Source organism: Chelon labrosus (genome assembly GCF_963514085.1).
Source record: "Chelon labrosus genome assembly, chromosome: 4".
NCBI classification, from domain to species: domain Eukaryota; kingdom Metazoa; phylum Chordata; class Actinopteri; order Mugiliformes; family Mugilidae; genus Chelon; species Chelon labrosus.
Window position 1 is genome coordinate 15,462,783 of NC_140340.1, and position 142,986 is coordinate 15,605,768.

The 142,986-nt window shown below is 40.9% G+C and overlaps 2 protein-coding genes across 2 annotated transcripts; one reads left to right on the forward strand and one right to left on the reverse strand.

Annotated features, from left to right (window-relative positions):
* Positions 1-739: 739 nt before the first annotated feature.
* On the reverse strand, positions 740-95,872 carry LOC311486330 (A-type voltage-gated potassium channel KCND3-like; the record flags this gene model as incomplete). The annotated part of the gene is made up of 6 exons (XM_084542143.1): positions 740-1,826; positions 5,467-5,726; positions 7,211-7,303; positions 11,757-11,858; positions 21,795-21,957; positions 94,770-95,872. 6 exons carry the CDS (start codon positions 95,870-95,872, stop codon positions 1,589-1,591), a joined length of 1,959 nt encoding a protein of 652 aa, XP_084398269.1. The 3' UTR covers positions 740-1,588.
* Positions 95,873-120,070: 24,198 nt separating this feature from the next.
* On the forward strand, positions 120,071-136,373 carry LOC311487001 (CTTNBP2 N-terminal-like protein). The gene is made up of 7 exons (XM_084543080.1): positions 120,071-120,255; positions 123,913-124,017; positions 133,308-133,544; positions 133,707-133,814; positions 133,971-134,159; positions 134,288-134,458; positions 134,569-136,373. Exons 1-7 carry the CDS (start codon positions 120,217-120,219, stop codon positions 135,532-135,534), a joined length of 1,815 nt encoding a protein of 604 aa, XP_084399206.1. The 5' UTR covers positions 120,071-120,216; the 3' UTR covers positions 135,535-136,373.
* The last annotated feature ends 6,613 nt before the right edge of the window (positions 136,374-142,986 follow it).

The following is a 142,986-nucleotide window of genomic DNA, read 5'->3' on the forward strand; positions in this document are numbered from 1 at the left end:
CTGGTTCTAAATATCTAACATATTCATGATGACTACCCAGGAAATTTATTTCCAAAGGAAAAAGCTGGCATTAAGTAAGTTTTTTTTTTTTTCTTTTTTTGCTTCTGCAACAGATATTTACCAAACGTACAGCGCAGCTCTGAACTCTACACCGTAGCCTGAATAGCATCTCCCCATTACTATAACAGATCATGGCGACCCATTTCATTGTCCACGTCTCTCAGTGGCCAGACAAAAAAAGAGAGAACATCCTACCTCTTTCTGGATCCTACACACCATCTCATCAGACGTCCTCTCTCTTTTCTGTGTCGCAGGGATTTCAGTAAAAGTAACTTTAACATTTATAAACTCTGGCTGGCGTTTTCATGGCTCTGTGTAGATCCAGTGGAGAAATATAAACCAAGTATAAGCCTGGGATAATTAAAAAATGTCATGTTTACTTGAGGATATCGATTAAAATATGAACATTGTGATATAGTCAGTCCTATTTAACGTTATTCCTCCATGTAATAGATCCAAATAATAATTTTTCACGGGGCAGCATGTTTCTTTATTACATTAAAATATCCATAGTAATTTATTACACACTGTACTGCTACTGTAAGCACTTTCTGGCAGTTATGGGTTCAACTGCAGTACAAAACTGTCCCAAACAAAACAAACTTTTTTGTTGCATTTGAGTGGCATTATTTTAAAACAGTGTAAAGCGGTCTATTCGTGTGATGTGCACGACGCACAAAAAGATGCATACAGAACAACTCTAGCCTCAGCCTTCGATCCTTCACTTGGATATCTTTTTACCATCAGGTTGAGAACCACCGTTTAGTCTCACCTTGGTATGAAAGCCTCTGAAGTTGTGACGACAATCAGCCTCACTTAGTCTCCAGTAGAAACCTAAAATGTGAAGCAACTCAAAATTACAGTTTGGTGTGAGTCTTGGACGTACTTTCGAGAAAAAACAACAACAAAAAAAAAACAACACATTTCACATTTCAGCAGTGATACTTGCAGCATCTGTCATGACTTTTCAACTGACGCTGTAAAGGAAACTAAATTTTAATTCTTTTTTTTTTTTTTGTTCCTCAAAATACTTAAGACAAACAACACAAGACACAAAAACAAGACCAACCAAATCCAGTTAACACGGTCAACATCTTCATCTTTCTTCAATATTTAAAGTCAACACATATCCTTTTCTCTGTGTATCTTTCTGGTATGTCAGTGGCGCCCGTTGATGGTAACTGCACGATGTCTGTCAATCTTTTCCAAAGTACCAGGTGTAAAACATCTGTACTGCTGTTAGAATCTATTATAGATGCAGTCATTCTCTCCGTATCTACAGTACATACACAGCATGACGAGTGTGTGACTCTCAGTTCGCCTATCTACAGTCCTCTACCTCTGTAATGTTTCCAGATCTGGTGACTCCTCTGGAGTGCAGCTCTCTTCTGTGTGATCCTGTGAGAGGGGACACGGTGCGTCCATCAATATATTGTTACCTGTTTCCTCCTGCTCCTCCTCCTCCTCCTCCTCCTCTTCGTCCTTTCTCTCCTCCTGCTAAGCTGAGTTACATCTGTTGGTCAGAGAGTCACAGAGCGGAGACTTTGACGATGTTGGTGCCAGCTGAGCTTGTTGTGGTCTGGATGCTCGGGGTTCCTGGGTGACCCGGGGGCGGGGGCGGCCTCCGCTGTGGGGGCCCGTGGAGGCCATCGCCGTCAGGAGTTAAAGCGGGAGGCGTCGGGAGGCTGATGATCGCTGTGGTGATGCGGCCACTTTTGCAGTTGATCCTGCTGCTTTCATTGGTTTTCAAGTTGAGGTTTGAACGGCTGTTATGAGAAAGAGGAAGAAACCCATGTTATTATAACATACAGTAAATGTCTGCTGTATACAGCTGAAGATTGCCACAAGTAGTTCATTAATGGATTAGTTGAGCAACAGAAAATTGCCTTCTATTTACCAGTGTAGCCGTTTCTTTTAAGCAAACATTGAGTTGTGAGGAATTCCTTTTTCTATGTTTTAATGTAATTTCTAAATGAATTTTTTATAGTTTAAAATATAAAAATAAGTTATTTTAAGACTGACAAAACAACTGGCTACTCATTATTGGATTTTAAAAGATAAGCTAGAATGTCCCACGCAACCCCCAAAATAGCTATTCAGCAAACCCTGACTAATTTTTTTCTTTGACAGCAATCACATGTGTCCTGCTAAAAATGGCCGCTAATTCCATATCTGTTGTTAAAAGTCCCAATGAAATGGCTAGTATAATGCTAATTGTCTTCAAATGTTGAAGGGGAATTACCGTTTTTACAATCTGGACCTTATTTCTGGCATAAAATACCATCGTTTACTCACCCATATAACTTTGGTGTCATTTGGAATCGTTCGGAAGATATTTAAATCCAGCGGAGCGCCGCGTATATCCATATATACCATATATACATCCATGTATATCTGCCGCGAAACTCGTTAATTTCACAAATATTTTGTTAGGACACGCTAGTGCTATTCCCCGTTGAGTCCAGAGTTACCTGTTATCATCATCCAGGGTCTGTAAATTGACCTACCAACTTCTGACCTGGATGATGTCATCTCTGAGCGCCGTGCAACGGTCGGCAATTTGCTACTGCTAGTTTCTTGCAACATAGCTGAATATTTTTCCGATTCTGAGGTTGTGGACGACGACTTTGTTTATGACGGACGTCCTTACCGTTTTGAGCCACAGTATACGGATGAAGAGCTCGTTGAAAGGAGGATGCAGAGGCAGAGAGAGGAACAGCTGGCCAAAGAACAACAAACTGCTGCACGTCCGCGAATAGATAACAGGTAACTCTGGACTCAACGGGGAATAGCACTAGCGTATCATAACAAAATATTGGTGAAATGAATGAGTTTCACAGCAGATAACGCGTTATTTAGAGGCTGTGTTTCGGTGCCCCAGTCACTCCCACTATATGGGTATATGCGGCGCTCCGCAGGATCTAAATATCTCCCGAATGACTCCAAATGACACCAAAGTTATATGGGTGAGTAAACGATCAGATTTTATGTCAGAAATAAGGTCCAGGTTGTAAAAAACGGTAATTCCCCTTTAACGTGTTTCATGGGAAAGACAAAAGCCCAGTCTGTGCCGACTGGTCAGTTCCAATGGCCTGAGCATAGAGAGTGAAATAAAAAAAGTGAGAAAGTATTTCACTGGACACAAGTTTAGTATACACCTCTGAGTACAGGATGAATCATTGAATTGTTTAAACCATTTCCAGGAAATTAAAGATTTGAAAATACCATAAGGAATAACTACTTAGCATCCGTTTTATAGCATATAGTGCAAGAGGAATCGTACAAAAACGCTTGAACATTAAATCCGATTTCATGGGACTATAATATACATGTGCGCACATTAACATTAATGTGTATATCAACTGAGTATGTACTGAATGTATCTAGATATGAATCCATATAGCAAATGTGCATCTCTCTGTATTTCCCAAAAACATCATAAAAAGACCATTACAGATATTACCGCATAGGCACAAAGTGAAAACCTATTTTCCTCTGATGCTTCCATAGCCAATTTGGATCCGTATTAATAAAACAAAAACTACTTTACTACATAACAAACCATATTCTTCCTGATGTAAGAGATCATTTGATACCCATGTATCACTCTGTGTGTTGTTGCTGTATGGTAATGATTCTGCAGTGCCCTCTAGTGACTTCTAAGCTATTACACACTTTTACAGTCGTTGCTGTAGCTTCAAGTGTTAGTTTGGCCCGAGGCAGGAGGAATGTTTTCCCCTCGCCACATGCAATCCACCTGCTTGTCAGGCTTGTGCACAATTCAGAATTGAATTGAGAATGACTCCTAAATTCCAATTCAATTCTTGAATTTGAATTGAATTTGAATTGATGTCAAAAACAGGATCTAGAATTACAATTCGAATTTGAATTAAAGGAAGCAGAATTGCAATTCAATACAAATTCAAAGAAATTCATATACATAAGTGAAGTGTTTAACAATGAAGCTTTACAATATATGTCAGATATGATTTCATTACATATTCTATAAATGATATTAGTTTGAACTACTTGTACAGATTACATTAACAGGAAATGTTTCCCCCCAGCAATGAATGTTAAAAGCTCTAGTCACAGAACACATAATTAAGTTTGATTTATTGGAATTGTAATTTTGTGGAACACAATGGAATGTGACTAAATATCCCAGAATGCTTTGCTTTAACCAAGTATTTAAAATGGTTGCCAAACAATTTGAGGTGGACATTTGTTTGAAAGCTTCTTTTCTACACAATTTGATGGTCAACACCGGACTTTTTAAGTTTCAGAAGTCCCTTACAACTTCAGATTACAAACGTTTATAGATTTAACACCTGTAATAACAGCAACATGGAAAATAATAGCAGGCCTAAAAGGTCATTTGTAAATATCTTGCCATACCAGCTTCCTCTGCACCTGTTGAGAGAATCTTTAGTGTTGCAGGAAAGATATTCAGACCAGAACGGTGCAGACTCAATGATAAAACATTTGAGGAGCTATTGAGAATTAGATGCAACAGTGTTGCTCAATGAGTTTTGCATTGGAATAAATGACAACTGCATTTACAACGACTTTGTGCTATTTGATTACTTTGAAATGAAAATAACATTTTGAACAAAACTAATCAAACATTGAGGGAGTAATTTATTTCAAGAATTTGATCATTATCTATATGTTGGAACAAAATGTATGCAGGGTTGAGGAGTGACTAGTTATGTGTAATGATATTATGCTATTAAATTACAAAATTAATGTAATTGTATGTGAGATTCAACACATTCTTTCTGTTGTATGACTGTGTGGAATTTCTTTGAATTGCCATGAATTTAATTCCACTTCCTGTCATTCCAACTCCAATTCAAATTCAACTTCCTGTGGGGCGGAGTCAATTCAATTCAAATTCCAACTCATGAATTGAATGGCGGCCAATTCTGAAATTCTGAATTGTGCACAAGCCTGCTGCTTGTGCAGATTTTAATATGTCTCAAGTATTAAAATACCCGACTCTGAGATTTCCCAGATATACTATAAATGTATTTTGCTTGGGGTGCTTCCAGCAAAGAATACTACATTTTAAAACTCCAACAAAGGAATTTCTGCTGAACAGTGTCTTCACATCACAGACATCTTCTTGACATTCTCCCAATTTAGCACCTATACACAGTATTTAATCATGAAATATATAGTCTATTCACACTGATGGATTAATGGTAAAACTGGATTTGTTAGAAAGTTATGATAATAAAAATTTTATTTAAATTAAAACCGTGTTTCACTTGATAATGATCCTTAATCTGTTGATACACGGGCCTCCATTGGTAATGTGGCTAAATAAACTCTGTCTAACCGTAACAAGAACAGGCATTGCAGCTTCTGTTGCATCTGTGCACTCCTGCTGTTAAGTTTCACCTGGCAGTGTGTGACAGTGGGTCACCACACTGTATGTGGATGGCACTGAGCTCCTGCAGTGGGCCCTGGTGTGTCGGGACGGGGTGGGCCGGTGGCAGGCTGGCATTGGGCAGAGGTGCGTTCCTCTTCCCCCTCCGGCCGCAGCAGGTACCCACAGGGCTGTCGTGACTGGATACAGAGGGGCTGCGTGAGGGGTAAGTCTGCAGCGCTGTTTCTAAACAGTTCTGCTCGTATAGCTGCTCGTCCACAAACTCGTGAGCCTGCTTAGAAGAAGATGGTTAGAGAAAGCAGAGGAGGAGAGAAGGAAACAAACACAGTCACAGAGTCATGGGACGTGACGCCAGAAGTGATGAATCATTTCTAAATCAAATATCACTAAAAGTAATTAGAGAAACATAAAGAAATACTAAAAATCATTCACAAACTCAAGCACGTGACTCGTTTCTGGATCATTTCATCCAGTGTCACAGTTTTATACAGATCTGTCTTGATGTTACTGTCACTAGCCAGGTGTCGAAACACCACGTACATAAACCCTGTTTTTGTGTCCTCAAATGCTGGAGTCGTAAACTGCACTTGTAGTTTATTGTGACTGTGTTTGATGTGTCCTGTAAAAAATCTTCTACACCTCTGGAGAGGTCATTGTAGCGGAAATTTTAAACCTACCTACCCGCACTTGGCCTAATTTAAGGTCTAACTGAAGTAAGGTTCAAGGTTTGAGAATTCATCTAGTAAGGACAAAATGTCTACACAGTTTCATTCATTTCTAACATTTCAAGTATTCTACAATAAGTACAAAGCTGTGGAATTAATATTAATGCCCCTTCTTTCTTAATTAACAGACAGCAAAGAAACACAAGGTTAAATGTGCTTTGATACAATGTTCACTTGACAATATTAAGAGCGCTGTAACTTGATGATAATAATTAATGTTAACAGGTACAAGAACACAAACAGGGAAAAGAGTTAGCATGGACAGTTTGTCTCTAGAATTCATTATCAGCGTTGAACCAAATGATCAAATGACTGTAATCTGAATAACTGTGCACCCAACATTACCTGCGGTGCAGTCATATTCACTCAGAGTGACTAGCTGCATACCAACAGCGGTAAAAACACAGGAAACACTGCAATAAAACCAGTTTACAATAATGCAGATAAAAGGATGAAAGCAGAGATCCCCTTGTCCCAGTAGTTGCTGGTTGGGTTTGGCACAGGTCTTTTTTTAGGGAGCAGCTGTGTTTTACAGCTTGTTAGATGTTGAATCACAGCCTCACAATGTCTCATAGAAACTGTCAAACTGACATGTAAACATTTTGTAAAGGAGTGAAGGATTTTTTTTTGCCAAGAATTTGTTTCTTCCTTCCTTCTGGTTTTGAAGCAGAGCTCCGACAAGAGGGAAAACCTTACTGTCACACGGATAGACATCTTTGACAGCAGCAAAACTCCCTCCAGACTTTTTTTTAGATCTGTTTTGGGGGATTTGGTAGCTACAGGGTAAATCGCTGTCAAGTACAAGCGCCTGACAGCTGGGTTCATCGTCAGTAGCGATTGAGGAGTGGTATGAAATGTTAGGTATTGTATGTGTTAAGGTACTTGGATCCGTTAAGAGTGAATACATATTTTTAGCATATGTTTGTTTTTTACAAAAAAAAAAAATATATATATATAAAAATATGTGTGTGCAAATACATTTACAGGTAGTGAGCATTTTAAAATTGATAAGTGAGAAATGTGCACTCACAGTGGTTTTCTCCAGACAGTGCAGTAGGTGGTGGTGTTGGCTCTCTAACAGAGAGGTGGACTTTGTCAGCTTGTGCTCATCCTCTTCTGTGCCCTGAGTAACAACACACACGCGCACACACAAAGAAAATTGGTCGGTGTTGCCAAATGATTCAAGACGTTGCTGGCGTAGCCCTGGACACGGATCACTCTGCATAGAGAGGGGGCTCTGCTAAAGACCCTTAAAATTTACTTGCAATCAGGAACAGAAAGTAGTCGGTGGTGTGGCGCTTTGGTCCTGCTTCGTCTCATCTATCGGAAGGTGAACTGTTCATGTTTGTTGATTTCACTCTTGTTTCTGTTGCAAACAGGAAGCCAACAGTTCCTGCTGTTTACTTTCAAATACTTTACTAGCTAGTTAGTTACATAATGGACCGCATTTCTGCTGGGTGTGAATTGATCTGTCAGCCTCAGGCTCTGCCTTAGAAATAGGTTTGTTTATAATTTGTTTTCCATTGTGTTGTTTTTTTGGTTTTTTTTCTTTCCTTTCACCGGTACTGTCATTCCCTTTGGTGTGTAAGCAAGCTGCAAAATAACTTCCCCCTTCCGTTTATCGAACGAAAATAACACAGAAATGTGAAAACTGTGTCACTGCCAGCTCTCTTAATTAATTATCTAAGTGAGCGTTATTTGATTCACCAGGCAGCTGAATAGTTATTGATGTTTGAAGCTTCAGGAAGACGGACAAAAAAAAAAAACAGCAGAGAAAAACAGAAACTTATGAAGACATTTGTTGGTATTTCTCCAAACAGGACTTGGTTTCAAAGCTCAGCCTCCAATATAGATTAGTCTCAAAGTAATCAGAATTGCCAAATAACAAGAAAACTGAAAACAAATTAATTCTTTCCCCGCATTGTTACTCAGGGGGATTCGGGTAGGAGGCGATGGAGCCCAAGAGCTCTCATTCACATTCCAGGAACATGAACAATACAGTGATGTGGGCACGATCACAGCAAGCTATCTGATTTCTCGATGCGCGGATTCGCCCTCTGGCAGAGGACGTATGCACGCCGCAGAGCTACAAACTGAAACCTGTGTCAAGGTTTGAGGGTCTTTCATTCAAAGAAAGAAGCTCATTTTCTAGACTACATTTACCATAACCTTGTTAACACCACTATCAAGTACAAATGAAGTTATCTTATTATTTTATTGATGGAAGAGGTTGATGGAAAATAACTCTTTAATTTGGATTAATCCACCACAGTATGTGTAATTAAAAAATACAATACACAAAATTCCAGATATAAATTCACAACTTAAATTTTTATATTCAGAGTGCTTGTATCCAGGGACATTCCAGAGATCCAGAGATTGAGCATTTCAGACTTATCACCCTTATTGTAAATGATAAATCATGTTTCTTGTTACCTTATAGTTTAGCTGGCTCATGTAATTTTTTCATACCATCTAGGGAGCAAGCATTTCCAACATCCTTCTCAGGACAGATTTTACGAGCGGATCTGTGGCCCAAATGTCAAGTTCTTGGAGATGTCATGCAGGACTGTGATTCACCGGCACTGTAAAATCCCATCCAGCCGTAAATGAGTCTACAAATCAGCCACTGATTCATAGCAATATGAAATGACATTAAAGTTACTCATTCTCACACTTTTACTTTTGTGGAGCTGGCCCGTCCACTCTTGATGGAAGTCTGACTGGTAATATCCGTGAGTTTTGCAGTTGGTTTGAATGGTCTGGACGAGGTCCACTTTCTTAGATTTGGATGGAGATGGACTCTCAGGCCTGTGTACACTCACATGGCTCGGCTAGCTGCTGGGCGGTAAGTAAATCTCCTCACGCACTGAGTGCATACAATTCAATGTGAGTGCAGAAACACAGGATGATGGTGATATTTAACTTTACTTGTACGTGTACTTTTCTTGCTGATCAAAAGGTCACATAATGCAGCTCGTTTTCACATTTTTCTTTCAAATCATGGTTGCTGTACTTACTCTATGTTGTATGCGCATTAAGCCTCCACTGAATAACTGATTTCTACTGTTCTGAGACCGGCTACGTTTACATAGAGAATATTTCTTCAACCCGGCTGAAATCATTGTGATCAACGATTTAAACATAACTGGACGCGAAAGAAAATAATCTGATAAGATATGTGGGCACCAAACCATCTTGCGCAAAGTGTTCTGTCTGCAATGGAGGGTCATACCAGTTTCTTAGAATTTCTTAAACGTTACTGGCAACACTGAATTCACCAATAGAAGAAGATGACCAAGGCAGACCCGCGTGTACAACGATGCTGCTCACATCGATTCCAACTTCGTTCATCTTTTAACACCCGCAGACTTTACATTGCTATCAGGAGTCAGTATTTTCCTAGCAGATTATCGTGATCGACGTAATGGGCACCGGCACCATCACTGGGAAACTTCCTTGCTTGGATATTTGGATTTCAGGTGATAAATTAAACCCAACTTTGCAGATGCACGCCTCAGTGTCCAGTGCAAATCGCTATCAGTGGGTCTTTATATATTTATATAATGTTTTATATATTGAAATACGTCCACACGGCAGACATGCCTGTGCTGGCTGCGGTTGTTGCTTGCGTCATCACAACATCCTGTTTCAGCCGCGTTGTTTCGGTGAAAAAGTCTTTCGTCCGAAAGCCGAAAATGCACTTTTGGGCCATTTCGGCCGAAAATTTTTGGTGGCCGAATATTCGGTGCATCCCTAGATTACACCACCCCTCTAGATCCAATTGAAAATCCCCTTGGCTCAGACCAGCATGTTCTCACTAAGGAATATTTCAGAGGGGTATTCAGATAGTTAGTGGAATACAGGTGTCTACGTAACTGCAGCAAATGACCATCGTGTTTCCCTACCCTAGCTGTTATATTATTTCTGAGCGTTGCCAGTCTCTCAGATCTGATTGATCTGGTTGTGTCTCTAACCTGTCAGTGAACATCAGACGCATTTAATATTGATATAGGAGATACAGGAAGACATTTGGATGTCTGCGATCAGGCTAAGAAAACATTTACTGTGAGGCTACAGAGTCAGTCGTGTCACTCTGATGTGAAAACTGAAAATTAAGTAAACAGCATCCAAAAAGCTGAAGCTGTAATGACTTCTTATCGAAGGTTCTCATTCAACTTGACAGCCTTATCAATCAGTCCCCCCAATGAGGCTGATGTGGGATAACAAATAAATGGCTGTCAAAAACTTAAAATAAAATAAATTAAAAAAAGGCAAACAGAGCGCTGGTGAACTTCTAATCTAACTATAGGCTGGGAGAACCAGTCAGTTTGTCATATATACCCACACTCTCCCACCCCATACCCACGCAGCACCGCTCACTGACTGTCAGCAGTGACACCGCCATAATTTGATGCACCAGGACTCTGGCAGCCTCATCACAGACACGCAGAGGGATGGGGGTCGCTCAGCACTCACAGATGGCATTTATATGATAATTCTAACCACTTCCAGACACCCATGAGGTTTCACACTGGACTCGATTAGATCCAAATGGATTTTAGCAACCATCTGCAAGGAGGGGAGTGTGTTGCTGAAAGCCCAGAGTGATGGACTGGATGGGAAGGATATAGGCAATTTGCTCATGCATTACCAAACACATATTTCCATAGTTGTGACAAATAAAAAAAAAAAAAAGATGAGTAAAAGTGGAGTTGGGTACTGGTGGTGGTTGCTTGCTTTAAAAACTAAAACATTCAGATGTATAGAGAACATGTGCAGTAATTAGTAAGAAACACCCTGGCATTTTAAAAACTGTTATTTCTCTTCTTGGGGAGAAACAGATAAAAAGACTGATGCTATTTGTACGTCTGTGTTAAGTAAGGAGCCACAGCCACGAGATGATTAGTTTAGTCTAGCAGAAAAACAGGACACCGCCTGACTCTGTCCAAAGTTCATAACTACTCTAAAGTTAATCTTTACTGTCTCCACCGTCTCATTGTTCAGTGGCACAGTTTTGTTTTGAAGTCTACCCCAGATTCATTAGATGCTTTAACCATCTAATTATCACCAAGAGCTACTCAACAAGCAAGTAAAAACACCCTCTGTTGTCTAGGCTGGGAAGTTTCACACTTATGGATTAAATGAAGTCTCAGACTGAAAACAAACCAGGAAAATCACTTTGTGCGATTTCACTGATAACAACACGCACAGAGGATTATTGATAACTCCACCGCTATCACCTCTGCCCTGTTTAACAACAAGAATGTACTGACTCCATCTTCTCCTGCTGTAGGGCCCCTAAATTAATTTGAAATTGTCCATTGGCTAATTATGGAGGTAATTGTTATTTTGCTTTTGTGTACCGCAGATGTGAAGTTGTTGCTTCCAAGCTGCTGAACTGCAATAATTAGCAGAAAGGTGTTTGACAAGGAACAATACGATTAATATCTGCATTACAGCCTGCTGGCACTGCCATTTCTAATGAACCCATTTGGAACAAGTTCCCAGGAATTATCACACCCACTTTGCTGTTGATTGTTCTAAACGGTCAGAGGGTCGGAGGTCTTTCTCACCGTCAGCTCCAGCAGTTCGTTGAGCAGTCCGTTGCGTTTGCTCTCGATGAAGGCGTTGGCGCTGCCGGACTTGGCTATTCTTATCCTGGCCAGCCTGGCTTTCTGGGCGTGGGAAGAAGAACAGGTCACAGCGTCAGACAGGGTGGGCGGGAGGTCAAAGAAGATGACTAACACTTTATTTAATGGTTAGAATCTGCCAACTCATCACACACGCTCAGTAGTCATCTACACAGCTGCTACTGTGCAGCTTTCGGGCAACACAGTTTCACATTTTCCAACATGTACCACTGCGTACGGCCAAAAGTAAATATATTCCTGTAACAGCCTCCAAGCTCTTGGCTTTTCACAGATGTTAGAGCTTTGCAGGAGGGACTTGCCCACATTTAGAGCGGTAATGAGGTTGGCTTATGTTCCAACCAGGGGCAAACCGCAAGAACAGGTAAACCAGGCAATTGTTTGGGGCCCAGTGAAATAATGAGAAAGGGGTCCCCACATGGTTACCTTTAGGCATATTTTGCAATGACAACCATAAACCATCTTAAACCTTCGAATTACAGACAGTGTCCCCCTGGGGCCCCCATCTATTGTCCCTAGGACAGATTACGGTAGGTTGGCTGGGGGGGTGGGTAGCAGATGAATGTCTTTGCCTTGGGACCCTCAGAATTTAGGACTGAATCGCTGGCTCCAATTTCCCCAAAAGGTGTTGAATGCAGGTGAAGTTATGGCTCTGTGCTGGCTAGAAAACGGCTTAAGCAGCAAATTATTCCTTTGTGTACTTGGGTTTGTGTCCGCGGGCAGTGTCCTGTTGGAGCCTTTCCCACACTGTTGCCACAAATTTGGAAGTGCACAACTGTCTAAAGCATATGTTTAAAAAATCACTGGACCTTACGTGAGTGAAACTTCACTTTTAGCTTTTCATCAACCCACGAAAAAAAGCTCTAAACAAAAGGCCCATAGGCTGACAGGTTATTCCAAAATATTATCTACTGTAGCTAATATGATGATTTGCTTCTTTTACATGGAAGAACACAATTTTTTAAGATTTTTGACCTAAACTCACCACCAGACAGTTAGGTCTGATGAAGCTATTTGAAAGGGTGGTGACACACCTTCAAGGCAAAAAAAATATAATCTTTTTGACATGTTTAATCATGAAAAAGGTCCCGGGTTCGAATCCATGGGCCGACTGGGCCTTTCTGTGTGGATCTTGCATGTTCTCCCTGTTTCTGCGTGGGTTCTCTCCGGGTACTCTGGCTTCCTCCCACTGTCCGAAGACATGCTTGTTAGGTTAACTGGTGATTCTAAACTGACTGTAGGTGTGCATGTGAGTGTGAATGGTTGTCTGTCTCTCTGTGTTAGCCCTGCGATAGACTGGCAACCTGTCCAGGGTGTACCCCGCCTCTCGCCCGATGACAGCTGGGATAGGCTCCAGCAGACCCCGCGACCCTTCACAGGAACAAGCGGTTACAGAAGATGAATGAATGAATGAATAATCATGAAAATGATTGTTGTTGTAGCTGCAGTCGCATGTGGGAAAATGGCTGTCCACATATTTTTCGTCATGAAGTGTAGGGTGCATCAGAGGTGTATTATCTGTACTTTTCTTCTTATATTTTTTTTCAATTAATATTTTCTGTTGTTTAATTATTCCCCTCTAAAAATCCATATTTATATTTTTCCAGTGTTTATGTCTGACTTAGATCTTATTTTTTTTATAGAGCACACTAACATTGCGTTATCTGCAATTTCATCATAATTTTGTAAGAAACCCTGGAAGACCAGCAAACTCAATCAGGATCCAGATAGAAAATAAAGACTGTCTGCAGTTTTAGCAGCAAGTTGTAGGACTTTTCAGCCTCAAGTATTTCAGTTCAGATGCAATGCAAATGCAAAATTTACACCAAATCTGGGATAAATAAGAATGCCACATGATGCCAAGTGGAGCTGCATACATAGACCGTGACTGAGACACCACACTAATGGGTGGTTGGCTGCATTATTGCCGGTTCAGCCCATGAAAAGCCGAGGAGTTTTTAACAATGCACCAGTGTGATGAGCTTTTTACCCCAACATCCACCTCTCTGTGAATTTTTTTTTTCTTTCTTAAATTGAAGAGAATATTAGAACGTATGTACCGCTCTGCATCAGTTGCTCGAGGACACATAAGGCGAGTGATATCTTTAACCTTGTCCTGTCATTCTCTATTTCCCCTATAAGTGCATTTCACAAACGGGAGACAGACAGAGCAATATCTCCTGCGAATCAAAAGTAATGGAATTAGTTTGGGTGCTCCAGAAATTGTCCGTCTGACTGTAGACACACGTGAAGGTGTTGGGGGGGAAAGCTGGAACCTGAGATGCAATAATAATGGTTGTGTGCGTACGTGTGCAGGATGTGAAATAGAGGAAAAGAAGACAAACCGCATCTTTCTTCGTAGTGAAAGTGAGTGAGTTTGGGATGTGAAATGGCTGTCGTGTGCTCCCATTTTTCTTACTGATCAAAAGCCCTACTTGACACGAAAAAAGGAAAATATTAAATAATAACTGACTCTGATCCCTCTGTAAATAAGGGCTTTGCAATTGACGACCAGGTCTGTTGAGCGTCATCTCTTCTCTGTTGGTCCTCGGAGCCCTGACAGTTATCTAAGAAACTTTTACTATAAGCACATTCTCAACTGATGTATTCAGAAATTAAGAGGTGACCCTTAGTTCAAATTCAAAGACCGCCTGAAGAATTGAGACAGATCTGAACTCAAACTGGTTTAAAATCAAGTCTCCAAATGGTTGATGGAAGTGTCACAGGATCAATATTTGTCTCCCTGCAGTGAAAATGATTTATTTTCCAGCTGAGAACAGCAGTGTCCATTTTTCTGCTATAATACCATCATGTATGTCACTGCCTGCCAATTGCAGGCTTTTCCCAGGTTAGCCTTCTTTGGATGACATTCAAATCTTAATACATTAATTTTATTTTATGGATTGTTACGCCAAAACGCCAAAGAAGCATAAATGATGCATTCTCGTTCCTGCTCTGTCCCATCGATGGAATTGATCATTACGAATGCTTGGTTGGACAGAGAATTGTCCTACGAAACTCAAATTGAACCAAGAAGTTTCTTAAACCAGAATATGAGTATGTCACAAAATCTGTTTTATAACTGAATAATCTCCTGAAACAGATAGACACTGGTGTTTTTAAGCAAACATTACAGGAGCAAATATTACATTGCACTCATTCTGTGAAGGGTCGCGGGGGGTGCTGGAGCCTATCCCAGCTGTCATCGGGCAAGAGGCTGGTACACCCTGGACAGGTCGCCAGTCTATCGCAGGGCTAACACTGAGAGACAGACAACCATTCAAATTCACACCTACGGCCAATTTAGAATCACCAGTTAACCTAACAAGCATGTCTTTGGACGGTGGGAGGAAGCCGGAGTACCCGGAGAGAACCCGCGCAGACACTGGGAGAACATGCAAACTCCACACAGAAAGGCCCAGTCGGCCCTTGGATTCGAACCCGGGACCCTCTGCACAGGTGAATCTGCAGTTTAAACTGACCATCCATTGTGCGACTGACTGAGAATAGATTGCAGTCATCGTGTTCATCGTGGCTGACTTGTGCTTCTTGATTTTGAATGCCAGTGGAGTTCAAGGGCACTGATGCACAGGCTTCTGTTCCTCTGTTCTCTGTGTAGCCAAAGCCTCCTAGAACAGAGGCTTGTTACTTGAATGACTACACTACAGGTTTGACCTTTGAATTCATAAATATAAGGGGGAAAAAAACCCAACATAATTTAAAAATGATGTCGGCCCACCAGCAGCGGTTGCTATCGGCAACAAGATGTTGCTGCTGGCGCCACAGTTGTGCAGCAGCTGCTAATTAAAGACTCCTGTCAGTATCTTTTTCTGATAACAGATGTGACAAGATGGTGGACGTACCAATGTCAATTAAACTTCTCCCCAAACGGCCTTGTTGGAGCATTGACTGTAGATACATTTCACAGCTGTTTTGTGTTGTTTGTTCGCAATTTAGTTTGTTTTTCAAGGATCAGTTTACTGCTAAGACACGATTTACGTAGGATTTGCTAATGAATTCAAGGTAAGTGGAAGTGATTTTCCTCCTAACTGTATTACTCTCTGTATGCTTACCAGATAAATAACTGTGCTGTTCTTCGTTTGGGGATGATAATTTGTCTCTTCCGCGACATAATTTGACGATGGAAACATGAAGTCATGATGTTAACGTCTTGACCTGCTAGGAGCTTTTATTCATCAGCAACCACTAAACATGCTATTATAATTTGAAACCTTAGTTTAACTTTGTCTGGGGTTTATGCTGTTTATTAAATGCAGCTAAAAGAGAAATATTACATAGATGCATTGAAACTATTTCCACTGCCTTCACGTGAGTGCGTCAGTACACAGCGGTGTCAAGAATGGGGAGGACACGCTTCATTAGAAGTGAGTGGCCGGCGACTCAAAAAGACAAAATGAGACAAAGAAACCTTTTGTCATGACGAAAACAGTAAATCAAAGTGTAATATTTGCCACAATAATATAGCGTTGGTGGTATAATGGTGAGCATAGCTGCCCTCCAAGCTGACCCGGGTTCAATTCCCTTTCAACACAAAGGTGCTTACCAAATACTCCACGGGACGTAGAATCAGTATTTTATAATAATTCTAAATTCATGCAGCCCACTAAGAGAAGATATATTGGTGCTGGGATGTCTAAGTTTAAATGATTCTGATCCTAATCTTACCCTAACATTCCGCCCAGTGATTATTTCCCGTATAAAATTAGTTACCCCCAGGCTGGCATAAAACTTCAACGTCTGGTTGGTAACATGTTATCTTTGTATTCACTTTGGCACCTACAGACCCTATAATGACCTACAGGGGATTATGGACAGAGTGGCGGTCATTCAAAACGGCAACACCTTTATCCGTGGACAATCAAGTCTTTTGGACTGTGGGAGGAAGCCAGAGCAGTGTGACAAAGACATTTCATGCAGTCAAGCATAGTTGTAAATTCACCAAACTCATCTCTGAAAGTAAATGCCTCCTAAAGGATGATGAGGAAGTATTTCACTGCTGGAGAAGTTTTTTGGGGTAAATTGCACTAAAGCTGCAGTCTGTTCAGTCAGGGCCTCGTCAACGCCGCCTAAAACCTCATGATGAGCTATTCTGGTGATTTTACTTCATCGGTGGTCTTGGTTGACTGCACAAATCAGGCCTATATGCTCCAACATTACCACCCACTATCCGACAGTCAAGGCAGCTAGACTACAGCAGAAAAAAACTTGAAATGTTCACCACTAAGATAAGTAAGCCTTGAAACTACTACAATATAGAGACCTCTTCCTCTTTTTTCTTTCTGTTACCCCCAATCAAACCTCTCTCCTTCAGACTTTCTCCCCCTGCTTCCTTTAACTGTCTCCTTTGTGTCCTCTTTCTCTCTTCTTCCTCTTGTCGTCCGACCTCGTCCTCTCTTCTCCTCTCTAGCTCCTGTCGTCTTGTTTTGCCCTCACGTCTCCAGTCTCGGGTCTTTTTTTTTTTTCACCCCCCTCTCGACAACCTGCCATCTCTCAGTGTGGCTCCACTTGACTTTGCTGTCCCATTACCGGTGTGACCTCAGTCCATTTACTGCCTCGACACTCACCGGCACTCTGATGGCAACTGTGCTGCACTGCTGATTTTTGCAGGAATGAAAAAGAAACCTGTCTTCTTCTGCAAGTTTTCTTTTCAACTTATTGGGGAATTAGGAGCACTAGATCAGGGGTTGTTTCCGTGGCTAGTTATGTCTGTGTGGGTTATCGAACCTGAAGAAAAGACACTGCACTTTACGCTGAGGCGCACACTACAGTACTTAGTAGGCAATGACTATCATTAAATCCAATTTGGATTCTCTGCTTTCTATTTTCTGACTGAGAAGCTACAATGGGTACATGAGAAGACCTTTTTGTCAAGTCAAATCCCCAGATGACTACATAATTGTAATGGCAGCCTGGAGCAGTGTGTTGTTACGGAAGAATGAAGACGAATGAGGAAGCGGAGGCCAGGAGAGATGCAGTAATGGGTGGAGAAAGTACGGATGAACAGGGTTAATATAAAACAGATCTCCTTGTTTCAAACTCATACTATAGGGAAAAACACAGAGCATATATGGCTATAGAAGGCCATTTCGGTCCGTATCTCTCAGGCTCACTGTAAATGTAATGGGGACATGGTTACATTTTCCAGTTGTCTGCATTTACCAGATAAATATATGGTATGAACATAAAATCACACAGACAAGTCCAACAAAGCAAATCCTCCCCACGGCTTCTTATGCACCTGTAAACCAGAGCTACTATGTTTCCTGTGCGGCCAGTTTCACTGGTAGATAAGATTACAAATAAAAGTAAGCAAAATAGATGCTAGTTATCTCTCCATTGCTTAATAAGAACATTGCAACTTCCATTCATTTCACTTTCCTTTGCTTCAGATGTACATATCATTTCCCGTTTTAGTTTTATTTTCTTGACATATTCTAAGCGTCTTTGAAACAAGCTTCACTTTTGGTTAACTGCTCATGCTTAGAAAATATTTAAACAACTACAGTATTGATTTGGATTTGAATCGCTGAATCAACTCTGAACCTTAATTTTTAACCCAACATTAAGATGTCATAAAAAAAATATAAAAAAATAATAATTCAATTCAAAACCAAATAAAAGGACATTTCAATGTCTATGTCAACGATGACATTTAGAACATTGTCTGTTGTTTGGGTCTTTCAAAGCGCTAATATTTTCAGCATCATGCAGATCTAATCAGATAGGGTCCTTTGTGACCACGGCAAAGAAAAAAAAAACTGCAATGAAATGTGATTTCTTTTTAATTTTCTTCTAATGGTTCAATAATGTTTTCATAAATTAATTCCTCATTTAAGGTGCGTTATGTCTCCCTGAGATTCATCCTCTTACTGTTTTAATGGGATGGGTAAGCGGGTGAGCGACCGCTAATGCTAATAGAACGTGATTAGCAGGAGTTTCACTAGTAGTTTTTACTGTCCCATGTGGTCTGGGATATGTTTTACAACCCCTGCTATGAATGAGGAAAATTAAAAACTTCCTTCAAGGGAAATCCTCAGAATCCCTATAAAAGGACGAGTGTAAAAAACCAAAACACTTCCGTGGCCTCGTCTAATATGTGGTTGTTGTGCTTTTTGGCCAAAGTAGTTATTCTTGGCCACAAAAGTAGTTGATTTTGTGTCTATATTTTAATTAACATGAACATTTAGGAAGTGTAGCGAGATACTGTGAAGAGAAACGGTCACACTTCCAACTTTAAAATGTTGTAGCCCTGTGTCATTCTCCCTTGAGAGAGGAAGTTTCTGGGTCTTTCTAGGCCTCCTCCATTATCCTCACAGGCTAGTTGTTAATGCTCAGGTAGCATACACTGAGATATATTTAGATTTTCAACTCCTTCTGTTGAACAGAAGTCAGTGCTGCGTGCTGTAATGCGAATGAATCAAAAAACACATTCATAGTTCAAGCTTTGCCATTCAAAACCAAAACAATGAGCTGAAAGATGCTAAAACACCACAAACTACCACGGAATAGAGAGCCGAAGTCCCGCCCCCTCTACTTCCGGGTTATGGGACCTATCTTTTGAAAAAATATGAACGGCAGTCTATGGCGAAAGATAAATTATTTTCTGGTCCCGATCGACTTGTGCCTTGGATTATACATATGTTGTTTTTCAGAATAAAAAATGATTTTACATGTCAAGAATGTCACAGTTTGTCGCAAGATAGTTAAGTAAAACGCTATGGAAAATACGTAATTAAACGAACTACAAGTCCCGCATGCTGGCGCGTACAGAACCGACCAAAACTCCCTTCGTGTAACTACAGCTCTCGACATGACCCGATTTATAATGATTTTCACCTCGTTTGATGCTTCTGCATCAAGACGGTAAAGCTCAAAAAGGAGACAGCCATAGTTCTCTAGTTACGTACATTGTTCGAGACGAGAGATGTAGTTCACTAAGCGATCTCATACAAAACCTAATGTTGTTCAGCTTATTTACGTCAAATAATTTATCTCTTGACGTGAAAAATTATCTTTTAAATTCACACACATCATATGTGAAATTCATGCCACAATTCGAACGGGACCAAAAAATAATTATGATCTCTCCATAGACTGCCGTTCATATTTTTTCGAAAGATAGGTCCCATGACCCGGAAGTAGAGGGGCGGGACTTCGGCTCTCTATTAATCACCAAAATCAATACACACGTGTAAAGAAAAACATGGACACAAGCAGCATTTATTTTTTTAGATTTTGTCCAAAGTCACTTGTTACAAGTGTTTTCAAACACAAAAGCAACAGTTTTAAATATGCAGAAAACTTGAGTCCCATTGGTAATTGTATTGTTAAAGTAAAACTTAAAATACATTTATATATAGATATTATATATATAACATATAATATTAGTAATATATTACATTACATTACAATAATATTAGTATAATATTATTGTATAATATATATATAATATATATTATACATTTGTATTTCACATATGTTGTAATATGCACAGAGCCTTCTTGTATTTTACTACAAATTTAAATCACGTGTATCCTCAAAGCACTTTTGGTCTCCCCTGCTGTTTCTACCTGTTGCCAGGCAACAATTCATTCATCCCTCACATAAACACGTCAAGATCGAACAATGTTCATTTTGTCAATGACCAAGCTACCCATTTGGATTCAGTTTAAAGTCTTATTTGTAATGTGAGTAAACATGTTCATAACCTGAGATGTGATTATCTAAATAAGTCCAACAATAATAACAACTTAGACTCCTTCATTAGTGGGAAATGCAATTTGACTTTGAGTGTTGGTTTAGTAAAATTATCTTCATCCACTACTTTCCACCAATTGCATGCAGCTGTGCAGCTTTGTGTGTGCATTCCCAAACCATCTGCACACATTAGGATAAATTAACAGGCTTTTTCTTGATGGCGTTGTGTCAGTAAACAAATCTAAACTGACTCTGATTATTTTTCTCCCTCAAACTGTGCGTAGAGAGGCTTGTTTGTGACTTGTTTGATATTCAAACTAACGGGAAAAAATCTGGACTCGTTCATTCATTCACTCTTTTCCCCCTCACACTGCTTTACTGCTTACTGGCCAAACACTCAGTGCTGAACCTAATGGGAGCCAAAGACTGCTGGAAGGTATAAGGGAGCTCACTCCATTGTGTTTGAACAAATTTAATTCAGTGTATTAATTAGAAAACCACCCACCTAGGATTCTTATATCACTATGGATTCAAATCAGAATTTTCCCTCCTCAATTAGCTATCAGCAGCTGCTCTCTAACTTAATAGCGCTCTTATCTCGCCCCGTGGAAAGGTCAAGCCTACTGGGGGACTGTAGTGAGTGGCTGGCTAACATTTTGTACTTGGATCAGAAGTGCGTGTCGGCCCTCGTGTCTGCAAAAGATAGGGAGCGCGTGTGCACGTGTAAAAGGACGTTAAATTAATGTGCATCGGAGGGGCAACAGATTTCATGTGTGTGTGACAGCGCTGAAAAATGCGGGATGAAGGAGGCTGAAGGACAGTGATTTGCAGTTCAGTCGCACAATTTCTAATTGAGGTCAATCCCTTTCACCATCACCTTTTTTTTAAGTCTGTAAAATGGCTCTTCTGCTTTTCATAAAATAGAAACTCATTTGTCATCGAGACCTTTTAACCCACTTCCATTATTTTAATGATTTAAACAAAAAATAAAACCTTCAAAAGGATTTTTTATTTTTTTTTAGGCGTAGCCACCCACCCAGTATTTTCACTCAGCCTTTCATCTTCCCATTTATTCTCATTAACTTAATAACATCTAATAATACAGTCCCACTGTGGCCTTTTGAAAATCAAGAGCGTGCACGCCTAATGGTCAGGTAATATACTTTATGTGTGAACTATCTAAAACGCACAAGCACTCACTCATTTGGCACACATAAAATAGTTGATAAAGACACTGACATTTACCTTCTGAGCACGCCGCTTGTCTGCTCTCTGGTTCTGGTGGTAGATGCGGCTGAAATTAGAGACGATGACGGGGACGGGCAGGGCGATCACCAGCACGCCGCTCAGGGAGCAGATGGAGCCGAAGATCTTTCCAGCAATCGTCTTTGGTACCATATCTCCGTATCTAGAGAGGGGACACATAAGATGAGTTAGTGTTGACACAGATGTGATTTAAGATAGACCAGGTATGCTTCCATCCATCATCCACGTATTCAGGTTTGCATGAGTGAAACATGAGTGAAAATGCCCGAAACATATATTCTAGCAAGTCTAGCTGAGGTATAAAGCTGGCATTATCAAAGAAAGAGGATAGTTTCTGAATACGCCTTGACATCGAGGGACCTGCCTCTGCGACTGCAGACAAAGCAGCCATTCATGCTGCCTGGCGCTCATCAGAAAGGTAAAAGAAATAATAAATTAAAAACGACAGTGGTTACAAAACAGTCTCTTATTTCAACTCCAGGTAGGTACACTTCACACGTCCATGTCCAAACAGATCGGAAAGAATAAATGAACCATCATCACGTATCAAAACATCAAATCTACTGGTGCTGGAAATTTCTTTTAAGGTATTTAATTTTTCCAAAATTTGAGAAATTTGCTTGACACATGGCATTGTTCAGTTTTAATGGAAACATAATTACTGGCGCCACATTGCCATTCACAGCCACCAAGGTTGTATTTCTCTCAAGTCTCAGAAGAATTTCCCTTATCCTGCTGTGGCTTTGTCTGAATGCTCTACTTAATTAAAAGTATAATTTAAAATTATAATTGTGCGACACTACACTTGTCAGCGCCACTGCAGAATGGTCAGTTTCAATTTGCATCTCGCTACAAAGATAAACCTGCATTAACAGATTTTATTTTTTTTTTGTGGCTGTTGGAGGGAAACTAGCTTGGAAGACCGCGGATCACCTTTTAAATTAATATGGTTTTTCCATTAGCAAACAGCTGCACAGGTACAGTGCACATCCAGCAGATAGAGAAAATGTTAGGATACTTTTTGAGCTGCATTTTTGTTTCATTCTCTACTAAGTCTCAACAGAAGAAATATCTTCCCATAATCTTCATTTGCCGGTTGCCAATTGTCAGGTAGCATGAAGTAAGTTTAGAAGTTTTCTTTGTTGAACAAAAGTCATTTGTAATGTGAATGGTAAGCGCGAATGTTACCGCTAGGCTCAACAAAGAGGGAGGCTGCACACAGAGCTAACCATCAAATTAGTTTATTTAAATCAATCAAAATTATGATACTAAGAAAACTAGTGTGATGTGTAAATCACATGAAGCAGACCCTCCCAGCTCCACCTGAAAGCCAGCGTGAAAACAAAGGAAGAGAGTAGGAGGGATCCTCACAGTAGAAGAAGCAGCAGAAGAAGTTTGCTCAGAGCTTAGAGCTGTGATCTATTTTAATATAACTGGTGCATTAGGACATCGTATACATTGATAATAGTGAATAAGTAAATAAGTGATTTCACACACATCTTTGCTGCTTTCGTTTTCTACCTCCGTTGTCCTCTGCTTCCTTGGTGCCTCTGATCATTTGATTACCCAAGTGAATGGCTGCCACAGCAGGTGGACAGAGGCAGGGAGATAGGGCCAACGCTATCTGTGCGGCTCAGACTGGGCATAACAAAGCCTTGCCAGTGGGATTCAGGGCCAACGTGAAGCCAAGGTTGGCTCACTGGCGAAAGCTGTGGGCCTTGATGGCGTGCAGTGGAACAAATTGATTCAAAACAGACTTCTGGGACAAGCTTTTTAGCTGGTGGGAAAAGACTACGTCTCCAGGAGAGCACACTGATAGGAGGTTTAAGTAGTGTGATGTGAAGTGATGGGGAAACGGCCTCTTCAAGTGCACAATGGCCACTCTAGTCTAGTAGAGACTAAACTGTGCAATTAGAAAACGACAACAAGAAGGAGCCTCAACTTACCTTTAGTATTTCCTCAAGAGCAACTTTAAAAACAGTGATTTAGCATGGAGGATTGATTTTAATCCTCCAGGTCTCACTAAAAAAATAAATAAAAGGAGACCCTTTTTCCTTTTCCTTTCTGACTGTTTGCCCCTTTTGCCTCCTGTGAGTTTCCTCTCTGCTGCGTTCTCGTCAAAATGAGACTCTTGACAGGAAAGACACATGCACTGCTGACCAATGTGCCTCTTGAGGGCCGCTCTCTGCCCAGGCGTGGGTGCGTTCTGGTTTTCCACTTTTCTGACTGTTGTTTTTTTGGCCAAAAGTCCAAAGGCCCACTCTCCTTACTGGAAAGCACTGTAATCGCTTGTCTTACCTACCTCCTGCTTACCACCCTCAGACTGACGAGCTGAGGGATTATCACAAACGCAGCCTTCTGTTCTGCTTGAGCAAACATGTGAGAGGGAAGAATGTGATGTTGCCCAAATCCTATTTTAAAGTGACGTTTTCATATTCTTTTCTTACATAGTAAAGAGAAGTACAGAGGAAGCACTGAAATTGACACAAGTAGAAAGAACCCCCCCTTAAAACCTACACACAGGTCTTTCAACAATTTATATAGCCAATCTTTGAGGGGCATGTACACCCTTAATAAAGATTGTGCATTCATGAGATGTCAACAAATCAGAATAACAAGTGGGAAAGTCACAAAAAAATCATGAAAAGGGAAACTACTGCTGCCTTGAAATAAAACTTGTGAGATTGCGTTCATGATGAAGGCTAGAGTACAGTTTTTGTCACTTAAAGGGGAACTACTGTTTTTTACAACCTGGACCTTATTTCTGGCATAAAATACGATCGTTTACTCACCCATATAACTTTTGTGTAATTTGCAGTCCTTCGGGAGATATTTAGATCTGTGTATATCCATATAGTGGGAGTGACTGGGGCACCGAAACGCAGTCTCTAAATAACGCATTATCTGCTGTGTAACTCGTTCATTTCACCAATATTTTGTTATGATACGCTCCGTTGAGTCCGGAGTTACCTGTTATCATCATCCGGGGTCTGTAGATTGACCTACAGACCCCGGATGATGTCTTCTGACCTGGATGATGTCATCTCTGAGCACCGTGCCCACGGTCGGCTTGTTTAGCTGTAATTTGCTGCTGCTAGTTTTTTGCAACATGGCTGAATATTTTTCCGATTCTGAGGTTGTTTACGAACCATAGGAGTAGCAAATTAGAGATAAACAAGCCGACCGTTGTGGGTATGCGTGGCGCTCAGAGATGACATCATCCAGGTCAGAAGACATCATCATCTCATCTGTAGATTGACCTACAGACCCCGATGATGATAACACACTCAATAGGAAATAGCACCAGCGTACGATAACAAAATATTGGTGAAATGAACGAGTTTTGCAGCAGATAATGCGTTATTTAGAGGCTGCGTTTAGGTGGCCCAGTCACTCCCACTATCTGGACATATGCAGATCTAAATATCTCCCAAAGGACTACAAATTACACAAAAGTTATATGGGTGAGTAAACGTATTTTATGACAAAAATAAGGTCCAGGTTGGAAAAAACAGTAGTTCCCCTTTAAAACCCGCATGTCCATCTATCACAAGCGCCTAATGGCGTACAGAAAATACATATTTTTATGATTAACATGCATATAGTTCAATTTAACGCCATGGCTCCTTTGCTACCTTTGCCTGTTGTTCTCACAAACATACTGGAAACGCCTGTCAGTGTGTTCAAATGCTTGGGACTTCTTGTTTGTAATGTTGTCTCCAAATTCTTAAGATGCACAGGGACACACCAAAGACGTAAATCAACAACTTTCCAATGAGACTGTCAACGAGTGCCCAGTACTAGCTTATCAACCATAACTGTAGGGTTCGGGTTAGACCTTCTTCACAGTATTTATGTGGACTTGTCATTATGGGTAAATGATGGCACCGTTCCATATAATGTCCCAGTAAGCCATAACCCAGCATGCACAAAAGCAGGACCTCCCCTAAGTGGAATGCAGCCATCATTAAAACACCTGTGCTTTCCCTACTGTGGCAAATGTCTGCTGTGAAAAAGGTGGATTGTTTAGCTTCAAACTTCCTCTCATAAACCTCAAAATCCTCACAGCTGCTATGTTGCTATGTTTGTTTTTTAATAAGATTAGAACCCAAATAGGAAATTTCCCCTGTCATACCAGGGATAACGATCTCTACCCCGGAGTGCATTCATTATTTCCATGCCTTCTCAAGACCCTTATACCGTGCATGGCTCAGTCAGATGGATGTGAACCTTTTAGCCAACTCACTAACAATATTTAGCTAACTAGCTAGCTCGGATAAAATATGCAAGCAGATGTTATTTCATCCAGCAAAACTGGTGTGGATGAATTCATCTGCTTCCTTCTCTTGTTCTCCTCTCCTCCCTTCTCTTCTTTTAATTCTTGTTCTGGGGGTTTTGGGGCTCTGGGCTATGTACAGCATCTTGAGACAGTTTGGATTGTTACTGACGCCATATGAATACATTTGGATTGAACAGTTAAAGAGTGAAATTGCGAAGCCCGCTTTTGTGTATCTCTGTCTAAAATCAAACACCCATTTTTATTTTTATTTTTTTGAGATTACAAAGAATATGAAAAAATATGTGTTATCCATCACTGTGAGAAAATAAAACTTTACAGGGTAAGCAGCATGAAAAGAGGGGGCGGTTGAGCTACCGTCAAATATGATGGATCTCGAAAGAACAATAGATTCTCGTTACTCTTCCTACACCAAAGTAGGTCTCAAGCACATTTTTCTTTCTTTAAGTAAAACTTTTTCTCGCGTTGTTTTGACTCGAGCAATCCGATGAACTGCGAGCGGAGAGGAGAGTCAATACGAAGGATTATTAACGAGCGATGGAGATTTGACCACGGGGCTCGCTGTTATTGTTGCTGAGCCCTGCTCCTGGCTGCCAGGCGATCAGACAGATGATTTCACAGTCCGCTCCGCTCGCTGTCTGTCAGCCTATGAGAGATGGCATTCTCGCGGTGGTGCCTCTGACGGCTTTGTTGTAATGCCGTTTGACACCTCACACCCACAATGATGTCAAACATCATTAACTGCAATACAGCAGAAGATTCAAAACTTTGCTCTTTGCATTGAGTTACTTCACAGAACGGTGTCATATATTTCAATGGAAGCTAGGTGCCGAAGCCCTTCACTGATGATGTGATTACTTTTGCGTGGGGTGAAAATGGCTTTTGACCTCTCTTTCATTCTGGAGCCACGTCTTCATTCACAGTGGTGTTGACCTGTTGTGTTAAACGGAAATCTACGTTGTAATGGAAAGGTCCTCTTCTGGCTTTCTACAGCTCTGTTTATTCTTTAACTTGTTTCAAATAAATGCTGTTGATTTACAGGATTAGTTAGGGGGTGAAAAATTAACACTACCTGAAGCTTTACAGCACATATCGCCAAAATACTCCTATTAGACTACATTCAGAACAATTACAGCTGTGTGGTTAAAATCTCTTCTGCATTAATTTGAAAGAAGCCATTGTCCTGATTCAGAAGGAGCCAATTGACGACATGGTAGATAAACGCAAGTGAATGCCTTCTTTCTACCCTTCCGACTGTCAGGGCTAAATATATAAAAAATAAATAAATAAACCATGATAAAATCCTGCATCAGTGTGTATTTAAAAAAAAAAAAAAACCTTCTGACATCAGATAAGCCTTCAGACTCTCTGCTCTGTTACTCAAACTGGACCGGATCATTTTTCATTTTCTCACAGGTTCCTGAAGCGACGCGCCTCCTCCTCCGACGAGGTCCCCTGAAAATTCAGGTGCTGTTTTCTGTCTGGATTCATTCCTGCCGCTTTTTATAGAGCATATTTATCAAAAAAAAAAAAAAAAAGTGAGGCTAAGAATGTGAGTCTACCACTGTGGCTTCAAGCATTCTGTCATGAGCGAAGTCGTGAGGTGTTATGGCTGCTTAATGTGAAGTGTACAACTGCATAAAATGATTGATAGATGGGGTACACTCAAGTAAAACATAGCCTGCTATTCCAGGTAGCATATGTAGTACATGTTTTAGTTTGGCAGAATTCCATTGTACACCTATCAGCCACAACATTAAAACCACCTTCCTAATATTGTGTAGGTCTCCGTTGTGCTCCAAAGTAGTTGTGACTCATCAGAGAATGGACCTGGGCCTTCTGAAGGTGTCCTGTGGTGTCTGGTAACAGAATGTTGTTAGTGGGGGCCTTTGGGTCCTATGGGTTGAGGGGAGGGGCCTCTGTGGGTGCATCCTGCTGGGGATGGCCGCTGCCATCAAAGAGTGTCATTGCTATGGGGTGGGGGTGCCTGGTCTGGTCTAGGTGGGTGCTACATGTCTAAGTAACATCCACATGAATGCCAGGTCCAAAAGTTTCCCAACAGAACACTGAATTGTCACAAGACGCTCAGTGATATTTACCTGCTTCCTCCGATGCAGTCCACTGAAAACGCAGGGCTGTTTTCTTTCTGGATTAATTCCTACCGCTTTTCATAGAGCATATTTATCAAAAAAAGTGAGCCGAAGAATGTGCTTTCATGCGAGACTACCACCGTAGCTTCAAGCATTCTGTGATGAACGAAGTCATGAGGCGTTATGGTTGCTTAATGTAAAGTGTACTATTGCATAAAATGATAGATAGATGGGGTACTCGTAATGATTTTTCTCTAAAAATCTACCAAAGTAAAAATTTGCTTGTATTAAAGCTATTCCAAGAAGCACTTCAGCCTGTACTATGCATGGTAAATGTTTCTGGCAGAATTCCATAGTATTTGTGAGGATATTTGTCAAATCCCATGGCTGTATTTTGTCTTAATAAAATAAATAAATTTGCATCTGTTCCACGCAGCAGTGGAGACTTGGAGGAAAAGTGACAGCTGCGTTTTGAAATGTCATGAGTGAGAAATCTCAACTGCGATTAATTATGGAGTCAATAAGCCACTGACAATCAAAATATAAATACTTGTGTATAAATACTGCAGAGCACTTTAGGTCAGGCAGGTGCTCGTCTTCCGATTAAGTACACATTGTGAATGTGGATGACTTGCCTGTCAGTTTTTAACCTTTTCAAATCAATATACTGATGCACGGTGACAAACGGGCCTGACAGTGAATTTCTCAGGGAAAGGTTAAAAGAGTATTTAAACGAAGCAACGACGTACGAAGCGCAGCGGTAGAGCCATTTCGCTGGTAAATGGACTTCTACAGGCATCCATTACTTTACTTTTTCCATCAGCCACGTTTTAAAACAGAGACCCAAGCAGGTGGAAAAATCATTTATTCACCCAAGTGTTTTATCCTTTGCAGTCTCTTGCTTGTTTTGCTCTTCATTAAAAGAAGCTCGGGCGTTCCTTCCCCAGCACATGGAAGGAACAGCGTGCTCCTGATAGATCTCTGATGGGTATCAAATAAAACAGAATTGGATTGGATGTGCCGCATCAAAAAAGGCACCATGAAACCAAAGCAATCAATCTGGCTGAATGATTTCCGCGTATGGGAGGCTGAATTGCAAGTCAAACTTTGTTACAGCTGTGATGAGGAACATTTAAAACCGTTAGCACAAGCGCAACCGCAGGACAAAGCTAGTTTTTAATCATACAGGGCCGGCTATTCTCGGGCTGACAGGTGTTTGTGAGCTCACACCGTAATTTGTCATTTTATTTATTTCATGAGGATTGATCACCTATATGAGGGTATCTGAAAATACCCTGAAAACCCATAAAATGACCGTTGTTACTGGTCATCAATCAACACAGACAGGCGCACATGCACACACGCAAGTACTTCTGTCTTTGTGAGGACCTAATCCTAACCTTAACCATCTCAACTAAACGCCTAACTGTAACCGGAACCCCAAAACCAATTCTTAACCCTCAATCAGCCCTTTGAAGGTGTGTCAGAAAGTGGGGATGAGCCAGAAATTAACACATCTGGTTAATTATGGGTGGGTCTGAGATCCTCTCAAAACAAAACAAAAACAGCTGGATAACAGAAACAGAGCAGGGGAGAAAGCTGCACAACAGGTGCGTTAGCAGAAGATGAAGGGTTACTGCAGGCTGCCAGTGATTCGCTAATAATGGAAAACAGTCGTTTCCTGAGGAAATAATGGATCATCCCTTCACGTCGGTAAAGGATTAACTACGACACATTTGTATCTTCAAATTTGCTAAGCAGCTCAATCCTGATTGCTTTTTGTAACAGACACAATTGCGGTGACAGCGCAGGTGAACCGAGGATCTCTTTGCACGATGTTTACATGATCTAAGTTGGATCTGAATGGCTCTGATAGATGCTTTTAGAATCAGCACTGGATAATCCCACTGTACATAATCAAGAGCAGAATTTGGAGAATGCCAGTCCACTCTGTCAGCCACTCAAACAATCAGCTAAACACAAACACAGTGAACAAGCGTCATTTTAAAATCATGAAAATATCTAAAACTCAAATTTGACAGTAAGATTTCTTTCGGACTTTATCTAATTTTTATTTTTTTTGACATCATGTCTTATTTTAGCTTCTTACTGTATCCTATATTGTAAAATTAATTCATGAAACTCTATTCTGTACCCAGTATTTTTTAAAGACACTGTCATGTAATGTAGTGACACTCTCTTTAGAAGCTTTCCTTTATATTTGTAGGGAATGCCAATCTTTTGGATGGGTACGGTGCTGCTAAAGGCTTTAGCAGTAGGTAAATGCTGAGCCTAAATCAAACATTAAATATGTCTTGCTGCTGCTGTCACTGCAGGTTAAAGCTAACCTCAATCCTTGATCAAGACATTGCTGTTTTTAGATTTATAAGAAGGGGATTGCCCTTAAATAGGGAGTTCTGGGATCTGCTGAATTAAATCACATTGAGGGTTTCACCAAATAAACCAGAACTTAAAGGTTAGCCCTTTTCAGCCGTAGACCACGGCAGTGTTGATGGTATTTTCTCCAGACACATCTTTTTTAAATTTAGTCAGAAACGGCCGCAAAACCACAAGGCCAAAATGAACAGCCCTGGGCTCTATGGAGAAGAGGCACTTTGCAATACAACAAATCTCCTTATCCTTACCACCAGGCCAGGAAGAGATCTGAGATCTGAAAACATGCAGCAAAAATTGACTTTCAAATAAATAAAAGTAAATAACGCAACACTCCCTCAACACTTGCAGACATATCTAATACAGTAGGCTATTATAGTTTCTAGTGTAACTGTAACACACTGTAACACGAAAACTATGCAACAGACACACTAAACACAGTCATATTTGCTAAAAGAAATATCAAGACTGTTTGAGGGCTGCACATTTTAAACTCAGACATTTTATACCTTTTCCTTTGCCCCGGGGTTAACTACAACAAATAAGTCACATAAAACACTGCTGAAAGCTGTTGCCTCCTTTTGAACGGGAGTAAAATTAAACATTACTTCATACATTTCCCTGCAGTGTTCACAGGTCAAACACCTCCCTGCAGCGCCGCCGTCGTCTTGTTTGCTGCTCCCTTTTCACATCTCGGGGCACATTTACGACCCTCTCTTTCCCCCTCATCAGTGCAGAGCCAGCCCCGAAACCAATCTGCTCTACTAAATCTCAAGAAAGTGAGTGTGAAAAATGGCCGACTTGACCATCTATCCACGGGGACTGCAAGGGTACGCAACCTGCTGTATTGATATTCACACGCAATCTCACCTTTCTGTCTTCTGCTGAAGGGAAGCAGGAGGCCGGGGCGATAACAACGGAAACAACAGGCGGAGGGACGAAAGATGGGGGGAGATGGGATTAAACAGCAGGAAAAGAAACAACCCAAAGTCTGTTATTACACACACAGACGTGTGAGGGATGTGGGATATTAGTTCGCGTGACCTGCTGCCACTGGAAAGAAAGCGCCATCCATCGTGACCCGTGTGTGCTCCTGTTTAAATTAGAGGCGGGTCTATCTCCACATGGGAGAGTTAACACCAAGGGCAAAGTAACCTGACACAGAGGCCTGACGAAAATGACCTCAGCAATAGTGAGTTTATTCAAAAAGGGCAAATAAAGCAGGTTCAGTGTCGGCTAGAGGTTGATGTATGAGAGACTAACAGCTGGAATAGCTGGAAATTAAAACAGTGAATAGGGCCATTTTTTTTTTTATTTACACAAGGGAAAGTCTCTTAGCATCCACCGTCCTTTTCATCTCCCTGCTTAATATTCATAGCCCTATAGCGTACATGCGCTGCCCAGTAACGCCACTCTTTGTCCTCTGGTTTGCAGTTAGAGTGAGTTTAATAAAAGAGTGTGGCCTTTATTGAGCATTACACTCCTATAACATTACTTGCCCGGACTGACACTGCCCCAAGTGATATTATTTCAGGCTTTGCACGGCTCTGTGTAGTGTTTTCACATATGCAGTTGCTCTGTCAAAGAAAAACAGACTCTGGTGCGTAACATCTGCCAAGTTTCCCCTTTAACATCAATCATCGCTTGGCTAAACCCATTTTACCTTAAAATAAGAGCTTCAGTTTGATGGTACACTGACATGTAATAAAGAGAATCGTGCGTCTTTTATTCCCACTTCACGCAGTGAATGCTTGTTCTGGCAAGATGTAACTTGGGTCAATGAGTCACACAACACATAGTGCAGATCTTCAGCTAGCTATAAGAAGAGACTGGCTTTCTATTATCAGTACGGACATCATGGCAGACAGAGGCAGAGAGCGAAAGGGGAGGTTTACGAAGGAAGAGAGTGACGGAACAAGAGTCCAGATCTGAGACTGGTTTCTGGTCATTGGTGAGAGCCTCACGAAATAAAACGGCAACTGCAAAACAGACACCAATCTGGCCTTTGTGCTGTTGAAGTAAATAATTTTAGGTCATGTGTGTCATGTTGTTGCAAGATGTTTTGCTGCATTAGCAAAGCTGGTGACTCACTAGTTTTTACTCATAAGCCAAGGCAGACCATTTTGACATGAAGTTTCCTCTACTACCATGCATTGAAGTGGCATTACTGTTAAGAGAGTGATTGTTGTCTTTCAGATATTGTACAAGGGGGAAATAAGAGTCATCACAGATGTTTTCTTAAGCATAATGTACAAATTTGGCAAGTTTTTCTAAGCACAGGGAAGGATCTCCAACAGCACAACAGCTGTCTCTCTGCATGAACAACACAGTAGCATCTCCATCGCTGATCATCTTTGATACTGATGTCTCATTTGTAGCAATCCTGAAACTGAATTCCCAAATGACTTCACAGTTAAAGATAAAATTATGCAAAGTTACGCTGCAGTGCCAGCAATCAGGGAGAGTGGAAGTATATGTGTAGAAATACGTGCATGCAAAATATGCACGAGTTTTGGGCGTACACACAAAGTTTATACATCTGGATCCTGGTGAAGAATGAGTAGCATTACTCAAAACTTTTTTTTCCACATATTTGGCACTCGTTCAAGCAAGTCTCAATGGCAAAAGCAAAAGATTCGGGATAAGAATACAAAAACTTAATCTATAAAAGGTCCAGTGTCTGGTAATCAATCACTAAGTTAGCGCCACAACTTTAAATGAGTATAGTGCTGCATACATTCCAAGTTTCTCCTCCTCCTTGATGGATTATAACTCTGCTCTTTGCCTTTGGTTTGTCAAGGCTGCACAGGCGTCTTGGTAGGGTTTTTCCCCTATGCTGTTTGATGGTTTCATTGACAATTTCAGCGACACAATCATCAGAAGTAATGAAGCATAGTGTCCTGAAGATGTGACAGGAAATTCATGTTTGTCTTTCGCTCTGCTGCAGATATGTAGCGGTGTTTGCAGCTCGTAGAGGAGCTCGGGCAAGAAAGATCCTTCAGTGAGCAAGACAACAGGACTGTGTCAACTTGTATTCATCGTGATTAAAAAAAAAAAAACTACACAGAAAGAGCTGTAAGCCCGCTAAACAGACAATAACAGATATGTGCCGGATTCACTTGTGAACACATTTGTGAAACACAGAATTCACTGGCTTTGTTCCAAGTCTCTGTCTTCCTCATACGACGGTACGACTGCAGTGAATGGTGGGCATACTTATCAGGGATGAATAACTAAAATGTCAGCATGTTTGAAATGTTTCAAATGATGAAATACTGGGTAAAGACCAACTGAATGTTTGCAAAGACTCTGCAAGTATTTTAATTAGGGACCAATGCATTTGAATACAAATACTTAAGATCCTTTCTACAAAAACTTATTCACCTTGTTTGATGAATCAGAACCATTGTCAGTGGTCTCTTTTGTACTGTGGCATTCCTTTCAAATACATCCTGCAGCATCAACCTCATAAGAATTACCCAGCTTATTTGGCTTAATTGTTGGGGCCTTGATATTATGGGTCGATACAATATTTTTAGTGCGAAGGCTTTTGGTGGAAAAATTGTGTCTGTGGGAAACAAAGTAAAGGATGAATCCTTCAATAACTGCACCATACAACTAGAAAACATCATTTCAGGAATGAGTTCTGGAGGCCGTCGATCATACGTAGATGGTGCATACTCAAACCTGTGTACACTCAGGTCACCTTTCCACCTTTATGTGTCCCTTCCGTTAGGACACGCTCCCTTAAAAATATTATGGACTACCTTCTAATTGATGTTCACTGTGAACTTTCCAACATGGCATCTGGTGAGTCTAATATTGGACAAGAGGAGTCATAATTGCTGGCAATGATTTAACTCACAACCAATTAGTTTCTCATCTCTGCTTGAGTTCTGCTTCTCTTCCTCCTGGCCTTAATCACCGCTGCCAGGGGTGTATCCAGTGGAAGGAGCCATAGTTCTTGATCAATGGCACTTGAATTTCCTCCAACACGATGTGATGGAATGCCACACAATTAGCAGTGGATCTGGGGAACTTGCCTCCTGTGTCGTATCAGGGACGAGGAAATGAAAATGTGGCAATTAATAAGCAGTAAGAAGGGCTGTCCTGTCATTCCCTCCCTAACGGACCAATCTGGCAATTCTGTGACTGAGCTCCTTCACCGAAGCTATTACAAATTCTGCACTGACTGTACATGAACCAGAATAAATTGATGTAATATCAAAGGACAGCTGGATATGACATACAAAACCACGTCCTCGCAAATGACTATCATACGCAAGAAGTCTGCAATTTGCAATCACATTAGTAAGGAAATGAGAGGCCAGTCAGAAAGATTACTGAACAAATTTGCAAAACAGTATTAGGTGCAGGACGAGGTGTGACACAGGATCAAACAACTCTGTCAATGCGTCTCAAATTGCATACTTCCATTAGTACAACTCTGTGTAGTGCAGTACTTACTTACATAGTGTATGAATTTTTGACAATGTAGTGTTGAAATGTACATGCACCAAACATGACATGATTCACCGGGACAATGCTAGCCAAACAGACTTCTAAATTAACCACTAAATATACTAATGGCTTTTATCCAGCACTAGGTGGTGGTAATTTGTGGAACAGTAACACTTTGTGTAGATAAGTGTAATTTGAAATTAGTTTTGTGCAGCTGCAATAATCATTTTCACAGTATCAAGAATTATTATGGAAAATGTGCATTAAGTACTAACTTTAGTTCAGTTAAACAATAATATTTGGGTTATGAAAAAAAGGAAAAGAAAAAGACTGCCTTCAGACTTTTCATTTACAATCCCAGAATGTGCGCTAAAGAAAAATAAAAAATAAACGGACTATAGCTCTGTACCTTAAGCAAAATGCTAGGCTACGAGGCTACAAGGCTACGAGCTACATGCTAACAAAAAAACAATATATATGAGGTTGAACTTTTTCCCCCTCGTCAGTTTTTCAGGCAACTGGTCATAAAATATGTACAATCAAATAGAATGAACATAGGACAAACAAAAATATTCAGGTTTTGCTGAAATCATCATCCTAAGGGTTAGGCACCCAATAGTAGCGTAGACATTTCACAAAGATAATGTTTTAATTTCATGGCGTCTTAAATGAAAGGTCAGGAGATCGGAAAATTTATCACAGCTGACAGTTAGCTGCATTGGTTAAAAAACTATATATATACAAAAGCCTCTATGTAGGCAGATTATTACTGGAACAATATGTATTTGCAGGAAAACAATACATAATATACAACACTAAACAAGTAAGGTCTACTAGAGACAGATGACTATGGATGTACCAGTTAATCAGTAAGGAGTTTAGTAGGGTTGGTGTTCCATGTTGACAGCAGCTGGGAGTTTAGCACCTCAAGGTCAAATATGTAGTACCTCTCAAGTGAAGGAAGTGGACAACTCACTTCCTTCTTCTAAGCTACTGTCTAAGTTGCAATACTCCTAACATAAATGTTGTGATGTGACTTTGTTGTGGCCTTTCTTTTCCAACTCCTGCCAGACAGCTGCGTAACAACAAGATTGGCACAGCACAGGCAACTTAAAGAGCAAGGAAAGTACTGGCAGGAAAACCTTGTCACACATGAGGGACCTGTTATCCGCCCAGATGCTCAACCAGATGCAGATGATCACTAGTAAGTGTGCTGAGTGGCTTACTGGATTACAGCCACCTTCTGGACAAGGCTCTCCAAACAGCTGTTGAGTGCATTTCATCTTCAAAACACAGAATTCATAATAAAAGTGGCAATCTCAGAGATTGTCACATAAAAATGTCTGTTAAGTTGCTGCGCATCACTGAATGGGGTAACACTGAGGTCCACTGATGAGAGTATTGTAATATTTATGCATATCCATCACTATAAACTTGGGGTCTGCAGCAACATTAATGGAAAAATGCTAATGTAATCTCTATAAACAGTTATCTGAATATGAATGCAGAACGCTAAATCATCATGAGACAATTGCAAATGGGTTCTAAAATTACTGCTAATGGAAACTAAACATTTCCTACTGTGGCAGCTTCACATTAAAAGCATTTATCTGCCAAAACACAAGTTGACTTCTGTTATGAAGCAGTCACAGGAAGGGTGCAGAGTGTTCTGTCAGTGAGCTCAGCGCTCACTGCTATTCTTTTTCAAACACGTGCCTATGAAACAAGACACCTTCTATTTTTGACAGCAGATCATTTTGAAATATTACTGGGAGAACTGGAAAAAGAAGCCGCCACAGTGATCTATTAGATGCAGAGCTGCACACCGCTAACGTCTAATCAGCTATTTACACTGTGACCCTCTCTTCACAAACTCACGCTGTATGCAGCACAAAATCAGATCACAGTTGCTCGCAGACTGATAGAAAAAGGCCAATTATCACTTGACTTCTTTATTAAAAGATTTAAATGAAACCACATTTACTGTATCGACCAGTAATTACATGTGGTGGCAGATCAACCTCACTGGCACTTCAAGATTGCCACTTTAAGCTAACACTGCAACAAACCTAAAAGTAGAATAAGAAAAAGAGGGCTGTGACGTTTCTTGTTTGTGTGTCTGAAAAGTAAATCGTTTAAGCTGTAGGACAGAAAAAGAGCAAAAACACAGCAAGAATATACACCACAGTATACACAGTAAAAAACCTGCTGTATGTACACTTATACGCAGTGTGTAGGTGAGCAGCACAGTATGCAGTACCGCAAATGCAATGTCAAGGATAAGAGAATATGATGATAGTTCAATCTGCAGAGCTGGAATGCGTGACATGCTGCAGCACTATGAAAGAGGAGCCTAATATCAGTCTATCTGTGTGGAGTGAAAAACAAGTTTAACTGCTGAGATGTAGAGGTGGCGCGTGGTTGCACAGAGAAGACATCTGGTTTTGATCAACATCACATCAAGGCTTACTGCAGAAGTGTACACTAGCATCAGTATTATTGATTACTTAAATGAGGGTCTGCACATCTCATTTTCCTTCTGGTTGATGCTCTGGTGAGGCATTGCCACTTGCATTAGCTTTTCTACTCTGCAGTCACACACCTCCATTTAAACGCCTTCCCATGTGTCCACCTGTACTTGCGGTATATCCCTTCTCAGGTTCAACCTCCAATCAGGACTCTCTCCATCTGGCTCTATTAGAGAGCGTGAGATGAGAACAGAAATGAAAAAGCTTTCTTTGGGATCTTTTTAAAAAGCCTCCTAAGTAGGTTACACGAAAAAGTAGGCTGCCGGAGAGGCTCGAGAGACCAAAGGAGCTACTGTTGTATCACTCAAGAGGAGTGGCATCCCACTTCAGGAGTCCACATAAAGAGATGGAGGATGTGGAAGGAGGGATGTGGTATTTGTGATGCAGCAGGTTGAATATAATTGGCCTCAAATGTGTCCTGGAGCACAGGGATCAGTCAGGGTGAGGTGATGGTGAAGGCAGTGCCTTAATCGAGTCATTTCTGGACTTCACCCATGTGGACAAAGTAATGAAACTTAGAGCACCTCCAACAATCACAATCACTTACCAGAGATTAAAATATATTTATTAGCAGGGTAACAGCCTTGAAACTATTTCAGCTATCTTATTCAATTGCTTGGTAAAAGTGACTTTAGTATTCTAGCGAATAGGTGACGCCATTGTGTATAAATGGTCACCCGCCCAGATGAAGCCGCCTGTGTGTTCTGTATTTGTCAAGGCCCTTCATCTTTAAATTTACCACATTTCTTTGTCACTGTGGCTAATTAAACCTAACCAACTCCATTTCCTTATTATATAAGGCCATTTAATCCTCACTAATTAAATTATTACTAAGCATGAAATTTGTAGTCCACAATTATGTTTCTGTGTGGGGCAGTGAATGCGTGCTGTTAAGTAGCAGGGCTGAATGAAAAGGGTAATTTTACTCAGCACCATTAATCCAAAGCCTGTTTGAACGTTATCCAGCAAGGATGTAAAGAAAAGTTCTTTTATGTTTATTCAATAGTCACAGCAGCGATACGGATGAATATAGAGGAAAAAAGCAAAATAGTTCCTTGCTGAAATGAAACTGGCGCAGATTTATGGCTTCTGGTTTTTATGTCTTAAAATATGGTTTTAACAGATTTATTTTCCATGAGGATCTATGTACTTTATTACCTGTAGACAAGTTGATAATACGGATACTGACTTGAACACCAGTGTGTAGTTTGCCTCCAGGTTACTGTGCGCAGGAGTTAGTTTTACTGTGTCTACTGTGTTACTACTGACAATGAATTCTATATAAAGACGGACAAACCCTCCATGACCTCACAAACAGGTTTCCTAAAAAAGTGGTTTTGAAGCTCTGCATGGTTGCCATCTTGGCTTTACCTGACTCCAACTATGTAACTTCTGGTTGGTGTGTGTCTTTCTGTGTCAGCCCTGTGACAGGCTGACGGAAATCCTTAATTTTCAAATCAAATCAAATCAAATCAAATCAAATTTGTTTATATGGCACTTTTCATGCCTTTTAAAAGCAATACAAAGTGCCTCACAGAGGCTAAAAACAGCAAAAACAAAACAAAAAATCCAACCCTCCCACCACCATAAAAACACAGAGACACGAGACACACACATACCCCCCAACCCCCCCCCCCCCCCCCCCCCAACACACACACACACCCACAAGAGACATGGCCGGGCACCGAGACCTGGAGCAAGGAGAAAGCCACCTTTGGGGGCCGACCACACCGAGAGGGCCTCCAGCCCACGGCTGCAGGGAGCAAGACACTAAAGTACTGTGGGTCTTCCTGTTGTTATTACTGTGTAAATGTGGAATTTGCCCACTAAATGATCCCAGCGAAGCGCACACGTCATTACCACGGTAGCACTCATTACTTCCTTAGACAATGCTGGTAAACGTGCGAAAAACAATGACTCACTGGAAGAGATTAAACTCGTACATTTTATTTGTATTTATTTCTGAGCTCATCAGTGACTGCAGGTACCAGAAGCGGCACAGCGGGAAAGGATAACTGTGTAATCGCTGTGTGTGTCATCACTGCTGCGTGTCTCTGTGGTATAAATGTGAGGCAGGGTGTGACAAATCATTTTTATTTGAGAGAAAACTATCAGGAGTGTGCAATGATCAGCTCTAGCAAAAACGCACTGACACATTTAAGCGAAAATGTCGGAGACACAAATCCAGTAAGAAATAAGTACTAAAAGCTAGTTTATCACCTCTATTTCACTTCAAAAGCCGCCCTAACAAAATTCAGCAAAACAGAAAAGGGTTTCTTTAATGAGATCCCTTAATTAGAGTCCAGATACAAAGATATAATCTAATTAAATTATACCAGTACAAGTTGTTTTTAGTTATTTATTTATGAAGGACAAAACTAATCAGAGAAAAGAACTACGTGTACACTAAGGACTGAGAGCTTGAGCTGCACAAACAACAGAACCTTTAACTCATGAAACACTTATTCATGCACTGCTCTGCTCAAGTTTAATAAAGCTGAGCGGCAACAAACACAGAAATGTGATAAAAAAATAAAATAAAAAATTACAGCTGCCCTTTGGGTCCTCTAATGCAGTGAGAAGTGTTTTGGAATAACGATGAGTTTTTTTTCTGCGGAGGTCAAAAAATATAAAAAAAATAATTTCTGAAAATTTCATCATAAAGTCATCCTTGAGGATGCTTTCCAAGATATGTCGTATATCAGCGCTTTTTCATTTAATATTAGAGAAACTCAGTCATGTGATGAGTCCGCTCCCCTCGCCACCACCAACACCATCATCACTGCGGCTCAATAAAAACATATACCTCACCCACAGCCATCTGTAGAGCTCATTCACAACAGCAATGACTGTCTTTCCTCTGATGTTCCTAATTAAGGAATCTGAGCTACAGGCACTTTGTTTTCCCTTGTTGGTTCAGTAAACTGTGCCCCCGGGCTGACTGAATTCATACGAAGATGAAAAAGCAACAACACAGGGCTCCCTTTTCTTGCATAATGGAACACAGAGAAAAAAATAAAAATTGGCAGCAGATTCAGTACCAGCAACAGATGAAATAAGTACATTATGTTTCCGAGACACTGTATATGATACTGGATTAACAGTGAATTTCTTTAAAATATTGTCTTCTATTAGACACAAATTTAAAGATGTTAAAGCGGCTATCATCATTGGCTTCAAGGTGGCAACGCAAATTCAAAAAACTACAGTATCTATTAAATCCCTATCTATTGCCGAGTGAGGTAACATGATAGCAACTGAGCCTAGGGCCTGCTGATAAAAGTAGTGCAATATTGATATATTTGCATTATTAAGAAGTGGGTGTCTGCACCGGCATCCACAGAAGGAAATGCTGCACTCAAGTTACTGCTAATATAAGGTCTAATAAATGCACAGGGCCAAATTGTCATCTTAGCATTTCTTACTGCTTCTTTACAGCTTCACATTTAAAGCATTTAACTGCAATAAACATAAGTTCGGTTTTATTATGAAGCAGTCAAAGGAAATGTAGCGTGCTTTTTTCAGGGAGCTCACTACACTTACTGCTGCTCTTCATCAAAAAATGCAACTGCAAAACAAGATAGCGGTCATTTTGTTGCATTTTTGGAAGTGGACCCGTCGCGAATATTGCATGGAGTAATGGTACAAGTAAGGGAATAAGGACCAGCTGCAGTGAGCTGTTAGATGAAGAGCTGCACTCTGTAAGCTAACCAACAGATTCATGTCATCCGATCATGGTTGCTCACAGAATTAAGCAAAAACAACAATTATTGCATGACCTCTTTACTAAAATGTCAATAATTTATTTTGCACTGTGAACATGGATGATGTGGTTAACATACAGAAAATATCCATATGAATACTTAGATTTACTGTACTGTGTCTTTCAGATGATTATTGTACTCTGCCCCTGGCCATTTTTCTTTGACTCTCACCAATAAGCATTTTCCTGAAGACTGTCTCCAAAGCTCTAAAAACCCATTATACACTTCTTCCTCAGCACCAAATGGCAGACGGACACATGGTCCCACTGTACCTGGTGATCACAGTGGGGATTTTTCTTCAGCTAAAGAATCAGATATTTGCAACAGGAGTTGGTAGAAACCCAAATCGGAGGTAAAAATTAATATTGAATTGCCTCCAAATGATGGCTGGTGTCCAAATGAATGTTAATGTTAAATGTGCAACTATTTCAAAAAATTAAATTGATAGATGACAAAATTGTTGGATTGGAAACAAGCCGACAGAGTCATGGAAACAGTGTTTGCTTTTTATTGGATGATATGAAGTTTGGTCAAGGTCATTTAATAGTTTATGCCGATTATTACGATGACACAGAACTACGTACTGTATATCATCAGGACCACAGCAATAACTGATTCTGATATTTATGTTGCTATAAAAGATACAACACATGGTAGAGTCCCTTGGAAATGCTGTTTTGTGACACCCATGGGTGTCAGCGCTTCAGCTTCGAGTGGGCTACAGGCGAGGGCTCAGGTGGGAGTGGCCCCTGTGCATTGGGTGTAAAGGTGAATATGAGGACAGGTGGTCTGACTGAGATTCTGGCGATGGGGCCGTGTGGCAGTTGGGCGAGGTTAGGCAGAACGCTACAGTGCCAGCTAGTTTTGGCTCAGTTAGGAGCTGCACAACAACCCAGCTGCCAATTTAATACCTGGCTAACACTTGCCCTGCAATAAATTCAACCTTGATACAATTTATTTTAATATTTCAGTGTTTATGGAAACTATTTTGGTCCAGCTTTATGGTCATTTTGTTGGCTGTAGTTTGCTGTGGTGTTTAATTGTGTTGTTTTACACTATTATGAGGATGTCCTCCAAATCCTCCAAAGGAAAACAGCAGCATTAGTGCTGCAAAATGTTTGAATGACAAAACCCTCCAGTGGCTATAGATCAGGTGGAGTGGTTTTATAGACTGGCAAACCATGCTGGATTACGGTTGGGGTAAATGGATGGGTCAACAAAACTTTACTTGGACTCTTTTTTAAAAAGAATTCAGACAATGTTAGCCACCGGTCGCAGTGTCATAGCAGAAAATGTTTCTAGGATGTAATATCAGGGTTTCATTTGGAGGAATCATGTGTGACTGTGTTTCTAACATTTGTTCTCCTATTTAAGGTATATCGTTTGCAGTAGATAATTTATGTTCTCATTCTATTTTTATTTATAGTACAAGTTTATGTTTCATTACTGATATACTGACATATTAATTAAATAACCTGGGAACCTTTCTTACTGGAAAATGTCAGAATCAGCCACACCACTCAAGTCTTATCATCTATTACTGATAGAACTTGATGCAGTTTCATGATTTTTGCTTTTGTTGAATAACCATATACTGAAACACATTGCACATACTGCCTGTACACACACCTATAGATCAGGTTAACTATCCTTGATGCCTGAAATCTGATCTAACAACTTGCGTGGACAGTCAGTCATAAAGATTAGGCTTTCTTTTACGAGATGAAATGAAATTTTATTTTTCAAATCTCTGTAAAAAGAAAAAAAAACATTTTATCATTTTGGAAAACCGTGTTTGTCAGAGTGTAGCCCTATCAAGGCCGGAACACAAGGTCAAAACAGGTGGCCTTGTCGGAGCACGAGGGCCTGAAGTCCCATGTCTGAGCTACGTAGAGCATGTTATCCTTGGGTAGAAGAGATGAAAGGAGTCAGCTGAACCTGCTTTGTTAGATGAGGTCAGTCAGTAGACAGTTCAAATCAGTGACAAAGGCATTAGCCAGCTAAATTGCGAGGAGAAAACAACTAAAGCCACAAGGACTTTATTATGATGTCAATTCTAGACGTACGTTTATGTAATTCCAAGACTATTACCATCTGTTTGTACTTGTCGCTCCATGTACTAGGCCTTTAAACAAACACTATTTACTCTGCTGTTTCCCAGAGCAAACATCTGCTCGGCTGCGATAGGTTTTAAATATTAGGCAGCAAAGCATCCCGAGGCAACCTGGTAGTCATGGAATAAATTATATTTGACATTTTCCATGAGGGTGATAATGCAGCAATTCTTTGCCACTGGAAAAAAAAAACAAAAAAAAAAAAACAGTTTATATTCTTGTGCTATTTACATACAGGTCTATTTCCTTTTTTGCTCAGCTGTACTTAATGTGTATGTCTTACAACTCAGTCGTCAATGAAGGGACACGACATTTGAACATGGTCCTGTGAGTTTCCTGTTTGTGATTTTCACCATATTCCTCGACTCTGTCGCTCACCTTGTATTTCATTTCAGTCTCTTCATCTTCCTATCTCATCTCTCAATCACTCGCTCCCCATGAGTCGCTGCAACTGCAAGCAGAAGTGTGAGCAATATGTAACAGCAAGGAAATATGAGCTACCCAACAGGGAAAGAAGATGTAGGTCTGACACATGTGTAGAATAAAGATGGTTTCCAGCCTGTCGAGCTTCACTGGACTATCTCTCTTTTAATGGATTGCTCAATGTGAAATGTGCCTTAGTCTAACTTAGTCCGAGCCAGACTGAAAATGCTCAAACAGGCGGACCCTGAGTGGAGCTGAGGTGGTCTGGTGACACCTGGGCAGGCAGTAAGTTAATCGAATGACACCCAACTATCACGCAGAGCGGCCTGTGAATGGAGAAAATAGCAAAGTAGACCAAAATCTTAAACATGTGGATATTGCAAGGACTTGAGAAACTCATTTAATGGGTAAGAATGACTTTCAACCCATCAAAATCAAGATCCCTGATGATTGAGAAAGGGAAAACTGCTGACCAGACCTGCTTCACAAGCACAGGGATGTATCTTAAAACCTGCTGTAAAGTGGATTTGAACATGGACGTCTATGGGGATTGACTTACTATTAGAGCCAGCCTCAAGTGGCCATTGAAGGAACTGCATTTCTTAATACTTTCGCACCGGCTTCATTTTTCAGCCTGGACGTTGCTGCTGTGGTACCTCCTCAATGCCATAGTGCATAGTGTCCCATGTTAATTTAAAGACCACGCAAGGCTCAAAGCACAGCTGATTCAGATAAGCATGGCTTACGCTGTCCAGATAATGAACTCAGTGACATGATTTTACGTCCAAACTAATTTTAAAATTTGGACAAACCTGTGGTTCACAAAACCAGACTAACCACCTGGATGTGGTTCACAGAGGATTAGATGGTTTGTTTTCTGTCATGTATGAATTCTGGGTGGCTGCCGGAGCAGAAAACGTCTTGATTTCCCTCATGACATCTGTCAAAACATCTGGTGAACACTGTAGCGAACTTGTTTTAGTAATATTTTGGTAGAGTTACAAGCCATATTGTCTGCGTGCTTACTTTCAGTCTGATCACCCAGTTTGTGGCTGGCCAATCGATCCACATGCTACAAGAACAAAAGTGCCGGGCTGTAGCGGTCTGATTAGGGTTGATTAAAATGTGTTAAAGATCAATATATACCTGCTACCTGCACAGCTTGAGACTGATGAAAGCTAATTCTATGAAATAGCAGCCATAGGAGCAAAAAGAAAAGACATCAATCACTTTGAAAAGTAATGCAGATAAAAGCTGAACCTGTTCTGATAACGTAGAGCTAAGGGTGACAAGGTATGCATGAGATGTGCTCAGAAGAATAACAGGACCCATTATATTAGCTTCGCTTTACTCTTTTTTTTTTTTTTTTTTTCAGCCAACCAAATATATCTGGAAAGAGGTTGCTGAATTTTTTGCTGTTATTGCTATATATTTTTTCCTCTAAGCAAGAGCTATAATGATGAAGTATATGAGCTTGGAAAATTCCGCAGGGACAATGGTGGTGAGTCTAGCTGTAGCTGAAAGTCTGACTGAATGTCATCAAAATGAAGTGAATCTTAAATAAAGTGGTTGTCACATCATCCCTTGCTTCTCCTGACCTAAAAGAAAGCCAATTAGACCTGCCTTTCAAACATCATTGTGAAGCACAACAACACAGAAGCTCGCACTGCAGTGAACTTTGATAACTTGCGTTCCTCATTGCATCAGGCCTGATCACACTGCCATGTGTGTTTCTCAAACCAGTCATTAGCTATTGCTTCTTCCTTTCGTGAAACAACTTACTGTGCAGCACGAAAACACAATTACATCGTGTGACAAATGCAGTATGTGGCATAAACAGGATAAATGAGCTTCATAATGCGACAAACTCTTGTGGATCTTAAGAAGCTCACACCCACGAGCCAATACAACTTTATCTTTAAACCCTGAAGGAGATACACTCAGTGTGTCTGTGCACCTGTGCCTTGCGCTGATTATATCCAATAATGCCATCAGTTTGAGGTCACACATCACGATGTGTTTGGAGGCTGCTGTTAAAATGCGGACACCTTGAGAAATGCGGGCAAGGACGGGTGGATACAAACTGGATGAATGGAGTGAGATCCATAAATGATGAAGAGCACCAGAGTGGACAAGGCCTGCCAGATGCTTATGTTGGGGCTGAACTTAGATGTTAATTTAAACTTCCACTCAGTATGAGAAAAGAGAGAAAAACTATTTAATGTTTTATTTATGAGTGTGGAAAATCTATGTACAAAAGCTACTTCAGTATGCATCAAGGCTGCCACCTGTGCTTTGATAATATGAATCATCAGTCAAGAGGCCTCTGCTTTATTTTAGGTGTTCATAGCTGTGCCATTGTGCACAGAGCAAAGCAGGATAACAGCATAGCAGGCCATAAATACTGCAGTCTTGGTTTGACCTCACTGCAAAACAAACTGTTATCGACCTAGAGAGGGGTGGGGGGATGAAGCAGCACCACTAATTTCTGATTGCTGCTCTGACGCCAGTGCTGAGTGCAGCAAAGTTTGTTAAAGTACTTTTATAACAAGACGCTGGTCCAGTCTTCTCTACTGGCGTCTGAGCCGTGCTAGGACGTCAGAACTGAAATTTGATCAGGACACAGATTCTTGAATTTTGGTGTAATGTGGTGTGAAACATGAACTGTTTCACTAATAACGATTGAAAGTTATAAAACACTCAGAAAATTGACTTTCTTTTGAATGTTGAACTTTACCTAATAAAACTTGTCCTCAGTATTGAGGATGCAGTACTTCAAAGAAATAACACAGTGAAACCTCATCTCTCCATTGCTGGCACCAGGTCATTTATATGATTATGAAAACTATGGATAGTTCAGACCCCTTGAGGACAGCCTGGAGGCTATCTCTATAATTCAAAAGGGTTTTTTTTATATTATTATATTATTTTAAAGTATGACAGGAAATAAAGTGTTCATTCTCATCTTTTTGAGATCAGTCCCAACTCTTTGACAATGTGGGAAGTAGAAAGTAATGCAAGTTATGCTTAATGAAAGGACAGAGGGGAAATGAAATTTAAAAAAAAAAAGAAGACTCGATTTGATCAGATCATTTCCATAATAGCTGGAGGCATGAGGAAATCAGGTTATACAAATGACAAGCGATGTGTTGTGACTAGAGAAAAGATAAAGGAAACACGTATACGTGTCGTTGCAGAACAGAAGAAAGAAAAGGTTGCACGTGTGTGGCCCTGCCCGACTGCCTAAAATAAAATAAAAGGCAAAGCACAACAGTCAGAAATATACTGTTATCGATTCCTCTGAAGCTCCACACTCCCCCTCTTACCACGTCTCTTCCATCATCTCTCTTCTTTCATCTCGTAGAAGCTGGGGTTGGTGAAAGAGAACAGAACGTGCTTGTGCTATTCGGAGCTCTCTACCCACTGTGGTCCTCAGCAGGGGAGTCTATAGCCAAACGAACACCCCCCCATCCCACTCCGGCTTTGAGGCCTCATTTGATGCCCTTTCAGGCTGGCCTCAACCTTTAGCAGTCAGCAGAAAGCCGCAAGGAGACCAGCTCCCTGTATCCCATTGCACTTTCACTGAGGCTTCAATCATTGAAACACTTTGACCACGCCAGGTGCAGTCACTGAAAGTAGGTATCCATCAGAGGTGATGATACAGTATATTTGGGCTGCTTATAGGCAAGTTAAAGAAATGAAACTATAACGGGTGGAAATAACAAGATCTAAAAGTCGATACAAAGCATTTAATACAAATTAAAATTGGGCTCATTCCATGTTAGGTTTTTGGAGGAGACGCACCTATTATTATCACTATAATCTATCACTGCCAGTAATAAGAATAATAAGAATAAGAAAAACTTTTATTTGTCCCACAATGGGGAAATTGCATTTTTTTTAGGCAAACAATAATATGAAATAAACCCCCCAAAAATTAACCGCAAGTGAGAAGAATCAGAAATGTTGTCTGATGGTGTATAAGTAACACGCCGAGTCATACAGTTGGTGCTCACTATTGTGTATTCTGTCCCCTGAGCATAGACTTAAAGGACAATTCCGGCGCAAAATGAACCTGGGGTTAATAACACATGTGAACTGTCTGTTGCCGGAAGAAAGCACTGAGAGCATAGAGAAGCACTGAACGAAGAGAGTTCAGTTTCCCCAAGATGGCGCCCGCCTGGATATGCGAGCCAGACGCGAACGGTACTGTGTTCCTTTTTTAATAAACTGCCTGTATACTTGCAAAGTTCTCAATGCTTTGGTTTACATGTAGAGACCCTAGTTATGCTACCGTGTAAGTGTGGTGATATTGTGAGCCTTGTTAGTGGTATAGAAATAGCGATTTCTTTTTATGTGTAAGTGTGCCCCGGAGGCTAGCGTTATACGCTAATTAGCGGTTTGCAAGAAAACTGGTCACATTTGACTAACAAAACAAATGCATGAAAACAAATACCAGAGAACGGTCGAACTCGGTACACATGTGTTATTAACCCCAGGTTCATTTTGCGCCGGAATTGTCCTTTAACTCTAACCTTCTAACATGTAATTCAATGCCATAAAATGACATGGCTTTACAGTGTGGTCATGACACATGAAATATGGTGTGCCGTCTACATACAATTGCTTGATACCATGTAGGAGTGGGAAGGTAAAATGGGGTGGAAGATTGATAGCTAGGACATATCTAGGAGAGAATTGAACTATAATTAGTACAGTGCTGCAAAGAGAATTAGCTATACCAAAAAGCAAAAAAAATACCGTATTGATGATCAGATGTTGTTGACACAAGATGGTCTGCATCACTGACCAGAGAAAATCTAAACATAATCACAAAGCAAACCAACTGGCAGGACTGATATAATCGGCCACACCTGTAGACACAGGCGGCAACAGCAAATTCAGTTAAGTCTGGGAAATGCACCAGGCGCTGCAGCGGACAGTGAAGACAGTCGAGAAGATCATTGGAGTCTCTTTACTCTCCATCACAAACATTTACACCACACGCTGCACTCACACCAGCATCGCAGATGACCACACTCAACCCTCACAGACACACTCTTCTCCCTCCTTTCATCTGGGAAAAGGTACCGGAGCATTCAGGCCCACACAACCAGACTGTGTAATAGTTTCTTCCCTCAAGCCATCAGACTCTTGAACTCTCTGAAACTGGCTAGTTGACTACTGTGCCATGACGCTTTAAGCAGGTAGTCGACTAGTCGCCGATCGCGTTACAATAACAATACAGATGCTCCGAGAAGACAGGTGAGGAGCCCAGTCAGTCGTTGCAGCAAACTAGCAGCGGTTCATCGAGTGTGTGGAAATACTTCACTGAAGATGAAGCCCAGAACATGTAAGTCACCCCTGAGATACAACAAATGTACTACAATGCACACTCATCTCAAAAGGCATCCGCTAACGCTAGCAGAGGAACGGTCCAAGTCCTCTCAACGTCAGTCAATTAACAACTTCACCAAACGTTGAGTGGTAACAGAGAGAAGGAGGCTACACATCAACAATTTGTTTGTGAATTTCATTGTCTGAAGTTATTAGACCTTTAGCTGCTGTAAACAGAAAAGACTTTGGAGATATTTTTTATCCCGGCTACATTATCCTATCTTCAAACACACCGTGAAGTACTATTGAACACTATTGACGGTGTTGGCTAAACATATCTATTATGTTCAGTTCAGTTATGTTGTGTTTTATTAGTTGACATTCTTGCTGTGGTTGCAGGGCGTGTTTTTTGTCATTGATGTCAGTGAATGCACCAAAAGAGAGACGGACGTTATGGTAGAGCTGAGAGCTTGCTGAGTGAGAGCCGCATATTAGAAGTGTTGGAATGATGGTGTTTATGGTGTTGACATGGGCTACGGACATATTCAAGCTTCAGTAAACTTGCAGAAAAGCCCCCATAGCTTCCTTTATGTGAGACGCTACAATATGTATTCAGGTCAAGAGTCTAGATCCCATTGTTGCAAAGCATTACTTTCTACTGTGCTTTTATTAGTGACGTCATCGACTAGTCGACCTCGACTCAGCTTTCACCACATATTAGTCAACTTTAAAAAATCAGAAGTCGTTCAACCCCTACTCACCACCACAATCATATCATAACCTATACTTAGCCCTTTGCACACACTATGCTGCTAATTAGTCAAACGTTTGCAATCACCTGAATTCATACCCTATAAAAGGCCACAAAATTCTGGGATCAGCGAAACCAACTGTTGTTTTAATGAAGAAGTCAGGCAATATAAGTCAGCAGGCAGAGTATTTTCAGTCTGAATCCTTGCTTATCTGATTTTATGCAGCACACAACAGGGCACAGTGAAAGGAGTTGGTTACCCCACTGAGAAATTGCAGCCCGTTGCCTGCAGCTCTTCATCCAACAGATCACTGTGGCTGCTCCTTCTTCCTGTAATATTCCAAACTGACCCAGTGATTAAAATGCCAGAGATGACTGTTGTCTTTTTGATGAACAATAGCAAAAGGTTTGCATTAGTAGCGACACAATGGCTATTGTCTGATGATGATTGAAAATTCTGCATTCATATCCGGGAATCTGTTTATATAAATTACATTAGCTGAAACGCAATGCAGATTATTTTCTGGGAATGTCTCCAGACACCCAGTTCATAATAATCTAAATATATAATCAGTAGGGCATATGCTCATTCACCATCATGTTAAATCATTCGGCGATACATAGTGGCTCAACAGACATTTATTTAAATGGAAATCTTCAAAATGATAGTATGTAACATAAAATATGTTTTTTTCAGGACCTCCAACTCACACTTGAAATGTTGCTTCTCCCTTATGGTGCTTAAACAATTCTCCTGATACATTAATATCAGTTTTAGTTTAACTTTTTAAGCGGAAAATTTGCTGAAATTAGAGACCATTTCAGCCATTGTTACTGACACAATGCAAAGGACTTGTCATTGTTGTAACATAGACGTGGACATCCAATAAAAGCATCTGAACTTTAAGTTTGTTCAATTGTCGTCCATTGAGCACGGCTACAACTGAAATCAAATAACTCATTCAACCTTTGCCACCACTCACGGGCACTGAGTGCAATTCACCTAGAACAAGGCCCTGTAATTTACAAATCACCTTTGTTTTTGCTGTCTGGGGGCGTCTTTGGTGTCCAGCTGTCAGTGGCTGAAAGAGACGTTTGTTTATCGCAATCAAACAGAGTGAGCAGAGGCACTGCAGATTCCACACATTACATCCAGCCATAGATGTACCTCTCCCTCCACTGGGCAAGCAAGAAAAAAAAAACAATTCCCCACAACACAGTGCACTGAGATCAAGGCTCCAGTGGATGCAGAGCACTAGAGATGAACTTATTTTCTGCTGTATACACAGGGAAGCAGAAATTAATCTCAGGACACACTGTACAGGCAGCAGTCATAAGGGAAATAATCTTTTCGTTTTTTTCAACCTGTCTCTTCAGAATTCATGTCATTTTTTCTTTTAATACAAGACATGCCCCCGTGGATTTCGGTGGTCAGAATGATTAACTTTCTAACAGAAACTACTTTCCAGTATCTCCACTTTCTGGTGTTAAAAAAGTTTGTACAGTGTATGTGTGCAAAAGGTCACCATGCCCATAAACTCTTCTTAAATGGCTAATTCCACACCTTAAAATACAACGGCACAATAGCTGTTGAACTGAATGGCACGCTGTATGTTTAGAGAGGTTCAGCGCTGCAGGGTGTACACAGATTGTTGAAGGTCACTGAGTGAAAATGAAGTTCTCCCTGGGTTTAGTTAGGCCTGTCTGGGGAGGACTTTCAACAAGATGAATACAAATCTTCCCTTAAACTGACATTATGTTGCAAGATTTGTATTGTGTATATAAACTTTGTATTCTGCCTGTATACATTTTTGTATATTTTACATACACTCTGTATATTGTTTTTATATGCGTGTGTTACGGCCCAGGGGCCGTGTGTTTGGTTGCTCTCTCCTCCCCCATGTGTTCCTTTACGTGTTTCAGGTGCTCTTCCTCCTCTCTGGATTTTCACAGGTGAAGGCTATTGCTAATCAGCAGGTTATATCTAGGAGGGAGGCAAGACCTGTGAGGAGAGCGGACATTTTGGCAGTGTGTGAGCTGCGTGCTGGTTATGGGCAGAGCTGTCCTCTCGTGTGGCGAACTCAACTTTAGTTTAATTGTGTTTTTTGGTTGTTGTCTTTCAGTTATGTTTTACTTTTGTAAATAAACCACTCGTTTTCCTGCCCATTCCCGTGTTGCTTCGCTCCTCTTAATTAGTGATTTGACTGTATGTAACTCCCCTTTTCCCCTAGCATTTTGGGGGACGTAACAGCGTGTATCAGGGGTCGCGTTAACCGAACATTTTCCGTCATTGACCGTTTATTTTTTTTTTAAATCTGAAGGCCACCTGTCATTTTGACAGATTGCAATTCACACCCCTGACGACTTGGTGGTGAGTGAGCATATCAATTGGCTCTTGTCTCTAATCGCAGTTTGCGTTCCGAACATATCGGAACTTTTGTCAGTGCATGATTTCCTGGTACACAGATTATACTGATGCACACGTCAGAGCTCGGCTAACCACAGACATATATCATATATATGTGTATATATATATATGTCTATGTTTTATTAGTTTTGTGGCGGCACAGTGGCAAGGTGGTTAGCACTGATGCCTCACAACGAGAAGGTCACCGGCTCGAATCCATGGGCTGGCTGGTCCCTTCTGTGTGGAGTTTGCATGGTCTCCCTGTGTCTGCGTCTCTCCCACCATCCAAAGACATGCTGGTTAGGTTAATTGGTGATTCTAAATTGGCCATAGGTGTGACTGTGAGTGTGAATGGTTATCTGTGTCTCTGTGTTAGCCCTGCAATGGACTGGCGACCTGTCCAGGGTGTACCCCTGCCTCTCGCCCGATGACAGCTGGGATAGGCTCCAGCAGACCCCCGCGACCCTTAACAGGAATAAGCGGGTATAGAAGATGAATGAATGATGAATGAATACCATATTTTTATTTTATTTTTGACCCTTTTTGCTGACTGTAATTCTACCTGTCTCTGTGTAATGATGTTACTGGACACCCAGTTTCCCATGGGATATATAAAGTATCTATCTATCTATCTATCTATCTATCTACCTACCTGTATAAAATACTTGCAACTTTACAGAGTTTCAAAATCATTTTTCACACAATGCTTTAGACTAAATTGCCATTTCCCTCTGAATCCCTGCTTATGTCAAAATCTTCATATTCTTTTTGCTCCATCTGGACTTCTTGAGTCATGTTGCCATACTTCATCAGTACCTGAAGCCACAAGACTCTTCAAACTATTTTTTTCCCTTTAAATGGAGGCCTGTTTTCTGTCTAAGTGCCCACAGTCAAAGTTTGTAGTTAGATCGTGCCGTTCGAGTAGCAACATCAGCTGTTAAGTCTGAAACTGGATTGCTAGGCAATTGTGATGATGTCAGTGCAGTTCAGCAACAAAAAGAGTGGGCAACTGAAGGTAGGAAATTCAAAGGTCGAATGAAAAGATGAAGGCATTCAGAATACGAACATTTCCCTCAGAGATATGAAATGTATTAAAACGTTACAGTCAGTGTTGTGCAAGTTCGCACTAAACAAGAACTAGTTCAAAGTTCAGTTCACACAGATAAAAGTGAATTAGTTCAAGTTCATACTTCACATTTTATAATTTTGAACTCTTTTTTTGTTTTTGTTTTTTTCAAATGAGCAGCTTCGAGCTATTCTTTGTTCAATAGAATCTCTGACTGACCTGCTTATCCATCCCCAGGCCATCATATTTTTTCTGCCAGGATCTGTGCTGCTTTTTTGACTAACCATTGACTGTACTAGGAATTAACTCAAATGTCTATGTGTATCAGCTGCTTCTTCGGTGCCGGAGGCGGCTTCTCTTTCAGCTGCACCAGCCATGCTGTATGCCGTAAATCGCACGTCGACTGACAGCTGTGGCAAAACTTTTTTTTTTTTTTCCTGAACAGGGGTGAATGTCGTTATTTCCCTCCAGAAAACAAAAAAATAAATAAATAAAACACTTCACAATTCTTGAACTTTTTAGAATATTTCCCTTGCATGTCTGCTTAACCTTCAAATGAGGCATTGTGTTTTTAAAAGAAAAGAGGGGAGGCATTTAGATTTACAGCATGTAAAAGTTACATTCTCTACTGGCCGTGAGTTTCGGTCGGTTCCTCTGCAAGTGTTCAAGTATTGATTGACAGTATTCTGCAGCAAGCAACTTTAAATGAGATGTTATGCTCCCTCTGCAGAGATTCCCAGGACATATGTTTGCCCTTATTGGTCATTTCCAGTGTTTGATTTCAGCACCTATCTAATGCATAGGCACAGGATTTCTAGCATTTGTTCTACTTTAATAATTAATACAGTATACAAAAGACAGAAGATTGTGGGACAAAACACAGTTAACCAAGTCGGCTCAGCTTAAACAGAATATTGCCTTTTAGTTGTTATTGCAGGGTTTTCACTTGAATACTGATCGAAGCAGCTGGACAATTTACAATGCAGTCTGCCGGCTGCTCACAAATGGGGCAACAAGAGTGATTTTAAATGTTGGAGTTGGAGCCTGGCATATTTATTATTCAGAAGCTGGGCTAACTTCCACTAGCCTGCAGAGTATATTCTGTATCAGATTACACAGCATTTTTGAGTCTGTTCTAGTATCTGCTTTCATATTCAGTCTTATCTATTAGGTTGAGTGTGTGCACATATTCCTCAGCATTGGTTTCATTTAAAAGATGTGTAAGCTGTGTGATATTACAGAAAGCACGAGTGTGCGAACACATGATTAGAAAACTAATTTTATGTCTGCAGGAATATGGAATCGCATTGAGCTTGTAAGTAGTCCCGGCATTCAGTCTAAGCAGTCAAGGATGAATGCATATTGAAACTCAGATCACATTGAACTCAGTGTTCATGGAGGTCCCTGGAGGATTACTGAGCAGTGTGATCAGGCACTCATCTGGCTCAGCCCTTGCCTGCAGCCCAGGGGACTGAAGCCTTGTGTTAACAGTATGATACCGTATGTACACTGCACAACCACAGAGTTAAACTCGCTTTAACAGATGGCCTGCAGCACTTTAATTAATACCAATGAGGATTTTAGCATCCGTTGAGTTCTAGGTTCAGTCATCAAACTGTGAACTGTACTTTTGTGCGTTCTTGTTGTCAGTTTGTAAGATTGTTTTGCAGGTGTTTACGGTTAAATCCCAATAAACTTTTGTCTTTGATCTGGAATTCATTTCATAAAAATCCTTATTTTCATTTCATTTACCAAAAATGCTAGAGTCCCACTGTATATATGGTAGCATTTTGCATGACCTTAGATTATTTCTAAAAATCTTTTACTGAGCTCACTCCCTCTGCAGTTCCCACACATATGTGGAAAAAAATGGATTATAACAGCTTCATTTATAACAGCTTCATTTTCGCTACATCTGCAATAATATCTAGCCTTATCGGCCAGTCACTGATTTTTAATATTTGGCTCAATGCCTAAGACATTCCACATCATCGTAGCCGTCCTTAAACTGCTTATCAGGTCGTCAAATTGATGAAGTCTCCTAAAGCACAAAGGACCAATTCATGTGGTGACAGTGTTGAAATATGTCCGACTTTAAATTTCCCTTGGCAACTGTGCAGAGGGACATACAGTAAAAACACACACGGTCATCCATCTCCTGCTATCACCTAAATACTCCCAGGTGCCAACTGTAGTATTTTTAGCTCTCACAATTAAATCAGCATTCATCTTTCATGCTGTAAAAAAAAAAAAAAAAGAAAGAATCAGGTGTTATGGACAGCTCACCTTGGCTGCTGGTGCTCTCTCTGCGCATAATTTCATTATGGGTTACGACTACTGTATACTAAATACGAAGCGGTCCAGACTAGTGAACCCACTTTAATCCATACTGAGTGACCTGCAAGTACACTGTGAGCATGAAACACTGTCATATGTTAAAACCACAAGCAGGGTTGAGTAAAATGTTGAGATTTTCCAACTGGCCATATCGGTCCAACAACCAATAACTTCTAATGTGCACTTAAAGGGGAACTACTGTTTTACAACTTGGACCTTATTTCTGGCATAAAATACGATCGTTTACTCACCCATATAACTTTTGTGTAATTTGTAGTCATTCTGGACATATATAGATCTGTGTATATCCATATAGTGGGAGTGACTGGGGCACCGAAACGCGGCCTCTAAATAACGCAGTATCTGCCGCGAAACTCGTTCATTTCCCCAATATTTTGTTATCGTATGCTAGTGCTATTCCCCGTTGAGTCTGGAGTTACATGTTATCATCATCCAGGGTCTATAGATTGACCTACAGACCCTGGATGATGTCTTCTAACCTGGATGATGTCATCTCTGAGCAACACGCACACCCGCGACGGTCGGCTTGTTTACTTGTAATTTGCTACTGCTATGGCTCGTCCACAACCTCAGAATCTGAAAAATATTCAGCCATGTTGCAAAAAACTAGCAGTAACAAATTACAAGTAAACAGGCATACGATAACAAAATATTGGTGAAATGAACAAGTTTCGCAGCAGATAATGCGTTATTTAGAGGCTGCGTTTCGGTGCCCCAGTCACTCCCACTATACGGAGTAGCTCCCCTTTAACAGCAATTTTACACACGGCCGAAACAACATTATTGTTATAGTTGTTTATAATTTCAGCAACAGCCAAATATATATGTATATATTTTTTAATTTATTTTCTTATCTTCTTCTGTTTAACTTAATAAACCACAGAGTGATGTGTGATAAGCAGCAGGAAGCTGTAGAGAGATGCTGAACAGCTGTCTGAGGTTATCTGAAAAAAGTCGGATTAAAAAAAACAGGTGGCTATAACATATGCTATTAAATCATTAGAACTAGACTTACAGTCATCTGTATACTTTTTAAATATGACAAATTCAGTGATAGTCTTTTTTTTTTTAGCACCAATCAACTGGCCACAGACTATTTAACACGGTTTCAGTTCACTGTTTTGTAAAAGATAGAAACTGTAAAAAACAAACACTTGCCCAACTCTAATTGCCTGTTCCTATTAGTGCATACTTTAAATTGCACTTTTCAGGTTAATCACTTGAGTTAATCACTTAGTTGAATTCTCTTGGAGGCAGACCACTATGTTAGTAAAATAAAACGCCAAAAATCACGCCAAAACAATTAATGGACGTTCGATTCAGCCAGTTGCAAATAGCTGATATATTTGTCTAGTTGCCCAACTCTTCTCTTGAAGCTACGCAGCCACACCTCCTCTCCTTGGCATGCCTTGGCATGAAACACAGGGTCTCTGGCTGTATTATGATAAGGAAGTGTCAGCCAGTAGGGGAGACAGAGAGGGGCCTAGCTAGTTCCACAGGTTCCAAAAACAAGTAATAGCTGGAATATATTAACCATGTTTTCATTTACTTGTATTGATTGAGACTGAACAAAAGAATGCAGCCTGGCTTGAACTCAACACTTTCTGCTCTTTATCCGTTTCAGCAAAGCAACTGTTTTATTTACCCTATAATTGTTTTTATTGGGCTTATTAACTTGTTCTGTTGTGTTTTGAGACCTGAATGAGACTGAATTAGCTCAAATTGCTGTTGCAGTGCTTTTACCATCATTAGTTTAAATCCCCGACTGCACTTTATACACAATATACTTGTTGTGTTTCATTATGTTTTAAGGCCCGGCATAGTTTATTTGCATCGTTAGTTTTTTCCCTTGATTTTTGTGAAATAAAGCTGAATGGGTGTCACATTCGTCTCCGCAGACCTCGATGACTACGCAGAAATGTGAACCTCGAGGCTAGAACCACTCATATACTTGATGCTCAAAATGCCTCCACGCAAACCTTAAAGTAATCACTTTAAAAGCGAATCAAACAATCATGCGGCAGTAGAGTATGCACACCGAGCCCTGAATGTTGTCTTCTGTTGGAGTTAATGACCTGTGATGTAGGATCTCAGCCTGCATATTAAGATATGTTATGATCCAAGTTCATGGCCGTGCTGTTGATTTATGATGGAAATACACACACACACACACACCCACACCCACACACACCAATCCATTTTTCAAAGCATCTGAATCCAAGGAATGCATTTTTCTAGCAACATACAGCCTTGAATGCTAACAGAATATTAGTTAGCAAACATGTTGTTGATGAGGTTTTGATCGCTGTGCCTGCAGGATGCCACCTGTTAGGATGTGGGCAAACATCCATCACTGCCTCCATTTACACTGACCATTTTTCAGATTCAAACGCTGAATGAATCTGAAAAGATATACACCAATCAGCCACAACATTAAAACCACTAAGAGGAGAAGTAAGTAACGTTGTCCTTCTTGTGACAGTTCAATATTCTGCTGGGAAAGCTTTGGACCTGACATTCATGTGGATGTTACTTAGACATGTAGCACCCACCTAGACCAGACCAGGCACCACCACCCCATAGCAATGACACTCCTTGATGGCAGCAGACATCCCCAGCAGGATGCAGCCTGACACAGACACAAAAACAGTTCAGGAACAACTCAAGAAACTCGAAAAACAGCACAAGGTGGGATGCACTGGAATGAGCCTGATCCACAGAAGACCCTCCCGTCAACCCATAGGACCCAAAGGCCCCCACTAACAACATTCTGTTCCCAGACACCACAAGACACCCCCAGAAGGCCCATGTCCATTCTCCGATGAGTCATAACTGTTTTGGAGGCACAAGGCAGACCTACTCAATATTAGGAAGGTGGTCATAATGTTATGCCTGATCAGTGTATAAATCAAAATATACTTTTTTTTTTTAACATGAGCAAAGTGGTTCTGCTCGATGTGGAGGGTTACATCCGTTGGAAACATACCAGGAGATGAAGAATTTTTGCCAAACTTTGTTGACACCACTGAATTCATTCAAGAGGTGAACAAGACCAAGATGGATGCAATTCTGGATTTTCAACTCCTTGTTTTGCCACCACCACATTGCCATCCCTCGAAGAAACTCAGAGAAACGAACATGTCAGCCGTTTATGTGTTAATCACTATTCTTTCTATTCAACCAATTATCAACAGGTTGCACCAATTCTCCAACTTTGATTGGAAATTACTTCCCCTCCGGTCAGTTTGTTCGATCGAGGTGGTTACATTAGGCATTTTTATTCTGTTTGGGCTATTAGCATAATGCTAGTGTCCTTGTAAAAGTAGCCCCTGATGCTGACATAGTCATTATAATCATCAGCCATCGTCACGTGTCACTTTTTCTCCTAAAGTAGAATCATATGAAATAATTCAAGACATGCAGTGCATACATACACTGTCAGATAGTGGTGGGCGGATCGATCCAAATAATATGATAATCTCGATGATTGATCGATACCAGTGTAATGAGATCGATACTTAAGTTCCAGTTTCTCTCGTTTCATTAAAGAGGCGACCTGACTTTGTCTAAATGCCGCTGCTGACACAGAGCCGGCCCATTTTGCTCCTCCTCCCCCCTCGTGTGTTTAGTTGTACCGTCACGTGACTCCGCGAGGCCAGGTGACCGAACACCGCCCACCGCTACCAGCCAGGCCCGGCCAGCAGCAACGCATTACAGTACACACAACGAGAGAAAGAGTAGGGCTATTTGGTTATATTTTCGGGCCGAAAATGAAACGATAGCAAGTTGTACTATTTGTAAAAAGGCTGTAAGATACAGTGGTAACACAACAAACTTGTATAGCCTAAGCATATGGAATTTTTTAAATCCTCAGCCCCCTGGCCCCGACAGACCCCTGCAAAGAAGAAAAAAGTGCACTAAAGGGGAGAAATGTTGTCTTATTTTTGTATTGTATTGCACTTTCTAAACACTTCCTTACATTACACAATATTTGTTGTGGAGTGATTTTGTACATCCAAATCCAGAAAGAAGTGCAATGAAGGGAGAGATTGTATTGTAGTTTCTGAACACTCTGCCTGAAAAATAATTTGTTTTTATTTGTCCTCAAGTGATAATTTTGTGCTGTTTCTGAACAAAAACTTTTATTGTGATAATAAAGTATTTTCTATTTACTTATAAACTTTGCCCAAATTCTGTACTGGATTTTAACTGATTAATAATCCAAAAGGCAAATAACAAAAACACTTTCATTCAGATTTAGATTAATTCAGACTGATAATGCATCCACCGTAATTATTAAAAAGTATCGATATCGGTATTGATATCGGTATCGGCGATACTAGCCCTGTATTTACTTGGTAACGGATCGATACCAAATCTAGCGGTATCGCACACCTCTACTGTCAGAGCTCTTTGTCTTATCTTTGCACCTCATAGTCAACAGTCTGGCGAGGGAGAAAACACTGCGGAGACTACTTTAATCTACGACGTGATTACAGAAGAACTGGTGTCAGTTAACTTCAGTGTTATTTGTTTGTTCTTTTAAAAGGTTCCTCTGCAGGTTCATGAAAGGCTAAATGTCAGAGTTAATGTGTTTCTGAACAACAGCTGCTTTATCTTCTCGCCTGTTTGCCACGAGAGCCCGTTGCAGCACTGACTCATCACTCCATGCGTATATTTAAGAGATGACACATTATTTGACGGAGTAAATTGGGTCTCGTTGTACGAGAGGGGCAGAAGGAGTCGAGAGAAAAAGAGAGAGAGGCAGACCAAGACATGCAAAGAGTTTTGGTCGGTGGGCTTGATAAGTTCATTTGAAAGCCCGGAACATTCATTGTGCTTGAGTGGTCATTTCGTGGCTCATTTACAAAAGGGCCAAGCATTCATCCTAAGCCACTCATCCATTTACACAAAGGAGTGTCTCATTTCTGGTTGCTGATGTTTTGCAGTGTGTGACTGAGAAGTGTTCAGATGAAAGAAGGTCTAATCAGCAACACTGGGTGGTTTGGTTTGACCATTCAAGCATCGGATGCTGTAGGAGCGATCGAAATCAGAGACACACTGAGCACCAGAAAGTTTGAAATCGTACTCTGTTAACAAGCAAAGAATGTGGCCCTAATAATAAAGTGGCCCCACCAGGAACCAGGAAGTCCTCTGAATGGCACTGTATAATATTGCGGTGCATGTACTTTTCTTGAAAATTTTTATTGTATGTACCACTCCACTACAGTCACTGGACTGTTTCAGTTACTTTTGAGATGGAGGTTTTGCTTCATGGATAATATAACAAGTTTTTAAAATACAACACATTGTTAGGTATAATAAGATTTCCAATTCTTTCACATACTGTATATTTCAGACAACTTTCTGACAGCTTCAAAAAAAGGAAAAAAGATGTTAAACTTCTCACATGGTTTTGCTTAAAAACATCCAATGATCTGCTGTTTCTATTCATAAAATTGTACAACATTACAATGCAGTAACATGCTGCTTCCACACTAAGGCTTCAGTATTAATAACTTAGTGATGCTATATATATATATATATATATATATATATATATATATATATAAAGATGTCAGTTCTTTTATTTTGATTTCACTGTAACAAAGTATATGAACTTGAACTAAAGTAAAGGATCTGAATAATTCTTCCATCAAATAGTGGAGAATACACGTACCCAAATACAGTTTTGCGACGCTTTACTATAGTATAGTATGTTTTCTACTGCATTACATTTAAATCACTTTAATAAAGAGGCACATAGAAATAGATAATTGCACAGGTTAATATGCACAAGTGATACACTTGTTATCTTATGGTTTATAGTAGTTTACCCCTTATAAACAGTAACTGAGCTGTTCCAAGTATATTGATGAAGAATTTGCCTCCATTAAACTGTTGCTGTATGGTTGTGGTTGCTGCTGTTTCTCTACTAGAGGACCACTGCAGTAGAGAAAATTTCATCTGAGGTTTAACCCAGCCGGGTTGAAACGATGAGAGAAACGAACAGCGATAGAAATTAAATCATATCAGACAATAAAAACAGCAGAAATCAGTATTGCAGCAAATTTGAATAAGCGTATGAAGTTTCTATACAGTACCGTAGCGCCTCAGATTTTCACTTCCTATTTTGTTCCATGATCCTCTGCGTGCATTTTTGCAGCACACTTTTCTATCTGCGTATACACTCCAAGCGCATTGGTTTAAAAGTTTTACGAAGAATCCTCCCGCATTGATTTTTGACCAATTATTCAATCACTGATTTTTTATTTTTTTATTGCTTTTGTGAAGCAGATATTGAGTGGAGATTTGAGAGTGTGAGAAACGGTAGATGCAACACTGGTGCGGCTGAACGGAACAAAAGGGTAACGTGGCGCAACGTCAAGCTACAGTATATCTGGTTTGAAAGTCAATCAATATACCGTAAAAAGTTAATATACTGCCCAGCGTGAACTCAAAGTAATATGCAGCAGACATATCCACCACAGTTTTCATGGATGACCTTCAGTGCAAGAAAACTTTTCAAAGTAATACCAATATATACAGTATACGTACTATTTATGATGGAAAGACGTGCAGAGTGAGGTGCTCTCAGAATTAGTCGCTTGATACACGGGCAGCAGGATCGATTGTTAGAACTGGCCACGGTCCTATAGCAAAATATAGACTCAACAAGTTTAGATGGAACGCTTGCCTTCAAATTTACCAGGCGATTGCCAATTTCTGTGTTAAAAATGGATGTCTAGAAGAGAGTTATCCTTCCTCCGGCAACGGTGAAACTGTATCTGAGCCAGAGCTTACACATTCTCAATGCTTTCCAGGAAGAGTAGCAAACAAGACAGCCTGTCTTTTGTGTTGTTGAGGACAGAAGAGGAACACGTTCCTGACAGCTCAAGGGAATGAAGCATTGTGCTGCCGCTTCGTCTGAAGAGACAGTGACAGAAAAGAAAAGGCCACAGGAGACTATTTAAACTGAGTCAGTGCGTCTCCATGGTGACTTGCCGCTTTCAAGAGCTGCCCTCGTTCTTCCAGTCTGACGTGGCGCTAACAAGGTGTTTCTACCCGAGTCTAAACACAGACAACGCCTCACAATGATGAGGTCGTATTGGGATCACTATGACTTATTGGAACTTTAAAAGAGTTAATTTCGGCAAGTGTGTTCAACCGATGAACAACACACTTGATCGATATCTCCATAATTCTCTCTCAATTTATGCAACTGACTCAAAAATGCGTGGCAATTTTTTAAACGGTAGGTTGTTAATATTCAACAAAAGCAGATGAAAGCAGTCTTCTGTGACAGAGGTGGCTGAAATGAAAAAGGTCGCCGGCAGACTCTGTGACTGGTTGCCATATAATTAACATTTAAATAGAAGTGTGATGTTTTCTTCCTAAAATAATGCTGTTCGGATGTTTACTATAGTCATATGTGCACATTGTCGGATTAATGCTGTGTTGGCAATTTTAATATGTTTTAATTTTACGTGAGAAAAGGTGTTGATCCCTTTAACAGTCATAAGAAAATGATATACGGAGTGTTGACATTGGAAGTAATGGTACAGTATGTGATTACTGCAGCTAACCAGGTAACATGTTACAAGGTCATAGTCAACATGCAAAGTCTGTAGTTGTAAATCAACCTTTGTTGACTTGTAAATCTGCATGGAAAAAGTCCAGTTTGTTTGTGTGTAAATATGTATTTGTAGAAACATGTTGCACATGTAGAAATATAAGTCTTTGGTGAACATCAGAAAACTATGTGTAACTTCATTGTGTGAAGTTACATGTACAAGTTTTCTATTCTTAAAAAGTAAGTAATTGAGGTGTCATAATTAAACTTGAAGTAAAACAACTTATTGTCAAGTCATGGTAGTCGTGTAAAATAATTAAATAAATAGGCCTGAACAAATGTATCAGTATTTACAGTAACTAACAGGTTTTGTTTTTACTCTACAGACTTTTGATTTAACAAACCTTCACAATAACGTGTCAAATAAATATCGGTCAGCTGAATATAACCAAATTAGACATGTGGTTTGAGGTCACGCCATATTAAGTATGTATGTTAGACACTTTGTTTTTACCAGTAGTCTGGTTCTTTTTAACTCAAAATTGATGAATGACCACCCTTATTATAGCCTGACGTAGCCATACTCAATTCTAGTCAGAATGTGAGTCTGGTACCGCTCCATTGGGCTGTGATTATGGGGCGTGTTTCAACCGAACCAGGAAAAAAAATGCCTCTGCACTCAATTGGATAGACCTATAACCAATCAGAGCAACGGAGTGTGCGACGCATGTTGTGTCCCATCTTCTTAGCGACCATCGGAGCCATAGACATACACTATATTACCAAAAGTATTCGCTCACCTGCCTTTACTCATTCTATGAACTGAAGTGCCATCCCATTCCTAACTCATAGAATTCAATATGATGTCGGTCCACCTTTTGCAGCTATTACAGCTTCAACTCTTCTGGGAAGACTGTCCACAAGGTTGAGGAGAGTGTTTATAGGAATTTTTGACCATTCTTCCAAAAGCGCATTGGTGAGGTCACACACTGATGTTGGTCGAGAAGGCCTGGCTCTCAGTCTCCGCTCTAATTCATCCCAAAGGTGTTCTATCGGGTTCAGGTCAGGACTCTGTGCAGGCCAGTCAAGTTCATCCACACCAGACTCTGTCATCCACGTCTTTATGGACCTTGCTTTGTGCACTGGTGCACAGTCATGTTGGAAGAGGAAGGGGCCCGCTCCAAACTGTTCCCACAAGGTTGGGAGCATGGAATTGTCCAAAATGTTTTGGTATCCTGAAGCATTCAATGTTCCTTTCACTGGAACTAAGGGGCCAAGCCCAGCTCCTGAAAAACAACCCCATACCATAATTCCTCCTCCACCAAATTTCACAGTTGGCACAATGCAATCTGAAATGTACCGTTCTCCTGGCAACCTCCAAACCCAGACTCGTCCATCAGATTGCCAGATGGAAAAGCGTGATTCATCACTCCAGAGAACGCGTCTCCACTGCTCTAGAGGCCAGTGGCGGCGTGCTTTACACCATTGCATCCGACGCCTTGCATTGCACTTGGTGATGTGTGGCTTGGCTGCAGCTGCTCGGCCATGGAAACCCATTCCATGAAGCTCTCTGCGTACTGTACTTGGGCTAATCTGAAGGTCACATGAAGTTTGTAGCTCTGTAGCAATTGACTGTGCAGAAAGTCGGCGACCTCTTTGCACTATGCGCTTCAGCATCCGCTGACCCCTCTCCGTCACTTTACGTGGCCTACCACTTCGTGGCTGAGTTGCTGTTTTTCCCAAACGCTTCCATTTTGTTATAATAGAGCTGACAGTTGACTGTGGAATATTTAGGAGCGAGGAAATTTCACGACTGGATTTGTTGCACAAGTGGCATCCTATGACAGTTCCACGCTGGAATTCACTGAGCTCCTGAGAGCGGCCCATTCTTTCACAAATGTCTTGTTTCACAGTCTGCATGCCTGAGTGCTTGAATTTATACACCTGGGGCCAGGCCAAGTGATTAGAACACCTGATTCTGATCATTTGAATGGGTGAGCGAATACTTTTGGTAATATAGTGTATATAGATAGACGCGACATTGAGCGCTGCCGCCTACTGGAGCGGTGTGCCTACAGGGCGGCCATCTTGGAACAGGGCCACTTGCTCCTACAGTGCATTACATCTATGGAGGAATGGGGTTTCTACACAGTAAAAGTGATCATAAATCGCTCAGTTGAAGTCCAGCATCTTTTCTTTACAATCCTCTGTCAGAAGCTAGTCTGCGGATATTTAGATCCGCGTATATCCATATAGTGGGAGTGAATGGGGCACCGAAACGCAGTCTCTAAATAACACATTATCTGCCGCGAAACTCGTTCATTTCACTGATAACATTAAGTAAAAATTGTATTTGGGTAGTAAAACCATATTTTTATCATAGCTACATGTGTGACGTTTTTAACAGTTCAATACGTTTTGAAATCGGTCCAAAATTCAGCGAATAATTCTACTTTGAGATTGAGGAGTACCTCTTTCCTTCGTATGTTCATGCACCGCTGCCTCTGCGAGCCCTGTACCAAGATGGCGGCGCTTTAGGCACGCCCCTCCACAGTCAATGTCGCGTCTATCTATATATATGTCTATGATCGGAGCCAGCTTGTTTGACTGTCCGTTAAATAAAGTTTGGGGAAAAAAAAAAAAAAAACTTCGGCCGATCCCGTAGGAATGACGGCAAAAACATCTTTCCGATTAACAAATGCCTTGATCGCATTTATCTGTTCCTCTTTTAAAATTAATGCGCTGTCGATATCTTCTAGAACAGAGTCGATGGCAGAATCTACACATCTCAGTTCTCCAGCGGCAGCCATCTTTGTTGTAAACAAATTCAACCCAAGCGCTCTTTGGTGACGTGGTTACGTTACTGTTGATCATCTGTCCATCATCGTATAAAGCCCGCCCTGAGAATCTGATTGGTACGAACAGCTCCTGTTCGAGCATAATTGCGCCTCAACGGAGCAACACCAGACCGAACTTCCAGACCAAAAAATGTTGTGGGCGGGACTAAGTTCGGCTGGCACCCAGGCTACCCTTATTATTCATACGTGTAGATAAAATTCCTTGCAAACAAAAAGCTCTTTGAAGCAGACAGGAAAGACTTAAAGTACAGAAAAAATCTACATCATCGGTAAGTGCGCAAGAGTCACTCATTACGTGCTGGCACTATTTCTCCTGTGTCCTCCTTTTTTGTGTTATGGATCTGGCCACCCATAGTCGTGGTGTTTTTAACCCTTACACTAGCTATACTATGGCTATGCTCATACTACCATAAGGACTTGTTTGGTGACATTAACATGGTCTATTTAGATTGAACCAAACCCTCAAAATCCATCATAAAGTAGAGTAAAATGCTTGCAATGGAAAGCATTTGAGCTAAAAGCATTTCATTTTCTCTGAAATAAAGGATAACTTTAAATTTTGTGTATATTTTGCATGCTGACATGAATAAATTGACTTTTCTGAAGCAGTTTATATGCGCATGGTAATTTCATTTTCACAACGTCTAGCATCGCTCTAAGGGCTGTGGAAGGGCCCATCTGTGCCTTGACTTTTACACACTGCAGGCAGAAACAGTAGTACACATCATATCATTGCTGTCAGTGTTGAAATTACAGTTGTGGAGGCAATTTCCACAGCTGTTCAAGACAGAAGACTGATGAGTACAACACATACAGCAAGCATGTGCACTTACAGTCAAATGTCATAGTGTTTCAAATGTCATAGTAGCACTGATGCTTGAATAACAATGTGGGGGAAAAAAACGCTGTTAAGGCATTCTTTAGAGTTTGAAGTGAATTCCTGGGTGTTCCGACAAACACGCCACCGTCGGCTGCTGCACAGTTTTTCATAGCTGCTGTTTTTCATTGTGCTCTTTTCATGAGACATGCCAGGCTTTCATATGTAATATTGTGGGCATGTAGCCTGACAAGCCAGACCCACATTAAATGTAGGGTCTGGGCACTCTCCATAGACAGGGCTCAACCGGAGGGGTGGGATAAACGGTTGTCTTTCAAACTCCCTCTCCACGCAATAGGATAGCGCTACAACCAATCAGAGCAACGAAGAAGGTGACGTAGTCAGAGCGACGGAAAAGAGAGTTCCTTGCATGTGTTGTGAAAAAAACGTATCCTAATAGATATTAAATAGTTCTTGTTGCATCCTGTTTTTTTTTTTTTTTTTTTTATGAGTTCGCCTACAGGTTGAGTTTCTCCTGCATTAACCATTTTTAAGCTGTGGATCAAACTTTTGCCGTATCCGGTTGGCAAAACTCCAAATACATCCTTCTTTTGTAAGAACGACCTCAGTGCAGTTTCTTGTTCTTTTCTCAGAGAAAAGCTTAACTTCAAGTCTTTCAGAGTGGCGGCCAAAGCCGATTCGAAAGAAAGTTGTTCGCTAGCAGCAGCCATCGCTCTGGTAGTTCTAGCAGGATGGGGAATTCACGCGTAATTCACGGAACTTATGGTCGCAGGTCAGTCGTCATCATGTTAAGCCCGCCCACCGACTCGTGATTGGCCTGGTCCATCTTGGATTTTTCGAAATCTCAAGTCAACGGAGAGTAACTAGACTGCCCCTGGAAGCAAATGTAATTTGCTGCCGCTAGGGGCGCGTCTAGATTCTAGGCTAGTGGGCATGTGGAAATAGGAAGAAAACATTATTTGAGCATTAGACTTGAGTATTCTGTTCTTGAAAAGCAGTGCGCCCCTCCGCCATGATAAAAGTAATGTCCTTGTGCAGCAGGTGGTTTTGCTGAATGTACAACACTCTGAATGAAACAACCTTGGGAGGGAAATAACACATTCATTAAATTTAGTTACCATTGTCCAGTGAAAGAAATGGTTTAGTGACATTGTGAAAGCTATGATGAAGTGGCTACCATCCATTTACACCTGCATACAACAGAGTGGCCTCTGCTCCTTGTGACAGCATCATGCACACTGAGGTCAATGGACTTGTGAGTTGAGTCACACAAGACAGAGCGTAGGTGGGTTGTGGAGTTTGCAGTATTGCAGTATAGTTAGATGTGGCGTTATGTCAGGCCATGGTTTTGACCCATAAAAAAAATCTCAACAACTATACACCTATCAGGCATAACATTATGACCACCTTCCTAATATTGTGTAGGTCACCCTTGTGCCTCCAAAACAGTTGGGACTCATCAGAGAATGGACATTCTGAGGGTCTGGTCTAAGCGGCTGCTACAAGTCTAAGTAACATCCACACAAATGCCAGGTCCAAAAGTTTCCCAGCAGAACACTGAATTATCACAAGATGTTATTTACTTCTCCTGTCAGTGGTCGTAATGTTGTGGCTGATCGGTGTCAGATTCATGGTCTCCTGAGGACAAATTCTAGTGACATAGGAGGTCCCTTTACCTTTCCCCCTTGCCACAGTGAGGTTGACAGTTTTAGCTTATTGTGAAATGTCTCAACTAAAATCAGACAGATTAATGTCTGCAGTATGAATATCTTTTCTCTACTAAAAACTTGGCAAAATGCGGGTTTATTACTGAGTACCTGCAGAACTAATGGCACACCATTAATCCCAGCTGTAATTTGTTTATATTACTTAGCTATTATTAGCTTGATAATTTTAAACTTGAATGGCTCACATAGTAAAAAAAAGTACACAATAATATATCAGTATGTTCGCATTTTCATTCTTTGTATGTTGCTCGTGTGACATGCTGCAGTGAAGACAACTTGACCGATGCATATTATGCACATGTTTACCTGACGGGTCACACGTGAACTCTAGGGATCTCACCGGCTATGCTATGTTCACACTTTCAGTCACAAGGTAAAGATACACTGTCACAGAGTCACTGTTGAAGTGTTGCTCAGGTGCTTGTTGTTAAGTCATCCGTTTAAAATGCAAACACATACGACTAGTTGGTGTTTCATCGCGTTTTCGTCCCAGGAGTGCTGGGAAATGTTGAGGCCAGAGGTTGTGCATCGATTTGTAGCTTCACATTGCTTACATTGAAAATGATTTGTACCCTGTTGCTTTTGCGTCAGCACTCTGGACACACTATTAGAACTGAAGACGCCTTTAGAGGAGAAGTGCCCTCAAGAACTCAAACAAATCCAGTGACCTTTGCTTTAGAACTTAGACATACAATAATCTGGTTGACTATCTTCACAGATAAGATATATGCTTAATATTACATGCAGTCTGGCCTCTCAAACACGTGAGGCTTGACTCGGAGTTCAAATTCTTGAGAAGCTACTACTGTCGACGTTTAGCTAGTTTCAAGCATCAGGAATAAAGTAGCATTAACAAATGTAAGGAGAGTCATTCTAAAATCAACGTTTCTGAACAAACAATGGTTGGCACTTGAGTTGACGCCGCTTCGAGAAAAGGGCTAACTTCAGTGAGAACCATACGTTCATGCTCCTGTAAACAGACTCACTAAAGTGCTGGCACAGAAAAGCTTCATTACAAAGAGTCCTCCCTCATCAGTAGTGAGCACTTTATGTCCCCAAAGCTGGAGAACTCACTCAAGAGAAAGCGGTGCATCTGAATATGTTACGTTGATGTGATTGAATTCTGTCAGCCTAACAGATTTGTCATTGTAGCTTTAACAAAATATAGTCGTGAGGGGAGCTCTCATGTAACCTCATAAAAAGGATGTCAAGGATTTCCAGGATGAAGGAGCAAAGCTGGTGAGAAGAGGATGAGCAAAAAATAAAAAAGGTGTATTTTCAGAGAAGAGAAAAATAAATCTTCACAGGGTGACATTCCAACAAGTGGTACCCTTTAAATGAACCCAGACTTTCTATTATTTAGACAGCGCACTGTACAAACGTGGTTTTCGCCATTAGCACTGACCTATCTGAGAAATCATGGCTGATTAAATTCAAATCAAAATTATTATTAAAACTGATCATTAATAAAATTAGGTGAAGCATCCTTTACCTTCTAACGGAGGATATCACCTTATTTGCCCATCGAAGGCCAGATTGTCTAAATCTTCAGATTTGTTCTGCTCCTTCTTAGAGAGTTATTCATCAAAACAGACACACCAGCCTGGAAGCTAACAGTTGGCATGACGTCCAGGATGTACTATAAATTAATTACCCTGGTCTTATTTTTGCACATGCATTGAAAAGAAAATTGTACTAATAACAGAGCGAATATCATTCACATCATATTCATTCCACAGTCGTCTTGATTAATTTTGATTATGTATGTCAAAGAAACCCTGTTGTGAAGGTTAACAGCAGATAAATAAACAGGTGTCAAATGCTAACATTCTCATCTTTAGGTGTATTACTTATCATGCTAGATGAAACGTGTGGGATTTTCCAAGGTTATTACAATCCTCAGTGGAACATTAATATCTGTAATTGAGTTCGTGGCCATCTGTTCAATAGTTTTTGAGACATTTCACAAAAAAACAACACATGCCAGCCTCATTATGCCTCGGCAGGATTTTTTTGTCGGCAGAGTGAATATTTGTACAAAACTCAAGACAAACTGTCTGTTTGACATCTTTTAGTCTGAACCAAGCTGCAAGCTCGTGGGCCAACACAATTATTAAGCCATCACTGAGAAACTGCAGTTCCTCAAATGGCCACTTGAGGGTGGCTCCAAAAGTGAGTCAGCCTATTTAGACACGTGTGTTAAAATGCCCAACTTTACAGGGGAGATAAGCTTATTTAAAGCCTGGTACAAAATAAGCAGATGTAATCCATTCAAGGGGTGGACGTTTATGTAACACACTAATTTAAAATAAATTAAAGCTTTAAGTAATGTATAATTTAGGCCACGGCATTTTGAGTATTAAATGGGTGCCGTCACTGATCACCCAGACCAAATGTCACCTGCAGAGATGGTGACGGCTGGAGCCATCACACTGAGCTTCAAAACCACTCTTCCTTATTTACAGTGGAACCAAGTGGCGGACGATCAAACATAAGATACTCGCATAACCAGGTGGATTATCTATTAGAAGAACACCGCTAAACTGTTACAGACTGTTATATGTGTTGACTTTAGCTCTCTGGATATTCACATGTGAGTGAGTAGTCGGTGACCGTATAAAATGTCATCACTGGTGTCAGCCACTGCTATGAATCTCTCTCAAGTGACAGATGTGAGCCGAGTCTGTCTGCATTGAATGTACTGTCAATCAACTACTTGTATTTAGAGAAGGTCTCTAAATGTCTTCAGTAATTAAGTTTTCGCATTGTGATTTTTGTCACTGTTGGCGGAGTGTACTCTTAAAAAATAAATATCCAACTACCTACAAATGTGTTGGTCTCACAATGCATGTATTTCAGTTTTTGTTCACATTTTTATATTTCTGACAGAAGGCTCTCCTGAATCAAAGCTATATTAGGTTTCTGGTGACGGAAACCAAAGGACTTTGACCGGATAGAGTGCAACACACACACACACACACAAACACACACACACGCCACAAGGGGAAACAAAACTGCAAGAAAAGAAATACTGACAAAGTTTTTAATCTCAAAACTTATTTGATATCCTCTAACATCCCTGAGTGTCATCTGCCAAAGACTACAATTATTACTCCTCAGTAAGCCTCGGCTCCATCTTATAAATCCTTTCTTAAATTATTAAAACAAAAACGGCTCCGATAGAACAAGCAGAGCTGAGCTCTCCTGAGCCTGGAAACACACAAAAAAAAAATCAATAGTGACAATCACTGTTAGATGAGAGGTGACAGCTGTGTGGAAAACAAATCTATGCAATCTCCCGAAGAGTTTCGTGAAGAATTGACATACAGTAATTCACAAGTGTGCAGAATAAATTGAAGCAAAATGGGCTTGTTTGGCACATACAGAAAGCCGTGAGCAGCCACAGCAGCAGGGAATTGGGTGCACTCTTTATATTTGACCCTTTGCCACTAAGAAGTGCCATCAAATTAAGCCAAAAGTGCATGTGACAATGGTGCATCACTATGAGCCACTTAGAAACATTCAGAAACCACAGCGGTGTCCAAACAAGCAAATCAAGAACACACCATAACATAATGAGACCAATATTAAGGTTAATGGTCCAGAAAGCAAAAGCCAGACTAATGAGGGAGTCACATCATCTCTACCCTAAATTCCAATTCAATGCGGAATTTCTGCATTTTGGTGAGACGGAGGTGTGCTGCCGAAGTTGTGGAAGAGACAGTTGAGTGGATTTTTAATGCTTTTACGCCACTGTTATGTACGTCTGTTGAACTGTTACTGTGACCTCAATAAAACCAAGGCCATTTTATTGCTGGATTTTAGAGGTAAAATCTGCTGTAAACCACTGGTGCGGCAAAGGATAAATCTGTGTTTTAAGTGTTATGCGACCGCATCCAGTGGAAAAGAAACAGATAAACCTGAAGTTGGTACACGGCGAAAAAGTACTGACCTGGCATCAGCATCACTGACAGCTCAGTCAAGCAGAAGTAAAACAGCAGATTCACAACTGGTTGTGATACCAGACCTTCGGGTTAAAACATTTGGAAAACACTCTCTTCCTACAATATAAAAATCTAACATCTCTTTAAGATATAAGAGTATCTGGTAGTAACAGGTATGGTATACCGTCTAATACCACCATACTGATTCTGACCACAAGTTATGAATTTGAATGTTTCCAATATGCCGAACATACCCAGATGACACACTGCACTGAACAAATGTCCCTCAGTTGCGCTATCCCATGATGCACTGCTTCCCATAACGCATCACCGCCATTCTTCTTCTTATTTTTCGAGTTTATTGTCGTACCACTGCCTACTGCATCGAAGTGTTTTGAATTGCTACAGCCATTCTCTATGCAGTGTAGGGAGACGACTGACTATGAGTACATAAAATTGCTTAGGCGTGATTATTTTTTCATGTACAGTAACTGATTGTTTGCAGAAAAAAAAAAATATATTACTGTAGATTGAACTGAACAGCAACTGGAAAATTGATATGAAAAATTATTTCAGGCAGAATGCTATAAAAAAATAGCATAAATATTTTTGTCTACTGCCAGGTAAATGTTTCCATGGCAATCCTGTAAGCCTGGTGGTCAGGTGACTATGATGTGCACACTCCCGCGACGGTTGGCTTGTTTACCTGTAATTTGCTACTGCTAGTTTTTTGCAACATGGCTGAATATTTTTCTGATTCTGAGGTTGTGGACGAACCATAGCAGTAGCAAATTACAGGTAAACAAGCCGACCGTCGTGGGTGCGCGCAACACTCAGAGATGACATCATCCAAGGTCTGTAGGTCAATCTACAGACCTCGGATGATAATAACAGGTAACGTCGGACTCAACAGGGAATAGCACTAGTGTACAATAACAAAATATTGGTGAAATGAAGGAGTTTCGCGGCAGATAATGCGTTATTAAGAGGCTGCGTTTCGGTGCCCCAGTCACTCACACTATATGGATATACACTGATCTAAATATCTCCCAAAGGAATACAAATTACACAAAAGTTATATAGGTGAGTAAACGATCGTATTTTATGCCAGAAATAGGTCCAGGTTGTAGTTTCCCTTTAATACCCAGCAGGAAACTCACACTTTCAAGAGTTGGAAAGTACAGGGGATCCACATTTTTTTTGTCATCTTTCAATTGCCACATAAATACAATTAAAGGCATGTATGAAAGAATTAGAACATACATGCATCTCAAGCTTTTTGTGCAATACACAGTTCACTATGTGAAATGTCTTGAGTCCAAGGCAATAAGGCAGTGGAGCTATTTTACAATATCTTATCCTCAGTAACAGTAGTTAAAGAAAGTTTGACAGTGATTGTGATTATGACCATAACTCACTGGAATGTTTTTGGCTACAATAATTATATATTATATAATCCCAGAGGGATTTGGGATATTTTCAAGTTGCTCATGACAAAATGAATGACATCAGCCACCAACAAGTGCTTTTTGTTCTTCTCTCACAATCATACAACATTTAATGATAATGAATAATCCGTCAGGCACTCTGTTCCTCATCCATCACGGTCCTCCTGCTCCCTGCAACCAAACAGACAGCCAGTCCATCCGTCACATGCAATGTGTGACAACCTGCTGTGTTTTAATGTTGGCATCCGATATTCAATTTAATGTACTGCACAGTAGTGGCACATAATTATTGTGTTGCTCAAATGAGAACCAATCTGCCGATCCAAGCTGCTATTTATTATTGTGCACTCAGAAACGGAGGCAGCTCTTGGAAAACCAAATTTTATATGTAATTTACTTGGTCAATTTACTTCTGAATTTAGTTCCAGTCAGTGATTATATCCTGTTGAACGCTCATTTATATTTCAGTGGCTTTGAAAGGGTTGTCTTAATTTATGCGGGTTACCAGACATTTTTTTTAGTTTTATATTTCAGTTGCATTATGTTTATTGCTAAAAGCATGAAAAGGAGAAAAAGTGTTCCCTAAACTGGCAACCTAAAAAGGAAGTATCAGTAGGGGAAGATAATCTTTGCTGTGGTTGTAGGGGGGAAAGTGGAAGTGCAATGTATTTGTACAATTGTATTTTTAGAGATCCACTGAATCTAAATTTTATTACCAGCCTTGACAATTCAGTTGTAGTGTGTGCCAGTGTTGTTCAAATATACGAAAACTGTGTGAAACACACGATACCCGTGTTCTCCATTTCACCTCTCTGAGCCGACACACTCTCTGCGCAGGTTTAAGGATTCATAAACAAGTTCAACCCAGTGTGAGAATTCAGCACAGTCGAGGAACGACGGTGAAAAAAAAAGATGCTTAGCTGATGTGCACTGCACTTGGTGCTGCTCTTAAGCTACGCCATTTGGTCTCATCTGTGGGCCGTGCTGGGGCAACGCTCTGACTGCCTGTGGGGGATTTTATGCCCATCGGGGTACATTTTTCAAGCTTTTCAACTTGACATTTTAAACTTTCAGAATGGATTTAATAAAGCCTCCAGGCAGAATTCACATGTTTGTCATAGGGATTTAAGCCGGTGGCAACATGTTTGACTACCTCTACTTCAGGGTGGTCGTGGAGATCCACAACAAATCTCTGCCCTTAATGGGCTCACATTATTGGAGTTAAAGACGCCTCCAGTTACTCATGCCATGACTGATCACAACACTGACTCTGACAAAACCTTGTGAAAGTGTGCACCTGCCAGTGAAAAACAGTTCAAACTGCTTCAACAGTGCATTATATTTCATATAGGTTAGACAACAACATGGAAGCACACTATGAGGGAAGACGTTGCAGGAAGGTGCTAGGAATTATGTTCAATTGTGTTGCATTTGATCAATAAAGGTACATCTTATCTTATTTTAACTTTAGTCAAACTACACAATTATATCAAATGCAAAATATTGATTACTGTACATATGTCAGGCGATGGATGGAGTGAGGCAGCGATAAGATTACTACCTAATGTTAATTATGCTATCATTTTGACAAACTATCATTTTTCAATTCAACATCTTCACAAACAAACTTACAGCCGGATGAAGACCCGACACAAACAGCCAAACAACAGCCATGAATAAAGACGCCTCTTTATTCATTAACAGCAGCGGTGCATTTCAATTCACCGGCACCTTCGCTCAAAACACAATTTGTGAAGAAAGTAACTTTGCTCGTGTGAGAATAATAAGCCTCCGAGAAGCTTCTTATGCTGCAAGGGCACAGAGAGGTCGTCTTAGCTCGGAGACGTCAGTGTAATTGGCATCCAGAGCAGTTGACTCACTTCAAGAGAGATGTGTCATGTTGACGTGGCCATGAACGGAGCTGCATTCTTGGCTGTCAGAGGATAACGATCTTGAATGGAGCCTTTCATCGAGGCTTTGAGTCTCTTAGAATAGTAATCAAAAAAAGAAAAAGAAAATGCCTGTAGTTCTTGTTTATCTGTTTATTTATAAGTGGGATTCCATTATAGAGACGGAGACTTTGGATTGTAGGCAACGCATTGCAGGGTGACTCAGTCAGCGTAAGACAAATCTAATGAAACTGAAAGAGACATTTACCTAAAAACATGTCTACAGACGCTAATGCACGCATCTGATGCACATTTATGAAGCAAAAACGAGAGCAAATGTTTTTGCTCTTGAGCACATGAGTAAAATGTTCATGAATGCAGGCATAGAATTGAATCATGTCATCAAGACATGTGGGATGTGCCGATGTACTGTAGTTCCGATTACCCAAGAAATATGCCACTTGTCGTGCAAGAAAAAAAGTGAAGCAATGGTGTATTTAGGTTATCAGTCAATTTCCATTTCAATTACTTTTCCAGAAAGTTTAATTTAATATCATTCGCTGGGAAACCAACAGTGTGTGCCCCTTCAACATAACAAGGCCCAGTGTTATGTTTTTACCTTTCTGATCTACTGTGATACAATGGCCAATTGTACACTGAGAAATATGTGGGGAGAGCACTGGACTAATGTCTAGACAAGCAGCTTAGGGACTGAGAGGTCACTGGCTCACTCCACACTATGGCCACTGCCGATACAACTTCCCAAACCGCTCCCAGCGCGCCTTGCATGGATGCACACTGCCCGCCTCAAGTATGCTCAGTTGGATGCTTACATACATAAATAGCGAATAAAACTAATTTGATTTTAAAATGACATAATAATAATAATGTTTTAGTCATAGAGCATTGGTTGATCCGTTGCAGTCTGGTCCTAAGCATGCAGGTTGTCTAAAACTAGATTTGAAACAGTCTGAAAAAAACAGCTGTAACTCTTACAAGTAAAAACTACTGTTTTTAAAAGGTGCCTGCTTAGTTATACTAAAACTGCACATCTGTTAAGACGCAGCCACAGCAGCTACTTATTGCTGCACTAACACAACATCAGCAACCACTGATTTTTTGAATTTCATCGAGCCAGCTGTGATTGTATGTATTCACTGGTCCAACAATATGTTAAAGTCAAAAAGTGTTTCTCATCATCGTTCAGCATCATTCTAAGGGACACATCTGTTTCATTCTTCAGTACCGTTCCGCTGACGAAAGGCAACGTCACTGTTCGTTCCATTTTTGGCTCACAGACAGTTGCTGTTTTTTTTTTATTTTTTTTTTTATTTTTTTTTTTAACACAGCACAGCTGGAGACCCATACAGCAAATTCAGGTCAGGCAGCGAGACTGACATTTTTACATACCTCTTATGGCAGCTTTCAACGAGTGCAGCTTTACGACGTTAATTATTACATCAGCACCATGTCATGAATTGTCCAGCTCCAGCTCCTGGGCTGTCAAGAGTTTAAATTCTCTCACAAAATGGTAGCATAATAGGTACAGTAATATGTTGCAGGGGGAGAGCTGTCAGTTTTCAGCACCAATTACTACACCACTGCTCTGCTATGTGTCAACATTCACACATTTTGATGAGTCACATAATGAAAAAGGTAAACTGACTGTGGGATAGTTGAAAAAGTTAGCTGCTATTCAGTGAATTAACTGAAGGAAGCAGTTGTGGGGCATGGTTTTAATATTTATAAGGACGTATTACACAGAAAAATAACCTAAAAGTCCAGCAAGTATATTCTGAGTAACTCGCTCAGTTTTCTACATGCACACTAATATTCTGGTAAACAGCATATTCCATTTGGATTGTAGCAGCTTTCACTTGAGATGTGGGACGTGCAGATGAGCCTGCACACATTAGTTGGGTTTTTAGTAACATCATTTGGACATGTAGAGGGCATTCAGAATATGCAGACTGAGACACACAGCCTCTTTGCCTGTCTATGGTCGTCTTTGTGCATTGCACACAAACCAACTAGCCAACAGTTTGGAAGGCTGGGTTCGAGGCGGATGCCCAAAATAAAAGCTCAGGAGCCCAGAGGAGGAGAAACTCATCTACGTTTAAGCATTACGAAAGACCTCAACAGGTTTTCCAGAAGGTTGCTGAAGGATACGTTAATTGGAGTCTGCACAGGTGTATGTGACCTGGAATATGAGTGGACTAGTCATTTTCATTAGCCATGTAAACAGCTTAGTTAGATTTTTTTCTATATAATGCAATACATACAGTCACTGTTGCTGGAGTTCTAAACCTTTGTTAGCAGCCGTAAAACAACACACTACTAATCTGCAAATGTTTCACATCTTTAAACCTACATGCAGCTGTTTATAGAGTGAACGGTCTATTTGATATTGAAATGACTCTCTTAAGCCTGGGGGAGAGAGGGAGAAAGATACTGCTCTCTGCAGTAAATGCCACTTAATTATGTGTTGTATTTGATTTACTGTGATTGTGAGTTCTATTCCAGTAAGTGCTTTAAAAAAAACAAAAAAAACCCCAGCTTGGATAGAATGAAGATCCTTATGAAAACCAAATCACAGCTGGACTCCACAAATCATTTCCCCCTATTTATCAAACCACAAACAGAATGAAAAACAATTTATACGACGTAATACGCTTACGTTCTGTCTATAGCGGGGAATTCTTACATATCTTTACAAATCTCTTGTCCTCCATTACTCCTTTTGAACCTCACATCTCGTTCTCACTTAATCAGCTTTGGTCTGTTAACTTTAGCGGTTAGCCATGGCTACTCTGTCTCCCTCCTTCTCTCTCCTGCACGTCCTGTCACGTTTAGTTACTCTTCTGTCTCCTTTAACGGTAACGGTACGTGTAATAAATGTAGTTTATTCGTAGCATTGGAGGCGAGGCTCCGCACCATGGACAACAAACCAGTAGCTAGCCAGGGCCCTGTAGCCGGTGCGAACCGACCGAGAGTAGCTCCTGTTAGCATAGCTCCTGTTAGCTGCTCTGGAGCTGCCGGGGAAACCAGGGCACCTGGGTGATGGTACGAATGAAGCATAGTCCTACCCGGCCCATAGATCACCACCAACCGCTTCACGTTTCAAATCGATTTTCCCCACTTAGAGACACACCTGCTGAGAAACCAACTCTGTGAAGATAGAGAATCCAGCGACCATAGTTAGATGCATTCCAGGGGCCAGAGCGGGCGACACTGAATCTTACCTTAAACTGCTGGCTAAGGCTAAGGCTAAATATGGTAAAATTGTTATTCACTTCGGCAGCAATGACACCCGGTTACGCCAATCGGAGGTCACTAAACATACTGTGGAATCGGTGTGTAAGTTTGACAAAACTATGTCGGACTCCGTAGTTTTCTCTGGACCCCTGCCCAATCTGACCAATGATGACATGTTTAGTCGCATGTCCTCATTTTATCGCTGGTTATCTAGGTGGTGTCCAGCAAACGACGTGGCCTTCATTGATAATTGGAACACTTTCTGGGGAAAGCCTGGTCTGATTAGGCGAGATGGCATCCACCCCACTTTAGCGGGTGCTGTTCTCATCTCTAGAAATATGGTCGATTTTATTAACCCCCCCCGAAACCATGGCAACCCAGAGTTCAGACCAGGAGGCGGAGTTGTAGTCTTACACACTTCTCTGCCGCTTCTCTAGGACTGTCTCACATCCAAAACTCTATACTCCATAGATGTTCTGTCTGCTCCCAGATTATTTAAACCAAAAAACAACAAAAGAGGAGTTACTCATTCAAACCTTATACAAATCAGTACAAGTTCATTGGTAGAACAGAAGAATAGGAAAATTAAATGTGGTCTTTTAAATGTCAGGTCTTTCTTGTCTAAATCTCTTTTATTGAATGATTTGATAACTGATTATCAGATTGATCTATTTAGTTTGACTGAAACGTGGCTACAGGATGATGAATATGTTAGTTTAAATGAGTCTACGCCACCCAATTATCACATTCCTCGAAGCACAGGTAGAGGAGGAGGAGTGGCAGCAATCTTCCACTCTGATTTATCTTTTAATCCTAGACCTAAGCAGAGCTTTAATTCATTTGAAAGCCTTACTCTTCGTCTTCCTCATCCAGACTGGAAAACACGAAAAACTATTCTTTTTGTTGCGGTGCATCGCCCATCTGCTCCTTACTCTGAGTTTTTAGCTGAATTCTCTGAGTTTTTATGTGATTTAGTTACTTAGAACAAAAACAGTCATTATAGTAGGTGACAGCCTTAGCTCTTCATGTACGTCATTATGAGATTCAATTGGCTTTTCTCAGAATATAAACAGATCAATTCACTGTTTCAATCACACCTTAGATCTTGTCCTAACATACGGCATAGAAACTGAAGGTTTGACAGCATTTACTCGTAACCCTCTTTTGTCTGATCATTTCCTCATAACATTTGAATTTACAATAATGCATTACACAGAAATTGGAAAGACATTTCATCACAGTAGATGTGTATCTGATGATGCTGTAACTAGATACAAGGAGTTAATTCCTTCATTGCCGTGTGCCAATGATGTGGACGGCAGCAATCACAATTTAACTCCTACACAAATAGATTATTTTGTTGATAGCACTGCAGTATCGCTTAGTGCAACTCTAAACTCAGTTGCCCCTCTGAAAAAGAAGGTCATGAATCGGAGGAGGCTAGCGCCCTGGTATAATTCACAGTTGCGCAGTTCAAAGCAGGCAGTCCTAAAGCTGGAAAGAATTTGGCATTCCACTAATTCTGAAGAAGCTCACATAGCCTGGAAAGATAGTTTAACAAGTCATAAAAAAGATACAGAGATCTTAGATATTAGATCTTAGATATAATATTAGAACAGCATATTATTCATCATTAATAGAAGAAAACATGAGCAACCCCAGATTTCTTTTCAGCACTGTAGCCAGGCTGACAAAGAGCCACAGCTCTGTTGAACCATCTATTCCTTTAGCTCTCAGTAATAATGACTTCATGAGCTTCTTTACAAATAAAATTGTAGGCATTAGAGAAAAAATTCAAGGCACTTTTCCAACAGACTTTTCCAAGTACAGTTTACTTTAGAAACTTCGATAGGACCTAATCAGTATCTGGAATCCTTCACTCCAATAGATCTTTCTGAGCTCACTTCAACAATTACAGCATCAGCTTGTCTTCTAGATCCCATCCCAACTAAATTTCATTATCAATGATGATTCTTCTATACAAAGAATACAAAATTGAATTATGGAGTTCCTCAGGGTTCTGTGCCGGGACCAGTTCCCTTCACATTATATATGCTTCCCTTAGGCAATATTATTAGGAAACACAGCATAAACTTCCATTGCTACGAATCAGCTGGTTAGGCTCCAAGCATGCCTTAAAGACATAAAGGCTTGGATGACCTGTAATTTTCTACTTTTAAACGCAGACAAAACTGAAGTCATTGTATTTGGCCCTGAACATCTCAAAGATTCATTATCTAATCACCTGGTTTCTTTGGATGGCATTACCTTGGATTCCAGTACTACTGTGAAAAACCTTGGTGTTATATTTGAGGGAGATATGTCCTTTAATTCGCACATAAAGCAAGTAACCAGGACTGCCTTCTTTCACCTGTGTAATATCATTAAAATTAGGATCATCCTGTCTCAAAGTGATGCTGAAAAACTAGTTCATGCATTTGTGTCTTCCAGGCTGGATTACTGTAATTCGTTACTGTCTGGCTGTCCAAATAGCTCTTTAAAAAGCCTCCAATTGATTCGAAATGCTGCAGCAAGAGCATCATATTAATCCAGTTTAAGCTTCTCTTCATTGGCTCCCTTTAAAATCTAGAATACAATTCCTCCTTTTATACAAGGTCCTTAAAGGCCTAGCTCCATCATATCTTAAAGACCACATTGTACCATATTATCCCAACAGATCACTTCGATCTCAAAGTGCAGGCCTATTTGCGGTTCCTAGAATTTCAAAAAGCAGAATGGGAGGTAGAGCTTTCAGCTATCAGGCTCCTCTCCTGTGGAACCAGCTCCCAATTTGGGTTCGGGAGGCAGACACTCTCTCTATTTTTAAGGTCAGGCTTAAGACTTTCCTTTTTGATCAAGCTTATAATTAGGGCTGGACTGAACCATCTCTTAGTTATGCTGCTATAAGCCTAGGCTGCTGGGGGACGATGCACTGAGCACATATCCTCTTCTTTCTTCTCTCTCTCACACCAAGCTCCTGTCCTCTCATTTCTTTTATCTAGCACTGAGCTCCTGTCCTCTCATTTCTTATCTATTACTAATTATGCAGTCATTCTGTGCTATTACTGTAAAGCATTAACATGCTATACACTGCTGTGTGTCCCTCTCCCTCCCCTCCCCTCCCCTCCCCTTCCCTCCTCTCCTCCTCCATCTTCTTGTGAGTGCGTGTGGCCTGGAGTTGTGTGTTTCCTGTGGAGCTCCATACTACATCTGCTGTCATGGTCTCATCAACCTGCCCAGTCGTCATGGCCTCCTGTAGTTACCCACTCCTACCTGAATGAACAATTCTCCAACCTGCCTATGATTCCTCTTATATTCTCAAACTGTCATGTAACATCATCAGCTATATCTTGTATTTGTATCATCATCAGATTCTACATGTACGCTTGTAGTCAGATGTATGTATCTATGACAGATGCATGTTTATCTGGTTCCTCCTATCCTAGATAACTTTATTAATCCCTTTGGAATGAGTCTGTATGAGCTGTGTTCTGCTCTATGTTATTGTTAAAAAGGAGTTTTTCCTTGCCAAAGTGTCTTGAGACAATTTGTATTGTTATTGACGCTATAAAAATAAAATTGAAATAAATACTGCTGTCACTACAAATTGCTGCTTAAGTAGTTAGATGAACAATCACAGCAACATTTCTGACGTCAATCCCTGATGACGACAGAGTCTAAATGAAACACAGTGTGTCTTCATTACAAAAATAACATGTTGCTATAGTGTTGATTACTTCTGCCGACCGATATGAAAACTTCTTGTGGCTAACACAGAATTGAAAAAGGAAAACTAAGGAAATCTACACTTTGTATTACGTTTAACATGTCACCGCATATAAATTGACATTTAATGGTGGAATGAAAAGGGAGGCATGAGACTGTGTCCTAGAGCTGCATTTTAACTCGGTAATGGAAAACATAAATAAACATGACGGTATTATTTATAATGTCATGTTGGGTTTATATATATGCACCCCGGGCTTGGATAGATGACACAAGCACACACACAGGCTGTGAAACCCTGACTTACATGTAATTTATTTAAATTGGAAAAGCAAATCAGAAGTTTCTTTGTTTCTCTTTCGGTTTCATTTTATTTTCAAGGTACGATTCATTAACCTTGACTGTCCTCTCAGACTCTGCAACTGTACCGCTCCTGTTCCGCCCGTCTGTATCCTCCTTCTCAGCACGTTCAAGGTTATTATTACATTTTCTTTACCTTTTCTCCGAGCCAAACCCTTGCCAGCTGCGTAGTGAGATAAGGGCAGAGCATCTAAAAATAACCCACTCATTCTGGGTACAGAGCATGCCGTGTCATTCAAGGTTCTTCTTTATGCCCTGATACAAACATCTTGAGATAGCATTTTGAAAACTGTACTCGATAGCATCACACTTGCTTTTCTCTGTAAACATACGGAATTTGACGTACACTCGTTTCCTTTTTGCCGTCCTCCTACTACTTGCTCACCTTTTGTCCTTTCAATCCCTTCTCTTGTCCACGTCTCACAGATTTACATTCCTCTTTTAGGCTTTTGTACCGCTTGACTTTTCCTTAACCCCGTTTTAAATCATCTTTCTCCACTTCCCCTCACTCGGTTGCCCCTAGCGTGTCTAATTCAATCCCACACATGCTCACTCATTTGAGTTTTTCGTGATGCCACTGAGTGCAACAGTCTGCTGCAAGCCTCTAAAAGGCCAAGATCGCACAGGAGCCTTCACACATTTGTAAAGCAGCTAAAAATGTATTACTTTGCATTGACAACTTTAAGAAGAAGACAACTTTAAGTTGTGAGCAACTAATTTTACCCAGCAGCCGTCGCTGTATTTGATGTAGAGGATGTGAGCTAAAATCTGAGACGCTGACATCAATTTGTTGCTGCAGGAAATTTAACCTAGTTACCAAAAAAAAATAAAAATCACCACTGCTGTTGTTTACACTGACATTAACGGCAAATAAGACTTTTATAATAAGCTTTTGTTTACAAAAAGTGTCCCACTGTCTGAACTCATGTCATGTTCGCTGCTATAATCAGACTACCTGAAGAGAGGTTTTGTGCATAGTGTACTGGTTGAGAAGCTGCCGGTGTTTACACTACAGTCAGTAGTGAATTCAGTGCTTTGTTATTCCAAGTCAACTATTATACTTTACTGGCAACAGGAGAGCCCCAGACAATTAGGGCTGGAAGGAGAAAGGAAGATAAAAGAAAAGAAGATGAAAGAAAAAAAAAATTGGAGACCAGCAATGACAGAGAAAAAAGTAGTGAACAGTTAGTTTGGTCTTTTCAAGCTGGATTGCTCTGAAGATGAATAAAGGGCTGTTCAGTGATGCCTAAATTGCCTGTTTTCAGACGGATGGTGTCATGAAAGAATTAACTACATGAATGACAAAACTTCCGAAGTTATTACAGAATTACAGACACAGTGCGCTGGCGATGTGAAATATCAGCTGCAAAATCCCTTACTTAAGTATTCAGTTCATTTATTCAGTATATATATAAAATAAAACAAACTCTTGTTCCCTGCGAGTTCTCCAGATCAGATCTGAGACCCATGCCGATCCGGTGCGTTTTGCGTCATTTGGCCCCGCCTCTGGAATATCAGAGCAGATCCGAACATCAGACGAGATTCAGCTTCAAACAGAACCTGAAAATGTAACATTTTAGTCTTGCTTTTATCTGGTGCTGGTAGTCTCATAATTATGACCATTCTTTGTGTTTTCACTGTTGATTTGATGTTGATGTTATTCCTTTTCTTGGTTTGCTGTTCTTCTTTTGTCTGTTCTTTTATCCTTCGTGGATGTACAGCACTTTGAGCTGCACTTGTAAAACTCTGCTGTAGCAATTTAACTTCTTCTACTCACTATTCCTCTTCTTCTACTTGCCACTTCTCCTTCTTCTACTTCTTCTCCTACTTTGTCTTCCTCTACTTCTCCTCCATCTCCTTGGGCGTTTCTCAGTATCTGTTCATGTTGCTACTTGCGTCTGTGTGAAAGGTCTGCCCAGCAATTGTCCTAATGAAAAGAAAGCATCTGCCCAAGTACAGTCCAAATGTCTAAATGTTCTTGCCTTGTCAGTTTTATCAAGAACACATCGGGACGTTACTTGTGTGGACAGCCTGGTATCCCTCAATGCTTTTCAGAAGCGCCATCAAGTATGTTGCGATTCCAAATTATTGAATTACCCACCTCTCGTCTTCCAGAGTTTGTATTTCACAGTAGGGCTGTGTAGTGCTATTCATTTCCTGAATCGAGTTCCAGTTCCATTCAATGGATTTAGAAAAAATTCAATTTTGAAACTATTCTACTTAAAACAAATACTAATGTTGTTACTGGTTCCACAGATTAGTGGTATATCCACAATATTTTACCTCACCCTGGCAAATCTTGGCCTGAACGTGCTCTCATGGTTGCAGCTTCTGTCATGTTTTGGATCTCTTCTCACAATCTAAGACCAATCTTGAGGAAATGGCGTGTATTTTAAAAATCGATTAGCAGATTTCACAAATCCATATTTGTTCAAATCAAGTTTGACTTAAAAAGGATAACCCTTTGTCAGTCTCTTGTCAAGTCCACACTACTAAGTGTTCAAGTCCTAAGCTCACATACAAAACACTCCTTCTTCTAATTCTTCTTGCAAATCACAGTGTGAAGTCCAGGTAAACATCAGATCATCACATTTGGAAAGTTACATCAATGGCTGACCTCCTACTGCGACATCAGAGAGGTTTGAGAGGAGGGGGGTTCCTAAAACTGCTCGACCATACGACAAGTGAAGTGACTCCTTAACCAATGGTTATACTGTATGTCTATAATTCCTTTGCAGGAGCTTAATTTATATCTAGTATTCCCGTGTGTGGTATTTGAGTGGTCATAAATGAAGATAACATCACTCTTAGCTGTGCAATAGGTAAATTACATTGCTGAACAGCATTAGCCTAAAAGATAAAATTGCAAACTGAGGACATGTTATGAGGAACAATTTCTTTTGCTAACACAGCTGCGACTGACACTCCTCTGCTCACACTACGGTTCATGCTAAAGCAATACAATTTTATGATTTGTCAGGGGATTTTTTTTTTGTGTGTGTGTGTGTGTGTGTGTGTGTGTGTGTGTGTGCGTGTGTGTGTGTGCGTGTGTGTGTGTGCATGCTGCTTTGCTGCTCCACCCTGAAAAAAACAAATTGATAGAAGTATTGATGCAGGTTAAACACAGTGTGAGTGAAAACACAGCTCCGCAGTGTTATCAGCCAATTTCTCTTGTTTACTGCCGCCAAAATAGAGGTCAGCATGTGTGGGAAAAGTGTGCGTGTGTGTTTGTGTGCTGAGCATGTGGTACACCAGAATAAGGCTTTGGTCACTTTACCACACCAGTAAGAGAAATAGCGAGAGAGTGCAAAGGTCGCTAAGCTCGCCAGACACCACTATCCTTTGCAAGTTTAATTCCTTTGAAATGAGTTTAGGTGTTAAATGAGCCCGTGTTGGAACTGAATTAAATTCCACAGCTATCATTAGAAAGGTTTCTATTAAAGAACCTTGTGTTGGGAAATTGGCTCCAAGAGCATCTTGGCCCGATAAAGGTAGGAATATTTCTAATTTCCTACAAACTGCACTCGTTTTGACCCCAGGGGTTCAGCAAGGCAGCAAAATAGCCCATTAATTCTGTGTGAAAGCAGGCTGCCATAGAGAACCACCACAATCTGTAACCTCTGATGATTTGTGTGAAGGAACATTCCCGCTTACAAAGTAGGGAGCACTACATCCCTGCTCTGCTTCAGCTTGGCGCAGAGTTTGTGAATTATTAACCAAACAATGTATGTCATTCCAGAATTAATTGGCATTTATTACTTCCTCGAGCGCTATCCAACTCCTGACTTCTGTTACCAATTATCCATTATTAACTGTAAACACAATATATCCAGCGGACAACTGCTACAAAAATTGTGTGCTAATCCCATTTTCTTGCACAATGAGGTACACGTTTAGATTAAAAAAAAAAAAGAAGTAATGCTTTAATAAAACATGTATGCTTTAATAAAATACTGTACTTCAGTCCCAATGTGAAGGGCATTGTTATACCCAGCGTTAATTAATCCCATTATACATAATCGAGTGTGGAGATGAGAATGTAGCTAAGAATACTTTCATCAAAACCAGCCCTGAGATTATGGCTTTTTTTATTGCCACCAAACTCGCTGCTGCAAACATGCTTAATGCAGTTCCACGGTACCGTGGGGAATAGTGGTCAAGGAGCGTATTAACCTCATTTACATTTTAAATTAGTCACAGGGAACACAAACTTCAAGACAAAGAAGTGACAGATTCAGCAAAAAGCCGAAAGAAAAGTTTCCAAAAGATCAGAATAAACAACAGCAAGGTTGATCCACAATCAAGAGTGTGTGTGCAGATTTGTCTCTCTATGGGTGTGGTGGAAACTTTGTATATTAAAGAAGCTTCTGCATGAAAGCACCTGTGTTGTGCTGAAATGGTTCGCTCCAACGAAGGCTGAACATTTGCTGGCTCCAGCTCGTCAAAAGTAAAGTTTCGCTGCTTTCTCCTGTTTAACATTGCTGCCAGGCAAACACATCTGGATAAAACTCTGAGAACTTGTGACGGCCTTTCCTGCTCTCTCGGTTTAATATACTCAATCTGACAGACCCTTCCAGTTAAATGTCAAAATATCAATCAATGCCTTCCTGATAGAATCACTTCACGGTCAGACCCCCCTTATCTGCAGAATCCAGTCATTTGTCAGCGCCTACCAAAACCGGTTTGGGGAGTTTCAGGTGCAGAGACGACTCAGAGAAACATTAATGGGACCTCTGTCACCATGGTTACAGTACAATAACAACCCCTTGTTAAAGGTTAGAGAACACTGAATAATTCGTTCCCACATACCCATTTGAACGTGTGCTTTATGGACAACACTGAAGCAAAACAGTACGAAATTGAGGTTTCTTTTTATCAATCTGCCCTGATGAGCTCTTGTGAACCCAAAACACAGCTCGACTGACCTCTCTCGTCCTGCCTTTGGCCCTGTAGGCCCAGTCTACTTCGTCTAATAGAGATGTTGAGTGGAGAACACAGAGGGGAGGCGAGCTAAAAGTCTCTCTGAAGAAAGAAGCAGATTATATATAGCCACTGATTAAGGCAGAGATGGGAACATGACCTACATGCATAACAACATTTTTTTCTCACTTTCTGCTACAGAACAAGCCTCCGTCCAGGACCAGGACTCTACAACTGGGAGAATCACTCTAATTATAACACCAGAGACAGATTTCAATGCACACCTCATTAATATTTCTCTCCTTATTGGGTTAATAATGTTTTTTAGAGGCTCGGGAGGACTGGGAGAGCCCGTGTCGTGCCAGAGAACCTTTGCTCTCAGTGCACCTGTCAAGCAGGTAAAAACGGCCGCTCTCATCCATTGTGTCTGGATTGTGTAACAGATTATACTTGAAACTGCTAACTTGCTTTCACACAGAGTGTCTGTGTTCTCAAAATAGCTGTTCCCCTGGGAGACTCACAGGGGATGAGGGGAGGAAAGGGGGAGATAGTGAGAGGGAGAAAGAGGGTGGGAGAGAGGGCTTTCTCCTTCCCCATCAATCTTTTGGATCCTGCCCCACTGATGCCAGCGGCCGCGTAGCCGCCCGGCTCCAACAGCGCCAACGTCGGCAAGCAGCCGCGGGGAGCGGACCTCGCTGAGATTCAATCCAGAACCTCAGCCACCTGAGGTTGATTTAACACCCCTGTTCCTGGACTGTGAGAGCGGCTGATTATACAGCCAGTCAGTCCCTTTCCCCCCTCCTCATCTCCCTCAGCTCCAGACCATTACCCAGAACTGCTGCGCAGAGCTGTCTGGACTCACGCAGACACGGAGAGGACGCAAGGAGGCAGGTCATAGAGCCGAGACAAGATCAAAGGCAATAACTATGTGCGTGTGCAGATGAATCAGCAAGTAAATGTGTGTTTGGGTTGTAACTCTGACTCATCTTCGAGGTTATAACTCAAATTCATCAAATTTTTTGTCTTAATGGCTCATTTAAAAGTCAGTCCTCTATCGTATTAGCCCGGAGTCAATAATGTCACTAGATATTTGCTGGCTTGTGTATGTGGTTTTTTTTTTCAACATTTTAACAGGGACACTATTAATTAGATTTTACTGAACTTTACAGGAGTAACCACGTTATGTTATTCTGAATTAAATTAAATGGGCAATGCTTTAAAAGGCTGAATGTGGAGTTTGGAAGAACTTACAAGGCAAGTAGTGTCTAACAAAAGAAATGTGCGGGCTCCAGAGATTTTGCAGCTGAATCAGCCTTGCGATGTAAAATCCATACATTTTTTTTGGGCCATTCCTTAATGCATCTTTCACAAACTTTATAGCAAAACACTTCAGGGTTGAGCTAAGGTTTCACATTAGCCGCAACTGAGGTGAGAATTAGTTTCGTACACTAAAGAGGATGTATCTGTATGGGCGTTTCTTGCCAAATGCTGGGTCAAAGAGTCATTACAACACCTCATTAGTACCTTCTGATAAAGTAGGAAGCTGATTTGAAAATTAAGACAGGGAATGTTTTATAAATGTCATTCAAATCTGTGCTGATTACAAAAACACAAACACTCGCCCACACACACACACACACACACACACACACAAATCTGTTGAGTTGAACTGGTGCAGAGTGCGTTTTTAATTAAGAGCTATCGCTTTAAGAATCCAACCAAAGAGCTCGATTGGAGACAATTAAAAACAAAAACATACCATCACAGTATAAGATTAAAGAGTCCCCTCGCAGCTTTTTGTATGCTTTGACAGATGGGTTATCGGTGACCTCATCACCTCAGCATATGTTCCTTCAGCAGGTGAACAGATCGACATGCGACTGACAGGAGGGAACGCTGAGCCTCGTGAAAGGCTGCTGCCTGTTCACTCGCCGTCGTAATTACACATACATTGGCCCTTTTTACTGCTCATTTAAGAAGCCGGAGGGAGCGTCGGGGCAAATGCTGTACCAGCAAAAGCAGCTGAACAATTTTATCATCAACCGCTTGTTTTTGTTGAATTCGTGTGTGTTGTGTAGGTCTGCAAAGCAAAGATTGGACTGTACCGCACTGTATGTGTTTTGATTGTTTTTGATCAAAGGAGGTTATAGCTGACTATGCCGCAAACAGCAAAAGGACACGCACATGCACTAATTTAAATTTATATAGGACAGAAGAGATACAAAGCCAAATATCTGGGAACAATAATAATAAAAAGCTGTGTGAATGTGAAATATTGCCTTTACTATTTTTTTTGTGTAAAAAATCAGAATCAAGCTTTCCTTTGGATTTTCCTCTTATGCGTTTATCATCATTTACGAGAAAACAGACAAGTCTAAACATGACTACGTCCAGAAAACCATTTAAAATAATTTTGAACTTAAGATATGTGAACTGTTGCAGAACAATCTAAAGTATCATCTGGCTTTATAATACTTCTAATAAATCTGAAGTGTTGTTATTTATAGAGAAAACATCTGCCATTTCAGCACTCACAAAGTGATTGTGTGAGCTTTTTACACGCATCAATTAATAGTTTTCCACATTGCAAATGGCTGTCCTTGGTTAGAGATGAGGGTTAGTATTGTCAGAGGCTCTCATTGCTGCTTTCTTTTGTGTGTTGGACATAATAGCTCCGCGCTCAAACACATCGCTCAGTCTTACCATCTACATAATGCTTTCACCTTGGCATTTCTATCCTTTTGTATGAATGGTACAAAGGATAACACACACATAGGCACACACATACAAAAACTCAGTTCGTAGGTAAATACACGCCGGACTGCTGAGTCCTTACACGGCACACAAAATAAAAAAATAGAGCTATTCTGGTCTTGACTTCCTTGGCTTTTTATTAGGTTTCCATTTTCCTATTTAAATCACTCTCTAATACATTGACCATAACCTGAGGAATAAAAAGCTGTCAAAATGCTAAAATAACTATAGCAATGTCACATTAAATGATAGATGATGGAGCGTTTCAGGTCTGCATCCAAAAGTCACTCTTTAACAAAGACACTGGACATACTTTGTTGGAAAAATAACATATAAAGCAACATTTTCAGGTATCTTGTTAAAGGTAAAGTGAGGTAAAGCAGCTGATCTGCGCAGATTGCCATCAATAATGAATGCTATAAATACTTCTGGCCGTGCAGGAAGGCCAATTATAATCATTGACTGTATCTAAAGACGGACAAATTGCCCATGTCATCACCCATTTTCTTGAAATGATTTGATACTTGGTGTTTTGGCTCAGGCCATTGCCACCTTAGCAGTACCTGACTCCTCTTAACTCCCAGCTAATGCAAAAATAGGCAAAGGTGTGGAGTGCAAGCATAGACTGTACATAAATATGGACAATGTGTCCCCACACCCTTGCACTAACGCTAGTTTCCCAGGGATACGGGGGGCGCCATCTTGCGAGTTTGGAGCCAGAGTCTGAGCCAGAGCCACACTTCTGTCATAGTCACTCGCATTTTCGTTTAATTAATACTGCGCTCTTCTCTACCTCCACCAAAGAAATACTGGATTCTTACTCTCACAGTCCTACAGGACCTTTACGAGTGGTTGGCATGGCAACTAGTAGTCATCATGAGGTCACATCCTGTATCTATAAAGTTAAATAACTAACTAAAACAAAACCTTGTATTACGTTAACTACCTGAAATGACAGAAACCATCTTTGAAAAAAAAAATTGACGAGTATTTTAGTGTTTTAGTTCGGCCCACGTCCCATCCACTAAAATGGAGGGGGTGGAGCTTATGACCTATACTGCAACCAGTCACCAGGGGGAGCTCTACTTGCTTTGGGTTCACTTTTGAGGAGCTGTTCTGCCATCCATCTTTATACTGTATTAGTGTGAGAGACTGAGTGGAGTTGAGCCAGGCATCTGACGTCTGATGTAATTAAAGCGGGTGAGTTGAATATAAATATATAAATATCCCTCTGTGCTCGTGTTTATTTCTGCTGTTTTTGCATGTTAACACTGAAGTCTTTGGAACTTGCTCAGCCAGCCTCAAGTCACCATTTGAGGAACTGCTCTTTTTGACACTCCTGCGTTGGCCTTATTTTTCCAGTAATGGAAGTTGCTGCTTGATTAAAATACTAATTCGTCATGTAGTGTGAGTTAACACATGCCTAATAAAATTGGCACGCTGTCCGCCAAACTATCAAGGTTATAGCTGGTCAACAGCAACTGGTGCACTGTCAGAGTACTCTGGGTGGAGCTTGATAGCTAGACACAAACACTTCTCACAGCATTTGTTTTACCCAGTGGGCGAGCTGAGCTGTGAAAATGTCACGCACTTGAAAGCTGCGTACTGAACGGTTCAAGATAAATAACCGCGCCGAAATATCCCTTAGAATTTGGTACTGTAGTAGTAGCTCCACCTGCCCATGCAGACCCAAAGCAATCAGACCAAGTTATGAGGAAAATGAGTCCTCATTCTGTGCAAAAACTTAGTTCAAGAAGAGAGGTTATATTCCAAAGTTAATTAGTTTAGTTTAAATTCTTTGAGTTGGGGCGGTGAAATGGTAACAGACAAATTTCAGTTGTATTTAATCTCTTTATAACTGATTAATCATTTAGGACCTTTTGTCACTGTATTCACGGGTAGGTTTCAAATTATTTTATTAAATTAGAAATTAAATATCTTTTTTGTTTTTTGGTTGAACAAAATTAAACCATAGCATTTACGCTATGTACTGTTAGCTAGCATGCAGCTAAATGTAAATTTAACAGTAAGATTCTTTACTTGAATATGTGGCACTGGACTATCTGATGTGTAAACTACAGTAAAGATGATGTTTTTCGGAAAACATGGCCCTTCCTGTCATATATTGGTTTGAATATTTCCACCATTCTCGCAAGAGGGTTTGTATCATAACTTCAAATGCTCTGCCTTTTAAGTGACACTTTACCGTTGATGTGCTTTTATTTCCGATCATGTGGATGTATCGTGCAGTGTGCCCTCAATTTATTTTACTATATGTATCTGTGGGATGTACTTCCTGAATCTATCGCCTGTATGAATTTGGAATTTGAAATTTGAAATTTGAATTTTGATATGTGTGTGAGCCAATGTATGTTTGTTTGTTCTGTCATGTATGTTCATGTTTTATCTTGAAAATTTAATAAACATATATTTAAAAAAAACAACAACAAAAAAAAAAACAGTAAGATTGAAGGACCCTCATATGCACTTTACCTGAGGAGAACTACACATTTTGACCTCCCTTCCTTGAATTTAAGTCACATTGGAAAAGACTCCTGTTACAGCCATTACCGAGATAAATAGAGAATTATACTGAGCAAAAGTGTTTTTAATACAGATGGGATCTGTCTATTGTTTCCAGATTGAAAAGAAGAGAGCCCATATAAAATCTTTTCCTGCCTGTGTTCATGAAGTATTTCATACACAGCTTTCTCCACAGAGCGAGTATGAGCGAAGCAGTGATTTTTAGGAACTCATAATTATTCTTCCGTTCCTTCATGGCAGAGTCCTCCACTCAGCCTAACTTTGGGAACACTTTCAAGTTCACCTTGCCATTCATGGCACCAAATCTCAGCGAGCTCGGAGGAAAGATTAAGAGCAGAGTGGAATCATAATAAAGGTGACAGAGGAAGTCTCACGGGACACCTCGCCTCCAGGCATACGGGGGGGAGACATCTCACTTTATAATGCAGTTAAATTATTTCCTCACAAAGCAGTTTTTCTTACTCTGAATGCCTCGGCCATAAACACGGTGCTCCCTGTGTGGCCCCAATTAGCAGAAAGGAAATCTTTCAGAAATTCGGAAGAAACTGTGAAAAAAAAATTCAGTAAAAACTGAATCTCTGATTTTATTTCTTTTGGTTAACTGGATAATGATAAACCAATCTTTGCTTCCAATGTCAACATTATTTACATACATTGCCATGCATCTTGTGTCAGGCAATGAGTTGAAATGAAAAAGAAAACACAGATAAAAAGGGAAAACTCTAAATATAGCTCTGTGCATCAGGCAAATCGTTGGCGCACACAAGAACCCGAGCATCCATTCAGAACTCCTCAGACATAGTGTATGTACTCAACCACTGCCTCCTTATTTGACCGGCACTAAGTGATTCAAGCAAAATACCACGAGTGTTTGTGCTGATAGATAAATGCTACACTCCCCGCCATTACTCACACTGGCAGCCCCAAATAAGCTGTAGCGTACTGAAGTATGGGGGCAGGCTGTCTTAATGCTAATTTGCAATTCAAAGTAGTTTTCATAAATTATTCAGTTTATTAAAGGAATCCACAGGAGTGCGTTTATTGAACTTATAAACTATTGCTTTGGTTCTTCAACAAATACAGATACAGCAGATACGCTTCACCATCTGTAATATGTCTATTACTCACCCCAGCGTTGTCATGGTGACAATAGTGTACCAGAAGGAAGCTGGGATGCTGGTGAACTTGCTGGAGCTGGAGCCCTTCTCTGCGTAGAACATGACCGTGGCGAAGATGATGATGGCCATGGTGAGCGAGAAGAGGAGGAAGCCCAGCTCTGAAGCGCAGCTCTTGAGTGTATAGCCCAGGATCCGCAGGCCCTGTGAGTGGCGGGAGAACTTGAAGATACGAAACACTCGAAACACGCGCAGGGTCACGAAGGCGCCGCTCACGTCCTCGTTGTTGGTCATCACCAGGCCGATGTAGTACGGCAGGATGGCCACCACGTCGATGATGCTCATCACGGAGCGCATGAAACGGTAACGGCTCGGCGCGGCGAACAAGCGCATCAGATACTCCACCGTGAATATCATGACGCAGGCGGTGTCCATGCAGAAGAACGCCACCGTGTAGCGCTCGCCGCACGGCATGTCTTTCTGGTTGGCGGTAGAACCACAGGGCACCGTCTCCACCACATTTGTGATGACTGAGATGGCAATAAAGAAACCAGTGACGTAGTAGAAGACCAGGGCCATGGTGGAGGTGTGGGGGTTCTCAAAGGCTCGCCACATGGTCTCTCTGAAGTTCATGTTGGGCATCTTCAGGTCCTTGTTCTCCTCCTGATCATCCTGCAGCCGCTCCAAGTTCTCCCTCTTCCTATCCTTATACTCTTCATAGCAGCAGTCACCAATGATCTCGGGGATGATGCCAAAGAAAGTCAGCTCTTCGTCGTAGGCTGAGATGCACTCATGCCGGGGGTAGTGGAGCTTCCCTGTCCGGTAGAAGTTGAGGATGCTTCTGAAGGCATCAGGGTCCCGATCAAAGAAGTACTCCTTGGTTTCCTCATTGTAAAAGAAATCTTTCTCAGAGCTGCCAAGCAGTGTGTCTGGGTATCGGTCCAGAGTGGTTCTCCAGGTCTGAAAACGACGGCCGCTGACGTTGAGGATGATAATTTCATCTTGTCTCTTGCTGTTGTCTCTTGGTGCAACAGGCATGGGGCAGTTGGCCACAGGCATCCAGCCAATGGCTGCAGCCCTGGCAAAAGGAAGCCAAGCTGCCACTCCTGTCGCCATAGTGAATAAGATCCTTGGAAGTCGTCTTCCTCACCTCAGACTCCGCTGTCCTCAAAATGAACTGGCATCTGAAGGATATGCAGCAAGAAAAAAAAAGAGAAAACATAAAGCGGAATATCGACAGCCCCACGTTAGATGATCAGATCATCATCACGTTTGTCATTGTGTTGCTGTACTGGAGACAAAGCAGTTCGAAACTTATTACATCTTAAGCTACAAATCAGTTCTGCTGTCTATTAAATTCGCTGTCACTCTTTGCAGTGTCTGTTAATATCCAACAGAATCCTCCCGAAATGTCACCCAATTTCTGGGTAAAACCTGATAAAGGCTTAAGTGCTGATCAGCCTTGACAAGTGCGGATGACAAGTTTATGTGAAATTTAAAGTCCCTGGTTTCTGCTGAAATCTAAAGCCTGCAACAGATTGACTGCCAGAAATAACTTGGTTCCTAAATGCCGCCCAACAAATTGGTTTCTGTTCTTCTTTTGTCCGAGCCCACATATGCTCTGTGTACAGTTAGATGATGAGCAGCTACAACCTACTGTATCTTCATCAACACGGACAGAGAGTTAAAATAAAAACCTGTTGAATAAAATACAGACTTCTCACAGTATTTGTGGCACCACATTTATGTACAAGGGAACTGTTTTACATACATTTTCTTTATTTTCCTTTTTAGTTACATGTGATAATATGTTTAAAATAAACTATATTACTTGGTCAATTTGCCATCAGAAGTAAACAGCTTAGGTCAATGCCTGTTATGTTCAAACGTGACCAAAGCAGGCTGCACGATTAGCTCACTGAAAGCACTTTTCCGTGCACGTAGAGGACAAATTCTAACTTCTACATGAGAGATGGGGTTTCTTCCCACCTAACGCGCTCATTTCAAAATCTCAACATTTTCAATGTCAGAAATTTAGTGAAAGTGGCGGCGAGGGCGCAGAGCTACTCACCGAAGAGGAGACGGAGGAGGGAATAAAATCCCAACTCTTCCTGACAGAACCAGGGGAGTTTCTACGAAGACCGATTCCTCTGTTACAAGTGAGAGAAGAAGAGCTCACATCCATCCAGCGAGCTGATGCAGCGAGTTGAGCGGCACCTCTCCTCCTCGGGTCGATCGACAGACTCTCCGCACCGAGCAGAGGACCCAAAAAAAAAAAAAAAAAAAAAAAACGCGACTGGAGCGGCACAATTAACCCCAACAGGGGACAACAGGACTGGAGAGGCTGCGGGATTCGGGGTCGCCTTCTGACGGATTCTACATCCTGCCTCCTTTGTTTTCCCGTCAGTGTTTGGAAAGTGAAATGTGATGGAGGGGAGCTGCGCGCTTCCTTTTTTTGTTCCAGGACTAACTACAATGTGCGCCTCGCTCGCTGTGCCAGCTCCGTGTCATCAGCCCTCCTCCCCTCTGCCTCACTTTACCGTCGTTTGTGACAATCAGCTGTCACTTCGACTAAATCCAATATCGTGGTGCTGCGCTGGTTTGCCAAAGCAGAAAATGTCAAATTATAGGATAAGAAACAATACAGGAAAACCGGTTTTACCGTAGGGTAATAAAGCCAGAGTAAAGCACTGATACAGTCTGACTATAATGAATTATGTATCAGTTGAAGCAGAAGAATCACAACCATAACTTTGGTAAATTCCCTTTTCAAACCAATGAATGCATATGAAGGATAATGATTATAATAATAATTTTTCCATTATTCACAGGAAATCGTTTTTTCTGCATTTAACCCATTCGTTTGTTCATCTCAGCAGTGTGCACACTCACAGCAGTGGATGGCCACTTGGGCAGTTTGGTTTCTAAAGGCTCCATAGCAAGGGACAAGGGGGGATACCAACCTGTGACCCATATGGTCCCACATTTAAACATGGCAAGTTTCAACTTCCAGTGCGATCCAGGGCTGCTGGACCCACCTGTTTACACCCATCCTCCCACTGGGTTCACTGTGTTTCTGTGTTCGGCTACAAGAGGAAAAAGCAGTTTCACTAAGAATCTGTCACCCTCACCTCGCAAGACAGGTGGAGTCTTGCAAGATTCATGAGATCCCTGAACCCTAAAAGTATGGTGAAATCTGTTGAGTCATATTTTGTCTGTGTTCAAATGTTTTTCCTGAGCATTTCTATGTTATGAAACTGTGTCGCTGCCACTCTTGGCAAGGTTTCCCTTGTAAAAGAGATCTCTGGCTAAATAATAAAAAATAATAATAACAAAAACTAAAAGATCATGAGGTCACAGGATAATATGTCTTTCAATTCTTCTATGCTGCTGATAAACAGAGGTGAAGACCAATCTGCTGGCAACTATTGGCGTGGTTAAGTTGCGGCACCTTTTATTCAAGCATTTTCCTCTAAAAGACAGAAAGACTATCTACTGGGCCAACTCTGAAATGCACACCGTGTATTGTTGGATGTTATACAGTTTATTTACTGGTTGAAGTTGTCATGTGATAGATGGTGATACACAGATGGTTCATCCAAGCATCTGCCGGGTGCCTGTTTTTCTTTTTTTTTTAAATTTCCAAACAGTTTCCATTGACAACTTCCCAGACGGTCCTAACAAACCCTCTGGTGTGTCAGCTTCATAGTCCTGAGCCTTCTGTCTCAAGAGTGAAACATAGTGAAGAACTCAACTTTAATCAGCCTGCATGGTTAAAATGTTACATGATCTACCGGCAGTGGCTTCCTTAACATTTTGAGGTTTAGCTAATATCAAGACACTCTGTAAACCAAATATTGGCAGACAAGATTGTGAAAGATCATGGTTGCTTGCAGGTCTACGCCATGTCGGTCTCTTCACGTGCCAATACCTGACCTCTGCCCTCTCACCCGCCACTTTAGGGACGTCACAAGACGTTTTACCTCAGTACCAAATTGATGCGGAATTTGGAAAACGGGACAGCTTATAACGACTAAGGGAGGTCGGGCAACAAGAGTAGGGAAGTTGTAAAAAAGATGAGGAGTCACGCATATTGGGACAAACTATAGACAACCAGAAGCGATGCCGTAGTGAAACCTCAAATGTCATCAAATGTAGTTAAAAAAAAGGTAATAATCCTGGCTGGTTGCTCAGATTGCTCAATGCTTTATGACTTTTTTAATTAATGAATGAAGCTGGACACTTGTCTGACACAACATTAGCACAGCATTTTACAATTAATTGTACTTTTCAGATTGTTTGAACTGGCAGGGTCACAATAGGCAAGACACTACTTCTTGGTAAACAGCAGATATCCACAGGAATGTCTGAATCAAAATAAATCCCCCCAAAATGTTACATTTGAGCTCACTTTCCAACACTTCTAAGATTTACTGTATTATTGCTGAGGCTTCCTTTGCTCCGATTTCCAAAAAGCAATTGCATACATCATCTAAATACAGTAACTGCGGCTAAATTTCCTCTGTGCAGCTGGCATTTAGAAGCGAAGGTGTAATCGATCACTGACTGAGTTTACATGGTCTTTAGTATCCCGGTTTTGAGGCTTATCCCGGCTTTGAGCATATCCGGGATATGGTGTATACATGGAACACAGAGAAACCCGGTTATTCATATCCCTGTAAACATGATAAATACCAGAAACCCGTTTTCTGATCACTGCATCCTATCTTTTTCAATGTTTTCCAACGCGACCTAACTTGTTCAACAGTGCAAGGTGGAAAACCAGCTTTTCCGCAACATACTTGAATGTGTCGGCATTTTTTGTGTTTTCTGCCATCTAAACACGTAGTTATGTTGAGTTCTTTCATTATTTTAAGGCAAAATTCAGTCTCTTCGTCGCTCCAAAAGTCAGAAGTTCTCGTTGCCGCCATGTTGATTGTGTATCTAGGGCGTCGCCTGGCGTCACTCGCGCCTGCGCAGACAGTGGGCAGCCGTCAGAGATCGGGATAAGGCGTATACATGCTCCAGTATCCCGGCTTCTATCGGAGTACTCCAGGTAGCAAAGCCGGGTTTCTTGAAATCGGGAAATGGGCATATCCCGATTTCTGAATTCGGGATATGGTGCTTACATGGCATACTAAAGGCCATGTAAACGCAGTCACTGTTGTATTCAAGTGCTACAACCCCCAAAATGTTACATTTGAGCTCATTTTCCGACACCACTGACGGGTGCTGATTTCGGTAAAGTCACAAAGTCACAAAGCTGCTTCGGTATTTGGTTGGGTTGTGAGTGTTTGGTCAAATTCACTGAAAACGTGGCTACCATATTCAATTTCTGTTCATAAATTCCCCCTAAATCCCACACAAGAGCCATCCACCATTGGATTTTGACATTCAAGTTCACTGAATGGGAACTGAAATGCCTCAATTTCAATCTATGAAAAAGCAATTGCATTTATCGTCTAAATACAGAATTTGCATCTGAATGTCCTCTATGCAGTTGGCATACAAAAGTCACAAAGTTGTTTTGGCATTTGATTTGGTTTTGGGAGTATTTGGTTCAATTATCTGTATTTGCAGTGTGTTTGCGTGTTTCCTAATGTTTTTTTTTTTTTGCACTGAGCTTTCATGGCCACAGTAGGAATACTCCTTCCTCACTCCTCCTTTTCTTATTGTGGACGAATACCTACAGTGGCTGCCACTTCAGCCCAAAATCGTGTTTGGTTTGTCTGTGCAAGAGGACCCACTTGCAGTGCACTGTAGCTATGAAGGTCTTTCTCAGGGCTAACACAGAGAGACAGACAACCATTCACACTTTACACCTACGGCCAATTTAGAATCACCAATGAACCTAATGAGCATGTCTTTGGACGGTGGGAGGAAGCTGGAGAACCCGGAGAGAACCCACGCAGACACAGGGAGAACCTTCTTGCTATGAGGCATCAGTGCTAACCACCGCACCACTACGCAAGAACCCACATTTAGCACATTCCTAGACAAATTTGTCCGGTGTGTAATCCTGTGTTGGGTTTTGATATTCAAGTTCAATGAGTTGGAAGTGTACACAATGTATTTCAGGCCAGCCTTTGCCAAAGTTGTAGTCATCCTGCAGCATTTTAATTGCTATTTTCCCCCCTTTGGTGTCTTATACAAAAGCTTTAGTGTTAACCAATACTAAAAGCTCCATCCACCATCTTTTTCCCTTCAAATAAGCCTTCATCATGAAACCACGAGCAAAGCTGAGAGTGGGTGTCAAAGGGAGCCCTATAGAGCCTCGTCATCAATGAGGAAGAAGCAACGAGCCCCACTGCTTCCTTCCATCTCATACTTCAATCCCAGGCAGCGTGGCCTGTACATAGGCTCCTCAGGGGACTCTGCGGCTGCTGGATGAGGCCGGCCTTTGAATGGATGGCCTTGTGCGCGGCCGTTAGGAGGGGAGGGTCAGGGGGGACAGAAAGAAAGGGGGGAGAGGGGGAGGGAGGGAGGCTGTGTGGCTTCAGTGTTAAGACAGATAGGCTATTGATGGACTCCAGTAAATTCAGATATTCAGATGAAGTTCTGGCACATCGAGTAAAATATTAATGAAGACTTCCTTACGTTTGTTTCATCTGTGCTTTTACAGCACCGTGGGGATGAAAAATGAAAATATTTTTATGTATGTTTTTCTATTCATTTCCTTTAAAAGCTGTTGTTTTCTCTGTAGTGGTTTCACTCAATGCACTTGAATCACAGACTCACACCGGCAACACATCATTAGAGCAGAATTAGGTCGCACTAGCATCCATCGTCACATCCCTAATTTCCCTAACTTACACAGATTTGAAAGAAATATTAGAGCATTGGTTCCCCCCAAAACAACCAAGGTTCAAACAATAAAGCTTGAATATTTGACGCCGCCACCGCCGTCTGCAGCAGAGCAATTCTTCTGTTTTATGTTTTTATTTTATTTTATTTTTTTATTTTTTTTATCACCTCAATCTGCCAAATGCCAATATACCACAAGCGTCTAGGCTGTGGATCATTTTTCATACTCTCACTTCTTTCCATAACACGTTCAAACCTCTCGGGTGGCAGTTGAACTTTAGCGAAGAACATTTACTTGTAATTTATCAGAGTATTTTGCATGAGATGGTGACAGCGGGCGTTCAAATATTCAAAAAAAGAAGAATATCTGAAGACAAAAAAAAAAAAAAGAAAAGCGAAGACAGAACAATATACTACCCAGAGAGGGGAATATGCACAAGTGACTTGAACCGAAACATGACGTCAACCGCTATTAAAGGCAGTGTTGTTGAGGTGTTTGGTTTGTTGCAGAACATTTTCCTAAATCATGTTTTTTTTTTTTCACTGTACCTTGCCAGCTTTAGCAACTTCCTTGGGTGTTTATTGGTGCTTATTTACAAATACTATATAGATCATGTCGATATCTTTATATCTTTTGAGAACATTTTATTGCTGAGACTTACTTTGCTCCAATTTTCACTTGAAAAAAAAAAAGTCACCACCTGGATTTAACTAAGCAAATAGATACGAGCCTCCTATTTGATAATTACTGCATGGGTGATTATCTTTCATCTGGCACCAAGTAATTTAACCGCAACTGACGCAATGAGTAGCTTCTCCTTTCTTAAACAACCACGTCTAAAGACACATCCTGTGATACTGGAAATGATGTTAGTCTGTTTGAGAAGGGTCAAATCATTGGCATGCATCAAGCAGAGAAAACAAACAACAAGGAGATTGCAGATACTACTGAAACTGGGTTAAGAACTGTCCAACGCATTATTAAAAACTGGAATGAGGTCAGCTGACTACCTGAGTATACGGAATGACCAGGTTATTCCATCAATGGATTCTTTCTTCCTTGGTGTCACAGACATATTCCAAGACGACAATGCCAGGATTCATGGGGCTCAGATTGTGAAAGAGTGGTTCTGGGAGCATGAGACATCATTTTCACACATGGATTGGCCACCACAGAGTCCAGACCTTAACCCCATTGAGAATTTTTCGGATGTGCTAGAGAAGGCTTTGCGCAGTGGTCAGACTCTCCCATCATCAATACAAGATCTTGGTGAAAATTGAATGCAACAGTGGATGGAAATGGAAAGTGGTGACTTTTGTTTTTGGCCAGGCAGTGTGTTGTGAATCACCAGTATCCATGTCTTCAAATTTTACTACCGTGATTGGCAACGTGTAATTCTAGTAAGCTCTGTAATAGCTCATCTTCCAATTTCTGGTGATCAAAGCAAAAGCAGCTGAGATTTTACGGTGTTTTTCAACTCGCCGTGCCGCACCTGTGAACAACAATTAAATGTTCCAAATTGTTGTTGTGCGCATACACCAACTCCTCGAGTGTAGATGATACAGCCTTCATCTGCTGGCGTCTATCCGACCTTGCCCTCATTTCGATTGAAGTGTTTGAATTACAAATGACAGCTACAATCTTAGTTTTTTCATCGTTATATGTCGTTCCTATCCCAGATGGTTTTTCATGGTCGCATGAACACACATTTTTTTCTCTACACTTTGGCTGCAGCATCCAGTCTACTGGGAGAATATAATATGTGCAAGGTCTCAGAAGAAAAAGAAAAAAAAGATGGTTTATGTGCAGAAGTAGCAGTGAATGAGAATGTACCTTGAATTTGAAGTACTTGTACTCTCTTAATGTACAACACTTACACAATATCACCTTTGCTTTACGTTCACAGTCTTCAGAATAAACTTTATATGAATGGTAATTGACATCCTCTTTCATGCTGAGATTGACACTATTTCCGTTGAGCGTTATTCTTCCGCTAGGTCACGTTTGCGCTGAAAGGTTGAATCGTTTCCAGAGAGACAAATTACCTAACAACAAACTAAATGTGTGAAGCAGAATTTATTATTTATTTTTTTTATCTTCCCATTCAATGTAATTATGGTATAGAAAATGTGTCACAGATTAGATCACACTGTGCAGGAGCCCTGAGGTCAACTGAGCACTTATATATATATATATATATATATATATATAAAAAAAATAAAAAATTATTACTGAACATAGAGAAGCTGCTAAACAGCCAGATGTTCCATTGGGAAATGGTAGAGACCAAAACTGAGCTTAAAAGAGGGTGAAAATTTGACTAACAACTGCCAAAAGGCCATAAAGTCAATTGTCTGTGAAGGTTCTCAGTCATCCGGGTCATGATATATCCAAAAAGGTTTAAAAAGGGCAACTGGACTTGTAGAGTTTTTTTTGTTTGTTTGTTTAAGAAGACAATTCACCACTCATCCAAGTAGCTTCTTCAGTTCTAGGGAACTGGTGGGGAGTTTGAGGTTTCAGGAGTCCTATTTAAACCTCAAACTTCCCTCCAGTCCCCTAGAACTGAAGAAGCTACTCGGATGAGTGGTGAAACGTCTTCTCAAAAAAAAAAACTCGACAAGTCCTGACACTCCTTGATGGCAGCAGCCATCCCCAGCAGGATGCAGCCTGACACAGGTACACATGCAAAAATGGTTTAGGAACAACTAAAAAAAAAAACAAAAAAAAAAAACATGAAGAACAGCACAAGGTGTTGACCTGGCCTCCAAATTCACTAGATCCCAAACTGATCAAGTATCTGTGGGATGATCCACAGAGGCCCCTTCCCTCAACCCCACTAACAATGCTCTGTTGTCAGACACCACAGGACACCCTCAGAAGACCCATGTCCATTCTCTGATGAGTCAAAACTGTTTTGGAGGCACAAGGGAGACCTACACAATATTAGGAATATTAGGAAGGTGGTCATAATGTTATGACTGATCGGTGTATAACGGTGTTGTGTTCAGAGAGTGTTCCACATGCCTCATGTGGAAAAAATATAAATATATAAATGAACACTTGTTTAAGGTTGCATGGGTGCCTTACAAACTAAAATATACAAGCTTGCTAATAATTCATTCTTAATTGTAAAAATAAAAAAAATCTGTATTCATTTACTTCAGCTGCTATTGTGTAAATATTTCTTTCCAGTCTTAAGGCACTGAATTATTTATTCTATTTAACAGTTTACTAAAGCCTTGAACATTCACTCCTTGTAGTAGCGATGCTGCTTTTAACTTCAACCGCTGTTTATCTGCACTAAATTAACTCTTAATACGCCGAGGCAAATCTCCATCAGGCCAAGATGAAAACAAAACAAAAACACCCCCCGTTTTTCATTATTTACTCTGCATCATCCCACACTGCATAACTCATATATAAAACATCCCTCACTATACGACCCATGATGATTGCAAAGGATTTTAAATGCAATCTGTGCCAAGCCCCAGCCTACTGAATATTCATCATAAGGAGGAATGATGTAAATATCGAGGGTTTGATGTGCTCCTTTATTTGTTAAGAATCTGTATGCATCCATTATCCATCACACATTCATTACTGAAGCAGCTATGATACTGTACTACAAAACAGATACAGTGGTGCTGCAGTGGGGAGTGAAGGCAGAAGTCACTTATATGTGGCGCATCTATTTTTCACAGGTGAATGGAAAGAACAAAAAAAGGACTGCTTGATAAAGAAAAAGGAACACTGCGGGCAAGAGAAGGAAGTGAAGGTAATGAGGTGGATATGGGCCACAGGTGTCATTTGAACAATTATGGAGCATGAACAGCTGGACAGGCAGCAAAGCTGAGAAGAACTAGTAAATAGAAAAAGGACAGAGATTGTAGAAAGGCGGCTGAGTCTGAATCGTGAGTAGGAAAAATCCGGAGTGTGCATTCTGAAGAGAGTAAGCAAGACCATCAGTCCGACAGGCTATAGAGCTTGCGAGACAGTGTGGGTGTGGATAAATGAGTTCACATGAAAGCCAGCAGCATTGATTGTGTTCGAGTAGTCATCTTATGACTCACTTCTGAAAGATCCGAGCCCAGCCTTCATTATCCAAAACATAAAACCTGCACTGCACACAGGCGAGTCCCGCTCATCCGACTCCGTTTGCAGGGATGCGGAGAACAAGAACAAAATCAGACAGAAAGCAGACTGCAGTGTTGACCAACATCACTGGGGTGGATGTTGTGTAGCAGCTGCTCGTGAAAGCCCACCACTTTAGAGAGAAATGATTTTGACTCAGGGAACCTCTTAAGCTTTGAGCAGCAGAGCAAATAAACACCACACAAAATCCTATATGAAATTCACAAGAGGATGCAAATGCACAAAGCACATTCAAATCAGGTGGAGAGAATGAGGCATTAGTAGAAATGCACACTATGGATCTAGAAGATGCAGGTGTGTTAAAGTTATGAGGAATGAAAGCATTTATACATTAACACAGATGATGGCACTGCACTCTAATGTAAATGATTCCTTTAAAAGTTAGTTTGTAGCATTTTGTTCAGAGGTGGTTCAGGCTTATAAGTACCTGGGTCAACAGCTGGATCACAAACCGGACTGGTCGGCTAACACAGACTCAGTCGACAAAAAAGGTCAGAGCCGTCTCTATTTCCTAAGGTCGTTTAATATCTGCAGGAAGCTGCTGGACGTGTTCCACCAGACTATCGTTGGAGGTGCCCTCTTCTACACTGTGGTGTGCTGGGGAGGCAGCACTAAGAAGAAGAGCACATCGCGGCAGGACAAAGTGATACAGAAGGCAGGGCTCTGTGGTAGGAGCAGAGCTGGAGACCCTGACATCAGCAGCAGGCGCAAGGACCTTGAACAAAATCCGGACCATTATGAATAATTTCCACCACCCAGAGAAGCTCGGTCAGTGACAGGCTGCTGTCTCTGCCCACGGACAGGTTGAGGCTACTGGACACTGAATTTCATTCATTCATTCATCTTCTGTAACCGTTTGTTCCTGTTAAGGGTTGCGGGGTCTGCTGGAGCCTATCCCAGCTGTCATCGGGTGAGAGACACTGAATTTCCCTCGGGATAAATAAAGTATCTATCTATCTATCTATCTATCTATCTATCTATCTATCTATCTATCTATCGATCTATCTATCTATGGCTATTATATTTTTTGTTACACTGAATTTAATCCTATTTGATTAAACTGTAATATCTCAAAAATGAATCCATTCCATCACTTAAAAGATAAGGTTAAATTTGCAGTCGGATAAATGGAGGAGCAAATGTGTGTGAAGATGCTGCATCAAATGCGTTATCACCTTGTACTCCACGACGCCAAAATTGAAGAGGAGAAGCGTTTCGCTGCCCTTCAGAAAAACCGCAACATTGTAGTTCGGTGTTTTAATTAAACGTCTAATGAGCACAGTTAATGGTTCAAGGACTCCAAGGCTGATTTGTAACAAAGTAATAAATTACACAGAGTAATGAATATGTTCAATTATAGAAGTCCTGGCTGACAAAACCCTCAGTCTCGGCGGATTCAAACGATACAAACTTCATCCTGTACACCTTGCAACGGAAACTCACACGGGAGTCAGACATGTTTTAATCTTACATTATTTACAGTTGCATTATGTACGGTATGCCAAATGAATGACAGCCCGGCACACATGCACATAAATATGCTTTGATAGATGTAAAAGCCCAACTCTCTCTCTCTCGCTCTCTTTCTCTCTCTCTCGTCCTGACCTAGTTACAATATAATTATTTGCATCGTTATGTGCAACTGTTCCTTTTTTCTTTATCTTTGTCAAGCTATGTATTTTTTGTTCTTTCGGAGACATCAAAGCGTTGAGCAGATGCAGCAGTCACTAGATTGTCCTAGAAGGGAGGCGGGCTGAGCAACAAGTGGAGAAATTCTAGTATATTAACTTATCGGGCAAGAAACCATATTTGGTAACTTCAGCACACATTTTAAATCCCAGTGGCTCTCAGTGAGGTCGAGAAGCAGATCGAAGATCAAGGAAACATTCCCAGGTCAAATGTGGTCTGCAAGGTCCACCTCTGCATGAATAACTGCTTTATTAGGTACGACGAAGAAGTGGCCAAATGTTGTCTACTGTGATAATGTGTATGCTGACAAATGCCTGAATCAGCACTTCTGTTCTAATGGTTTACACACATGTTTACATTTGTTTTTACCATTCAAGGGCAAGGGACCATATATGGTAAATTCATTGACTTTGATTTTCTACTTGAAAATGAAAACTTTTGAAAACTGGCACAAAATTACGCCCTACAATAACACTCTAGGGCATTTCAATGAGTGCCCTATAAAGGGTTAAAGGGGAACTACCGTTTTTTACAACCTGGACCTTATTTCTGGCATAAAATACGATCGTTTACCCATATAACTTTGGTGTTTTTTGGAGTCATTCGGATGATATTTACATCCGCATATATCCATATAGTGGGAGTGACTGGGGCACCGAAACACAGCCTCTAATTAACGCATTATCTGCTGCGAAACTCGTTCATTTCACCAATATTTTGTTATGATACGCTAGTGCTATTCATTCGGACTCAACGGGGAATAGTACTAGCGTATCATAACAAAATATTGGTGAAATGAACGAGTTTCGCGGCAGATAATGCGTTAATTAGAGGCTGCGTTTCGGTGCCCCAGTCACTCCCATTATATGGATATACGCGGATGTAAATCGTCCGTATGACTCCAAATGACACCAAAGTTATATGGGTGAGTAAACGATCGTATTTTATGCCAGAAAAAAGGTGAAGGTTGTAAAAAAACGGTAGTTCCCCTTTAACTAACTACTGTCATAATGTCATAAACCGATGTAGTGGCAACAAAAGCAGTCATGACAGTTGATCCTGTGAGAAATGTGCCAAATGTTAGAGCAATCAATTAGAGTGGTTGGAGACATTTCACTTAAAACCCCTAGTAGTTTTAAGGTGGCAAAACAGGGAAAGCGGGGGGAACACCGAAGTTGGTGAGCTGGTATCTTCACGGAACAATGAATGTCTGCAGAAAATGTGACATGACAGGATCTCAGAAGTAATTAGCATTTATTTCTTGAATGCCACCTTGCGTCATCACTCACTGAGATATCGAAGTCTGGATCCAACAATGCCACCCCTAGAGCTAACATGGCTATAAATACCATTTTCTCAGTCTGACAAAATGCTTCACGTTGTTGTTGTTTTAAATCATTTACTTGTTTAAAATTAGAGGATGTTACATTGAGTAATGGGGAAGCTTGGACATTTCATAGAAAAACATAGGCACACTGCTTACTTTCTCATTTTTAAAAGAGGTTTCACATCAGAAGGACTGGGATGCAGAGAGCTGAAGTAGCAAAGTGTGTGTGAGAGACGTACGCTGCAGAGACACAAGAATGAAAGAACACAGAAATCAAAGAAGCTGGATACACTAGTAGCAGTGTGTAAACAGAGCAGCCAATCAGCTACGGGTCAGTGGTCATATGCTCACGCAGAGATGTAAGGTATGATGTTGACATTTAGATGATATTTTCGCAAAACAGAGCTAATTTTAGCTTGAAAGCTATACGCACATGTTCCCAACCTGATGGGCTTCAAAAGTCAAACCCAGGAAGCACTTGAATCTGTTACTCCAAGTGTTGTTTTCAGATGCCGTTCTCTGTTCAGAAAACAGCGTGAGTGCCACTTAGCGCCATTTACGGACTCATTTGTTCCAACACATTATCAGACTTTGTTCCTTCAAAGAAAAATGTGTGTAATGATTCTCTGAAGGCAGAGAATTTGTTCACGCTCATGAGCCTCAAACACAGCTTTACGATTATATTTTGCAGCTGGCATCTATCAACAAAAAATATTATACATACATTTTACTATTTCACCTTCTTCAACTTCATAATCCTAAAACTGACTTGGTGACATTACATCCAATTTTCTTTGGCTATTATTATACCTCATTTATAAAAGCACTGTCACTAACCTTATTCTGGAGCTTTAATTTCCAACTCAATTAGATTAGAGTGAAGTATGACTGAATACTTAAAATTTTTTGGGCAGCAGAATTCATTTCTGGCTGTGTCCAATTTCCTCCCCGGCATGGTATGTGTGTGATATGAGGGGGGAAAATGCCTTATCTAAAAACCTTCACCCATTTGGCATTTCTGCTTAAAACTGATTTCTTTAGAGGCTTGTGATATCCGTGCGTCGCCATGAAGTTAGAATTTGTTTTAACTCACTTCAAATCGGTTAAAACAAATAAATAAAAAATTGGTCCCATTCTTCAAGCCTCTTCCAAATTCTGCAATTTGGCCTCTGAGTGTTTCCAATAAGCTCTTTGTTTACTGATGAGAACGGCTCAATGCGGAGATCATTTTTAAGATCCTTGATGTAGCGAACAGTCAAACTGTGGCCCCTTTCCAAGACTGTTAGAGGGCACCGCACAAAAATACCCGAAGCCAGAGAGAGAGAGACGTATAAACAAACAATCTACTTCAGCTGGTCTGATTGTGCCTTTGAGCCAATCTGTCTGGTGAGTGATAATGACAAAGCTGGAGGTAAACACTGCACTATATGAGCAGTCACAGCCTGCCATTTCACATCAGAGGGAGAATTACTTTACTCACCTGAAAAGTCAAGCTGTGTTTACTCGAGTCCAGCCACAGACCAGCTTGATTGTGTTTAGCACGCAGACTTTGATGAGTTCAGACTATCTGGTCGTAAAATTGATACAGAGGTAACGCACATATCGCTTTTGGACATGCTGACATTGTTTTGCGAAATTTAATTCAGACTGTATTTTGCTACCTGCTGCTCATCTTTTAACCGGTGACAGACAAGAAAAAATGTTTCACATTATTCATTGATTTCTTGGAGTATCTGTTCAGATTTTGGTTTTCTTGAAGGAATACACCCACAAATCCCCTCAAACAGGTCTTTGATACTGAGGGGAGTAGAGAGACGCTTTGAAAACCCTCACCGTTTGTGCTCCGAATCAATAGCGCCACCATTTCAACATGAAAGTAAAAAGTGGCTGGCTTTCAGAGCCGCACCAGCTGAATAACACCCCGCAATGCTTTGTCCTGAGGGACACTTCCACCTGCTCATAAACCCAACCTATCCTCTGACTATTGATTACTGCCAAAATGTGTGAGTGAAAGCAGAAAAGGCCACTATATGTATTTCATGTTGACCCGAGTGATGAATATACACATTAAAAAGAACATCTCATCTAAAGAGACAGGTTGACAGCTAGAATTATCACCTCATGGATGTTTTGCTTCTGCCAGCCAGTCAAGTTGTAGTTTCCATTTGTCTCTCCAGACAATTTTGTTATATAAGTTCAGCAGAACATTAAGATGTCACTGGTAAATTTACTTTTAAATGTAAAGTGTCACTTTATATTATGCTATTAGACATTTGTATGAAATTTCCAGAATCTAAAATGGCACATGGTTTCTTTTTTCCCACAGATACTTGATCAGTTTGGGATCTAGTGAATTTGGAGGCCAGGTCAACACCTTGTTGTGTTCTTAATGTTTTTTGAGTTGTTCCTAGACTATTTTTGTGTGTGTACCTGTGTCAGGCTGCATCCTGCTAGGGATGGCTGCTGCCATCAAGGAAAGCCATCACTATGGGGTGGGGGTGCCTGGTCTCGTCTGGGTGGGTGGTACATATCTACGTAACATCCACATGAATGCCAGCAGAACAGTGTACTGTCACAAGATGGTCAATGTTATTCTCTTGTCCTGTCATTGGTCATAATGTTGTGGCTGATCAGTGTATACGATCTGTCCTACTGACATAACATTATTATATCATACTACATTGCTCACTATAATGCGCTACCATGTAAACAGAGCTGGAATTACATTCAGAGTGAACAATTTTGCATCTCACAGGAAGATTCACTCCACACCTCCCCTAATCAGCAACTGTCCCGTCATGGTTTGGCAGCGGTAACTAGATGCAGCCTGTCAAGCTTTGAATTTTTTCACCTGACCAGGGTCTGAAAAAAAAAAATAAAAAAAAAAATACTGTTTTTATTCAAATTTTTGAGCGTGCACCTTTTATTTTGAATTTTATACCCAAAAAGAAAAAGAATTTGTTATTCAACTAACACATGGCTAACACATGGCTCACTTAATGTAATGAATGAATAACAGAATGAATTAACTTCATTGTCATTAAGGTTAGTACGGTGAAATTGTGTTTGACTGCTCTCTGAACATCACCAAAGAAACAGATAAGACCAACTGGGTAAAATAACATAAAAGTAGAAACAATAAGCCCGTATAAATAAGTTAATGAGTAGAGTAGGAGTGGCGGCATAGTATAAAAAATGTGAACATTAAAACAGCACCATGTCAGAGTAGCAGCTTGATGAACAGTGTCGTGAATGCCACCAGATGTGGTAAAGTATTGGTAGTGCAGTCCTCGCGTGTGTTTGTGTGCTATGTATGTTCCAGTTCTTCTGTGGAGGGCGACGGTGCGATGGCCGTTTGTTCTGGCTTTTGCTGTTCCTAGCGTTAAAAAAAAGCTCATAATTACTACCTCTTACGCTGTACCGCGTGAGAGAGATTTTTGTACATTGAATGTTCTCTAATAACCCCTTGTTTAAATGATTACTAAGAATTTAAAGCAGTGAGTTGTTCGTCATTGTTGTAAAATACATACATTCTGTGCAAGAATGGGAAGATTGACAGGCATAGTAGCAGTAATTGAGGAGGGCCGGTCTTAGGAAACTGTCAGTTACTGTGCGCCACATGTAAGAAGGCTGGAAAAGGTTGGAGGAAAAAAAGGATGTAGAGCTAAAGTACTGGATGGATGTAGCATGTTCAACTTTCATATATTAATTAGCTTTCCTTCTCAAATTAAGGTCTGCATTTGTAATAAATATATTACCACAATCTCAGATTTTAGTCTTAATTAGACATTCGCCTGGTTAACTGAAGAATATTATAATAATTATTGTTATAAATATAATTTTTTATCATCATCATCATCATCATCATTCAGGGTTTTCCAGAATTGTCTGTTATTAAAGTTTTTGCCAGGCTGTGGGTTTATGTAAATGTCAAAGTTCATTTTGATTTCCATGCAGACAGCTAGGGAGTTATGAGCCCAGGAGATGGATTGAATTCTTATTAAGCTTTAAATCAACAACTACGGCAAGAAATGCTAACAGCAGCTACTTTTAAAAAGTCACATCAGTTGTTTCAAAAGTCATTACAACGCTTTATCTAAATAATACACAGCATATGTACATATCAGCTGTCACTGTGAATACTTCCTGCCTCAACTGATAAATACTGAAACAGAAGTATAGGAGAAGAAGGGATAAAGAGCCTTTATTCTGTCTCATAGCGTTGAAATTTTTTATGAAGTAGAAAATCTAATTCACTTTTATAAAAAAGTGTTCATATTTGATGTGCACATAATGCACCCTCCTTTGAGTTATTACACTGAATGTGTTGAAGATCATTTCCCGTCAGTTGTCTAAAATGGAATAAAACAATTGTCCTCAATACCCGTCATTAAAATTCACACTGCATACTTGTTACAGAGGAGCAGACACAAGGAATTAGAGTTCTGGAGAGTGTAGGAGCCATTATGTGATTAAATTACCATTCATAATTTTGCTATCTCGTGCTTTTAGCCTGGATGGTTGCCTGGATAAACAGGCCGCCTCTTCCGACAGAGATGTGTGTGTGTTACATATTGTGCTGTTATTTATTCAAGTTCCATTTTTCAGACCGACTTTCGGAGTCGTTTGGGAGCAGGGCACAGACATGATATCTACAGGCTGTCGTATTTAACTTTCACAGTATACGAATTTGACAGTTTCAGCAGATGCCTGGAAGTGTGGCCTTACTATCGACCATTACATTGTCACCTGCAGAGAATAGACTATTCTTCCTTCACTGCCTATAAGATCAGACCTTTGAGTGAGACACTGGATCATACATTGAAGTGAAGCACAGAGTTTTCCTGAGGGGAAGCAAAGACCTTTTAAATTTCTTTTTATTCATCGTAAAGGACACAATAAGTCACATTTCAAGGCTTCAGAGCTACTTAGGCTGAGGAGTATTTGAGGTTAACACAGCAATCATTTCTCGTTATAGTGACATATTAAATCAAACTTTTTTTTTTTTTTTTTTTTTTGGCCTCACAGTCGCCTCACAGTCTCAAACTCAGCTCAACCTTCAGGAAAATGAGCTGAGGTGTATTCTGCTCAGACAGGGTCATAAAACAAACCCCGTGCTGATCAACATACTCTCGGTTTATAACTCACAAGCCTTGATAACAAAGACTGCGGTGGACATCCAAATTGATGAGGTGGGATTGTTTCTTTGAACTGAAAAGACCTTTGTCAAAAAGTTGGTTCAAACGGAGCGGGGCGCTGATAAATCCCACCTAACATGCCAAGCCTCCATTTGTTTCTCTTCTCTTGTAAGCCCGTGATTTGTGGTGGGCTCCGCTGCTGTCGGCTCATACCCAAGTGGGCTATAGTTTGTCTAAGCTCAGAGACTTCTTGTTGTCTCAGCTATAAATTAGATCCAATGTGTCTGTTTCAGTTTATCCTACCTACACAACATTTTCGTGAAGTCAACACAAACTTGAATATCTAAGCTAACAGGGGACACTTCGTTAACCGGGCAGACTTTGCGGGTTAGTTAATTATATCATTGTAGGTAAGCAGCTTGGCTACACACATCAGACCGACACTCCCTGGAACTGGCTTGCAATTCGTCTCCATAAGGTTTTGAGGGGAACACAAATGACACTTGACAGAATTCAGTTCAGAAATGACCCAAAGACAATGTCAGTTAAATCCAGAATGAAACAAGATGTATATGGTACAAAAGTTTAGGTCGAAATGAAGCCATGTCCGTTCAGTCTCCCCTTACTGAGGTTCTGGATAAGCAAATTATCCGTAAATGATTGTACTTTTCAGTCCTGCTCTACAAATAGTAAGATAGCTACTGTAGCAGTGATATGCGGTTTAGGCTTCTGCGTCACGATTTTTGAATTGATTGTTTTGAATCAATAAAGTTGGACCACATCGAGGAAAGGTTAACTGAGGAGGCTTGGCAATACAAACATTTGTATCGTTAGTCTTCGGCAAAATATCGGCAAAAGTTTCAGTCGCCATCGTGGATAGCGAAGCACGAAGTAGAAACAAAAATGAACCCGACTGGCTATGTTCCGCAGTACTCCAAATGAGTACTGCGGAACATAGCCAATCTACAGACCCCGGATGATGAGAACAGGTAACTCCGGACTCAACGGGGAATAGCATTAGCATATCATAAATAATGCGTTATTTAGAGGCTGCGTCTCGGTGCCCTGTCACTCCCGCTATATGGATATACGTTGATCTAATTATTTACTAAACAAGTGCAAATGACATTGGGTGAGTAAATGACCATATTTTATGCTAGAAATAAGGTCCAGGTTGTAAAAAAACAGTAGTTCCTCTTTAAGACTGTGCTTTGACAACTAACCTACGCCCACATACTGTATGTTCAGTTAAATTTATAGTCTGAAGTAACACAAGTGGCTAGTTTCAAACACTGACATACGATTGGTGCACCAGACGACCTTTGATGAGTGCACACCAGTCAGCAACTTCATGAACTCTGTCCACAAACAAATGCTCATTGGGGATCAGCGTTTGTGGATTCAGTGTTGGGACAGCCGACTACAGAGCAACGCTTTGCAAAGTGTTACTAATATAAACTGATATGTTTAAAGTGTGTTTAAAGTTCCCTGATGAGGGGAGTGTCTATGGGGACCTGCCCTGGATGACGTGTTGCCGTTCTGCGAATACATAAATAAGAAAGCACTTTTCAGATATTAAATTTCACACTGAGATGCTGTCACATGATTAGAAAGAGAAAAACAGTAACAGTGACAGGAGTCGACTGCTTGAAGACACTCCGGAGTTATGCAAATGATTAATCAGCCCCGCTTCAAGGTCAGGCACTCTGGCAATTTACATTTACCATGGCCGCTGGCAAAACAAATCAATTTCCAAACCATAACCTCTTCATGCAATCAGGTGAGCTGAGCAAAGAGGATATGTGTGTATTACCGACAGACTACTCACTCGGGGGGTATTGAGAGGCTACAGCCTCCCACTCTCTTGAAGACATCCTCTGTATGGGGAATCAGAGGCAAAAAAATGACAGATATGGAGCAATAGATGAATAACTAAAGCCCCCACAGAACTGGGTGCCAGGCAACAGATGCTGATAACTGCCTCAGATTAGGTCCTAGATTGTCAATGGCTCCCGCCAAGACTCCGATGCTATATTTACAACCCCGCCTTTTCCATCCCTCCTCTGATCGGGTCTGTGCCACCATGGTGTGTCATCTCCACATTATGTCAGGCATCTATGATAGAGTGCCAGGTGTGAAAAGGAGATGAAATATTCATTCTGAATAACAGAACACTTTCACTTAAGTAGGGAATAATACTGGAGGAGTAAGAGAGATTGAAATTTTGCAGTATAGTCATCTATGATTCAGCCCGAGGGCCCCAGATGTTAGGAGTTAAATTGCAGTTTCGAGGGAACTTTTGAAACGTTTTCTTACGATGAAACCTGGAACTAACCTGGAGCTATCACAGCTGAGGTAGCGATATCCTTAGGGCAAAAGTATTCTTCTTTCATGATGTTCCTTCAGGTCTGACTTAAATGTCAATGGTCTGTTAGGACTTGTATTCAGAAACCAGGATTTGAAAAAAAATGAGCTCTGGACTTGACAAAAATAAAAAAACACTCTAGTCAGCAATTATGTCAGACGAGATAAGAAAGGCACCGTGGGAGAGGACTGATGTGAAAAAGTACAAAAGAGCATAAAGCCTTTGTGCTGACGCAACTAAATTTTGACTCGCGAGTCTTTCTTTTGAAAATAAGTTGGAGGGGAAAACAACAGTTTTATTAGCAATGGGTATGAACTACGAAAAATAAACAAAACAGAAAAAGGACAGTGAGTGAATTGAGTGAATTCAAAACACCCCTCATTGAAAATGTTCCCTCACAAAAAGGTATGAGAGTATTGCAAGCTTCATGTACAATTTCTAAAACTGTACACACGGTGGAGAAAAGGGTCATACTTTTTCTATGTCAGTAACAGTGGGAGAAAAGTTTAAATAAACTTATTTTTTTATTTGTAAGGGACAAGTACAAAAAAACAGCTGCATGCATATCCATACACATAGACATACTAATAAAGATTAAACTAGTGGTTTTCAACCTTTTTCGCTTTGGATGCCTTATGCTTTTTCACACAACGAGTGACACAGTTACAAAATGGCCACGTCACTCTTCAAGTGTTCACTCTCAAATGTTTGTGGATGTTGTTGTGTAGCTTCTGCCAAACTGCATTCTTTATGCCAAGGGAAGGGCTAAACAGTAAATGGCACTGGGAACTGGCTAAAGGGAAGAAAAAAACTGTTTCTTCTATTTTTCTGACAGAAGAAACACAAACTTTTAGGGGGAGCGAGAGGAAGCAGAAACACACATGACTGGGTTGACGGCTCACGGCGCCGTTGGAGCTCTGGAAAAAAGCTGAGGCGGGCTAAACGTTGATTTGTTATGGTCGATGATGACTGTCAATCAATGACGGCTGGGATAGGCTCCAGCCCCCCAGCGACCCTCCGGAGGACTAGTGGTTAGAGAAAATGAATGAATAATTAATCTCACCAAAAAACAAAGAATGACCAAAAACACAACTATTTTATTTTATCCTGTCCCATTAATCATCTCAAAACAAATAAATCAGATTTATCTAATAAAGCACTGTTAAACACGCTGCTTGTGCACCAGTGCGTTGGTATTATTTGTCTAATGATGTCATATATAACAATATAATCAGTTAGAGGGAAAACCAGTACTTTTACTTTCATGCTTGAACTAAATCTTGCATCTAATTTTACTTTGGTGTAATTTTTCATGCTGTACTTCCACTAATAGGATCTTAATATTATACTTTGAAAGTGAAGAAGACGGTGCCTGCTGGTATATGGTTATATTTTATAGACCGCCCATTAGTATTTTTTTAAAGTTTTACTTTTGATGCACCCCTACATTCAACAAAACCAGTGTTCGATGATTCCAAGAAAGCAGCCATATGTTTGTCAGTTCTATTTTCCAACCAACGAAATCATACTTGACGATACAATTTTAAGGCACCAAACTCTGCAGTTTCCGTACTAAACCAAACCAAATGGGAAAACTTTGCATTTTCGGTTGTTTATAAAAGGCAGTCGAGGACACGGGACAACGGGTCTTAGGACATAGATTCTCCACAGCAGCCACTCAGCAGGCTGAGCAGAGCAGCTTAATTGCAGAGCCGGAAATAGAGACTCTCTATTAGGGCTGGAGAGACTCCCTGCACCAGCGGCCTATCATGAGCGACAACTCTCTGCTCTCTGTATAACCTCAAGACAGTAGAGTGAGGGGGGGGGGGGGGGGGACGGCAATTATCAAACAGCGCAAAGATGCTGCATAGTCATAGATGGCAGGCTCGTTTGTGTTGTGCCATTTTTGCGCTGATTGAGCAAGGCATGTCCTAAAACTTCAAGCCAAACTGCTATGCTAAAGTATATTGCAGTGCTATTCACAGTCGTGGGTACTTGGCTGATCAGGATCAGGAGCGCATCAGCAGAATGACCTTGTGACTACAACACATGAAACCAGTAATAGTAAAACTGCTTGACTGTCATCTGTACACTTCCACAGCTACAGTTAAAAGACTTTCTTTTTTTGAACCATTTCCTGCTTGTGCATTGGGTGATAAAACCACTGTCTGTGTTGCGTGAGCATTGCACTCTACTGGCAGCTGTCGTGTATTGCAGGAAGGGTTCCAGCTTTCAGTTGACACCACATTTCATTTTCAGGTCAGCAGCACAATGAACAGTTGTTGTTTTTTTTTTTTGTCACATCTGGAGGTCTGCACCTTTCAGCCGACATCAACCACAAAAAAGCAACAACACAGCTGTATCCCACCATTAAAATTAGGCTGCCACATTTGACCACCACAGTCAGCTTTGTTGCCTTCACGAGTCCGGCTTAATAAGATACAGGAGGCGCAGGGAGTCCGTCTCGCAGAAAAACACAGGGTGTGTGAGTGTAATAGCTCAAATGGCTTCTTTTTCGAGAGCTTTCAATTTGCTGGTTGTTATATTAGTTCAACCACACTCTGGAAACCTTTTGATTTCCCAGGTGACCTCAGGAACCCAGGGACACCTCTAGCGCCTGCTCCTAAAAATCACACAGACTCACTGCAGCCCTGCCGACTCGGAGACTGTGCCACCAATCGATAATACTGTAATCCAGCAAATGCGGAAATCAATAAAAGAGATGTTTTTGCTGAAAAAAATAAAAATAATTGGCCTAATCATATAAATGTTAAACAAGTTTTGACAATGTTTCATTGAGCTTCACTGAGTAAAAACCCGACCCATCCGGGCCACATTTGGTTTCTCCCCGGTGTCACCAGGGCACAGATATATGGCCATCAGAACACGGATTAACAGACTGAGGAACAGCTTCTTCCCCAGAGCTACAGCTCCCATCACACCCCAGCTTAACACACACCTTACACGAGCTGCTGGGAAATAAACCTTGAGCAAGAACTTTAATACTGCGGTTCAATAACTTTGAACTCGCTATTCACTGTGTTTTGGTCTGTCTACTTTGTGCACTTTATAACTGCGGCTGCTGTCTTTATTCTTTAACAGTTATATTACTCCCTCCCACTTTGTGATACCTCCTTATACATTTTTTTAACAGCTGTAGCTCATTTTTAGACTAAAAGCTGGATCAAATTGAACCAAGTCCTATGTTAAGCAGTTAAAATCAACTAGACCAGTAAACACCAAAATCCTGCTTTAAACTTTAATGCTTGGTTTTTTAACCCTGGTTTTGGTGTACATATCTGCTCTTATTCTATATTTTATGTGTATAGACTGAGATTTATTTTATTTTATTTTATTTTTTACTTTAATTTTCTTTCAATTATTTAAGTTTGTGTGTTTATGTACAAGAGAGTAAAGTTACCGGAGTCAAATTCCTTGTATGTGGCACATACTTGGCCATTAAAGTTGATTCTGATTCATTAATAATACAATTATATAAAATGCATAGTAGTAAAACATCAAATGACGGTGCAAAAACGTCTGGTAAAGTATTCTGCAGCACTATGCTTACAGTGAATGCAGCACATTGTGTTAAGTAACTGAGAATGTGCTTCTTTTCTTCCACAGCGGAATTTTTTTAATATATATTTTTAATGATGTGTTATGATTAAGATAGCCTTTAAAGCGTATTACTCTCCAGTAAAGTCATTAGAATAGTTTGCGTCCCTTTAAGAGACTCAGGAGGAAACCCAAGAAACACTAAACAAAGAACTCCAGGCAAAATCCAGGAGGCGGGCCGCCATTGGCTCGGCCCATTTCCTCCTAATCTCCATTCTCATTGGTCAGCGCTCCGGGATCCTTCCCGCCTATTGGCTGGCTCAGCTGTCGCTCGTCGCAGTTAACTCGGCCGTCCACGGTTCCGCTGCGTCGGGATCAGAGGACGCAAATCAAGTGAAACAAATCTTCTGACAGGAGAAAAAGTTCATGCTGGAGTTTTCAAAGAGCTCCGAGGGCCACATGAAGGTAAGAAAGAGCCACTGACAACGCCTTTTGTGTTGTCGGCGTGAAGCTGGAGGGCAATTCACAGCGTTTTTAACCGTGTTGTTCAGTGTTAAAGGAAGAAAAGAAGATGTAGCTGGAGTAGTCAAGGCTACAGGCCGAACCGTTTGGTCAGATAAGATGCGTTCAGACTAAATATTTAGCCTTTTCAGACTACTTTCAGTCATCTCCTGACGGTTTGATCTTCATGATAGAGCTCAGTGATTTCACATACGTTGTTCCAGTTGTTAAAAAAAAACAAAACAAACAAACAAAAAAGTTAATTAGCTCAAAAACACAATAGTTTTCACCACCAAACTACTTTATTCAGGTCATTTTAAGACTAGGTTGCAGAAGTCAGAAGATAGGAAGTTAGGTGGAGAAGCATGCAAGTGGCCTGTGCAGAAATTAGGTTGGCTAACAAATCCAATTTAGTATCCAGACATGCTGCATCTGGTCAGCCATCCTGCTTCCTCACACAGCGAGGAAGTTCAGCAGACCTCTCAGACTGGCTCTCAGATTTCCCCCCACTTGACCCACTTCTCATGTTAGAGTTTGTACCCATGTGGGCACCAGTTGTATTTTTTGTTTTCCTTTTTGTTTTTTTGGGAGACTAGTGGTTTTGGTAAAAGATAATGTTGGTTACACAAAACTATTGCGCCGTCTTAATTCCTTGTCTTGAAATTATTTTGGAGCTGTCAAAATAACAGATTGAAATCTAATACTATATTGTCTAAATCTATAAATGATTGAATTTAAGCCCTAACCTAGACCTAAATCTGTATTTAACAGTTTACTGTAGGTTTATACCTGTTGTCTGTGGCAACATTTGTGCACTAGTGAATTTGTATTGACAGAGTTTAAAGTCCCATCCACCTATAAAGCATTTTGCTTGTCACCCATTTTCTTGTATATTTCTCACCCCAAATGTTTCTGAGTGAAATAAGCCGATTGTTAAAAAAAAAAAAAAATTAAAAAAAGTTTTATTTGGGGAACTCTTTGTGATATGTCTATCAGATGTATCAGTCACTCTATTGGTCTTTGCATCATTTGAGTCACCTCAAAATTGAGATCAAATGATTTTTATTGCTTCCATTAACTTTAAATGGTCTCTTGTTGCCGCTCATGAAGGGCGCAGATGTAGCAACAGAGGCAGAGTAGTCTACAGCAATCCAAAGTAAGGTTGAGCCTGTGGTAGACAAGTGAGTGAGCGGGAGTTACTAATGTAACCCAGGTTCTATGAACTTGCCACCTCTGACAATCAGAAAGAATACGATACGAATCGAAGAAGTATTAAGTATTCTGATGCTCCACGTAAGAAACAGCCTTCCGAGGAAGGATTACGGTCTTAATAAGAGAGCAATCACTGGTGAAGACAAACACATGTGTATCTGGCGCACACACAGGTGTGGAAAGCAGTGAAAGAACACTGTAGACTGTTGGGATATGTCATACGCATGTGTTGACAGTTTGTGTAATTACTGCCAGAAAATTAAGGCAATAGTTACACATTGTAGCCTTGAATAAAAGCTACAATACAACCACTATTTAAAAATGGAGTGCACATTCCAAACCTTACTTAAGTAAACGTATGATATCAGACAGTGAACTGGTACTAAAGAGCTAGTTTAAATACTGTGAGGTAATTTACTACATAACAATTCTTTGTGTTCTGTATTGTTCTCGAATATTGCCGGTATGACTCTTGCTGTGATTCATCTTGAGCTTGAGAAATACTCCTGAGGCTAAAAGAAGGGGGATTTTTAATGGACCTTGGTAGGATTAGGGCGAAGGAGTTTTCCTATACCCTTACACGGAACACAGACAGAGCTACTCACAAATCGAGGGCCTCTTTGCTCTGGAGCAAACGTTTCTGCGTTTAAAAGCCGCTGTGTGTTTTTAAGAAGTTTTCTGTGTTGCAGACGAGGCACATGGCCGACCAGGCTTAAAACAAACACGGATAAAAGGATTACGAACGCAGGGCTTTCGGAAGTGAAGCCAGGAGACCGTGTGGGAATATTTGTTTTTCTCATGCTATAACTCCATATTTGCGCACCCTCATGATCACCAACTGTAACTCAGGGGATTAGGTGGAATCATTTTAAAATGATGAGGATCTAAACAAGTACAATGACACACTCCCGTCGGTCCAGACATTTCTCATAACGCAGTGCACACTCTTCTCACAGTGATTATGGTGGCCTGTGAAATTAGCAAGCAAGCCTGTAAACCAAAACCAAGGGAGGTGTGCATGCTGTAGTTTAATTAGCATCTTACCCTTGTGGTTAAGCCACAGACCATGAGTGCTGCTGGAGGCAGAACTAAAACTCTGTGTGCCTTCTTTGTGAGAGGACGCTGCTGTAGGCTGTTGGTGCAGTTCACCAGGGTCACAGCTCATTCCTCTACTTACTTCTGCTTACCGTTCTACAGAGGTGTCACGTAAATGCCCATTTGTCACGGCACTGTTCGTTTTCAGGCTTCTTTGTTGCTCATGCTACTGAAGATGAATAGTAAATATTGTAGCGTCCTTGCTCAGATGTTAAAGGCCAGGGGCTCCTGTCTCTCATTATGCTGCTCGAAGAGATCAGCCCACCCTCTCCTGATGACTTCACGATGTGGAAAGTTGTGGTGACCGCAGAGTGCTCAGAGCAGAGCCTGTTGAATGAGTGCTAGTTCAGGTGTGGATCGCATTCTAGCAATGGCAGATTTTTTTTTTTTTTGTAATAATCAAGTAGTAAGTCAGTGTAGTACTCATCTGTTCTACATGTCCCACATGACAATCCTCTGAAAAGGATGCTTAGTGTAATAACACGAACAGCTTTGATCACATTTCAAAGAGAGCCCTGCATATGTTCAGTTGGGCAGAGTGTGGTTGGATGTTTGAGATGTGGACACCGCAGGGCTTGTCAGGAGGACCCACACAGCTGTGAGATTAGAGCGCAGAGGCACTACAAAGAAACCACACCACGTTTCCAACACAAAACGGCTAGCTGTCACACATGTGCCCATTATGAACGGAGCACGCAGCGGGAAAACAAAACAAAGTGATATTATATTTAAAATGCTAAAGTTACATGCATGTTATCAATCAGCTGGCTCTAATGCAGCGGGAACAGTTTGAAAAATGGAAGAGGAGCAGTGTCCTGTTTGATATATGAGCTGTAGTCAGCATGTGCCGCTTCCATGTTAGTGAGGAACCTACATGCAAAATGTTGACCCAACACTTCATTTGCTAAATATTTATCACGTCTTTAAAGAGATACTCGGTGTAGGTCTGAATTATTACAAAACTAACCAGTCTGGTTCCCTTTAATACTCCAGTGCCTTGTGAAATTACTCCTCCCAAGATAATAACCACATAGACATGGAAAGCCCATATATCAGTGGACTAGACCAGAGAAGTCTGTCTCAGTGTCTGATTTGGGGGAAATTGGAAAACACGGGTCTTTGTTTCAGGATGAAATGCAATAACTGAGAAATTATTGCATAGTTTAGAGAAAACAAGAAGCAGTGATTAATAGTTGTAGTTGCAGCATTATCTGGTAAAATAAATGACAGTACAGGTTTGTAAATTATTAACTACTAAACATGTAAGTTTGACAAAATAAACAAGTCGTCTCTTTCTATCTTTTGCCTTCACAGTCCAAACTGAACATGGACAGTTTGACCAAGACAGACTTGCTGATGCTTTTCAGCATCCTGGAGGGAGAGCTGGAGGCCCGGGACCTCGTCATTGAAGCCTTAAAGGTATCCATCATCAGTGCTGGTAACATAGTTATAAAGCTGAAGTGATACTCCACGCGTTTCGGTAAGGGAAGTGATTGAGAAGTGATAAACTGTTCATAGAATATAGTCAAATCACCCCGGCCTTATTTCAACCAGTTGTACTTCCCATTAATGTGGCTATTGTGGCTCTATAGGTCATGCAAACTTCATCAAACTTCCACTCATGACTTTCATTGTTGAGGGGGAAACAAGGAGTTGCACAAAGTGTGCAGTTTAAAAAAAAACTTGATTTTTTTACATAACCAATTGATATTGACAGAAAATAATCACAGAAACAGGCTGCCATGAACAACCCTTTTGCTTTGAAGACCAGATAAACTTGCTCTATGATCTTTCATCACTCATGCGGCACATGACAAATGTAAGCATACAGCATGTAGTCATAATAGTTTTCGAGACAAGTAATGCTGCTATTGTAGATTCAGGTGCTTACATTGACAGTTTGAGATCATTTCTCTGCTGTGAAAAAAACAAACAGTGACAGCTAATTTTAAAGCGGATACATATTCCGTAGCTTTTTATGAGGAGAGTTGATGCATGCAGATTCCTACAGAGTTATATTTATCGCAGGAAGCAGTACACACACTCAGTTTTGGTGACACCTGGACGTCAGATTTACATATTAGTAGTATATTGTACACTCATGCTTCATGGTGTCCGGTTGCAGATAATCTTCTTAAAGATCTGACAACAACAACAATCAGTCAATGGTAGCACTTTCTTGTAAAATAAAGTCATTAGACTATTAGACTAAACAGAAAGCCGTTTGAAATGGGCAGAGCTGTTTGTCTGAAGCTAATATTCCTCTGGCTTTGTCCAATTTGCTCTAAGTAAACTACTCTCTATTCCTCTGGAGGATGAAGTGAATCTTTTGGGGCACCGTCTCATAATAACATAAGCTGAAATGAGAAGACGCTCCACTGAACTTGAACATAAACTCAATTAGAAATAGCCCCAGCGTAGAGTACACTCAGTTTGACAAGAAGCAGCCAGGTCCAAACTTAAGACGCCTTGGCAGGCTTAATGCTGCATTTCAATTAAAGGATTGTCAGGCTATTTTCCCATACCGAGTCTTTACCGTGCCACGTCCTGCAGGAACACGTGCTTTCTGTGACACTTGCATTGCCTTAAGCATGTTTTGTCAACACAGTAACACCCTGTCAATGTGATGCTAGACCACAAATTTAAGATAAGCAGTGAGTAAGCAGCTTAGTAATTTAGCATTTCTGTAGAAGATGGGTGTGCTTTTCTTCTTACAACTCAGTCAGCAGAGCTCTCTCCATTAATATTAAAGCTTTACAGCCATTACACTCTTGGAATGCTATTCACTGTGTTGGTGTAAAATGCAACACTGAAAGAAATAACAGGAGAGGACTAGAGAGCAGCCGTGCTAAGAGAGCCTACTGCTCAGTGTTCATGTGTTGTGTCTAGACCGCATTCCTACATCTCTCCTGGGATATGGCCATCTAAGGCAAGAAGACTTACAGCACGCTGGATGCCCGATGACTCAACGTGAGCTAGAGTAGGAGTGAACAAATAAACATTGGCCTTAACTGGAGCTTGAGGGGAATGTGACTGGCCTTCTCTCACGGTTCCATCGGCACAAACTATTACCTTCAGAAAAAAATGTATGTTAGCGGCACAACGTTTTATTCCAGTTAGGAATTTTAATCACCGCACGGAAGGATTTCTGTTTTCGTGAACGTGTTAGAAAACGTGAAAACACGAGTTTATACCTTTCTGCCGTTCAGCTGTTAAGGACTTGACAAGGTCGAATCTTGAGTCTAGACTTCACATGAATGTAGATTCACATTATAGCAGGTCCCCGGGACTCTTTTGTTTTCAGAAATGCTTGTGGCATGGATCTATGAATGGTTTGTCTGTCGGTTCACCAATGTAGCTGACCTAAAATAACAAAACTGATGTTGGATGGTTTGCACTGACATTTCACACAGACATTGATTGTTCTCAGAGGGTGAATACTACCAGCAGTTCAACAACTCTCTAAAACAGTGAAACACCTCAACTTATACATGATGGGCATTCCCCAAATCTTGTGCTGATATTCCAGGAATCTACCTATAATGCATCTGTAAGGTTGACACAGTAATGAATGTGTCAACCTTTAATAAACATTAATAAATGTGTCAACCTTCGCCTTTGTATAAATTGTAGTAGCTTCGTCCGTCTGGAAACCTAATGGTTTGATGACATAGCCTCTGGGGGTTAGCAGCCAATGTTTTATGCTTTCAAGTGCATCCCTCAGATGTCCAGGAAACAAATAATGGTTACCCAGTTAAGACTTCCTTGTTGTGTACACAGATCATTGTTTTCGGTCCAATGAGAAACTCGAGATGCGAGAATGGAGTTGAGAAACACAACATCTACAAACAGACAGTTTGCACTCAGTCAGCAGTTTATTTAAGGTGTTTACTTTTATGAACAACACTGACAGGGTATGACAGCATGTTTTACCTCTTCTGCTCTTCGCTTTGAATGTTTACCTGCATGCAACTAAACCCTGCTCAGTTAGAAACATAATCCAGAGAGCTTCCAGTACCAACATCTTGTCCTTGCCTACAGATTCTGCACATCCACGTGCTGATATATGTTCATAGAGATTACAACTTGGGTGATCCTTTCACTTTTTATCTAGTGACACCTTCAGGTCAGAGTTCTAGTTTAGAAGAAGAAGAAACTTTATTGTCCTTGGGCTTTAAATGTTTTTTGTTTTTTAAATAAGACTATCTTACCCAACCATTTGTAAAACGCACACAAGAGCGGTGAGTACATTTGGAGCAGTGCACAGTTGCATGCATCTCTGGTTTTCGACCAAATACCTGCAAACAACTGCAAAACTAATCTCCATCACCCTCAGCTATATTTTGTGCTCAGCGCTTATTAGCAAATGTTAGCACATCGGCCAGCAGTAGTTAAAAAAGGAAGTCCAGTCTAAAGTGTCGTGTCACCACTACACTGTCATTGTCATGTGAAAACTATTTATCTTAGATACCATGGCAATAACAACAGCATGCAAAGCAGATTTCTTTCAATACATCTCTACATACATACATAATAACCTGTTCGTGTCTTTGACTTCAGTGACTTTTGTGTTAACTAAACAACCGGCTTGCTATGTTGCACTTAGTAGTTGTGTACATTTGTAGTCACCGTTCTCAGTGTTTTTAAAGATACTTATCATCGATTTTCTACAGGATAAAGTGTAATAACAGGATGTGAAGTTAATGGTGTGGTTTTTTTTTTTTTTTATGGCATTCTATATTTAATTATGCAGAACTATCAGTGGCATTCTAACTATCCGCTGCATTTTTCCCCCTGTGACTCACTTCTGCAGCTGCTCACACTGTGGCTTTCAAAAGGAAGTCAGTCGCTGGCAACAGCTTGTATTTGGCACACACGGCCCTGCAGCGATCCAGTAGTCCCTTTGGTTTGGGAAAGAAATATGAGTCTTTACTTCAAGTTCAAAAGGGACTGAAATATGGAAATGAGCCTTTAATTAACTGTCGGGTTCACATGGTGTGGTTGACTGGAGCTTCCAAATGGAGCTACTTTAAACAGCTTTACCTTGTGTTTTGTTACATAACAGGGCAGCACTGAAAATAATGTTTCTTGGTCCGAGATGCATCAGCTGATGAGATTTAGTGTCAGTGAATGTAGTACTTTATCAACAGATAGTGGTTTCAGATATCCCTTAATTTAGCAGTGAATGTTAATTACATGCAAGATAATTTCAGACTATTTAGCAATTTGCAGAAGCAGCTTTGAAATATATAGGTCTCTAAGGTAAGGAGCTCATGTATCACCTTCCCTTTGTATTACCTAGATCTTGTCACCAACATCGCACAGCTGAAAGACTCCAGGCATGTGTCAGCAAAAGATAAGCTGGAGTTGAACCATTGTAGCCAAGGCACAAAGACAGCTTCCCAGGCAAAAGCACACAAGTTGCCAAGAACTGTAGCCAACAGACAAAAGGCATGAATAATGAAGCTAGTCTGTGATGCATAACAGCCATGTGCTGAACGGTTATGGGTGTTCTACACATTCAGTACGGTGTAATGAATAAGCTGTGGTCGGTTTTGGGTGCTGCTAGGTATTAAGTAACTTTACAAATGTTTCCTGTAATCCTTCTTTTCACTCCCTACACTTCTTTGCAACAGCAGAGGATTGATGCATCACAAAAACAGCCCCTCTTTGTGTTGTGGAAGTGTGCATCTGTCTGTGTTTAAAGGCTGGGGAGAAAGACGAGAAAGAGAGGCGCAGTCTGTGTTTATGAGTGAGCCTTTGAGTAAAAGGGTTCCTGACAATTTAAAGGCTTAATTATATAGTTATGTGAATGTGTGCACTGTGCAGACCGAGTAAATTAATAATAACCAACGGAAGAATTAACAGTTCTTACAGAAACAGTTCTTGGAAATATATATATATATGTATACACACACACACACGCACTGCCTGACCAAAAAAAAAAAAAAAACCCGCCACCCAAAAAAAGCTTCTGCAATGCCACAAGATTTATTTCCATCCAGTGCTGCATTCATTTTTCACCAAGATCTTGTATTGTTGATGGGACAGTCTGACCACTGCACAAAGCCTTCTCCAGCACATCCCAAAGATCCTCAATGGGGATAAGGTCTGGACTCTGTGGTGGACAATCCATGTGTGAAAATGATGTCTCATGCTCCCTGAACCACTCTTTCACAATTTGAGCCCCATGAATCCTGGCGTCCTGTCATCTATTCCTGTCATCTTGGACTATGCCAATGCCATCAAGGAAGAAAACATCCATTGATGGAATAACCTGGTCATTCAGTATATTCAGTTAGTCAGCTGACCTCATTCTTTGGACACATAACGTTGCTGAACCTAGACCTGACCAACTGCAGCAACCCCGGATCATAGCACTGCCCCCACAGGCTTGTACAGTAGACACTAGGCATGATGGGTGCATCACCTCATCTGCCTCTCTTCTTACTCTGATGCACACATCACTCTGGAACAGGGTAAATCTGGACTCATCAGACTACATGACCCTCTTCCGTTGCTCCAGAGTCCAATCTTTATGCTCCCTAGCAAATTGAAGATTTTTTTCCCCGGTTAACCTCACTGATTAGTGGTTTTCCTAAGGCTACTCAGCTTCAGTCCCAATCCATTGAGCTCCCTTCATATTGCACGTGTGGAACTGCTCTTACTTTCACTGTTAAACATAGCCCCGAGTTCTACTGTTCTTTTTCTTTGATTTGATTTCACCAAACGTTTAAGTGATCGCCGATCACGATCAATCAGGATTTTTTTCCGACCCCATTTGTTCCTCGAAGACGATGGTTCCCCACTATCCTTCCGGTTTTTAATAATGCGTTGGACAGTTCTTAACCCAATTTTAGTAGTTTAGTAGTAGTTAGTTCCTTAGATGTTTTCTCTGCTTGATGCATGCCAATGATTTGACCTTTCTCAAACAGACTAACATCTTTTCCACGACCACAGGATGTGTCTTTAGACATGGTTGTTTAAGAAACGAGAAGCTACTCATTGCGTCAGTTGGGGTTAAATAACCTGTTGCCAGCTGAAAGATAATCACCCATGCAGTAATTATCAAATAGGAGGCTCGTACCTGTTTGCTTAGTTAAATCCAGGTGGTGACTTTTTTTTTGGCCAGGCAGTGTATAAAGAGGACAAACCTGGTGTGACGTCACTGATAGGATCGGGTTCAAAGCTCAGTGGTGGCTCCAGTGGTGCCTCACTCCGCTTAACTGTAACTCACGGCTAATCCAAACAAGCATTAAGAGGTGGCACGTGGGTAGATTGACCTGTGAGAGCACCCACCTGTTACTCAAAATGATGAGTAAGTGATGCATAAATTTGAGCCTCAATACAATTTAAATGGGTAAGTTCTATAGAAATTCACCTCCGTATAGTTGTCATCAACGGATAATTTATAATTTCTTTTTTTTCTTTTTTTTCCACAATATTTTTTTATTAATTTTTCGGTATGGTTACATGATATAATTCACAGAAACAGAAAAAATAAGTAAATAATAAAAAAAATAAAAAATAAAAAAAAAAGCAAAACAAACAAACCAAAAAATGAAACAACAGCTCAGATCCATATAAAGAATACTTGGGATTACAATAATAATATAGTATGCGGTATGAGCACTCAAGAAAACCCCTGCAGCATGATATTGGAGACACTAGGTTCTACATAGTTCAGATAGGGTTCCCACACTTTATAGAATTGGTCTGTTTTTGAATGTAATATACATGTAAGGTATTCTAATGGCACTAGGTCAAATACCACTTTTTGCCAGCCTTTAACAGTTGGTACTTTTTCATCAATCCATTGCAATAAAATATTCTTCCTCGCTGCATAAGTAAGAATACAATACAACCTCTTATTCTGTTTAGATATTAAGCGTCGGCTTGGGAGGCCCAATATGAGAAACAAAGGGTTCATCTCCAGTTCTAAGCCCAATATCTTCGCTATTTCAGATAGCACATTAGACCAATACATTTGCAGTTTCAAACATGACCAAAAACAATGAGTTAGGGTACCAATTTCTGTCTTACATTTAAGGCACATGGGTGAAAAAGTAGGATTGAAGTGATGCCTGCGATTGGGGGATATGTGCATTCTGTGTATGATCTTTAATTGTATGGCTTTAATACGATTGCAAACTGAAACTGATTTAGCATATCTCCAGACTCCCTTCCACTCTTCATCTACAATTGTAATATTTAGTTCATTTTCCCATGTGCCTTTAAGCCTCTGTAACCCAACAGAGGGTGTAGAATATATAGCTGGATAATTTATAATTTCTATAAAGACCAAAACCTTTTTGTGTACCGGACTATAAACATGTTCATTTCTGTTGTAAAGTTGAGCATGTTAATAAATAGCTCTATGTGTTCTAGTGTGTGTCCCTGACGTAGGCGTCAACAATGGGAACTCTGATCTAAGCTAGCTTAATCAGCTAATTTAATCAAACTCTGATATCCAAGCTGATTTAATTTAATCAAGTCTGTAGAGCGATTTCTCTTTGGGCACTTGTCTTCCAAATTAGGTGATGGCTTCGATTAAAGCTTACTATTTTAAGCCATGGTATTTGTATAAATCAGTGTTTCCATTCAAAACAAAACTGCGCCAAACCACAGTGAGTACAAGCTGGGTGACAGTGCAAGGTGCTGAATGACGATTGGACTTCTGATAGCGGCCACACTTAAGAGGCATTTTTGAATTCTCCTGGGCGCCCTGTGTTTTCCTGTTTTCCCTCTTCATGCCACTTGATCCGCCTTCACACCATCCTCAGCGGACTGGATCAGACAACAGCACAAAAGCCTCACAGCCTCGCCCTCCTCACATAGTGCCAATACTGAAGACGCAAATGAAAATGACGATCGTAAATCCTTGAACATTACACAACACGACTTTTCTCTAAACCCGTTCATCTATACTATTTTTCAGATAACAACTGAGTAGAATCAGCCCCAGAAACTTTGAAAGAACTATGTTCATTTGATTTGAGCTCTGTAGACCTGTAGTCAATATTATTACGAGCCTTGGCATTTTTGAGTGCTGTGTCTCATTTTTCCTTCTCAATGCTACATGCAGTTGCTCAGCCTAAATCAGTCTCTGCGTGTGAAATGTCAGACATCTGAGAATCTCAATTACCACTACAAATGTGACATTTGAGTCAATCAGTAGCCTGAGGAAATTATTCATAAATTCTGTTTCTTCAAAACATTAAGGCTAAGGTGCTCGGAGACATTGCACACCATATTAAGCAGAGCAGGTATCCGCCATGATGGCTGATCCACACTATCCAGTTTCTTGTCAGTATCATTATAAAGTTCACTGTATCAGTTAAATTCAGTCACAGTGGGTTTTCTATTTCTATATGGTAATTTACATAAATGAGTTGCAGTTTCTGCCAAAGTGGTATTGAATCCTGCTTGTAACATTGAGTGGTTCAGTATTAGATAATAATAAAAAATAATGGGTTGGTGCAACCCTAGTTAAAAAAAAATAATAGTTCTTTTCAAATATGGTGGCGTTTAGTGGTCACAGTATATCTGCGTGCTCAGCAGTAGGTCTCACCCACACAGGCTCTGTAAGAACAGGGGGATGGCTAAATGTTTCTCTGCAGACCTGTCCACACTCTTGACTACACTTTAAACTTCTCAAGTAATCTTGGTATCAGTCATCAGGAGCTCTGTCCTCACCCTGCCAGAGAGGATACGGTTCTCTCTAATCTCTTGATCCTCTTTTGTTGAAACCTCACTAAGATACACTGCTGGCTCTGCTACAGCCTCTCTCTCTCTCTCTCTCTCTCTCTCTCTCTCTCTCTCTGTCTCTCTCTTTTTCTCACTTCAGGCCTAAAGGCATCTGCTGAACCTGAAATGTCTTGCTTCTATTATCCCTCCTTTGTCATGAGTTAAACAGAGACGAGGTCTACCTTGGCCAAGGCCCAGTCTGGAGCAGCTGTCCAACTAAAGATAGCCAGACATACACCATCTGTTGCTCCTTCCTCCTGCTAGCACGCTTGTATTTTTTTAATGCATTTCCTCTCCCATTCTTTTATCTACTGGTTATTTAGAGAGATGGTGATCATGGTGTACAATTTTAGAATTCCTGTTTTGAAGGGAGAGAAATGACGGCAACACTTGTGCGATGCTGCCTGATTAAGTAGTTGCGAATATAACACATGAGATATTCATTGTACAGACACTTGGAGTAACACTATATAACATACGATACACTAGTACTACTTGTATTCAACATTGCACAAGGATAACAGCATTTGTGAGGAAGTTTGTGCTAAATGCTAATTCCTGCCTGGCAACTCGAAGCAGTGGCAAAGCTGATGTTTAGCAGGTTCATCGTCTTAAGTTAGCATATCAGCAAGAAAATGTGCACTCCATAATAACCAGGTGCATTTATTTTTGCAGGTAATTGTTCATAAAGCAAACTACTTAACAAATTAACTTTTAACCTAATGATGGATGATGCTACTCGATGAACCTCATGGTGGCGCTAGAAGAGGGAGGGATGTGGTGTTACGGTCGGCCCAAATTTCGTGATAATTCATTTAGATGACAAAATTAGAGAGGGTTCCCTTACTACACCAAAGTTATAAACCTTGTGAAAAAAGGCAGTTTAAACGAAAGCTTCAAATATATACGGTTCACTGCCCCTCTGAGTGAACAATCTGACTCTTCTCTTATAATCTCTCCAGGCACAGCGTAAAGAGCTCTTCATCCAGGAGCGCTATGGAAGGTACAACCTCAGCGACCCCTTCCAGGCCTTGCAGAGAGACAGCGAGGCTGTGGGGGGCCAGAACAAGGAGCCCGGCTGCTCCTCCTCCTCCACCTCCAACCCTCTGGTGGTTCTCAAACTGGTGGTGAGCCACTGCAGGAGGATGCAAGAGAAGATGCTGGCCCAGCTGGCTGCAGCTGAGAGCAGGCACAGAAGGGTGAGTCTGGGTGTGTGGGTCTTTGCCACCAGAAGAAAGCTGGTTACTTATGCAGATTTTAAAAAAAGTCTTTGCTTTTACAATGTACTAATCGTATTAAGCAATATTATACAATGTTAGGATGATTCCATTTCCCAATCGGTTCTCCCTTCTGTGTTTCAGGTCATTGCAGACCTGGAGGAGGAGAAGAGACGGCATGCGGAGGACACAGCCGAGGGAGACGACGTCACCTACATCCTGGAGAAGGAAAGGGAGCGCTTACAACAGCAGGTTGCTCTTTAATTAATAGTGATAGGGACTGCACCACAAATATTTATATGTGCTGTGTAAATCGAACAGGAGTCAGTGGCAGAAGCAGCAGCTGCACCACTGTTTATCACTTCTGACTAGTTTTTCTGTTTGTCTGTCTTTGCTTTTTACTTATAGCTGGAATTTGAGCGGAGCCAGGTCCGACGGCTGGAAAAGGAACAGCGGCGGATTACTGACCAGCTAGACGAAGAACGGGCTCAGCACAAACAGCTCTCCTGCGCTTTGGCCAAAGAGTGCAAGTGGGCGAGTGCCAGGGCTCTGGAGGAGGGTCACCGCCTGACTGAGCTGGGCCGCAAACTTGACAAGGTATTAACATTTAGAACTGATGCGACTCCTTCTTCTTCTGTAGCAAACATTCCTTGTGTGTACTGCGTTTTAGGCGATGTTACATTTTCCACTGCTGCTTCACGGACTTTTTTTCCCCCCTCATTTAGGAAAAAGAGGCTTGTCAGGCCCTGAGGAAGGAGCTGGAGGACGAGAGGACGAGAGCTCTCAGGATGGAGGCGAGGGTGGAGGAGCAGCTGGCTGAGTTTGACACGGAGCGCGAACAGCTCCGCTCACGTTTGAAGAAGGAGGAAGCTCATTGTTGTCAGCTTCAGCAACAGGTGTGAACACTTTGACACACTGATCCCTGTGGATTCAACAAATGTGGATTCTCAAATCAAAAATTTCAGCTTAAGAAATTTATATATTTTTTTCACCGTTTTATGATCAGGTGGAAGAGCTGAAGAGGAAGCTGGAGGAGGTGAACGTGATGAAAGAAAGGGGAACCATGACAGCTCCAGTGGAGGCAGAAGCATGCGAGTGGGCTACAAAAGTTCCTCCAGGAAAGACGTTACTAGACACTATTAAGGTTGAGGACATTGCGGAGGACAGAAACCAGCCAAAAGTCAACGGTCACCATTGTCCGATGGAGACCAACGGGCATCACAGTCCAAACAGCGCCGTCTCAGAGAAGATATGCCAACAGAATGGGAATGAAAATCCTCCAAATCCTCAGACACAGATAATCTCCTCCTCCTCCTCTTCCTCCTGCAGTGCTGTTTCCCCAACTCTCCCTCTTTCCTCCCCCTGCGCCTCACCTGTTCTTGCCAAGCGTCCGCCCGGCAGCCCAAATCCTGGAAGCTATCAGTCCCCGTACCAGGCCGGGATCAACCAGCGCTTCCACGCTGCTCGCCACAAGTTCCAGGGTACCACTGACCCAGAGCCACAGCCTGTTCAACCTGCTCTTCCGCTGTCACCAAAGGACCCCTCTCCTGTGACGAGCAGCTCCCTGCCGGAGGCCAGCCCAGTCAAGCAGATGGCGCGCAGCACAGTCACTCAAGTTCTGTCTCGCTTCACCACCGTCCAGCAGAGTGCCACGCCAAAGCTCGCCACCCCGAACAACTCGCCCTTCGGCACAGATTACCGCAGCCTGGCAGCGCCCTTGTCTCCAGTCATTGGAAGGGCCGCAGGGGCGCTAGCCCAGGGAATCAGATCACCCACCATCGCCAGGGCAGACAGAGGCAACCCTCCACCCATCCCGCCTAAGAAGCCCGGTCTAGCCCAGGCCCCTCCCTCCCCTGCCACGGTGCCCAGGTCTGCCAGCCATTTCTCCGACAGCCCCCTCCAAGGCAGCTGTGGCCTCACCTCCAGCCAGGAGGGAGTCAAAGAACTGGACGTGGTGGTTTCATCCAATTAACTGATCATTAGATCCAGCGGTAAACGAGTCGGCTGCTGCTCTGCATGTGGCATCGTGGTTTAATCCACATTTCAGTAATATGACTGAGATATTGTCATTTGCTTATCTGAACAGAGGTCCCTTCAAACACTGTTACACTCTTAGTATTTATTAGATATATTTTAAATATACGCAGAGGAACTATGTTAGGTAGTGTTTAAAGGGCGGTACTAAGGCGCAATTAAAAGGTGCCAATACTGTATCATGGGCACACTATACTGCTCCAGTATATTCCTATTTTTATGGTGACATTTTTACAAACAATACAAACCAGCTCGACTGATAAGGTATTTTATTTTATTTTAACCCTACGATGTCTGAAGTATGTTGCTTTGGTATTATTACAGATAATCAACGGACCAACGTATCTCATTTCAATGTGCACTCATGTTTGTATTTTTATAACATTGTGTAGTTACTTTGATGAATGTTCTTCAGTTATTAATGTAATTTTACTCCGCAGATAATCTGACCAGTGCCGTACTATTGTGTCACACTTTGTTCTCTATTATTTTAATGTCGCATAGTTAATCACGTAGGCTCAGATTATGCCGGCGCCAGATGTTGTTTGATTGGTCATACTGATGAATGTCATGCCTTTATCATTTAAAAGAAACTATTATAAAATAAGTATTTTTTTTGTTGTTAATCATAGCATTAATATCACAACTCTGCTGCCATGTTGTTTGTATCTAACTTTTATCTGAAACTTTACAGCAATCTGTAGGCTGGAAGATGGCATATTTAATAAATTTATCCTGAAGATTATCATGTGTTCATCTGTTTATTATTGATACGCTCAAAGGAACGTGCTGCCAGTAGACAGTGGTTCAGGAATGAATGCCAATAGCAGAGCTGGTCTTATGAGATTAGGCTGTTTGTGTCGCTCGTCTTTTGATCATGAATTAATGTGTCAATTATTCTTAAAACTTGATTAATTCTTTTAAATGTCAGAAAATGCCAGCCTGATTGTATTACCATAGCTCGTTAATGTACTCCATCAAATGTCCAAAATCCAGCAGTAGTCTGTCGGCTGTTGTATAAGCCCCTGTTGAAACAACGAAACTATTTTTAGAATTGCTGCTGATTAACTTTTAACTAAATGATACACCTAATTTATTGGTGTACGAGAAAGTAACTTCTATTTCACATTTGAACTCAGCTCAGCTCTGATTCATTAATACATGTCACTGCTAACCACCAGTAGCACAAAACACTGGCCTGCCAAAGTAAAATAAAGTATATTCAGTATACAATGATAAGGTTATAGTTGAACTATAAAAAGAATGATATAGGGATCAGGGGGTAGAGCGCTCGGAAAAGGCCTGCCAATACAGTTTAAGCTGTGTACCTCCTTCACTACTCAAGACACAACGTTGGCTAAAATCTTTCACACTGCACACTGCATCTCAGTTGTCCGAGATGCAAACACTGTCCAGCCTTAGTGGGGCATATGTCTTGGACATGTCCCGCCCCGAGCAGTTACTGGTATATTGGATTTTTTTTTTTTGAGGTATTCTCACATATCTGTAAACAGACCATAGCTCCTGACTTCCATACAGCCATCTCTGGCATACCACCCCCTGACTGCGAGCTCTTGAACAATGCTCTGGCACCTGCATCACTGACTAATGAAAAACGGATTCATTCTCTTCAGCTGGAAATCAAACGTAGCCCCATCGCTCCTACAGTGGCTAAAAAGAGGTGCTTTCCTAAAGAGTTGTGTTTCATTATATATCCACCAGATATTGATTTCTATGTGCATGGTATATTATTTCTTCAGAGTTGAGAGTATGCTAAATGTGTGATCCTGCAGTACATAAAGCTATGACGCTTTTAGTATTGCACTGCCACAAAGTGCCCTCCAGAGGTCAGTATTTGATTAAAAAAAAACTAATGCAGCTTCATGACAAAAATCCAAATGACATCAGTTGGATCTCAAATATGTGACTTCTATTTTATTTCAGTGTGTACTTCATCTTTTTTTTTCATTATAAAATCTAACAATAAAAGCGCAGCAGTAAGTAAGGGAACGAATACTGTATTTGTCCGTAATGCGGATTCGTTTGTGAATATCTGCGTCCTTAAACCTGCGTAGTAAACTATCCTGTCAGTAAAAATGTAGTAGATATCTTAGTTTCATGCAGGGTTTACATGCAATAATAACAAGAGTTATGTTTCTTCATTAACGATGCTATGAAGAAACATAACCTACTGAGTTAGCGATGACTTTATTTTATTATCATCTGAAAGTAAAAATTCAGACGCCCTGATATGATGTGGCAGTATATTTCATATTGAATGTGGTGTTTGACTCTTATGGGATTCTATAAAGAAGACTGTCAACATTTTGCTGGTGCTTTAATGCAAAGATAAGTTGAACTGAAACTGGCTGGACTGTTATTGTGCACCCCATTCTGTGCGAGTGATGCGTTTTAATAAAAACTAGGCTGTGATCATGAGTCTGCAAAAAGAACATGGAAAACAAAACAAAGATGTATTTACTTAATATCCTTTCTTTAACGTCTTTACTGTGTCTCTCCATCTCTTTCACACCCCGACGTAGCATGACACTAAGCTCCAGCACACTAAATTTCCCTCCTGGTTGTTGGGGAAGGGTTGACTGGTTAACGGGACGGGTCACCTCTCTTTTGCTCAGCTCACCTAATTAACATTCCAGTGTGGGACAGCAGAGCTGCATCTCAAATCCAGCACAGGCACGCCTGGTCCTCCAGCAAAGCCCCATCTCTCTCAGCCTCCATAAACACGGGCTCAGGTTGATGAGCTGTGAGGGGCCACGTCCTAGCTGCTGTCACTGCCAGCATGGCCGCTCACCCTGTGCTGTACTCTAATGTCATTCTCTGCAGGGAGACGGGGGGGGGGGGGGGGGAGACATAAAAGTCTATATATTAAAACCTTCTGTTATGAAATGTTGGCGTTCGGATAGAACTATATTATATATTCCATGGCACGTTTTATCTTTGTAGGAGTTTTATTTTTTGCAGGACTGGGAAAACTATAATTTGTAACAGCTTTGAACTGTTTCAGTTTTTAGCTTTTTTTTTTTTTTTTTTTTTGCCATAAAGGGAAAATAACTTGCCAGCTTCTTTGCTGTTTGATGTCTTACACACATGAGGTGGCCTGATTTTTTATTATTTATCTTTTTTTTGCATGCATGCATTAATATTCAACGACTGACTTAATAGTCAAACTCTGACTCCAGTCTTTGGGCTGCATGACTTGGATAAAACATAAAGCTTTGGTTAAAACCTTTATTCCATCTATGGGTCGTGACCTAAAATGAGACTTGGCTCTGCTTCTGTTAGGATTCCAATAACAAGTAGTATTCTATTTTTTTTTCTTTTTAAGAATACATCTCAGAGCAGAAGATTATATTTCTTTCTAAGTGCCCGGCCTCAGAATTTTTGCTTCTTTCCAGGCCTGAACAAAAAGAATTAGTTGGATCTGCTCTTAGTACGACTGTAGGAAATAAAAACTTGAGGTGAAGAACTATACACACACATAAATAAGTGATCTTGAACCTGCTGCACCCACATTTCTCCCCGGGTGCTTTGTTACGAGGGCAGACGAGGCACATGGCTGCAGTGTCATGTTGTGTGAACGGGACGACGGAAACGAGGTCAAGGAGGGAGCGCATAACCTGTCAGGAGTTAAACCACAAATTTACAGCTTTCTCGCTGCGGACATGTTTCGAGAAAGCACGGCGTGTCCATCTGACCGTTCTGGTTTTCTTGTCTGAATCAGCGACGACTGCAGTCGCAGCACTCGACCCGCAGCGAAGCCACAACCACTTCCATCTCGGAACCCATCTCTTGCTTTCTCTCAACCCCTTTTTTCCCCATCCAAAATTAGCCCAGGCCATGAGATGGGCCTAAAATAGGAGCTCGGGCCCTCTAACTGAGCCCCTTAAAGACCACAGCTGGAGCTGGCACAAAGCGAGACAGGAGGAGAGGGAGGGCGAGATGATGAGTGTTATCGCCACCATCACCTGCTCCTTGTAAAGCAATTTGTTATAGAGTTGTCACTGTAAAATCCATAGCTTGTCCCGGGGTAAAGAAAGACAGGGTCACATGTAATGAGGATCCGAGTGTGGCTCCAAATCCAGATATGACATAACGGGAGGCCAAACAGCTGTGTGTGTGTGTGTGTCTTTGATACAGAATCAGAGAAAATGTGACAGAAGAGCCACAGATTTAAAGCCTGTGATGCTTAAATCCCTATTTTCTTTTAAGTATATTACAGCATTTAAGTTTGTTTCAGGAAAAAAAGTCATCAATGATTTGGAGACTTCTGCTGAAATCCCAGATGACAATCGGCTTACATTCCCATTCGTGACACACCATTACATTTGCTGTGGTATTTTTAGGCAGCTGCATTGTTATTGACCTTTATCCACATCCCCAACTAACACCCCAGGATTTGCACTGATTAAAATGACCTCATGCGCAAGTCTCGTCGGTCTCCGTTTCTCTACCTGCCAGAGCCGCACAGCACCAAGTGACTCACTGAAGTCGCAGGGATAGAAGCCAGAAATGTCCTTGAGGTGGGTCAGATGTTTCCACACTGGCTCAATGAGACAAACCTGTTCCTGGATCGGGGCTGTTGATATGAGCTGAACTACAAACATGCACTCCAGTGGCATTGCATGAGAGGTTCAAGTGCTTGGAACTGAAGAGGAGATATTTTACTCTCCCACCCCCTCTCACATGGCACGGAGGCAACTTTATTAACGTATTAATCATTTTCAGAAAAAGACTACACTGGGCGCCACACCAAACTTGGATAAACCAAACATTACAGACAGATATAGGCCATGTCAAAAGCCAACCACTAAGCTGCATTTACTGTATGTGGAGCACTCTCTTCAAACCAGTGACAAGTAAGTCTGGTAAAATTAATAACAAGGTTTATTACCCACTCTTTTCCATCCTCAAGTATAACAGCAGAGGACTCTTCCAGTCTCAAGCCTCTTGGTGCCTTCGTCTAGACATGGCAGACTCTTCATGTCACTTCACACTTTGCCTCTTACATGTGTGAATGTTACCCTCAAGTTTCTCCTCTTCTGTGTAAACTGTTCCAAACATAATGTCACAAACAGTTTTTATGCATCCGTTATCTTCATTCAAAGCACACACAAAAATATTAATAAATCAGTACTTGGTGACATTCTTTTTTCTTTAACGGCGCAGCTTCTCTTAGGTTCACCTGCGCTCACATTTTCAAGGTTGGATACGTCGCTACGGTTCTTCTGTCCATTTAGTCCGTCTCGTTAGTCTCTTCGTGATTTGCTGACGTTTTTATCAACGCTCTGTGGCGGCCACACCATCTGCTGAAGGTTTTTTTTCCTTTCTGCAGAAAATATACACCAATCAGCCACAACATTATGACCACCGTCAGGAGAAGTAAATAGCATTGACCATCTTGTGACAATTCAACGCTCTGCTGGGAAACTTTTGGACCTGGCATTCGTGTGGATGTTACTTAGATGTGTAGCACCCACCTAGACCAGACCAGACACCCCCACCCCATAGCAATGACACTCCTTGATGGCAGCAGCCATCCCCAGCAGGAGGCAGCCTGATGCAGGCACGCACACAAAAATGGTTTGGGAACAACTCAAAGGTGTTGACCTGGCCTCCAAATTCACTAGATCCCAAACTAATCAGTGCATAGGATGCACTGGAACAAGTCTGATCCACAGAGGCCCCTCCCCTCAACCCATAGGAGCCAATAGGACACCCTCAGAAGGCCCATGTCCATTCTTTGATGAGTCAGAGGCACAAGGGAGACCTATACAATATTAGGAAGGTGGTCATAATGTTATGTCTGATCAGTGTAAGTATAAGAAATATGCATTTAATATTACTATTCTGTGTAATTTCACTATTTTTACTTTTGGGTTCTCTGTATGTATCTGCTGAATGCTAGTCCATTCCTGTAGAGGAATTTCTGGTTTGGTTCTCTATAGTCAAGAGTTTTAGGCAGTCACATGTGACGTTGAATGTTATTTGTCACTTGATTCCACAACGAACACTCTTAATATGTGCAATATTACTACATCATATGTGCTATAGTACTACACCATAAATGTAAAAACTTTTTACAATTCAACCCGTGCAATATTACAATTCAATCTGTGCAATATTTCTATCTGATTCTGTTTCACTATTTATCTTTTATAGCTACTCTTTTTGCTCTTGCTATTTTTTTTATTCTGCATTTTCTGTAAGCTGTTGTGAACTGCAATTTCCCCATTGCGGGGCTAATAAAGGTTTTTCTTATTCTTATTCTTACTTTTGAAATGTTATAGTCGGGTGAATGGTTGTCTGTCCCTCTGTGTTAGCCCTGCGATAGACTGGCGATCTGTCCAGGGTGTACCCCGCCTCTCGCCCGATGACAGCTGGGATAGGCTCCAGCCCCCCCGCGACCCTTCACAGGACAAGTGGTTACAGAAGATGAATGAATGAATGAATGAATGAATGAATATTGTAGTTGGAGGGTTTTTTTTTGTTTTTTTTTACTAAATGACTGCATCAACCTTATGAACTCTTTTTCAACAAGCATAACTTTAGACTGACACAGTTTTGATAGTACAGCGATTTCAGCCCAAACCACTTAAATCAATATAAATCATTATTTAGAAGGACCCTGGGCAACAGAAGTGTTGTTAGGGAGATTTAATTCTACCTGAGCCCTGGATTGAGACCAATCACACCAAACTAGACATATGAGACAATATAATGCCCCCTCAAGAAGGACCACACAGTAGATCTCTATGGAAACACCAAGTCGTAGAGAAGTTTGACATTGCGTAAAAAGCATGCATGACTCCATAGCTAAAGTTCACCTGGCGAAACATTTTCCTCTGTGGTGCAAACAGGCAACAGACAGCAAATGGTAAATATTTACTCTAAAATGGAGATCTGCATCAGGCAAAGTGTTTCCTTTCATTTGGTTCAGTTGGATCACTGACTGCTAATTAATCTTCTTAATGAGTTGACCACACAATTTTTTGTTGTTGTTGTTGTTTTTGATCAGCTGACAAACCATTGGTGATTCAGATGGATATAAAGTATGCCCTGGTGGCTTGTAATTCATCACACTCTCTTCCTCATTTACTTTGGACATCTTATGGGTGGTAATTGCACAATGGCTATTTTAAAAAGTTGGATTCATAGTACAGACAACTGCTAGCCTGTCTGTACTTTTTTTTTTTTTTTTGGACAAAGGGGGTGGGTGTGGGAATGGGTGGGGGGGTGTCCGCAGACGCACCGGAGCTCAGCGCTGCGCGTTTCGATGCGCATCTTCATTCGCGGCTGTGGGAGGAAAGGTGAGCGCAGAGCCCGTCCCATCCTCGGAGACGCTTCTACCACTGGGCTCTCGTTTTAAGCG

What these genes read in the sequence shown, in the direction of transcription:
- LOC311487001 (XM_084543080.1), top strand. Translation starts at nt 120,217, where the DNA reads ATGCTGGAGTTTTCAAAGAGCTCCGAGGGCCACATGAAG. An exon ending in TCGTCATTGAAGCCTTAAAG is followed by an intron (nt 124,018 to 133,307) that starts GTATCCATCATC and finishes TAATCTCTCCAG; the next exon opens with GCACAGCGTAAAGAGCTCTT. An exon ending in TGGGCCGCAAACTTGACAAG is followed by an intron (nt 134,160 to 134,287) that starts GTATTAACATTT and finishes CCCCTCATTTAG; the next exon opens with GAAAAAGAGGCTTGTCAGGC.